General features: G+C 39.5%; 6 protein-coding genes across 8 annotated transcripts; 3 read left to right on the forward strand and 3 right to left on the reverse strand.

The window, feature by feature from the left end:
- Positions 1-879: 879 nt before the first annotated feature.
- Positions 880-40,798, forward strand: LOC138617173 (collectin-12-like). Its single transcript, XM_069691926.1, has 23 exons — positions 880-1,341; positions 4,442-4,492; positions 23,360-23,482; positions 25,815-25,901; positions 26,054-27,097; positions 27,352-27,924; positions 28,059-28,201; positions 28,324-28,433; positions 28,515-28,657; positions 31,303-31,395; positions 33,001-33,085; positions 33,347-33,422; positions 33,566-33,661; positions 33,790-33,936; positions 34,291-34,381; positions 34,665-34,860; positions 35,311-35,405; positions 36,883-36,971; positions 37,185-37,272; positions 37,420-37,474; positions 37,615-37,768; positions 37,980-38,101; positions 39,759-40,798. The coding sequence occupies exons 1-23, from the start codon at positions 1,335-1,337 to the stop codon at positions 39,988-39,990; spliced, it is 3,900 nt and encodes a 1,299-aa protein (XP_069548027.1). The 5' UTR covers positions 880-1,334; the 3' UTR covers positions 39,991-40,798.
- A 2,845-nt stretch (positions 40,799-43,643) lies between these two features.
- Positions 43,644-52,432, forward strand: tmem236 (transmembrane protein 236). Its single transcript, XM_069692355.1, has 5 exons — positions 43,644-43,923; positions 44,576-44,648; positions 45,599-45,722; positions 46,752-47,641; positions 52,364-52,432. Exons 1-4 carry the CDS (start codon positions 43,670-43,672, stop codon positions 47,402-47,404), a joined length of 1,104 nt encoding a protein of 367 aa, XP_069548456.1. The 5' UTR covers positions 43,644-43,669; the 3' UTR covers positions 47,405-47,641; positions 52,364-52,432.
- Positions 52,000-90,518, forward strand: cacnb2b (calcium channel, voltage-dependent, beta 2b). Of its 3 annotated transcripts, none has more exons than XM_069692348.1 (13): positions 52,000-52,554; positions 77,012-77,077; positions 79,531-79,653; positions 80,025-80,164; positions 81,442-81,497; positions 81,602-81,627; positions 82,768-82,848; positions 82,967-83,025; positions 83,132-83,241; positions 85,986-86,137; positions 86,317-86,412; positions 87,011-87,184; positions 88,109-90,518. In XM_069692348.1, the coding sequence occupies exons 1-13, from the start codon at positions 52,507-52,509 to the stop codon at positions 88,910-88,912; spliced, it is 1,935 nt and encodes a 644-aa protein (XP_069548449.1). In that variant the 5' UTR covers positions 52,000-52,506; the 3' UTR covers positions 88,913-90,518. The 3 variants fall into 3 exon arrangements, with proteins under 3 accessions (XP_069548449.1, XP_069548450.1, XP_069548452.1); XM_069692349.1 differs by lacking the exon at positions 52,000-52,554 and adding an exon at positions 57,754-57,822; XM_069692351.1 differs by lacking the exon at positions 52,000-52,554 and adding an exon at positions 61,872-62,368.
- Positions 90,519-94,713: 4,195 nt separating this feature from the next.
- Positions 94,714-104,264, reverse strand: LOC138617377 (macrophage mannose receptor 1-like). Its single transcript, XM_069692347.1, has 22 exons — positions 104,170-104,264; positions 103,490-103,669; positions 103,033-103,187; positions 102,711-102,824; positions 102,061-102,176; positions 101,509-101,657; positions 101,225-101,418; positions 100,769-100,887; positions 100,538-100,610; positions 100,281-100,434; positions 100,089-100,127; positions 98,405-98,568; positions 98,229-98,290; positions 97,890-97,990; positions 97,615-97,757; positions 97,346-97,451; positions 96,686-96,813; positions 96,557-96,583; positions 96,336-96,371; positions 96,105-96,134; positions 95,734-95,836; positions 94,714-95,352 (listed from the first exon to the last, which is right to left on the reverse strand). Exons 1-22 carry the CDS (start codon positions 104,231-104,233, stop codon positions 95,348-95,350), a joined length of 2,262 nt encoding a protein of 753 aa, XP_069548448.1. The 5' UTR covers positions 104,234-104,264; the 3' UTR covers positions 94,714-95,347.
- Positions 104,265-104,670: 406 nt separating this feature from the next.
- On the reverse strand, positions 104,671-120,526 carry LOC138617193 (macrophage mannose receptor 1-like). Its single transcript, XM_069691953.1, has 31 exons — positions 120,463-120,526; positions 119,722-120,078; positions 119,177-119,347; positions 118,758-118,913; positions 118,435-118,557; positions 117,892-118,029; positions 117,615-117,794; positions 116,959-117,113; positions 116,219-116,332; positions 115,685-115,800; positions 115,407-115,555; positions 115,115-115,317; positions 114,242-114,360; positions 113,839-113,911; positions 113,579-113,732; positions 113,307-113,345; positions 113,036-113,199; positions 112,862-112,923; positions 112,346-112,443; positions 111,714-111,856; positions 111,462-111,567; positions 110,947-111,074; positions 110,492-110,566; positions 109,568-109,670; positions 108,989-109,218; positions 108,376-108,541; positions 107,878-108,048; positions 107,680-107,796; positions 107,319-107,477; positions 106,270-106,299; positions 104,671-106,178 (listed from the first exon to the last, which is right to left on the reverse strand). The coding sequence occupies exons 1-31, from the start codon at positions 120,524-120,526 to the stop codon at positions 105,931-105,933; spliced, it is 4,311 nt and encodes a 1,436-aa protein (XP_069548054.1). The 3' UTR covers positions 104,671-105,930.
- A 2,678-nt stretch (positions 120,527-123,204) lies between these two features.
- Positions 123,205-137,753, reverse strand: LOC138617382 (macrophage mannose receptor 1-like). The gene is made up of 31 exons (XM_069692356.1): positions 137,651-137,753; positions 136,582-136,938; positions 136,183-136,353; positions 135,755-135,910; positions 134,864-134,974; positions 134,544-134,681; positions 134,263-134,439; positions 133,486-133,640; positions 132,630-132,743; positions 132,361-132,476; positions 132,088-132,236; positions 131,796-131,995; positions 131,197-131,312; positions 130,695-130,767; positions 130,422-130,575; positions 129,933-129,971; positions 129,297-129,460; positions 129,132-129,193; positions 128,630-128,730; positions 128,403-128,545; positions 127,511-127,616; positions 127,078-127,205; positions 126,870-126,914; positions 126,621-126,723; positions 126,092-126,324; positions 125,651-125,816; positions 124,874-125,038; positions 124,642-124,758; positions 124,235-124,390; positions 123,922-123,951; positions 123,205-123,804 (listed from the first exon to the last, which is right to left on the reverse strand). Exons 1-31 carry the CDS (start codon positions 137,751-137,753, stop codon positions 123,563-123,565), a joined length of 4,290 nt encoding a protein of 1,429 aa, XP_069548457.1. The 3' UTR covers positions 123,205-123,562.
- Between the last annotated feature and the right edge of the window lie 6,426 nt (positions 137,754-144,179).

Below are 144,179 nucleotides of genomic sequence, written 5' to 3' on the forward strand. Positions count from 1 at the left end.
CTCACTGTTGTTTGGTTTCATCCCACATTTCCCTCAAGAGTTGAGGAGACCAAAACAGAATGAAAAGAAGAATGAATTTTCGATTTTGATTCTTTAGGTGGTCAAAAACGGTTTTTAAATGAAGACAGATGTTTCCCCCTTCTGCTGGATGTGCTATTAGTTATCACCTCAATCTTTGCTACTGCCCCCAAGTGGCCACAACAAAACATTAATGTTGTGCAGTTTGCATTAAACATTCATCTGTAAATAATTGCATCTTTATTTGTCTTAACTGTGGCATTTAAAAAAAATAATTTTTTAAACAAAAAACTTGGATTTGACAAATTTAAAAATCAATGTATCCCAAAATTAGAAAACAGAGAGTCAACACTTAGTTCCTCTTTCCCTTCACAGATTTTTCTAACTTTGCCAAACTTTAAAAATAGAAAATTAAACCTACAAAGGAGGTGACAAAAATCAACTTTAGAGGCATGCCTGTAGACTGACTCGACGTCACCTCGCTCTATTCAGCATCCACACTGAGGTAATCACGATCAATACTACAGTGAGAATACAGCAGAACTTATATATAGACAATCACAATCTGCCCAGATATCTGCTGTAAGGGGGATGTTTGGTTCTAAACTCGGGTCATCCAGAGCACATGTTCAGCAAGTAACTGAAACATGTTCCTCCATAAGCCTGTTGATTGTTGATTTGCTCCACTGTGCTGTCTTAAACAAGTCTGCAGAGTGTTATCCGATGCTGTTATTGGTGCTTATTCAGCGTAATTGTGCGCAATATTAACACCCACAGAGAACAAGCAGGGCTGCAGACGGTGCGCACAGATGTGAGGTGCACGTGGTTTCACCAAGCAGCCCTAGGACGCACCACTTCCTCTCACGTTTGGATTCCTTCACTTTCTGAGCTTTCTCCGGTGCTGAGCTGGACCATGATACACCCTCGACTCAGCATCCCTCCAAACTTCCAGATAAATAAGACGATAAGATCTTTTTTTTTTTTTTTTTTTTTTTTCTCTCTCTGCCTCTTGAATTCCAGCAAAGTCCATTCCTTCTTTATGCTGCAGCACTAAAGTTTACCTGCGCTAAAGGAGGTGGTCCCCTGCGTAAAGAGTTACGGATGGAGCTCTGAATTTTGTATTTTTTTGTTTGTTTTTGTTTTCCTACCTCCCCCCCCCCACCTCCCCACCTCCCCAACAAACAGAGGATAGCTGGAAAACACACCGATTCAAGTTGCCGAGGCGCTCAACCGGAGCTTTCGGGCAAATGCCATTGCGATGCTGTGGATGTGACTTCAAACAACAGCTTCACAACGGTAGAGTCCAGTAAACCACAATGAAAGGTAGGCTCAATTAGAGGCAATAATCTAGAAATATCTGAAGCGCACGAACACTGTGTCGTTGATGTTCAGTATGATCTTTTTTTTTTTTTTTTTTACTTCTCCTAAAACATTCCTCTGGCTCTTTCTTTTGTCACTTTTTCTGCGCTCTTTGAGTCTGGGACTTGAGGAATGCGTAGGCTCACCAACTCGCGTCTCACATCTGGTTTCAATTAAGGCGCCCTGTTTGGGGTTGTTTTTGCATCTGTCCACTGCTGCACATCAAACACTAACCTACGTTAAGAGAACTCTGCACAAAAGAGATGGGGGGGGGGGGGGAATCGCTTTTTTTGGGTCACTTTTCTGCGTCAGTAATGAAATGATTCTTTTTTAAACGGCTTTTCTTTCATTCCCACGTCGCGCTTGAAGTCTCGTGTTGGATCAAAAGTTTTGTTTTATCTTAAAGGAATTCAAATTACGGCCGGAAGTATTGAGTCAGACTTGCATGAAAAGCTTTATTGTGGCCCAACTCTGCGCGCGCTCCCCCGGACCCTTAAAAGACCGATTGAATCGCTGCTTTTCCACGCGCTGCGTGGAACACAGCAGAAGAAAGTGCATGAATCACGGCGGTCTGGATTTCTCACTATTTTAAATAAAGGTTTGTGTTTAGTTGGAGCGGATCCGGCCCTCATGTGGTGCCCTGATGTTTTGGACTAAACGAAGCTCGTTGCACGTCATTCTCACCCACAAACAAATGCCACGCTTGACAGGTCGGCAAGGCTGGTCCCCTCGTTACACAGAACACACCCCGCAGGACTCCTGCCACCTTGTGGTCTGTCTGAGAAAGCCCCCGGATTGTCAACATAATTATAAGCTTATGACAGTAAGAGGCAGTGAACATGAACACATGAACAGCACACATTGTTTCAGTCCAACAGAATGCAGGTTGTCACCGTACAGGCTTCTATTTGCTTCCATCTATGAGCGCTATGCGTTAAATCCTCTGTGTCGAATAATTGGTGATGGATTTTGTCAATGCATCGATTTAATGCTAAAATGACAGACTATTAAAATCCAGCCATCCCTGCTCCAATCGAATATTGGCCAGGAGCAGTGATCTTCATACCAAGGAATAATACGAGACATAAGTCCCGGAGAAACAACAATGTGTTGTTTACACTTTGGCTTTTATGAAAGCAACAAGATGTATCGTGTTAACTAGTGAGCTTTAGAGCTTGTGGTTGGTTGGTTTAGTGCGAAGCTAACCAGCTGCTGGTTCCTGCTATGTATTTACCCTACAGACATGAAAGTAGTATCAATCTTCTCAAAACTTGTCAAAGAAAGAAATGAACACATTAACCAAAAAAATGTCCAAATTATTACTTTGAAGCAATCCTGCTAAAAAGACAAGTGTGTACAATGATGTAATACAGCCAGTGACATATAAGGGATAACTATCAGGATATGCTGCCATAGTGCCTCTATTTGCAATAAATATTAATAAAAGTGCGCGCAGGAGTCTTGAAACAGAAGATAATTATACTTGTAGAGGACAAAAACTAACAGACGCTGAACTGTTGCAGGATGCAGGTTAGAATCACACGGAAGATTATCACTTTAATAAGAAATTTAAAATCTTTAATGATCCATCGACCCTAGTAAGCACGAAATTTACACAACAACATTTTGTTTGGTGCAAACAGTGTAAACCAGGACCTAACCATGAATAATCAGTTATCTGCTCATCAGAGAATTTATTGCCATGTTTTTTAATGAACACATTTTAAAAATCTTCGATTTCAGTTTCTTAAATGTGAATCAGCAGCACCTTCAGCTTTGGAAAACTCTGGTAGACATTTTTCATTAATTTCGGACATTAAAGACCAAACAGCTGATTGAATGATAGACAGATTCATTGATAGTGAAAATATTCTTTGGTTCCAACCCTTTTGGGGAAATGGAATCATTAAAATACTGTTAAAAAAAAACCAATAACGTGACCTGCAAGTCATCGCATCAGTCCTCGCTGGCGTCTGTTGTAAAGTTGAGCAATCTTTTGTTATTGTCCTGGCCCCACACAGCGGTAAACATCCCGGCATCCAGAACACACTGACTGGCTCACATATATATTTTCAAATCAGCCCTTTGGGTAAAATGTGAAACTTCATTTCCCTGAATGCCTCTTGGAACAGCGAAGCATACTTACAGTAACACTACCATTGTAGTGGGACACAACAATCATGTTGCTTGGAAACATAAACAGGAAGCAGGTTATTGGGGGTATTGGGAAATGGAAAATTACTCAAGATGGGGTTTAAGATTTTTAACAACTGTGTACATTGTTCTTGTTACCTCTTAACTCACACTGCTCTCTGTAATGAGGTCTGCTTAGAGGTCACCGGGATTTGTTTTAAGACCAGGTCCTAGACCAGTTCAGGGAGAGGCAGCATCCCATCAGCCGTTTCCTGCTTCTCCTGTTGGTTTTACTTCTCTGATAGACAGTCACTGCTCTCATCCTCTCATCCTTTCACTGATTATGTCCTTATAGGTGTTCAGATTGTTTTGTCCTGACATGTTTGGGACATTTCTTTATTTTTTACTGGCTAAGAGTGATGAAACAGAAAAAAAACTTAAAGGTTTACGAAATGATTTCCCCCAGACTGAAGAGATGCTTGAAAGGAGACAACACTCAGAGTCTGACTTCATGCCACAATGTGAAAGAAAGAGAGTTTACTTAAAGGAGTTGAGCGAATCCCAGTGAGATGGGGCAAACGTGTGGTTAAGCTGTTGAGGACAGCACATTAAAAGATTCAGTGGGCTGTAGATACAGACTTTACACAAGTCCTGTGTCATTTTGGGTTCAAAAGGACAAAAATAATCGCAGTTTTAAACGAAAGAGCCTTTGAAGAGGATTGATAGGATTTAAACTGACTGAAAGTTAATTCTTGACTAATTAATTATAATTTGGGTGGAAAAATATCAAGTTTTACCTACAACTGGAACATTTTCAGGATAAATATGCTTAGACAATTGTGTCATAATGTCCACTTGTTGTTCCTATAAAACTGCATTACTTGTTTTGTTGCTCTTTATATGTTGATACATTTTTGTGTTCTTCCTCCAGACGACTTCGCTGATGAGGAGGAGGTGCAGTCCTTTGGTTATAAGAGGTTTGGTGAGTATCAAGGGACTTCTTGACTTCCAGCTGTGACCTCCTTCACTGGTTCCTATTTCTTCAGTAAAATCAGTGATGTCAATCGAAATGATTGTGTACAGATTTGAGTATTTTGCCTGGCCAACCTACAACAGTCCTTGAGGTTAAACGGAGGCCACGCCTCGTTTCCCAGAAACAAACTTATTTTTGGCTGCTGCGTTCATTTTTATTTCTCTGTAATAACAGCAGTGGGGTGCAGTAGAGAGGGGAAACCACAGCATCCTGGGTGTTCCTGACCAGTTAATGATTTTGCAGTGTCATCAGCATTATTAAACTCAGCACAAAATAACTTGGTCTAAAACCAAACATTCAGCCTCCAAATGAGTCTGCTCATTTCCTTCCTCTGTTTTCTTTGAATGTATTTGGTTCTCAGAGCAGAAGTTTCCAGACAGGTTCAGGATGTTCTTACCCACTCAGATTATACCAACTGACCAGATGTGGCTACCTCCCCAGCTGTGTGAAGCACATTCAGAAATGTTAAATTAACACATTCCTGGAGTTAAAGCGGATGTCCTGATATGAGCCACAGCCATTTCCACCAAGCAGGATTTTATCAAAATATGCAAAACCTACTGGAACTACTCGACATATCATTGCAAATCTGGTCTGAAAAGACTGTTAAGTAGCAGCAGCCTCTGAGGAGACTTTGGAAGAAAAACTCATTTAACTGCTGGATGGCAGGATCAGTCATATTTGTAAGGGAGTTTTAACTTAAACTTAAAATTTACAAAATAAGATTTATTGCTTAAAAATACATCTGCAAATTAGCCAATAATCACATTTCTGCAGCCTGTAATATTTGTTTGTGCTCAAGTTTGAGCCTGTTAATGCTGCCTAAACATAGATTATAATAGGTCCATAAAGATTTCTTCAGCAACATGTTTTACCTTTAGGATGATTACACTTGATCCATTAAAGAGTTTCTGTGACTTCTGAAAGGAAGCACCAATAGAAAGAACTATTTAGTTCTGGCTTTAAACTTGTCTTTGTCTGTGTCATGTGGCACCAAATGTCTTGTATTTTCTTAATCATAGCCTACTGTTCACCCGCAAAGGTACTCTCATGATTTTCATAATTCTTCTCTCTTTGATAGCAAATCTGTGGATAACTATAACTTCCATGTGACGTATTAGTGTGTCCTCGTTCTTCTGCTGCGTCTGTCCCCGAGCACAGATCACGTTACAACACTTCTGTTCATCTGTTTTAGTGTGTGTGTGTGTGTGTGTGTGTGTGTGTGTGTGTGTGTGTGTGTGTGTGTGTGTGTGTGTGTGTGTGTGTGTGTGTGTGTGTGTGTGTGTGTGTGTGTGTCTCCAGACATCCAGCAGCCATATGTCAAGAAGTGTGAACGTAGTAGGGATCCATATTGTGTGTCATCACAATCATTGCACACATTCTAGCTCCATCACACATGAACGTGTGCTGATGTAATTTTTTCTACAACAAGAGGACAGTTTGGATTTTCTTGTTTCCGAAGCCAAACTTCTTGTTATGTGCATGTTTACGTGTAATTTAGACAAGATTTACACAAAACATGATTTATTCAGAGCATCTGAACTTATTGCTCAGCTCCTTGACCTCTGGTTACTAAACAGCTGCGAAGGATCCGGTCTGACTTCCTGGATGTACAATTCTGGTATAAAGCTGCCATTTAATGACAATTTCAGTCAACATCCTCCCTTTCTGCTATCATTATGTTACGGTTTTCAAAACACACTGAAAAATGACGAGTTTTGAGATGCCGATCACACAAAATGTTGAGAATTTGGCCATTTTAATTTCAGAGCTCTCCTCCCCATGTGCTGCAGCACAATACGTTTTCCCAGAGAGTGTTCATCAAAGGCACCATCACTGCATCCTGGGTGTAGCTTTGCCCAAGACAAGTGTGATTGGTTTAAAGAAATAAAATCAAGCTGGTGTGTTTGTTCCCCCGTAGCAGAATGATGTATAGTTGCAGCCAGACTCTTCTCCAACACCGGATCAAGTAAGGGTTAAAGGAACACAGCCTGCCGACGTGAAACATGTCAAAACAAATCAGAAGGAAGAAACCCTGTTCTCCCAAAAGTATATTTGGTTTTCATCATGTCATAGCATTATCTGACATGTTTCCCCCAACCTTTCCAAAGATATACAGTTAGCATATGACTTACATCATTTTCAAACTCTTCAAACCATTCATTGACCCCTTAATTGTCTTGTATGGAAGCATCTGGGTTTGTTGTCTTGGGGTTTCTTTGAAATATATAGTTTGGCAGTTTGGGAAATACATCTCAATCTTATGTCTGTACATATGTTGTAAGATACAGAGCTGGAGCCAGGAGGAAATTAGCATAAAAAAATGGAAACAGAGTTAAACATTTAGTCTGAGCAGTTTATCAACACAGTTTCTCCATCATAGTGACTAAAGGAAGTCACTACTCCATGCTGTTGTTTGCTTAAACAATAATCACAGCATGATGCTTCGTCCAAAAGGTCAAATCCAAAATGTCCAGATGATCAAATAGCGAGCTTTAGATGTGTCGTGTTTTTTAAGCCAGGTGTCCTGGTATCAGCTCAAAATTTACAGAAAAATTGTGTCAAACTTCTCATTTCTCAGGAAGAAAGGACATTTTCCAAAATGTTGAACTTTTCCTTTAACTTGTCTACTACACATACTCGTGTACTTGCAAAAAGCAAGCAAAACAAATATATATATATATATATATATATATAAATGTTGTCCTGCTTCTCCGATGTCTTCAGCGAGGAGAGGAATGAATTTCTTGACTCATTCTGACATCTGCTTTCCACAAGAGGTCTATTATCCCACTGAGAGTGTGTCCAAACCTGAGAAGTTGCTGAGCTGCTTCCTGTGTCCATACTAGAAGTTTATTCAGTGCAAACCTATATTCTCAGAAACAGAGAGAGGGAGAGAGGTGGAGTATGTGGGCCTTCAGGGTCCAGGCCAGGGCTGTGCTGTGCTGTGTCAGCAATGTGCCAAGGAGAGAGAGTGGGAAGAGGGGGGTGGAAAAAGAGAAACCTCAAAGTGGAGATGATTTCACAAAAGAATATATTTATATCTTTGTTTTACCGCCAATTTCTTTCTCTCAGCAACTCTCAGTGTCCTTTGTGTTGTTTTTGCTTTTGTTAATCTGATTTGCTTTTTTGTCTGATTCAAGAGGGAAACATTTGTCAACAGTTTTTATTTTAAGCCAATGAGTCACATTCCTTGCCTGACTTATTTTTGGGAGCAAAACAGCGAGTGGTTTTAATTTACAGAGACTTTATTACCAGAAAAGAATGTTTTCAGAATGCCTGCCTGTTACTTACTTACAGCCCCCTCCAGGGCTCGCATGCATGCACTTCGTGTTCCGCTGTCCTAATGAAAGATTACTCGCTCGTGTTTTCAATAAAGAGCAGAGAGAGTCAGAGGAGGAGAGAGGGAGACTTTAAAGAAATAAGTTAACGACCGGGTAACAAACGGAGAGACGCTGACAGATAAAACAACACAGAACACTTCTGGATTGACTTGTTGATTTTATTCCAGACCTGCAAAGTCTACAGGAGCAGTCTGTGACTGGTCACAGAGTGATGGGTCAATCCTGGATTGACCAATGACAGGCAGGGAGGACTGGATCCCAGACGGGGAAGAAATCGCTTCGTCCCGGAGGAGGCCGGGCGTAAAGCATGCCGCAGGGGATTCTGTTTGGAGCTGTAGGTCAGCTGCAGGTCAACTGAACAGACCCAACAGACCCCTGGACTCAACAGTCTCAAGATGAAGTCTTCACTTATTGCTGTTGAAAATGTTCAAGTGTAGACGGCAAAGATAAGAATAAGTCGACTGCAGCACATCTTACCGGTCAGGAGAGGCATGTTCGAACAGTGGAAGCTTTGTGTGACCCAGCATCTCTTCAACTGGCATATAATTGTACATGCAGCTAAACACGAGACTTACAAATCGTAAGATTTCACGAGTGTTTGAATAAAACAGTATTTCAAAGTTTTATTACATCTTTAGTTGTTCAATAGCATGTATGCCTAGAAATTATATTCATATTGGACAATTCCTTCAGAAATAATTTATATCTGCTGCCAGTGTTGGCCAATGATGCTCACATTGCCATATAATGGCACACAACGAAGTAGTTTTACATGCGTCATTGTTCTTCTTCCAGACCTGGTGGTTTCTTAAAGCTATATCACACAGAGTTGAGATGTTTTATGAACTGTAGCTGAGTTGAGGAGGCAATTATACGCTTCAGGTTCACAAGGGAATTAAATCATACGCTACAAGTCATTGCCAAGTTGTTGGTTCCTTCAGCGTAAAGTTGAACCTTTCCTGACCTTCCCCATGTCCTGCATCTGCGCGCCTTTTAAGTGTTTGAGGCGTAGTAACCTGAGTTCAATATAAACTGTTGCATCCACAGTGTTTGAGTCTAAATGTGTGAGCAGGATACGTGTGGTGCTGCTGCAGGGAACTGGAAAGATGCACTGGCACTTTTTCATTCCACATGAAGAGATCAAATGTTTGCAGTTTTGTTGATCCGCTCCCATTTGCTCTTTTAAAGTTACAGCATTAGACTTTTAATACAAACCTAACACTTCCTGTATCTGTTTCAAATTAAAAGCCCAAGTAACGTTTTGCCAGACAAAAACCTTCCTAGCCTGGCTTTTATTCTGAAAACATGCAGGACTGAAATAAGAAAGCAACACTTTAGATTGAAAATAGCGTGGTTATATTGTTGATGTTATTCAATTAAAGCAATGCAAGTATACATTATTGACTTATTGAAACAAAGTCACAACTTAAATGTGTGTTTAAACAGAGGCTCCATGTGTTATCAAGCTTGGAGTTCAAAATGCCTTCCAGCTGCCTTGTCTTCCATCTTATCTATACATCACAGTACAGACGTTGCTATGCAGTCGTTAGAGGAAAGGTTCCTATTTACTCTGAAAAATGGTCTCAGACATAAAACATGACTTTTCTGTAGCTACAGTGCATCTTCTGTCAGTAAGTGGTTTTACATACGGTAGTTGTTTCGACCGTAATCGGCCTAACCGCCTCATCAAACGTCTTCACACTGCTCCGTTTTGCGTTCCCCTAAGGGATACGTAGGCCATATTTAACGACACGCCTGCAACTGACTGTCTTCTGATGGGGTGTCTTCTCTCACATAATGGATGTTTGTCAGGCGCTACATTCGCAGCAGGTTTTGGCTCAATCACAAGAATAACACACACCATATTGGAAGTGTCTGACTCCCTTTTCCGACAACAAACTCAGACAGGCTGGAAGAAGAAATTGTGCATATGTCTCAGCATCAGTGTTACACTTAATGGAAGTCTTTGTGCCCTGAAGAAGGCCAATATCAACTTCACTCCCTCATCTCTCAGAAAGTTCAACTGAAAAATGTGTATTTTTCTTTGTTTTGCTGTGAGTCACAGCGACGCTCACCGTCCCACTCTCAGACCTAGCAGCGGTGCTTTTGTTGCTCTTTCTGTGCTTATGTTGGCCCAGAACCAACACACTGCTCAGGGTTTTCTCTTGTTTATCCTTTAATACTTGTATTTTTGGAGATACTGAAAAATGTCTGCATGTTGTGCAAGGAAGGCAGCCACGTGGAGCTTTTTTTTTTTTTTCCATTTACTCAGCTCACAAGTGTTTTAAATGACCGTTTCAAGTCAGGCATGTGTTTGTGTATTCATATCTGTACATCTGCAAAGGAAAATACCAGACCCTCTCAGTATGCCTGAGCGTACTTACAGCAACTTTTCTGTTTGCAGGATTTGACTGTACAGTGCTCAGTAGTCCATGACAATAGCACAGTGTTAGTTCACTCACATTCTTCAAAATCAGATTTTCTCACTCACCTCTTTTAGTATGTCGCCTACTCATTTACAGTAGATAACCAATCCAGTAGAGAAGAATATAATTTCAAATCTGCAGCATAAAACATTAAAGGTCACATAGTTTTACACTTTTCAGTTGTTTTATTAAAAGTCATTTGTGTGGTTTTAAGTACCAAAAACAATCTCAATATATTTTTCCATATCCTCTCTTAAACCTGTCTCTGGTGCTCTGCCAAGAACAGGCTGTTTTGTGTCTGTGTCTATAAGGCGCATTGATATCAATGACCCTCTCTTCTGATTGGTTGACTCTTTTTTTTTGAGTGACGTATGCCCAGCCCAACCGCATGTTTTCTTTGGTGTTGTACCTTGCTAGATCCACGACAGAATGACTGCTCAGTGTTTTCTTTCATATTAAAGGTTGGACAGAGGGTTGTGCTGGGGCCAGACATAGAAGTATGTGACATCACACATTTACTGAAGGCCAAACAGCACGGTTGCTGAATTGCTGAATTGCACATTGCCTTGTGCATTTCTCCGTTGACAGAACATTTTGACACTTTTACAATAATTATATTGCACCCAGATCTGATCATCTAATGGGGTTACTGTTTCTGGAAAGGAATATTGTTGCCATCAAGTTAAATCTTAATCCTTTTAAATGTCAATTTCCATAAAATGCTGACTGAATTTTCATTTTTCAGGTAATTATCTAGTTTGACATCGTGTCATGTTTCCCATTTTCAAAGTCACATTCAAACAGTTTAGACGTAGTTAAAGATAACTGGCGAGTTAAACATTTGTCCTGTTGGTACACTGTTCTTTACGTTGAATCATAACAACCTGGATGTGGTTCTGGACACATAATCTTGCCATTTTTGTGGCCATTTTCCAGTCGCTTTTTGTTTGACTCTGACAGCAAGACTTTGTCCTCTTTCGAACAGCAAACAGCCCGTCTGCATGACGAGATAACACAGGCAGTCAGAAAGTCTTTTTTTCGTGTGTGCTTTGGACCATTTGCATATGGCACCCATTGGTAAAAAGAATCCCTTTAATACATTGCATAACTTTCTCCTAGTTGTGATATGGGCCACAGTAAAACCACGGCAGTCAGATACTGTCTTCTCTGTGGTCAGCGTCTCTCCCCACAACTGAAGCCAGACTTGGCTGGACGGCTGACTGAATCCGCACCGTGTGGTTTTATAGGCTTTACTGGGCGCTGTAGCTTGAAAGTGCAGTGCGGTGATGGGATGGACTACAGCACAAACTTAGCTAGACTCATCAGCCGGGGTGATGATTGTTGCTGATTCAGTATCATAAGTGCTTCCACGGCGGCCACCCAGCAGGCATGACCACATGGAAACCCGACTGCACAGATGGCGTGTGGATTTAAGTTTGGTGTTCAGCTCGGCACCCGAGTAGCGGTTTTTGGGCTAGAGTAGTGTTGGGAAATGTTCTCAACCTGTGTGACAAAATATATCTCTGTTTATTTTTGTTCATGTTGTGGTAAGGTTGTAATTAGTCAGGCTCTGTGGCTGATCTCACTGGGACTCTTCCAAGACAGATAGTTCTCTGTGAGGCTTCACTGCGGGAGTCATTATGAATACTTTCCAACGTAACATGGTTACAATTAAAAAATTGTTTGATATTGATCACACTTATGCAATCCACATTTTTACAAACAGAGCTCTGCACGATTTTCCCTGTAATAGAAAAATTGTGGGGTTCATGAAAAATGATGAGATCAGACACACGGCACAGTGCTACATGAAGGTTCAGTCCAAAACTACAACATCATTTAAATTCTTGCTTTACTGGACCCTCTAGTGCACTTTTCCCAACTGTGTAAATGATTTTAACTGGTGACGGAAACAGATTTACATCTTTTGTGGGTTTATTCAGTGAAGTGGCCGATGCTTATTTCTTGGGGTTACTTTTAAAATAACTGTTTCATGCGCAACACATCAAGTCCTGAACCTGTGGAATATAAAATTAGCTATGACGCATCTCTTGCACTGCAGTTAGTGTCAGTTGGATGTTGTGTTGCTGTGGCAACCCGTACCGGCACAGATCCGGTTGCAGTTAAATAACATTGTTATATCCAACCTTTGGTCCTGATTTTTAGGTTTATGTTATGACTGATTGTTTGATTTTGGTTAGTTTTACTATCAGTTAACTGCTGACCACATGAACTATCTTATCAGGCTAAAGATGCCTTTTGGGTTTAATTGATATGTGAGTTTAGAGAGAAGTGAGTTTTCCCAAAGTTTACATCACAGCCAATTTCAGATTGATGTTTTGTCAATCAATTTCCTTTTTTACCATACTATTCCTTACTGTTTGTTCTTGGCTGAACCACAACAGCGCAGCCAACTGTATAAACGTGAATTTCACTGACTGACTGAGTGATCATAGTTTCACAGCTGATCAGCCAAATGCAGCGACTATTTCTTTTAAATGAAAAGTTCATGTCTAGCCAAAGCACAGAAGCCCAGACATCTTTCTTTCCCCCCAGTTTCCTCCAGCTCGTCCTGGGGGATCTTGAACCCACCTTGATGTTATTCTTTCGGTCGTTACTTAGAGTTCATAACCATGAATGAAGGTGGGGCTGTAGACTGACTGAACAGTTGACCATGTCTTGTTGCAATACCTGTAAACTATTGTGTATGGTACCTCATAATTTGCCAATTTATAATCACTATCTGTAAATTTATTGCAGTCCAGTGCTGCTGTTTTTTTTTGGGTTTTTTTCTGTTTTACTGTCGCATGTAGAACAAGCCTCAAATGCTGCTGCTGGCTTCAGCCTTTTCTGCCAACATATCTGCGCACCAACATGCATAGTGAGGGCAGCAGAACATGTATCATCCATTTTAGCAAGTCATAAATCAAAGCATAGAGAGAGTGGATACCCATGTGGTGAGAGTGACATGGTGAAAGTGAGGATCAGTGACTGACCCCCTCCTCTCGTGCTATGAGGTTCACATGGTCCTGTTTTACTTGAAATGACCTCATTCCAACATGCCAACACTGGAACATGAGCACGAGGAGCCAGGAGGTCTCTTGTTCTCCAGTAAGGCCAATAAAATCAGTTTATGGCTTCCATGTTTTTTTTTAAATTCATGCATGTGAATGCTAGTTAAAACGGCTTCATCTTATTGTAAATATTTTTTGCTGGAACTGTTCGGCTCCAGAGGAACATGGCCTGAAAGGTTGCAATGCAAAGTGCTGTACTTACTATATTACTATACCATTATATACCATTAGTAGAGAATGCATTGACGTAAGAACTGCCTGGACTTAAATGTCTATCGTTGGCTCTTTATGCATCAGTGTCTTTCTTAGATGCTTTAAAGAAAAGAAACATTTGAATTTATTAGTGTGATAATAAGTAATTTGGTTGAAATGAATATCCTAAAGCTCTGTTGATGTTGAGGTGTCCCTCCTCAGCGCAAGAAACCAGCGAGTGGTTCTCAGAGTCATGATTAGTTTTTGGCTCATTTTAGGGCACTGAGTAATAAAATAAAAGGTAATCAGTCTTTAAAAGCATTAATCAACATGCTTATTTTAAATGAGAAGTTGAAATGCAGTTTATCATAAGTTAACAGGTGCTTAGTTTGTGTGTGTACTGACATCCATACACATGATCGACATGAGTGTGCCTGCTTTTAAAAAAATACCTCTTATTAGTGTCGATGCAGGTGCTGTTTGAGTTGCACTTTACAGTCTTCTCTGGGAATATAAAGAAGTCTTAACTACATTAAAAAATCCTGCCTGCCAACACTACCTCTGCATGCCAGCTCACAGTGGACCAACATCATATGTTGTATTTCATTATACAGTCAATAGTTGGCATTTCTTCCCCCTGATTCGTGACTCCAACTTTGTATCTCTTCTGCCCATCATGCACTACACGAGAGGTGAGCCTGGATATTAATGGAAACTGTTGACTTGAACACAGACTTTTTTGATTTCCTATCCTCTCTCATAAAGTATCTCCAATACGGTGGCCCAGCTTTGTTTGTGAGGCGCACTTGCGTGCTTAGAAGTCTGTTTCTTGGGGTTACGGTGTAATATCGCCCATTTGTCATAGTCAGTCTTCTTCTAATCAAGCACAGATGGAAAGACAAAACCAGATCTAATCAACTCCATGTTCACTGCTTCATTGGCTGTGAATCTCTTTTTTAACAGGCTTAATCTTAAACAGTTTTTTCTACCAATTAGGCTCTGTTTCTGCCTTTCAGCACTTTTGGATAGAAAACACAGCAGTCTACTCAACGAACAAGAAACGCCCCATAAAGTTTTCTCCGTTTAAAACTGAGCTCCGGTCCACTGTTTTTGTTCAGTTTGCATAATTCTTTCAGTGAACACACTGCTGTTCATTTTTTCTGAGGGTTTCTCTCGTTGCAAAACTTCCACCAAGCTTGCATGTGTCCAGAAACATGCCAGGGTGCTTGAGGGATTTGAAATCAGATAAACTCTGTCGAGAAACGTTGATCATTTAGTTTTTGTGGACGTAATAAGAAGCAGACAGCATTAGACAAGACTGCATTGTTTTTTTTACTATATAGACATGTTAAAGAGATTATTATGTATTAAATGATTAAATGATTGAATTTTTTCGATACATATCAGGTACAAGTAACAAAATATTCAAAAGCTTATCTTCATGTATAAACTACAGTCAAAATCATATACATTGGGGGAATGTATGGAGTTGAATATATTAAGTAAGTTTTCTTAAAAGGCATCCCCTTATCATAAATATTTATTTATTTTGGACCCCAAACCCTGATATGTCAAGTAAAACCCAATAAAAAAATATGTACAGTATAAATTAAATTAGTTGACGCTGTGACTTGATATTTATGACATTAGCTGTCTCAAAATAAATGCACCTTTGTGGTGTAATTGTTGGATTGTAATAATTTAGTGCGCTTACGCGCGTGTGTGTGTGTGTGTGTGTGTGTGTGTGTGTGTGTGTGTGTGTGTGTGTGTGTGTGTGTGTGTGTGTGTGTGTAATGAAGTCATCTTATCCTGCTCAGACATGCAGCCATCCATATGTTCTATGTTTTCTCTGAGCAGCTCAACATACAGATCTCTTACTGTAAACCATTGATCTCTGTGCTCATCATGAAGAGTAAGTGAACACCGCTGAGAAGCTTTCTTGTAAAAACACCTGAAATAGCCTGAAGGCAAAGTTAAAAACGTAGCCCCTTATTCTTATGATGCTTGGCATGAAGGGATGATGTATCAAATGTTTGCATGCGTCCTTTGATTTGGCTCCTCAGTAACAAGATCCAGATGTGCTCGAGGACTGGGGCCCAATTTAGAGTGTCATAAACCTGTTAGCAGGGAGCTAAAAGAGAACAGCACAGGCATGCTAGGATAGCTCAGCAATATAAGGAACCTAATGTCTTCGTAATTTGTCTCAGTGGCAACTTCCACTGTTGGATGGTGCTCACTTGTTAACATTCCAGTCGGCGACTGTTAGCTGTGAGAGCCGGAGGGGGAAACCATGACCCCAGCGCACCTTGTTAGCCCAGTTAAAGGTTTAACGTGGTCCTGAGAACGGAGTCACTCCTCACGTCTTCAAGTCCAAGCTGCACTCTGCAAGATAAATAGTCACAAATACATTAGTCTTATCCATTTTAAATTGCAGTGAAGTGCAAAAGAGAAGATGTGTGGACATGAAGGAGGAAATATGTTTACTTGTTTTACTTTTTGGTTGGTGAATCTGTCCACCACTGTTGGTCCAGGTTAAAATAGCTCAACATCTGTTTGATGGATTGCCATTATATTTTGTACAGATGTCCGTAGTCACCAGAAGATGAATACTAATTACTTTGGTGATCTCCCGACTTTTCACTGACAGCTACCACGTGGTTGATATTTGAGGGCAATGTATCGATAACTGTTGGATGGATTGCATTGGAATTTGGTGCACACGTTTACATCGTTCACATCAGCCTCAGCTGGACTTTGTTTTTAATGCTTCCTCTTCAATGGTTCATTGTGGTACGTGTTTGTTTGATAAACTGTACATTCTTCTGTTTGTGTGTTTTTAGTTTGTCAAAGCAATTTTCAACCAAATTCTTTCAGTACGAAACTCAAACCGCAATTAGACCTAATGGTGGTGGTGACAGTTTGTACATTTGTGGATGGATGCCACACAGTAGTTTAATCACTTAAAGGACAAATATTTGCATTCACTCTGGAAATGTGAGAGAAAAATGCAGCATTGATGGCTTTATAATCTCTCAAACTCCCTCCAGGTGGAGTAGAGAAGCCTGTCTGTGTGACTTCTGGTTTTTGACTTGTGACCATATTCAGCATTCATATAACACAAAAAGGAAGGCCGTGAAGTCAAAGAATTCCTGCGGTAGCTACCCAGTTACTGTATAAAACATAGTATTAAACACTCTGCACAAAGACTCTTCACACAAAAAGGCCCTAGTCGGTACAGGCTTTCTTTGTGTTGCCATGGAAATTTCCAGTGCCAGCCGGGAGCGAGACAGGGCATGCAGGCACGTCTAATGGCAGGTAGATGGAATAGTGGAATAAGTGTTGGCTTTTTTTTTTCATTGACTGACTCAAGAGTCCAAATGAAATACAGCTGTTGTACAGACACCACACTGGACTGCCCCAATCTTTCTCACCCTGCTTCTTTTCTTTTTTTTTCCTCTCCCCTCTCTCTCCTGATCCTCTGCCTCTGTCTCTGTCTTTCTTCACAACAGTGGAGGAATTAACAATGATAAAACTGATCTACAACTGAGCAAAACCTCTTTTAAGTAGCACTGCACACATAAATCACTGAGGAGCATCTGTAATTTAACAGAACTGACTTTACATGTACAAATTACATAGTGTTCACTTCAGATGTTTCTCCAACTAGTCACTTTGGGATTTTAAAAAGGAGAAATTTGAATGTCAGCATGCCAGCAATGACAATTCGAGCATGCTGGTGTTTAGCAAGTACTATTAGCTTTGTGCACAGTTAGCATGCTAAGTTGTCATTAGTTTTGCAAGAATTGGATCATGAACTGAAGTACTGGATAAAAAGTCATGAAGCTAAATACCATGGTCATCCAAGAGCTGTTGAGACATTTCGTTTGAATCCACAAATGTCAACATCTATGGCGCCACTCGAGGAAAAGTCATGAGGATTCACTCTGGACACCCTGAATATCTGTAGCAACTTTTCTGGTAAGCAGAGAATACATCCAGGGCCGGGTGCTGAGCTTCAAAGCTTTTGTGGCATCGACTGAATTGATTCATTACAATCGACGATCAAAAAATGTATTGTCGTTAGATACCGGATTTATTTACACAGACTATATCAAGATGTTTCCATTTTAAAATGTATAACTGTCAGTGAACCACAGCTTTCACCACACGTAGCCTCTACTTGGGTGTCCGGCTCACATATGAATCGCTTTTGTTTCGATTTCGGTAAATCTTACATTGTTGCCTCTGCTGTAGTGACTGGAGGCTTCTCGATGTTTTAGCGGCTCGCCAGCAGTACCTTTCATGGGAGGCGTTGAGAGAACATCGATAAACTGCAGCGTCTCACAATAACTTGAAGTGTTTAACTGTGAACTGTAGCTGCAGAAAACAATTCTCCCCCCTCTGAAGATCTGTACTGAAATGTGTTACGTACTGTGTAATGTTGTTTTCTTTTTTCTAAAATAGGTTTCATAAAATTGGTATAAACAAAAGTATCAACAAGGAAGCGGTGTCAAAGTCAAGTTAGCGGTACTGTTATCCAAAATCTTTGAACGACAGCCAGCCTGAGATGTGAGTCTGGACCACAAGAGACAAGCAATGATGTCCCTGGAGCCACACTGCTACCATGGCAAAAAGTCATGTTAAGACAAATGTTCATGCATTTTTGGAAAACGTATATTTATTTTTGTCGTGATCCATGAGCTCAACCCATAAAAAACAGGCCAAAACTTTTTACTTGACAGCAATAATATGTGAGCCACTCCATCCTCCACCATACCTCTGCTCTTTTTAGGCTTCTCTGGCATTTACTTACCTCTCGGGGTTTATATGGCTCAAGTCCACCCTGTTGATTGCAACGTCCTGGCTGCCGTCCAGCCTCTCAGCTCTCACCGGGTTCAGTGCTCTCCCCGTGTTCGGCACCAGGTTCAGCAATGTGTTTTCAGTCAGCTCGCGACACGCATGTGTCAGCATGTTTACGTACTGTGGTAGGTTATGCGTCGAAAGCAATAAGTCACAGCGGTACTACGACTATGAAACATGACACACTTGCTGACTAATGATCATCATGCAGGGGGTTGTCACACAGAACTCAGCAAGCAGTCCATGCAAAGAAGAAATAAAGTTCTTGGTGACGATTGGATTTTAAAGCTTTATTTGATTTTCTGTTATCAAAATTGAGCGTACAATTTATCATGACCCTTTGATTTTTTCATCGCCAGTTTGAAAAGATTGTATTGATTGCTCATATTTCATTGTTAAGGACTTTGCTGCATTGTGCATGGATTATCAACCCCAGGATAAATATTTTTTCTAACCTTAACGTTGATTACCTCAACATGCCTTTATATCCTTTGTTAATGTAACTACTGTATCATTAAAAAAAAAAGCCACAAGTGTTTAGAACAACTTTTTGCCCCACATTTAGGATGGATATAGATTCACCCAGTAGTTTTATTTTATTCAATAGTTACCTTGTTTTCTCTTCATCACTACTGTGTCAGACGGAATTGTTGTTTAAGCAAAATCCTTTGGATGAGAAAAGGAAACACTGCAGTGACGAAGAGTGGGAAAATGTTGCAACCTTGGAAGGAGTCACCAACTGCTCTGCCCAGAATGAGTTTCCATGTTAGTTCAGTGGAAGCGTCACTGTGGGGAAAACATGGCAGGCGGAGGTTTGCAACCTGTTCCTGCCAGGTTATACAACACAGTGTGTGCTAAACAGTAATGGTGGTAACTCTTAAGAACTTGAAAGTTTGTCCACATCTGCAACTATAGTCCAGATACTTTCAGACACATTTGTTAAGGATCGTATGGTCATATTCATATATATATTTTTTTCAATGATGGACAAATAATTTCAACATTGTCAGGCCAGAATCTTAAAGCTGACTCAGCATTTTCCATTGCTGCTGTAAAACAAATCATACAAATGCAGTTCATCAGTTCTTCTCCTTCTTTTTGCAAATTCAAAATCCTGTTTTACGACTCATCATTTTGCTTTTTAGTGTTCACGATTACGTAGCACAACATATTATTTTGTCTTTTGCACTTGAAAGTTTGGCTACGAGTTTTAAAATATTAGCCAGTTGTGTGCTACTACTTGGTTACAAGACTATTCAAACCAGTAAGTAGCACAGCAGGTGTCGTAATAACACGTTATTTTAATTAAAACAAATTATTAAAAAGAATTTGAATCTTAGTTGCGAAATATGTTGTTTGGAAAACGCCTTAGTGAAGAGAAAAGGGTTTTAACAACAACAACAAAAAGGAACACATGATACTTCCGCGACTGTCCAGCTCAAATTCTGATGAACTGAGAAAACGTACCCCTGCCTCGCTCTTGACCCAGAACCTGCAGACGCTCGGCTGCTTGTTTACATGGTGTGATGTTGTCCTTTCAGCCGCATGCAGTCAGGACCAGTGGGGGATTCTCATGATGGAGCTCCCCACACTCGCTCCCATCATGAGGCTTTCGATACACATAAGGACAACAGTGGCCGGCATATCCATGTCTGGGTCCACGGCTGGGGCCCCTTTGAGGTGGTCACACATGATGTTTGTACAGATGTGTGGGTCCAAAGCTGAGAGGCCAAACCTCCAGTACCCCTCTGGTGGTCCCGGCCCACCCCTGATGGGGAGGAGATGGAGCCTTGTTCGGCTCCAGATTCAGTCCCATCGCGGGTGACGTGACTTAAAGGGACACAGCTCGGCCTCTTGGGCTCTTTGAAGGAGCAAGTCACGTGAAGATGTCAATCCAGCTGTGCAACTGGAAACAAATGACTTATTTGTTTATAAATATTCAATGCCACATTTGAAAGCCAAGTGAAAGCAGTTGTTTATTTTACAAGACCAGATGATTTCAGAATTGAAAGTGATTCTAACTCTGAGGCCCAATTGAAATATATACGAAAGGGTCTTATCTTTATCAATAACTGCATGAATCAGGTGAGCATTTTATTGATCTTTAATCCATGCAATAACTCAAATATTTAAAGGGCAAATGCTTCCGTTTTTTCCGTCCAACAGGGCAAGAAACACAAGCAGTCAGTCTATCAGACAGGTTGTAAACAAACCTGGGGTGTAAATGGGAAGCTTTTTACCCATACTGTCTCCTGTAAACACTTACAGTATCATATCTCAGACAAATTTAGCGGTTAATATTTTACCTCCAAATAAAGCAACAGTTACTCTGTGTACACATTTAGTTTGTTTATAATTTGTGTGATAATCTGACTTTCTTGCCCAGTCAGACATACACTGTGTGCACAATTATTAGGCAAATTGTATTTTTGAGGATTCATTTTATTACGGAACAACTACAGTGCTCTCGGTCAATCCAAAATGTTAATGAACCTCAAACCTGAATATTTAAGAAAGTAAAAGTGAGGTTTTGGCTTTCTTGGGAGAATATCTATGTGTGCAGAATTATTGGGCAACTATTAGTGTGCAGAATTATTATGCAATTAAATGAAAAATGCAATTTTTCCCATCTCACTTGTTTATTTTCATCTGTTAAAGTGAGAATAATAAACAAACAACTCCAAATTTACAAATAAACATTTCTGAAATCCCCCCCCCAAAAAAAAAAAAAAAAAAAAAAATCAGTGACCAATATAGCCACCCTTCTTTTCAGTAACAGTAATAAGCCTTCCATTTATGGATTCTGTCAGTTTCTTGATCTGTTGACGATCAACCTTTTGTGCAGCAGCAACCACAGCCTCCCAGACACTGTTCAGAGAGGTGGACTGTTTTCCTTCACCGTAAATCTCCCGTTTAAGAAGGGCCCACAAGTTCTCAATAGGGTTTAGGTCAGAGGAGGAAGGGGGCCATGTCATTATTCTTTCACCCTTAAGGCCTTTACTGGGTAGCCACGCAGTGGAGTACTTCGATGCATGCGTTGGAGCGTTGTCCTTCATAAAAATCATGGTCTTCTTGAAAGATGCAGACTTTTTCCTGAACCACTGCTTGAAGAAAGTGTCTTCTGAAAACTGACAGTAGGTTTGGGAGTTGATTTTGAGTCCATCTTCAACCTGAAAAAGGTCCAACTAGCTCATCTTTAATAATACCAGCCCACACCAGTACCCCACCTCCACCTTGCTGGCGTCTGAGTGGAAGTGGAGCTCTGTGCCCGTTACTGATCCGGCCATGGGCCCGTCCATCTCGTCCACCAAGAGTCCCTCTCATGTCATCAGCCCATAAAACCTTTGAAAAATCTGTCTTCAGACATTTCTTGGCCCAGTCTGCGTTTCAACTTATGTGTCTTGTTCAGTGGTGTTCTGGTTTCAGCCTTCCTTACCTTGGCCATGTCTCTGAGCACTGAACACCTTGTACTTCTGGGCACTCCAGGTAGGTTGCAGTTCTGGAATATGACAGCACTGGAGGATAATGGGTTCCTGGTAGCTTCACGTTTGACTCTTCTCAAATCTTTGGCAGTTAATTTGCATCTTTTTTTGTCAACACGTGTCTTGCGACCCTGTTGACTATTTGCAACAAAACGTTTGATGGTTCTGTGATCACGCCCCAATATCTTAGCAATTTCAAGAGTGCTGCATCCCTCTGAAAGACTTTTTACAATTTTTTACTTTTCAGAGTCAGATTAATCTCTTTTTTGGCCCATTTTGCCTGAGGAAAAGAAGCTGCCTAATAATTATGGACACCTTGATATAGAGTGTTGATCTCCTTAGGCCACACCCTCCCTCATTACACAAGTACACATCACCTGATATGCTTAAATCTAATAGGCATTCAAGTTTATACAGCTTGGAGTTGGAAAATATCTATAAAAATGATGATATGGTCAAAATACTCACTTGCCTAATAATTGTGCACACAGCGTATCTTTATCGATGTCACCCTGTTCAGAGATCCCAACAATTTCTTTGGAGAGTACAGTGTTATTATAATTAATAGAACCAATGGCCATGAGCAAAACTTAAGTTTTTCCAAGTTGTTATAAACCATCATTTTTTTTTTTTTTTTCATTTTTGGTTCTCCAGATACAAAAAAACAAGTTTGATATCAATAAAAAATGTATCTTAAACAAAACTATCTAAACATTCTAAAACTAAAGACTTTTATTTTATGAACCTCCTGTTAAGTGTTACAGTTTCAGTAACTTTCTTTCATCCTATATAAGTTTTATAAGATTTAAAGTTTTGTTCCATCTACGTAAAGACCGTTACTGCCTGTTGTGAAAAATCACCAGCTGCCCTCTTGCCCTGCTTGCCAGAGGCTACAATCACTTCTAATAAAGTCAAATAAACATCCTGCCTTCAGCATAATGTTTAGCATTGTATCACTTTGTGGATTTTTAGGAAGTTGTGGTGAACATCTGTGACAAGAATGACCAAAAATGTCAATGCCCTCTTGTTTTAGGTTGGATGGTGATGAGGAATGACACAAAAGGGGGAATGGTCCTGTTGTGTTTAGGTTTGTCTGTCGTATGGATAACACATGTGCTGTTTTCAAAGTCTTGTCGTGAGTCTTCTTGCCTATTCATGAGCCCAAATGTTTCCAATTGATACTTGGCTGAAGAAAGGCACAGCGTAGACACGCAGAACTAAACTTAGTTATGAAATGAAGCAACCTCCCCCGTGTTATTTCACTTTTGAATGAAAACTTTTGGCTGTTTTTTTTTTTTTTTTTAATTTTGTTTATTAACTCCCCTTTCCAGTTGCACAATGTGGGCTACTACTGTTTCCCAACATTGTGCTCTGTTACTAAGATGAAGCAGCCTCACTGTACACTGATTCGTGACACAGAACCTGTTTTATGTTGCAGGAATTCAGGAGGGTACAGAGTGCACCAAGTGTAAAAATGACTGGGCGTTAAGGGCAGCCATTGCACTCCTCTATGTGCTCTGTGCTCTGCTCACCATAGCAGTGGCTGTCCTCGGATACAAAGGTGAGTCAAAACTGAAGTTAAAAGCTCCTTCCTGTACAATACTGTACTTTTCCATGTTTCTGCTGTAAATGTCAACAGTACAGATTTCACAGCTGTGGCTGTGCTACACAACTCGTAAGTACATATAGTCCCACATTCACCAAATAGGTGCTCTGCCCTTACAATCTACTATTTTCCACAGGTTTTAAGAAGACAGACAGTCATTAATTGGGCAGGTTCAAGGCTTCAGTGTGGTGTTAGATGTCATTTGCCTTGTCGCATCCTTATTATAATTAGTTTAATACTTTGGTTCTGTAGCAAAAAGAAGATAATGTTAGCATTGTTTAGGTTTCTGATGTTAACATTGGGCTCGAAGCATCACTTTAGTGAAACCTTCAGAGTTGCCTACAAAGCTGTAGATTCTCTGCCTTGTTGTCTCTTGAAACAGTAATTAGGCATAAGTGCATCGACTTAAAAGTGTCACCTGGTAAAATGATCACTTCTCAAGTTTCAGTGTTGTGATCTTCAGCATAAAGAATTGCATTGATGTTTGCCACAAATCAAATATCACAATGGAAATATGCCAAATATGTTAAAGTGTGTCACTTTTCATCCTTATCTCCTGCCCACCATTTGCAACCTATATATATATATAAACCTAACTGGTTGCGTCCCTGAAAACAGCCAAGTCAAGAGAGTTCAGCTGGAGCTTTACCACTTCAGAAGACTCTCTTCCGTTGTTTACTCTCTACTAAATTGATGTTTTTGGGAGATTAGCCATAGCTTCAAGCTTGAGATAGGAAACACATTGTGCAGCATTGTATTTACTGCAACTCATTTTTGCTGCTTCTCTTTGTTTGAACCAGAGAAGTGTCCAAAAGATGTTAGATAGAAACAGAAAGGAATTTAAGATATCTCAGGCGCAATCGTTATGAAATGCACTTTATATATTGTCCAATCTTACACATTTATGGCCTAAATCAATCGTAGAAAACCTGTCAAAATATCCCCAAGCTGAAGTCCTCCGTGCTCCACAGGCCACAGAGAGCACACTCGCCCAACAGGGAACGACTTTATTCAAACATCTACACTTTCAGATCTAAATCTGAATCCTGCATTTCAAGTTCTGTCAAGTTTGTTTTGACTTTGCAGCTCTGGATCTGCATGTGATTTTGATGCTTTGGCTTTAATGTCTACCAGATGATCACGCAGCGATTACCGTGGCTTAACAACCCTGAGGAGATTTTATGGCTTGGTAGCAATTTGTTGTCTCATGAACCACAGGTTGACAAAACAGTTTGAGTTTGGAGGAGACCAAAGCAGTTTGGATTCTGCGCTGGGTTTTTGTGTCCACCCTCCTTTTTAGTTCACTCGCAGTCGGCCTTTAAATGACCCATTCTGTTAAAGCATTGTGTCCTGCTTGAGCATTGATCAGCGTTAATCTGCTTGGCCTCATGTTGAGTAACGGCCTTACTATCGCTCAGAACTCGTCACAATAGGCAGCCAGTAAGCCTTACTTAAATTAGCAACCTTATGTAACTCGTAATGCCTTTCCAATACAGGAATGCGGGGAGGAGAAAAGAGCTATAGAGAGGAAATAAGAGGGTGTGTTCAAGATTAGGGGTATTTATATTTATATTAATTCTATATACCTAATTTTTGTCACTGCTACCTCTAGTAATCTCCAATAAATAAACAATAAGAAAATGAAATCATTTTTGAGGAAACAGAAAATGAAAGGACACTCAAGCTGCACACTCTAACTCTCAGCAGCTGAACAACAGCTCTTTGAAACGGGGCCCGTGTGTTTTTGTTTGTCCCGAAGGCCTGTTATTGTTATGTGTTTTTGTCACTCCTGGAATGATAACAATGAAAGCTTTGGATGTCTTCCAGTTCATTTTTTAAACGCCCACACACTGACAGAAAAACAAACCGTGGAAGAGAGGACATGGACTCTATTTGCAGATGTAAAGAGAAACAAAGTGGAACCAGAGTAAAAGAGTGTGCTGGTGTGGTAATCATTATGTGCTTGACATTGTTTGTACTCATCGAGTGGAACTTGTGAATTTACTCTGAAAACTGAGATTTGTATCCATCAACAGATGCAAAGTTGCCTGGTTACAAAAGTATTAAGGAACTCTTCACTCCGTTCAACATCATGTGCTCAAAACTTTGACATACCAGTTAATCACTGCTGAGGTGTGAATACAGCAGCGGCCTCTGCTGTTCAGAAACTCAACTGAGTCAATTCTATCAATCTTTTTCTTTGTTTCTTTCTTATGCATAAAGTACTTAAATTACCTTGTTGCTGAGATGTGCTGTACAAATAAACTTGCCTTTCCTCTTTTCTCAGTGGTCCAGAGGATGGACAATGTCACAGAGGGCATGCAGAATTATGGAGGAAAGATCAACGCTGTGGAGACTGATTTAAAGAAACTAGGTGAGTCTCATTCGGATAGTTTTGGATAGTTTCAAACCTCAATAGCTGTTAAAAATGTTTGATGCTGTGTATAAGGAGGTGTTTTGAGTTAGACATTTGACCATGTTTGTTTTTTTCAATTGTTTATTTATTTATTTATGTCACCTTTTCAGACGATCAGACAGGAGAGAAGTCCGTTAATGCCACCAGTGAAATCAAGACTTTCAAGTCAGATCTGGAAGCATTACAGAGCCAACTGAAAGACATTGCCCTCAGAGCAACCAGCAATACTGATATGGTGGAAGAGCTCCGGATCACAGGAGATGATATGCAAAATGGCCATGTGTCCCTGCAGGGTTTTCTGGAAGGCAACACAGCCTCACTGCGTGGGGTCAACCAGACCATGGCTTCCCACAGGGGAATGATTGAGGACCTCCAGACAGACACTGCATGGCTCCAGTCCGAGATCCAGGGCCAGATCAAAGATCAGAGCCAGACGCAGGTTAGCATCGGTGCGCTCAACATCACCCAGGCCCAGCAGCGCAATCTGCTCAGCACGCTGCAGAGGACGGTTGAGGACGCGGGCCAGGCAGTTCAGAAGTTAAAGAATGACTATCAGGTTCTGCAGCAAACATCCAGACAGACCCAGTCTGACACAGAGTGGCTAAAGGAAAAGGTCCAGAACCTTCAGGTTTTGGCAGCCAACAACTCGGCCCAGGCCAGGTCCAACGGAGAATCTCTGGACGACCTGGGAACTCAGCTCAGCACTCTAGCCAGCCAGATCCAGAACACCTCATCCCTAACCGAGGGACATGACCAGAGCCTGCGTGAGCTGATGGACCACCAGAGAGACCACGATAACGCCACCTCACTGAAGTTCGATGACATGGAGGCGCGATTAGACAGACACGAGAATGACATGGACCGTGTGACAGGAAACGTGAGCTTTGCCGCCCAGATTCTGGGAGTCATAAGCTCCGACCTGAACGGCCTGAGGTCCTGTGCCGAGACGGTGATGAGACATTCGGACCTGCTGCTGGGACTTAATGGTACCGTGACAGAGGCCAAGGCAGACAGCAAGGAGCTGCGCGCCCAGCAGGACGAGCTGGCAGCCAGGTTGGACCGGGAGGTCAGCAACCTGTCCATCGTGATGGAGGAGATGAAGCTGGTGGACAGCAAGCACTCACAGCTCATCACCAACTTCACCATCCTGCAGGGTAAGAACAGCACAAATAATGGGTGGGCATCTGAGAAATGTTTCAGATCGTAGGATTGTTGATTGGTTTGATTTGATTCTGTCATAAACAACATGCCTGTGACACACTTCTAAATCAGCAAAGTAATAATTGAACTAAAATTACCCAAGCACAAGAAATAAATATGTCTTTGTAAGTGCGTAAACATGTTAAGACCTCAACAGTGACACAACATCCTGTCACATATCGCCAACCCTCTCTTGCTTATCGTTCAGGTCCACCAGGTCCAAAAGGTCCCAGGGGTGACAAAGGTACCCAGGGTCCAGTGGGCCAGTCAGGACAGAAGGGTGACAAAGGAGACAAAGGGACGTTGGGTTCGGTTGGATCTAAAGGAGAGAAAGGTGCCGCCGGACCACCAGGTGGGACAGGTCCAAAGGGTGCCGCCGGGGCTCGGGGTCTCCCAGGAGTTAAAGGATCGAGAGGGTCTGGAGGTCGCCCTGGAAACCCGGGTGACAAAGGTGACCCTGGAGCTCTAGGAATTCCCGGTAGGGATGGACAGTCAGGGATGCCAGGATCACAAGGGCCACAGGGGCCCAGGGGAGCAGCAGGACCAGCGGGTTTAGAGGGCCCTCGTGGGCCTGTTGGACCCATCGGCCCTGCCGGTCCTCCTGGGCTACCAGGGGTGCCTGCAGTCGCACCTCCTCCATTTCTAAAGCCACCTCAGCCCACTCAGGCCTCTCAGTTCCCTGAAACTACCAAACCACCTGAATCCCCAAAACCAGCAGAGGAACCACAGGGCTCCGTGTCCCGGCAGGTCCAGCCGCCTGTCGCCACCACCGCAACGCCTGGTGAGTTCACTGATTACATAACGGCAGGACACTGACATGTAGCCCGGTGTTAGTGCATTTTTTTTTATATACAAACTGCAATCCAAACTGCCTCTTTTTACTTTCTGAAACATTGTGGTAAATTCTTCTTCCAGGTTGTCCACCCAAGTTCAAAAAGTTTGGAGAGAGCTGCTATTACTTCTCCTCCGGTGCTCAGAGACTTAACTTTGACGAGGCCAACCAGTTCTGTACCAACATCTCATCTCATATGCTCATTATCAATAACAATGAGGAACAGGTAAATTAAATTAGACCTAGACATTATTTGTAATATTATAATTGATTTTAAAGAACAATTTAAACTAACGCAAAATGGTTATTATGAACTATTTATCTTGATTATTGCTCTTCTATTTGTAGCTATTTGTAAGAAATGCAATCGCAGGAAAAGGCTATTTCTGGCTGGGACTCACTGACAGGGAGGAGGAAAACGTCTGGAAGTGGGTGGATGGAACCATACCCGTTTTCAAGTGAGTCACATATATTAATGTATTGAAGTGATTTATGATTTGATTCTTCTTGAAGCTAATTGTCCTTGTGCTTGTTGTCAGGAAGTGGAAGCCAGGCCAGCCTGACAATTGGACTCATGGTCATGTAGACGGCGAGGACTGCGCCGGTCTTATCCATAACGCCAACTGGAATGATTTCTACTGCACTGACCGCATCGGTTTTATCTGTGAACATTCCTCCGACCGTCAGTACTTTCTACACATCAGACCTGTTTGAATTAGGAAATCTCATATTTGCGTTTGTTTGTGCAAAATAAAAATTCTATATTTTTGTAATTTTCCACATCTATCCCATATAAAGACCAAAACCAGCTGTGTCAGTGTTGTGAAAAATGACTGTTGTTGTGGCTGTAAGTTAATCAGCACATCTTTTTCTCCTCACAGTGAAAGTTCCGGTTTTATAGCATCCATCTAAGGCAGTGTGAGCTTTCTCTGGGAGAAAGGTGAAGAAGATGACGGTGAGGCTGAAGATGTGACTATGATGAAGGACATGTGGAGGAGCTCCACATGACGAGAGGACTCTGATGAAGCCAGCCCAGTCGAGTGTCTCTGACACTTGGACTGATCTTTGTCTTTAAAGGCACTTTACAATGGTGCAAAAGACGGAGACAAGCACAGAGCCATCCCACTATTGTATTGATTTTGAATTTGTACCTAAGGAAAAATAAGATTGTAGTCATTTATTTAGGCTATGCTAAGTCATTATTCGGTGCAGCCACTGTTGTACATGTGTATCTGTAAATAATATTTTACAAAAGACACATTGTTGGTTGGGATTGAGTTTCACATTGGTTGATTTCTTGACTGCTTTTTCAACCTTTTCACGTACAAAGAAAATCTACATCAGAGGATTATGGTGTTGATAATGAGTAACTATTTTGTATTCTGTAAAATGCTTCACAGACCCAGAGCTGTGATTTGAAATAAACTGCACAAAATAATGAGCGCCACCTCACCACCAGCAAATAACTGCAACCTCAGATGTTACATAGAAAATAAAGCTAGTGTGAATTTCACCTTACGAAAGCTGAAATATCGATGTCATTGTTTTTTTTTAATTCTTTTGGAGAACAGATGCTCAGTGTCAGCAGTGCTGCTGTGTTATGAAGGGCAGTATTTCTTAGACTTTAGGCTGCCAGTATGAGTTTTATATGAAGTTAACATATAACTGTTTTCTAATGTAGCCATTATAAGATGATTTATTCATTATGCCAAATACAATATGTGAAACATGTTACATGTTTATGATTTTCATAATCAGTTGTTATTATTGTATGAGTGACCTTTGTCATGTTATATAATGCTTGAGGACTGAGTAGCAGTGTGTAATCTGGTTTAAGGTTCATTATGCCTTCATTAAATCATTGAGTTCTGATGGATCAGTTCGGGACTCATACCACAATAAAATGTGAAAGAAACTGCGTGTGGAGGCTTTTCCGATAAAATATTGCATGATTCATTCAGATGGTATTGCGTTAAAAACTATTTGTTTGCCCATAAAAATGGAGGAAGAAATGGAACATTCTGATTGATACACTTTTTTTTTATGAGGTTCACGCTCGTCTGCATCTTTTTTTTTTAATCTATTTCTAGCTTTTCATTTTGTATGTATTAATTAGCTAACCAACGTATAAAAGCTAAAAAAAAAATCAGTGCTTGAACAAAAGGTAGGACTCTGCCCATCAATATGATCAAATTATGTAATTAACTTTAACTTTTTGGACTGGAATGATTACAAATAAAATAGACAATATATTTACTATTTAACTGTATGCTGAGACCAGAAATACAAGATTGTTTCTCTAAATCCTTTCAAAACACTATTAAAAATTTGAATTATTACAATGTATTATTAAAGTGTATTTATGATTCTTCTTTCTCATAAACGGCACAAGTATTTTCTTTTTACTTCTCTCTTTTCCACTAATGTCTGCAGACAAAGCTTGTTTAGTCACGTTTATCCAATAAAAAAAAAAAAAATGTACTACTCCAACATCCAATATGCCCAAAATCCAAAATGTTTAATTTATGATATTAAGAAAGAAAAATGGCACAAAAAAAAGACACTTCTGGAATTTGATTGTTGTTTATAATTTTTCATATTTTAGACATTTTAAACTATAACAACACATCATATAGTTTGTCTTAAAAGAAAATAAATTTTCTGTCAAATTCAGCTGTCAAATAAATGGAGCTAAATCTACAAAGTAACCTAATGATGGGCTCAGTTAAATGTAATGGTGTAAAAAAAAAAGTGGGCTCCGGTAAAAGTAGCAGAAAATGGGCAGAAAATACTCAAGTACTTTCCTCCCCTGCTGACTGATTAACATTATTTAATTCATGAACATATTTACGATGAAAAAAAGAAATCCCCTGTGACTAAACGGTGGGGGGGGGGGGACATTAAACGAGAAAACGTCACATGATCGGAGTCACCTGACGATGACATGTTTATTTTCTTCACGGGCGCTTTCTCGCTTTTAAGCTCCCGTTTTTGTTTTCTCGAGCGGACGCACCGACAGGTGTGTTGTTGTTGTTGTTGTTGTTTTTTTTTTTTTTGGGGGGGGGGGGAGGGGGGTGTTGCGCGTTACATCGTAAGTCGACGCTCGTTTGACACCGCGCGCTGTCCGCTCCGATTACCCAGAATGCCTCGCATGTTGCCGTCAGGCGAAGGAGTGACAGTGTAGAAAAAAAAAAAAGAAGAAGAAACAGGCAGCTAAAGCCGCGTCTGACAAAACAAAACAACAACAAAACCAAACCGAGCCGTCGTTACTATGCGTTTTTTATTGCGTTAAATCCGAGTAAGAAGGGGAAAAGAGAAACATCTGAGGGGGGAGGGGGGGAGAAAAGGCGAGATCTGCTGTTTTGTCGACACGCCGAGCGATGCCTCTCTTCACGACCAACCCGTTTGACCAAGATGTTGGTGAGTAATCAGAAACCGGAGGCTAGCTTCACACAGCTTTTTGTTTTGTGTTCTTCCGGCTCTGGGCTGGCGTCTCGCTTCGGGGTTTATATTGTCAATGTTTTAAGAAAACATCATATAAATATCAGGCGCTGTGATAACTGCCTTGTGTTTCCTTGCGTTTGTTGTGGTTCGATGACTTAGCCTGCTAGCTCAGTTGTTTATATGGAGATTGAGCTAACGAGCAGCCAACTGTTTGGAGACAGCGTCCTGAAAACACCTTTTTTTTTTTTTTTGAAAGAGACATCATTTATCCCTCCCCCCCTCCCCCCCAGTTCATAACACGTGCAGACTTTTTTTTTTGGGTGTCTTTTTTGTGTGAAGTTAACTGTTAATAGACGCCGCCGTCATTAGGTCCCTCCCTTGTACTAACTGATATCTGATCTGATATGATGATCCTGATATGTTGATCCTGATATGTTGATCCTGATATGATGATCCTGATATGTTGATCCTGATATGATGATCCTGATATGTTGATCCTGATATGTTGATCCTGATATGATGATCCTGACATCCTCGGTGAGTGGAAATGAAAGAGGATACGGTGTTGCCGTGAAACCATGAAGGTGTTTCCTCTGTTGTCTTTGTGGTTAACCACCTCTTTGGCATGTACAGTGAGCAGGGACGAACAAAGAACTTGCTGTATATTCATTCAGTTTTAATATTGATGTTTACCCTTTTTAAATGCCTTTCATAAAAGCAGCATTTTTCACTGATGCACCAGTTAGATTCAATGGTATACATTGATATCTACGCCATCCATTGCCCTCAATTCTCTACTATACTGTTTTCTTTTTAGTGCAGTTTTTCAGTCCCCTTGCGTACAGATATTATAATTATTACACTCTTGCCTTTGACAGCCGCTACTATACTTCACAATAACGGCAGCTAAAGCGGCGAGTTGCGAGGTTGGAAAGAGGTCCGTGTCAGCTTTGTAAGAGGTCTCGCTTTCGTCACTTCTATTAATACTTTGATGGAAACACGAGGTATCTCGGAAGCCAAGAAGAGTCGATTACGCAAACGAAATGCTCCGCCTGCTGACCCGAGCAGGATGGTCCATCAAACCCTGTAAAGTCACGTCATTTGTCAGGAAGAGAAGTCCCAAACGATCATAACAATGTATGCAAAGACAAAGAAAACCCATCTGGCAAAGGGCAACTCTCACAACCACTGAATGAAAGACGGTATATTTTCTTAATTCCACAAGCCACGGTTTCAGATTAACTTCGGTACGCAAAACGGACAATATGAGCTGCATTCAATTGGTGTTTACTACAGTTCTGTTGGAGTGAAAGGTGCTTTTATTATGTAATCAGCCCTCTGTATCGCTCTCATGTTTATGTTCATTTGTAAAGGTGCATAACATACCTGTCGTGCACAAAGACATTTCTGACTCTTGCAGCTATGTTTCTCTTTTTCGAGACACTTGCTTGTTCCTGAAGAGGCTCCTCACCTGTTATCTTTTGTTTCTGACTCCAAATACACTACAGCCATGAACAACTTCCCTTTTGCCAACTTGGAAGTGTTTTCTCTTACGATGGTTGTCGTGCCTCTTTCCTGCAGAGAAAGCAACCAGTGAGATGAACACAGCAGAGGACTGGGGCCTCATACTGGACATATGTGATAAGATAGGACAGTCGCGCACCGGGTTAGTCGGCTTTCTTCCTTCTAAGCAACACAAAACTAAGGCACCAAAAAAAAAAAAAAAGTGTTATTTTTAACAGTTTTCCAGTGTTGAAATACTTTTTGTATCCCATACCAACAAGTTTACAATGAAGAAAATGTAAGATTGATACTCATATTTACAGACTTAACTCTAAACCGTCATGTTTAGCTTAACTGAGATCAATTATGTTTTGACCTTCGGTTTATTTCCTCAAACCTTTTGAGTTCTTGTGTTCTGTTTCAGGCCCAAAGAATGCCTCCGCTCCATAATGAGAAGAGTGAACCACAAGGATCCCCATGTAGCCATGCAGGCGCTGACTGTAAGCACACTTGTTGTTAGAGGCACCGAGCTGTGAGCGAGTGGAGTAATCAAATTTAGCGTCTGATAAGTCATGTCCTAATGTGTGCTCCATGCATGTCAATGTTCGGTTCATGAATATTCTGTACCCTCGGTCCCCCGCAGCTTCTCGGTGCTTGTGTTTCAAACTGCGGCAAAATCTTCCACTTGGAGGTGTGCTCCAGAGAGTTCGCCAGCGAAGTCAGTAACGTCTTAAACAAGGTATTTTGGTCACTTTCCCTTCCTCTGTTTTATCCATATACGCCACATTTAAGTATTAGTGATTAGTGTAAATCGGGTCACGCTCTATCATTGTTCCCACAACATGTTTTGATATGCGTCGTCTGCAGGGCCACCCCAAAGTGTGCGAGAAGCTGAAGGCCCTGATGGTGGAGTGGGCGGAGGACTTCCGCAATGATCCACAACTCAGTCTGATCTCGGCAATGATCAAGAATCTACGCGAGCAGGGTGTCACTTTCCCAGCTGTGGGCTCCCAGGTAGGTCTGTAGGTAATATTGTGACACAGTTTTTTTTTTTTTTTTTTTTAAATGAGCATTAGCAGATTGTATATGAATAATACATATTTAAAATGTTGTATTTTGGAGCTCCCATGTAGACTAGTGATTAAGACCAAAAGAAGCCGCGTTGTCTCCATTTTGATTCCGGCATCTTTGATGTTACTATCTCGCGTCAAGAAGCCACACAATTATCTGACAGAAATTATTTTAATTAAATGGTAAATTTGAGGTTATCCTGCTTCGAAACTGAGACTCAAACCCATCATCTTATTCCTCTAAGTCATGAGTCTGAGTCATAATTTGCCTAAGTATATGATTATTGTCTTCTCACAGGCTGCAGAGCAAGCAAAAGCAAGCCCAGCTTTAGTGGCAAAAGATCCCTCCACCTCAACAAACAAAAAAGAAGAGGAGGACTTGGCCAAAGGTAAAGAGGCCTCAAGATTAACGTCAAATTATTAAACCTGTTTTTTTTTGCAAATGACTGAACCACTTCTGTACAATTTTTTAATATTCAGACGTGAGTTTAGAAATGTATTCCTGAGAAGAATTTTCCTTAAAACTGGCACACTGGCGCCTTTTGATCGCTCTTGGCCGTGTTTACATAACTTCCCGTGTACGCTGGATTCATGAATCGGAGACGTTTTGAAAGGTGTGCGACCTTTTTTAAAGGGCACGCGGTCGCGCATATTCGCCTGTGTTGTGTGCAGCAATCGAGTTGTCGCTGAAGGAGCAACGTCAGCAGCCACAGACCTCCTTGTCGAGCCTTTACCCGAGCACCTCCAGCCTGCTCTCCTCACACAAGTCGGACGGAAGGAAAGTCCGCGCTATCTATGACTTTGAGGCTGCAGAGGACAACGAGCTCACCTTCAAGTCGGGAGAAATCATCACCATCCTAGACGACAGGTGAAGTTTTGCACAAGTATGAAAGTAAACCGGGATTTGGCAAATATTTGTGCGAAGTTAGGGCATCTATTTTGCGTTCAGAGTTGGGTGTCTCTTCTCTGGGAAGTGGCTGCCCTGCTGAAATGTGTATCACGATGTCACATTCTCAACCCGTCTGATGAACTGCCTTTGAAACTTTTACCGTTTGATAGGAAACTGTGAATCTCTGAAAGGACTTTTTCAGGAATTCATTAAAATACTTTGATGTTTATAAAGTGTGAAACTCTGCAGATTAGTTAGTAGAGAAAAAAAAAAGTCTGCATGTCTAAACTGTGTCATCTTTAATATGAGGTCTGTCTGCAGCACTGATAAAATGACAGATTAAATCCAGTTAATAATAAAAAATAAATTAAAAAAGTAGACTCTTTCCGAGTGTCTGTTCATCACTGAATGTGATTTTCTTTCTCTCAGTGACCCCAACTGGTGGAAGGGGGAAACGTACCAGGGAATCGGGTTGTTCCCCTCCAACTTTGTCACTGCTGACCTCACTGCAGAGCCTGAGATGAGTGAGTGTCCACGCACACACACACACACACACACACACGCACATCACGCACCCTTTCTTCTCTTGCGTCACCGCTAATACTTTGATAGCCCATTTAGCCCATTAGCAATACTGCTTTATAGATCGTGGAGTGGGCCAATCGATGAATCGCTCACACACACACACATGGTGGAAACAATACAAAGAACTCAGTGCGATTACAACACAGTCAGGATATTGGTGACATAAGCAGGAAAAGATGTATACAGGTTATTGCGTGCATTAAACAACAACAACAACAACACCGCCTGTAACTCGGGGAAGTCATTCAAAAAGTGTCTCGTGGTGTTTGGATACCTTTCAGGTCGTTTTTTTTCATCTCTGTTACTGATGTCTTCCCTGCTGATACAAAATCTTGTGTCCTGCTTTGATGGCTGAACTTTTAATATGCCATTCAAATGCAACGCACCTACTCATATCAAAGCATTATCTTCTGAATTGATGATTAATGCAACCTCTTTTTAATTCATTAAATCCCTTCGGTCATGAAGCGTTCAATGAATTAAAGCCCTTTCATATTCATGTCATGGCTTTGTCTTGTCAATTGATGCATCCTCTTTTTTTTTATTTATTTTTTTTATTCATTAAATCCCTTCATTCATGAATTTTAACATCTCCTTCACTGCTGCCACAGAAATATATTAAACTAATAACAGTCTATGGTATAACTTTCTGCAGTGCGAAACTTCACTGTACCGTCCGATGTTATTATATTATATTTTACATTACATATACATTATATCATAACATAGGAGCTCCAGTCATAAAACTTACAGCTGCTTTCAAATATTTTTTAAAGGGAGTTCACATACTTGCAGGAATATACTCGAGCATCAGCAGTTTTTTGTTGGAACAGCAGTGTGTCTTCCAACTTCAAATGTTTAATAAACTGACAAAAAGAAAAAACAAACAAACGCAGAAAGCTGTCGGTCATCTGGTGTAGTAGATGCCAAAGGTTTTCCCCCGTTACCAGCTTTGCTTCGTCGCTGTCCGCCTTCTTCATCGCATCCATTTGTTCACCTGCTGCTTGTATATCTTTGTCATTTCTTTTGCATGACGCCTCTTCGTGTTTCAGTCCCTCAAAACATCCATGCTGCACACGTACGTTCAGCTATTTTGCCGTTTTCCTCCCCATTAGTGCAAACATATTTCCACGAGAGCTGCCTGATGCTTTAATGTGGAGTTGTGGCGCTTCACACCAGGTTAGCACAAAGAAAAACGATGCACGTATTTCAATGGCTTTCAAAAGACACTTTGACAAAATCTTTTATCAGACTGTAACTTTGTTGTTATTTAATATCCAGACCGGTGTTGTGCGTTTGTATGAATCGGTCATTCTTGCGTTATATGGATGATGTCACTGATCGCTGGTACTGTTGCGTTTCTTTTTCTTTCTTTTTTTTTGCTGCCGCATCCGCTGTTACTTTGGAAATCTACAGTGAAGACGGAGAAGAAAACGGTACAGTTCAGTGAGGACATTCAGGTGGAGACTATAGAGCCCGAACAGGAGCCTGTGTATATAGACGAGGTAAGTTCCCTACTGTGTGCAGTTACGTCAATAAATAGAGAGCTTTCTTCCAATAAAACATCATAAAATGATTACTCGCCTACAAAAATAGTGACAACAAAATCCAAATTTTAGACCTTCATAGTCCGTGTTTTGTTTTTCGAGAACGATGAATGAATGACGTATGTTGTCAAATGAACTCGCACGTACTTGACCTTTACTGAAACCTTTCAGGACAAAATGGACCAGCTACTGCAGATGATTCAAAGTGCAGATCCGACAGACAACCAGTCAGACAGCGTCGAGTTACTACAGCTGGAAGGTAAACGGAACTAATATCATTTTATGAATGAAAGTGGCGGAGTATAAAACAACAAATGAACGTTTTTGTGAAGGTGGATTATTGTTGGCTTGAGATAACTATTTGTTGAATCTTTTTCTTTTTCTTTTTTTGTCTCCCCATCATCAGGTGCCTGCAATCAAATGTGTCCCCTCATTGACCAGAAGTTGGAGGACACAGACAGGTACACTGAGCTTGTAGTGCTGTTGCCGCATGTCTGCAGATGGTAGACGTAAAACGTGTAACGAGAGGGGAGTTTACGCGTTTGATAAATATTAAGCGAAGGGAATGTGACGTTTTGATTGTGTGGATTTGTATCGTCAGGAATCACTCGGAGCTGTCGGACCTCAACGTGAAAGTGATGGAAGCCCTGTCTTTGTACGCCAAGCTGATGAATGAAGATCCGGTCTACACCATGTACGCCAAGCTGCAGAGCCAGCAGTACTACATGCAGCAGCCTGCCAACACGGCACAACAGGTAAAAGTCGACCTGACGTGTTGACGGGATGTTTGATGTTTTTCAAAATCCTTTTTGTGGGAAATGAAATCCGCCAAACCGTCATTCATCTCCTCTGCCTTTTTGAAGTCCAGCCAATATTCCTCTCACGCCGACCGTGTTTCTAAGTTGCCATCAATCTTTCCAAGTACCCGGCAGCCACGTCCGCTCTCACCGTCCACTATGTCCACAGGTCTACCCCGGTCAGCCTGCATCGGGTTCATATGCCATGAGCGGCACTGGGGTGCAAGGTTATACTGTTCCTATGGAGCAGCTTCCTGTCGGAGCCCCCATTCCTGGTCAGCCAGCTCCCAGGTGAGGTTCACAGTGTTTTGGTGTCCTGCTATGCTAAAGCAAATGACAAGCTGTTGATGTGATCAATCTCCTTTTGGGAGTTTTAGTGTTCACCGTCTCTCCTCTGTTTATTACTTATTGGGCGGGAAAAGTGTTTACGACACGATGCCAAAACACCTTCCGGTTTCTGTTTCCACCGGTATAATTTGTCTCATTCTCTTTTCGAGTGTGTCCACCCGTCGTCAGTTTTACAGGAAAAAAAATATTTGTTAATACTGCAAATTCTCCGTCCTTGGCCGGGGTTGTTACTTTACCAAACTGCAGAAAGAACCAGGCCTTCACCTGTTCCAGACATGCGAAGTGCGATCGGACTGTTCCCGTTCCACACCAATAGAGCTGCGGCGCTGTAATGTGCACGTTTTCCTTCAGACGCCTGAGAGCATCGCAGCGCAACTTTTTGAACGCCGACGTTCTGCCCCTCTTGAAACGCGGACGCAACTCAAAACCCCTCTCCGCTCATCGCTTTATTGCCGTAGCTTTTTTTTTTTTTTTGAAGCATTTTTTTTTGTTTGTTTTTTTGTTTTGACGGATCCCCGTTGCCAATTTCCTAAGTTTGACAGAAAATGAGATGTGAGCTCGCTGCTCGACTTTCAAGTCCACAGTGAAATCACGAATGCTTCACGTACTCGTGGTCGCAAAAACATGTCTAACTCGTGTTCTAGTGTTGATTAAATGGTTTAACTTTAAGTACTTGCTCTCAAAAGTTACACTTCTCCCTGCTCAATGAGCATTCACCTTTTTGAGTTCCGTTTGTGTGCGAAGCGAATGGTCTCGGAGCTTCTTGAACGCCCCTCGTGTAGAGGCCTCTTGTTCGCATGTATTTTAGGATATTTTGGTATTTGGCCTTCTATTTGTTTTCTTATGTACTCCTATTTTTTTTTTTAGTAGTTAATGCAAACTCAAATCTTCCATGTTCATCACCAGTACGATTTGAGTTCAGGGCATTCATTTCTCACCATGTCATGCTCAGCGTTGCAGTTCGGGGCTCGTTGAAGAGAAATGCTTTTTTTATTTTTTATTTTCTCTCCTGTTTATTCACTAATTGAGTGTTGTGGCACCATCAATGTCGCCTCCCACGTAAGTTTAACATGATCCCAGCAGCTCGATTGACAACAGTTTTTGTGTTTGGAAAATTCAGTGCAGCACACTGTTCAATATGACTTTACTCATTTCTTCTAGAGATGGAGTCACTGGTGTGGAAGTCTAAATTAGGCTGTAACTACAGTGCGACATGAATTTTGGGTGTACAGTGAACCCTCGTTTTTCGCGGGGGTTACGTTCCAAATAGAAACCGTGATAGGCGAAATCCGTGAAGTAGTAACCTTTATTTTACAATTGAAATAGATAGAACTGGACATTAAATATATCTACGTTACATATAGTCGTAATGTGATTTCAATGCACGATGCAAATCCGTGAAGCAGCGAGACCGTGAAAGGTGAACCGCGTAATAGCGAGGGTTCACTGTATTCGCACCCTTCCTTATTAGGGACAGATATGTAATGGTTTGTGCAAGTCGAAGCTATTGAGAATTTACACTATTAATGAGTCCACCTCGTTGTAAAGCATTTTTCTTCATTTATTATTCATTTATTCCCCCCCCCCACCCACCCCACAGTGACGTCCAAATGTACATGGGCCAGCCTCCAGTCTACAGCGCAGGTCCGGGCAGTATGGGCCCAGCAGATGTTCAGTCCTACCAGAACCCGGCCAGCGCTCCCGGCCCGGCACCGTGCACGACTCCAGCAGGCATGACGCAGTCGGCAAACTACAGTTCCCCGTCTGGCCCGAGCATAGCACCTTCCTCAGACGCCCTGCAGGCCCCATACTCAGAGAAGGCCTTGCTATAGGGCCCCCAGAGCTCACTGTTACCCTCTCTCTCTCTCTCTCTCTCTCTCACACACACACACACACACACACACACACACACACACACACACACACACACACACACACACACACACACACACACACACACACACACACACACACACACACACACACACACCTGATCAAATAGTTATCGTAGATAATTTGTGCTTCATAACTTTTTTTTTTTTCTTGTGGGGCACCAGATAGTGCGGTTAAAAAAAAAAAAAAAAAAGGAAAGGAACACTGACATTTGGCACACTTAGTGTTTCATTTGGCACCGAAAGAGTTAAATATACAGTTACACTTCTCACTCCGGATTTAGAGGTGGTCACGAGGTTTTGATTTAAATAGCATTCAAAAATTGCTGCGAGTTTCAGGTGTAACTGTAGCGGCTTCAATCTACCAACATAATACTTACGCCATTACTATTTGATCAAGTGTGAAATACACACAGGCATTCCCTCACTCCAGCCTCTGTACGCACACTGGAGCAACACACAATACACACTACAGGCAGGTGCACACGCACACACACACACACACACACACACACACACACACACACACACACACACACACACACACACACACACACACACACACACACACACACACACACAGCAGCACTACTTGGTTGACATACACACCTCAGTCATGAATTATAATTTATCTTCATTCACACACTAACACAGAAATAAATCCTCAGTAAACCACAGCCCACTTCAAGCAACTACAGTATTAACATGTCACAAAAAAGGGGTGTTGACTTACTTTTTTTTTTTTTTTTTTTTTTAAACAAAGGAATTTTAGCAATTCTGAAACCATTAGGCTACTACTACATTCTATATGTGTCATCAACTATGAAAAGTACTGAAAACTGAAGCCACTTTGCTTTTTTTGGAGGGGAAAAAGAAACCAGAGGAATTGAAGCATGCACATGACTCTTGTATATACTGTACTGAACTAGTAGTAAAGGCCACGTGATGACATCATGGGTGGGCTGCATGCTAGCACAGCTCCGGGCGTGTCTCTCTCAGCCTTAAAGGTGAACTTTGCGGTAAGGACGTCGCTGAATTAGAGGTGTAAAAGCCAAAGAGAACAAAAGGGAAAAAAAAAAAAAAAAAAATACTTACATGCCGGAAAAGAACTTTTCTTTTTCTTTCTGTATTATGATTGACATTTTACTTCATGCTGCAGAGTTTTCCTTTTCAAACCGAGCAATTTTCCTTTTTGGTGGATGCGGACGTCGCTCCGTGTCCCACGTGTCCCCGTGGCTGTACTAACACACTCGTACCACCGACTTGGCTACTAGGGGGACAACTCTCTAAACCCCCGGTGTCTTTGAAGCATCTCTATAGTCAGTGTTGGAAAAAATGACTGCTATGTTTTTTTTTTTTTTTTTGTAGTGCATTTTAATTTATGTTTTTGATTATTGTTATGATATTTTAAATGGAGAAGCAGTGCAGGATGTACGTATTCAGAGACTAGAGCAGAATATGTGCTATTCTGCCTCACTTAGTTGTATATTTAAATCGCTCACGTGAGAACAAGGACATTTCTCTCGGTGTTTGATCCATGCTTATTGTACTGTAGGGTCAAATGGTAATGTGAAAACTGACTGAACCTCCCCCATGCGTTCAAACCTTCCCTCTCTGAGCTCCGTGAACACTAAAACAAGTACCAGAAGAAGAATGGGAATATGGTGTCCGTGATTCTGGACAATTAAAATCCGGATATTGTAAACGACTCTTTACCGAAGTCTAATTTAATCAGTTAAAATGACGAGATTGAATATCGTACAGGTCCACTTCTCACAATCGCCCATATTTACCACATTCTTAGTTCTGTTTATGAGGCTTCTACATGTTCAAAGTCTTTGGGAAAGAGTGGTTTACAAAAACTGGATTTGATTGCAGAAAGCTGATGAAACAGGAAATGTATTTATCTGTTGTATTTAATACTGACTGATGTTAGATGAAGGAATTATGAACCTTTAAGCACTCTGAAGTAGAGTTTCCAATTGCGGGGCAAATTGGTGTGTTGATCTGACGAATTTGTGTCATTTCATTTTCTCTTGAGACATTGTGTTGCAAATGTGCTACTTCCTGTGTCACCTTAAGAATATAACAGCAAGCACACGACTTGAGCTCGGTTCCTGGGAGTGTAAAAATCCTCCAACACTTGATTTTTGATTTACGTATTAACATAGTTGATTTTACAATTTTTTTGTTTTGTTTTGTTTTGTGCTGCCTTCACCTAAAAGATGTTAATCTGTTTGGTCAAAGAGGGTAAAAAAAATATATCAAAGTAGCAGCTACTCTGGGACCAGGAGCCAGATTATCATCACACGTCATCTTATAATGTAACATCTTGTTGCACCGCAGCGCTGAACTGCAGCCCCGATCCAAGTTTGTTTTTTGTTTTTAATTTTTTTTACAGGATTGAGATGCTGCCTGTTTTTAAGTTTCAAACCAACATTATTGTAAAGGTTCTGTCTAAAGTTGTAGCCTGCTGTTTGTATGTATTCTTTTAACCATACTTATTAATTGGTATTCACAATAAAAAAAAAAACAGGCCAAATGTACAGAATAATACGCATGGGTTCACTTTGCTTGAGTTTAGCAACCCGTGAGTCAAAATGTGGCGAAAGTTGTGGAGTTGTTTTCTTGTGTTACCCAGCCAGCGTCAATATAATCCCATCAGATCATTCACACGCACACACTTTCGGATGTTAGTGTTCGAGTTCATGATTTCCTCCGTACATTTACACATTTATACAGAATACATACAAAAGATTTCTTCCTGCTGTTATTTTTCCTCTGGAAAAAAAAAGTTTAATTTCCTTAAAAATTTAGTAATTTCAGGAACTTCTTCTGCCCCATGCGAACTCCATAATGTTAAAATATGGAAAAGTGTTGAAAACACGCTTGTCCAAAAGTTGCATATTGAATGCAACTCGAGTTAAACTCAGATTTAAGGTGAAAAACAAAAGGTAACCGTACACAAAACCTGATTTTGAACATGTTTGGTGGGGAACTTTAGGAATGTTTCCTAACATTAAATGCTGTTTATTTCAGGAATATTTGGTGCTGTAAAGGATTACTTGCAGTGTAAAGTTGTCCTCTTCCTCGCCACTAGATGGAGATCTGTGTGCGAGTCTGAACAAGTCTTGATGGAGGTTTTGTTTGGCAGCCATTGAGCATCACATTTGGAGTTTTCAAAGCCGTGGGGAATATTAGGAATTATTTTCACTTTACATTTTTTTTTTTTATTTTGTTGCAATCTTAACATCATCTCAATCCGGAGTTATATACGTAGACATATATTTATCTTATTATACGTTTGCTCATAAAACACCTGTTAGAACAGACATGGGTCTCATGTAACCACTGTCCCTTCTCAGAACTTGTGCACTTCAGGCTGAGTGTGATATTTCTCCTTGAAATTATGGGATGGGAGCGCTCTTCTTCGTGTGCCCATAAAAAGACAAGCATGACCACCTCATTACCTCAGCAATAAAATAATACAGCCTCCAGTGCAGTGTAAGCAATGTCAGTGTGCAGAGTCCAACGGCTCGGCTGTTTCGTATTTTTTGTGGGAGGTGATTGTCAAAGTCTTTAGCTCCCAGTTGAGACCAGCAGCTGGTGTTCAGGGACCATGCCCTCGGGGAAGACGGTCAAGCTCGTCCTGTACGAGCTGCTGCAGTTTGCAGCACTTATCACACCCATCTTTGTCGTCATGGAGAGATTTGCCAGCCTCATTAGGGATGTGAAAGGCCGGGATCTAACGGCTTACTGGCTGATAGTGGCGACTTCTATCGCCTACGTGACCTCTGTGACCCTGCTGGTGTGGGTTCCTCTCAAATATCTGATCTTGAAGCAGCGGAGGTGCATAACAGAGACCACGCAGTGGTGAGTAAGTTAAGACTGTTTTTAAAAGTAGTTCGGGGACGTATCCACATGTAGCGGAGAGAGTATCTTGCAATGAATTTTAGATGACGCAAATCCTTTAAATTTGTGATTTTGAGCTAAATAGGGTTACAAAAAACAAAAACAAAAAGTACAAAAGCAATGTAAGAAAGCTTGACGTGCTCCAGCAAAAGTAAAAAAAATACCTCGCTTATAAAATTTTAGGTTGTAAGCAGGAAGATGCAGCTGTGCTCAGTGTGATACTTTCTGGGATTTCCAGCTTCAGCCTTACATGGCTTATTGTGGCCTGTGTTAGTAGTTGGAACTGAAATCTTGCATTTTTGTGACTTTTCTTTACTCCGTGCTTCTGTTAAATCCAAATTTTTATCATTTAAATGTGGCATCTAATATTACATAGTCTTGCTTCACTCTACAAAGCGAAACTAACTACGAACGGATAAATGTAGTGAAGGTAAAAGTGCAACATTTGCCTCCGCAGTGTGGAGTAGAATTATTTTTAGTTGCATATAATAAGAAATTATAAGATTAACGGTTAGAAGTAAAACTAATTCAATACATGCTTCTTTTAAAAATTCATCATAATGAGAGGATTTTTATTCAAATGAGAACTAAAATAACTTATTTTATTTTTCAGGAGACCGACAGCGCTGGCGTATATCATCCTGTGTACACTACCGTGCTTTGCTATTTTAATAGCCAGCTCCAAGGTAACGTCATGGAGACCGAATGATTTTGTCACTGAGGAGCACCTGTTGATGTTTTGTCCTGTCATGCTCCGGCGGGGTCCTTGAAGAGGCGTACACTTGTTGTAAACAGTCCATTTGTGGCACGAGCTCCTTTGCCCCCCCCCCCTCCTCCACCCTCCACCCACCTCCTCCCGTGTGGGAGAATGTGTTGAGGCACTAATTATTCACTGAGTGACGGTTGACATGGCACATTGCACCACAGAGAAAGAAAAGTATTGCTTATCACCAGCTCCCCTCTCTCGCTCTCTCGCTCTCTCTCTCTCTCTCTCTCTCTCTCTCTCTCTCTCTCTCTCTCTCTCTCTCTCTCTCTCTCTCTCTCTCTCTCTCTCGGGGTTCACTTACTCACTTTACATCCAACGACTTTCTCAGCTTGCGCTGAACGAAAAAGAGAAAGAAAAGTTACCTTTCGCCACTGTTACCGAGAAGGACCTTTGGTACCATCACATTTAAAAGGCAGCAGCAGTGGAAATGTGTCCTCTGTCACGAGACTGCGATGCCTGCCCGAGGTATTCAATAACCCTCAGTGAACATAACAGGTTGGCCATTAACCAAACTTTGATTCCTTCCACCACCGAAACCGACGGGTATTTTTTACTCGCGTGTTTCACTGTCCGTTTAACTGTTGGACAAACAAGAAGATAGATGAGAGCATCTGAGCACAAAGACTTGTCAGACATATTTTTTTTACACGTCACGTTTCTTGATCTAATGTGAAGGGCGTTCAGCAGCATCTCTGTCATGATGCGGTAGTAAAAATCTGATGGCTTCATAAAACCTGGATTGCGGGAGCTCCAGCCAAACGTCATTGTGGACCGTTTCAATTTTGTTTCTTCCGGCTTTGTCTCTTCATGATTTCTGAGTATCAATTCCTTCCACTGCTGCGTTCACGTTTGACATTGCTATTATTTTAGGTGCAGGTGGACAGAGGATGCGAGCACGACCATTTCTCAGAGTTGCCCGTGTCCTTGGTGCTTTTCTCCCTCATCTGTGTGGATGTCGTGGAGAGGATTCGACCCTGCAGGCTCCTGGGCCAATGTGAGGCTTCAATCCATCCAGACTATAAAAAAAAATGAAATGCTCTCATGTTGCATGTGTTGTGGGAGAAACAGTCATGGAATTAGTTTTCAGTGCTAGACTGATGATACTCAGCTGTACGTGCTCGTAGAGGCACATAACCTCCTCTTCTTTACTCATGTATCTCACGTCTCTCCATCCTGGTGGAGGGATCCCTCATCAGTTGTTCTTGATAAGGTTTCTCCTTTTTCTCTGATGAAGGATTTTTTTTTAGTTTTCCCTTATTATAGAAAGAGATAAAAGACACAACCCGGTAACATGGCAAAACATGAAATAGACACGCTGGTCCACTACGGCAAAACGTGAAATAGACACGCTGGTCCACTACAGCAAAATGTGAAATAGACACGCTGGTCCATTACAGCAAAACGTGAAATAGACACGCTGGTCCACTACAGCAAAACGTGAAATAGACACGCTGGTCCACTACAGCAAAATGTGAAATAGCCAGGCAGTTACACATTTTCCAGTAGTGGACGAAAATGAAACCTACTGCAGGCGTAGAGCCATGTGAGGTACAGGAAAATAAAATGTATAGCTAAACATGTGGTTGGGGTTATTAAATAAGCACATGGTTGGGATTAGAAAAACAACAAGGGCGGGTTTAGGGGAAAAAAACAGAGTTGAGGTTAGGTGAAAGAGCATGGTTGGGATGAGGAAATAAAAAACAACTCGATTAAAAACTGATCGTCCCTCATTCCAGTCTGTGACTAATACCACTCTAGCCTACTTATACCAACAACAACAAAAATTCCCTTATTGCCTCTATTGTGGGACCTTGGTCACATGATCCCGCTTAGACAGGACAAAGTGTTGCTATTTCAGACTTTTCTGTAGTGGACCGGCGTGTCTATTTCACGCTTCGCCGTGATACTGGGGGTGAAAGACAATGGCCAGTTCTCTTGATATTTGCTGGACTGTAGGATAACCATATTGTAACCCGATCACACACACAGTGTGCAGCATAACATCTGGTCTTGTCGTTTGCAGCAGACAGCCTGGATCCTGACCTTGACATGTCAGGCCCCGTCCTTGACATGTCAGGCCCCGTCCTCACCCACCTGGAGCAGGTGACCACCGTATCAGGCCAGCTGCACCCCGATGACAGTTTGACCCAGAGGCAACCGGTGGCCAGAAACGGCAGCCCCTCAGGCAGATGGCAAGACCTCGCACGCCCACCCAGACCTTCACCTCTCAGCACACGAACGCCCGGCACTGCCTACTTGTACTCCTCATCGTCATCTTCCTGGTCTCATCCAGGTCACCTGGGCCTCCTGTGGAGGAGGGACGGGAGGTCAGAGACGTTTGTGAATGGTTTCGTGTTCTGGTTGGACACTGTGGAGATGGTGAGAGTGGCAGGAGAGCCGTCAGTCTTTTACTCGGCCTGGGTGTTCCCAATTTACATTGTGGCCTTCCTGTCAACTCTGCGTATGATCATCACGCCTAACAACCCCTTGTTGTCCTCTGCTGGAGTCGCTCTGCAGGACTTTCCGTTCTTTGTCATTCGGGTTGCCCTGATTGTTGTGTTCGGTTTTGTAACACCTCTGTTGTACCCGCTGAAAAATGTACTGGTGAGCCTGACTTTTATCTACTTTACATTCCTGACCAAGCTGAGGATTTTCAGAAGTCAGAGCATGTTTTGAGGAGGATTGTCGCAGTCTGTTGTTGATCAAAGAGCCACTTGGATCGTGGACGGCTGAACAGTTGGTATTCGTGTGTAGAGAGCAGCACCAAAGAAACTTCAGTACTGCCAGTACTGATGAAGAGGAGCAGCATGTTTTGAATTCTGCTGGCTTGTATTGAAAGGACATTCATCCATATCAAAGTGTAAAAAGGATTCTGGCTTTATAACGACGAAGGTGTGGAGGTTGGAGAACAGTGTAAGCAAACTCTTTTCCTTTTACTCTGACATATTTGAATCCAAAGAAAAAACATTTTCTTTTCAACAAAAAATTATAAAAATATTTTTCAACCATAACTATTTTAAATAAAAGCCCTTTGTTTTGACAATGTTGTAAATATTTTAATGCTATCAGTTCAAGCTCGGTTAATCAATATTTGATTGTACTAATATGTAAAAATAACTACATCTATCATGAAAATGATCACTCGCAGAGAATGATCACTGAGCTCTGCGGTTCCCATCAGACATGTTTTAGTATTTAAATATTTCGAGCCACAACTTCACTGTTTGGGTTTATTCTCCACTCTCAACCTAATTTTCCGCAGCAGTCGGTTATTTTTTTTTTGCTGAAGCTCTGATAAACCAGCTGTACGATAGCCTGGCTTCACCTGACTTTTGCTTACGGCTTCCGTCTTTGTTGTGATGAATGTCTAAAAACTCTGTTCGAAAGAAAGTTCTTTCCGCCACTCTGCGTTGCGGACCAATCGGTGACGAGTGCGGGTGGCTAAGTGTGGTGATGTTGAAGTCGGGCATTTGTTTCAAAATGTAGCTCCAGCAATGGCGACGCCAGCAAATATCAAGGAATTGAAGTCGGAGCAACAGCAATTCTCCTTGTATCCTTAAAATACTTGACAAAGTCTACAATGGTCATTAACCGACATGGTGTTGCACTCTGCTCACATTGGGGGAGGTTCTTTGTTGCTTAGTGCTTGGTGAGTTTCAGCGGGCAACATATGTCATATGGTGGTCAAAGCTGATTAGTTATAGGCTTTGGGTCAATGCCTATTAGGATGCGATGACTGGAAACAATCCCGAGTGGATTATGGTCCTCTTTGGAAAAGATCCTCAAAGTTGCTGAAACTCAGCCTGAAGAAAGAAACACCCATCTTCCAAAACATCTGCTCATATTTGTTTTTTTTCCAAAGGCTGCAGTGGATAGCACTACGCGGCTCACAGAAACAAAATGTCTTATGCACTAAGTGTTTCATATCTATAAATGTGATGACTGTGGAGACCACAGAATGAAATTATAATCATTTTCATACTCTTCAAACCCTTCAGTGACTCCTCATCCCCTGTGGATAACATCATTCCCATCTGGATAGAAATACCAACAGAGTAACTTTTTATTGATTTTGGTGAAGTGGATTCCAACTTCCCCAGACGCCTTCATGTAAAACACCTACATGAAGGCGTCTGCAATTGCTTTGTTTTTTTGTTGTTGCGCATATTCATTCAGTTTTTTTCCATGAATTTGTCACTGTTTACATATGCTATATGTTATTCTTAAGACCCAATAGGACATTACAACAGAGAGCAATTTTTAGACCTGATGTTTTTGTCATAATGGGGCCAACCATAGGCATCACACCAGCTACTCTGTGTAGATCTTAGTGAGGATAGGATTTCCGTTGCAAGCCCCTCCTTCAGCATAAAAAAACCCCAAAACAATAGAGAAAAAGATTTTCTTGATATGTTTCCGCTTCTAATTCCTTTCGTTGTCCTTGAATGTTGCAAATTAGTTTCTTACCCTTATCTGTCGCCTGTGGCTCAGCTACCGTGGAGGTTTATGTGATACTATGCCCATATAACTCACTGGAATGTAACCTTGGCGCGTGTGTGTGTGCGTGTGCGTGTGTGTGCATGTGTGTGTGTGTGTGTGTGTGTGTGTGTGTGTGTGTGTGTGTGTGTGTGTGTGTGAGAGAGAGGATACAGTGACACCACAGAGATATGTTGGTGTATTCTGTAATCGGCGCTGGTCCACCAGGACATGTCTGACAGAATTATACCCACGGTGCACTTGGTCTTTGTTGCTCTGATGGATGAGCCGGGGCTGCGGGACAAATCGTTTAAGGGAATTGCCAAACTAGTGACTCTTGTCTCTCGCAACAAAAGAAAATAAATGAAGGAATGTGGAAAAAATAAGCAGGAAACACATTGCTGCATTGCTGGTGATAAATTCAGACATAAATTTATATTGGCCTCAACTCCCTGTCCACACCGTAAAGGGGAGATTTGTTAAAGGTGTTGTTAATGATTTACATGGTGAGTGACAGGACTGACAAGCAACTGTAACTCAATGAGTTACCGGAGCTGGCCTGCTTTCATTTACTGGTATAAAAACTAAAATTAACTTCCCTTAATTTCCCCACAGCCATGATCATCCTATTCCTTAATGATTCATACTGTAATCTGCAAGAAGGCATTAGTGCAGCTTGAGTTATTGTGGCAAGTATGCAGTACGTCATGTTGGCAGGATGGAGAGCACTTCTTTTTTTTTTTTTTTGGACACAGACTGAATGCTCTGAATGATCAAAGGAAAACACAACAGCCTGCATCCATTCCTCTCTATCGGAGACTCCACAGGATTCACTGTGCAGACTTCTCTCAGGCACAGGCTTTCATTTCTTTTTTTTTTTTTTTCTCTTCAATTGAACCTTCCATGCATGCTGACACTTTTAAATTCACATTTAGCTTTTTCAATGGTAAAAAAAATAAAATAAATTCATCAACAAATTTTTGTCCTCAAATGAGGCTCTAAAGTCAAATTTTCTTAAAGCGTGTAAAGAAAATCTGCTTTCCGAAGGCATTCGTGGTCAAAATAGAGACTTTTTTTTCCCCTACTGCCTCTATGGAGGTGACATTGTTTTGGGGTGAAATAGGATGGTGAAAATATCTCAACAATCATTGGATAGACTGACATGTAATTTTATACAGGTATGGTGTCCCGATGATGAAACCCAATGGCTTCGGGGATCCCTCAACTTTTCCTCCATCGCAACCAGTGGTTTAAAATGTTCACTTATTTAGTGAATTATGAAATCAGTATTACCTGACTCAAATTCACTGCACCTCCGACTTCTTCCATAAGCCACCAGAAAGTGAAATAATAAGTATTGGACAGATTATCGTCAAATTTGATACAGACACCCACATCCCCCCTCAGGATGAGCTTACATCCCTGCTGGTCTCTTAATTTCTGGTACAGCAACAGCATATAAACCAAATTTCACTTTGTTGATCATTTTGCTGGAGACATCGGGCTCTTTTTGTACCCCATGTTTAGTGCTGATCAGCAATACTTATCATCTCAAACTATAACGGTAACATTACCAAACAACATCTTATAATTGCCATTGTGAGTATGTTAACATACCGATGTCAGCAGAGTGGCTGTTGACTCTTAGTTTTGCGAAAATCTTGTCAAAACGGAAAGATGGAAGTTGATTTCATTTAGGTCGACGTTTTCTTGCTGCACTTGCAGATTTTCTTCCCCGGAGTCGAGAGGTTTTTGGACTCAATTATAGAGGGAAATGACTTGAGAAAAAAAAAAAATTTTTTTTTTTTTCTTTGCGGCATTGAACAGAAGCAGAATAATCCCCAGCGCCTCCTCAGCCGACTCTCAAGGTAACGTGAAAAACAAGAGAGAGCGAGAGAGAGAGCATGACAGCAGAGAGGCAAAAAAAAAAAAAAATGACACAAAAGGAACCAACAGCAGAGGGACAGAGTGAAGACATTGTGGACAGAGATGAGGAGAATGAGATAGAGGGATAAAAAAAAAAAAAAGAGAGAGGACAGATAGAGAGATGACAGGGGGAGAGGAGGAGGAGGAGAGCTGAGGGAGGGGTGGAGAGGTGGAGGCTTTGTAAATCTGAGGGGCTGGAGGCGCATTTGAATTCAGGCTGTGTGTCTCCTGCGCTAGCCGAATGTTACCTGCTCCAGCATGGCAACAGAGAGGGTGAGCTTCAGCTGCAGCCTCCACACACACACACACACACACACACACATACACACACAGACGGTCAAACACACACACACACACACACACACACGTGTGCATACACAACCACAACATGAGGGCGAAGAGTGACTCAGGTAAGCAGGAACGCCCCTGATGAGACAAGGACCCTTGAGAGAGGGAGGCGGCATGCGGAGAGGAAGAGATACCGGAGGAGGAGCTACGGAGCTGGGATTTTTGTTTTTTGTTTTTTTTGTTTTTTTTGTTTGGAGGAAAAAAAAAAAAAAAAAAGGAATCGCACTGAACCTGAGCATCTCTGAATGTGGACTCCTCCGGTGGGCTTCACCAGGGAGGGATAGACAGCAAAAACACAAGATGGATATTGAGTGATGCGAGAGCTCTGATTGGATAAACCTGAAGCACCACAGACCACTGAGAGACTCGCAGAGAAGAAAATGACATTTAGTTTTTATAGCAAGACTGTTCGGGGGGCTTAAGCCGGGGGGGGGGGGGGAGGAGGAGGAGGAGGAGGGGGTGGGAGGCTGGAAGAGAGAGGTTTTTTTTTTTTTTTTTTTTCTTTTTCAAAGGGGTGAATCGAGACAGAGAGAGGGGTGAGGTGCGGTGATGGGAGGGTAAATACACACAGACTGGGAGGTGAACCACCTGTCCTTCTCAAGATAAGGTGAGCACATTAACAACAAGCACACACACAAAGCTCACACTCCTCTTGCACATCAGGCTGAGTCTTCAGGACAGGCGTTGGGTTCTCGATAGAGCGGATCCCGGCTCCCCACAGAGCTTGTGACTTCGAAGATGCTGCGAGACGTTTTTGCGTCAGGACCACCTGGACTCATCTGAGGACGGAACTTCTGAGAGGGAGCCATCCTCCGAAACTCCCAGGTGACCCTTCCCCTGCGACAACCTGTGGACGCAGTCGATCGGATTCTTTCTCATTCGCAGGATATCCAGAGTCCCGGACGAGCCGGCGATCAGGTGGATCACCTGTGCCATGGGGACCCCGTGTGTGAGGCGGTCCTGAAACGACCCAACCCCCGGAGGCTCTGTCGGCCTGTCCCCTCTTCACCCCACAACTAGATGTCTTGATGTATTGCTGTGGGCTGGGACACTGGCGGAGAGTGCAGTCCACCTATGTAAGTGACCATCGCATCACTCGCAGCATCCGTCCCTGCATCTTTCTTTGACCACATAGCGACAGCGGAGTGTTTTTGTTGTGGCGGTGGGATTGCGGTGTGTGTGTGTGCGTGTGTGTGTGCGTGCGTGCGTGTGTGTGTGTGTGTGTGTCTCGGGTGCATCTAAAATGGTACAACACAAGCAGCAGATAATTCTACATGAACCAGTCACTGCTGCTTAAACGATGCCGATGATTCATTCACATTTCATTTCGCATGCGGGCGTCTCTTTTAATCTTTAAGCGTGCTGAGTAACACATGCAGTCGACGAGCAGCTGCGAGTGTGACTCTTACAACCTGTTATTTTGCTGCTGAGGTGTTCACTGCTCAGTGACGGTCTGTGTGAGTTTTCAGCTGCAGTTTGTCAGGACTGACGGTGACATTTTTAAACAAGCTCTCTGTAATGATTCAAGTACAGGACTTCCTAAACATCACGATAACGGGGTCATGGATGTTTTTTTTCTGTTTGTGTTTTTTTTTCACCCGGAGGAACAATGTTTTCACCAAACAAGCGAAGCAAATTCATGACGTTTTTTTTTTTTTTAAATTGCGTACCAAAGATAAGATGATTTTAAGCAGCTGCTGAAAAGAGCTGTTTTCCGCACATCCATCTGTCCTGGCTGAGCCGTCTGAAGGAGGAAAAGAGCAACAGATAGGAGGACAGACAGGTGCTGCCATCTCATTACAGGCCAGATTTTCTGTCCTCTCAATGACAGAGATGACCTGGGAGGACAGACTTACTCCTCTTGAATCCCCTCGTCCACCTGTTTCTCTCTCTTTCCTCTTTTCTTTTTTCTTCTTCTCTTTCCTGCCTTCATCTCCGCCCTCCTCTCTTTCTCCTCCTCCTTTCTTCCAGTCTCTTTGCCACCTCATCACTATTTTCATTCTCGCTTTTTGCGTGTGTCTTTACGCATTTGCCGTAAAGTCCCATTGTAGCCGCTACTGTGGAGGTAAAGCTGTGCATTGTGCGATGGCGCTGACTGCAGAGGGACCCTATCATAACCACGTTCCTACATGAAATAGGCTTACTGTCAGCCCCTCCGCACTCAATAGGCTGTCAGCGCAGAGCCTCGCAGATTACCACATACTGTACTGCTCCATGAGATGTGTGCCCACCTCAGCAACAAGCCAGGAAAGGAGCTTAACAGAATCAAAAAGCCACAGACGGCTAAAAAGCAGTGACACACCAAGAAGTGGGACATTTAATGTAGTCTCATTTGATGTGTGTGTTTAGTTAAAGTAAAAATCTAGAGATGAGGAAGAAAAAAAAAATTGTTGTACCAAGTGTGTTCTGCCTAATGAGCTGCAAGCACATTTGTTGAAATTAGAAAAGATGGATCGGTCGGTGTCATCGCCCAACCTGGCGGCTGTGAGCCGCTGACAGGTTAAATTAAGTCAAAGTAATCATCAGATCACAAACTACATTGGAAAAAAAACCTAAATAAACATACTCTGCCACGTAATTTATGTTTCTTTTTTTTCATATTTATCTCTAATCCTGGATTCTTTTTGATGAAATCCGGAATAGTTTTATTTCTTCGTGCTAAAAAACAAAACAGTTATACAAACTGAGAGGGAAACACTGACCTTTGATTAAACTGCTTGCCACTCACATACCTGTCCAAGGACCCAGGCCAAGCGTCGTATATTACAGATATAGTGGATTTACCTAAAGGGTTACAAGCCATAAAGATTGTGATCCCCTGGCTCAGGATACATGTAACACTGATACACATCCAGATGCTCAGAGTTTTGCAGTTTTGAAACGTAATTTTACCACGAAGGATTTTTTTTTAAATTCCTATTTCTAAGTATGTTCCTCCAGGTGTGGCCCTCGCTGGCAGACAGCAGAGCTGGATTACCTTAAGTGCTCGCCTGGCTCTGAGAAGGAGCTTTTGACATCAAACTGTTTTCTGCTTAGTCGCTGCCGTTTTCATATAATGCTGAGTGTCAGGACAGCTCAGCCGACAGGTGAAGGGCGAGACTCAGTTATCACCATCCTGTAGGTGTGATAAAAGCTTAGACATTTCAGGACAAAGAAATAAAAAAAATCTTGGATATTTGCTCTGAACCTCACATTTGTCCCCGCTTCCTTTGAAATTGTTTGTTTTATTTAAAAAAAACATTTCCATAATCAGAGCATAAACACACACTAGTATTTTTACCTCTACATTGTAAGCATCATAATTTGTGATTTAGTTGTTGGTGTACTGTCCTTTTTTTGAGGGGGGGAGAGGGGGGTAAGTTGAACGAGACAACCATAAAAAAACTTCAGCCGAAAGTCATTAACATATATCTGCCATCACTTTGCTGTAAATGTAAGAAAATATATAATTCTAACCCTGTCTTGCAGCAAGCAATGAAGAATTATAGTTTTCATGATTACATTTGTTGATTTATGATGAAATGTAACCTTTTATTTTGCTTAAATCACAATTTGTAGGTAGAGGTTAGTAAGAAACCAAGACTGTGTATACTGTTAGTTAGTGACAGTGATGCATCGTATTCCATTAGATTGTTTGTGTTGTTCCTGTTCTGTTAGAACCGCATATCTCAAAAAAGTTAATAAGCTCAGAAAAACAATTATGCATTCTCCAGGGAACCCAACTGGGGTTTAAAATAGTTCATTTAGTTTAAAATGTAGGAGAATTTTTCTCAACCATTAAAAGAACTCGTAATCCTTCAGTTTATCAGAAAAATCTAAATTCAAAGTCACCAAATTTGTAGATGCATATATTTTACTGGATAGAAAGTTTTAAAAAAATTGTATTCTTAAAAGTAACTAAAGCTGTCAGACAAATGTAGAGAAGTAAAAAGTACAATATCGACCTCTGAGATGTATTCTAGTGGAAGTGTAAAGTTGCATAAAATGGAAATACTCAGGTAAAGTACAAGTATCTCAAACTTGTACTTGAGTACACGTTCTTAGTTACATTACACCACTGAACATAGCTTCTCATTCTTATCCACTTTCAGAATGAGTCACTTTATCTGAAAACTGAAGCCTTTGAAACGGGTATAATTTAATACTGAGGGTTGTGGCACTTAATATTTATGGTTTGATGTACTGGGGTTCGGGTTATCTATTTGTACATTAAATAAATGAGTGTAAACTTCACTTTGTGATAATTTAAACTGACTCTGATGGGTATTGATACTTAAAGCAGAAAGAATCTGAGAGAAGCGTTGGCAGCGTGTCAAAGCTTTGTAGGACGGAGGGAACAACTGTGCCTCCAAACCTGAATTCTCCTGCTGTGAACCTCAACATTCACTTTAATTAAGAGTCGCTTACGGTCACTTAATGTGAAAGAGGTTTAAAATGGAATCAAACGGGTAAAGTCAGTCACTGAAAGAAGTGTTTTCTATTGGTGACAGTGAACTTTCTCTCGTTAACTTGCACTTCAACTTTTACCTGTTTCTGCTGCAGTGCCTCTTGGTTTTGGAACATTTTTGCCTTCAGGACAGGATGCAGCATCAAACATGCTCTCTTGATTTTTTTTTCTTTTTTCAAATACAGCAGAGGTGAATCTATAAGGGCCACAAATCTATACGGAGCCAGGGTGGACATTGATTATAACGCTCAATCAAAATGTTGTGGATTTCGGTGAACAAGCTGCGATCTGAGGTCCGTATCGACTTGTTTCCACACTCGGCATTCACACTGCTATTTCCGACCTCACCGGAGGCGGTGGGATTGTGCATCACAGACGACTATCTCTCTCGGCCCCAAAAAACAAACTTCCGCGCTGCTCAGCCTCAGATATTTTTTTTTATTTATTCAGAGAAATATTGTTTTTAGGAGTAAAGGAGGGTTACATTATATTAACTACCTAAAGCCTATAGATAATTGGGACCCGCCATAGATGTAATTTTCTGGTAATACTTTTACAAACAAATATTTAACAACAATAGCAGTAATAATAGTTCAACATTTGTGAAATATTCTTCCTGCTTTTGTCTCAAAGATTCAGATGAGAACATTGACGCAGCTCTTTGTGAGCGAGGAATCAATCTTCTCACCTTACTCTTAAAAAAAAAAAAAAAAAAAAGTTTGTATGTTTTCCAACATTCTGAAATATCTTCTGAGTAGATTACATGTCAGACGTATCCCTGTTGAAAGTATCGCATTCATGTCATCGTGCCTCCAGAAGGAGCTCCTGTTAAAACAGAGATTTGGGACTTGAAGCTTGGCAGCGAGAGACAATCATCTATAATACCATCAATCTCGTTTTTCTGTCAATCCTTCTCTTTCTCCCTCCGACCAATCACCAGCCGGATTACGATCAGAAACATATAAACAAGATAACAGGAGCAGAAACACAGGCATACAAAATTACAGCTGTCGACGCGGTCGCTCGCTTCTCTGTCTTTGTGGGAAATTAAGGAGCAAGTTATGGTGAAAAATATTCTGTTTCACTGCAACCAATTTAATGTGACATCTTTTTTTCTCATGTTAGGGATCATTAACCTGCCCTCAAATCTGTGTCGGCCAGCCGTGCCCTCTCCTGACTGGCCCTCTCCAGTCGTTCATCCTCCCGCCTCCTCTTCATCACCTCATCCTTCACCTCTCTACCCCTCTCAAATCTATCACTTCTTTCCCTCTTTTCTCCACTGCTCTCCCTCCATTCTCTCCTTGTCAATGTCTTCTCTCCCAGATGTTAGGAGGGAAGGATTGGCCGTTTGCTGGCCCCAGCCCACAGCATCAGAGAGGAGGGGCATCAGCCAGATGTTGGGTTTCATATTTATAAAGGGTTCATGAATCTGAAGAGAGCAGACAATCACTGACAAGGAGGAGGAAGAGGAGGATTCAGGTGGAAGACTGAGGGAACTTTCTGCCTGCTCTATTTCTGCCTCCGATAGCCACTTTTGGAGCTACATCGTGTCTTTGCTTTCTTTCTCGCTCCCACTCCTCTTCCCCCTCCTCCCCCTCCTCCCCCTCCTCTTCCTTCTTGAGTGAGTTTTGGAGCATGTTGTAGCCAGGCGTGATTGGAGGGCGACGCTCCAGGCAGATGTAAATCTAGTGAGGGTTTGCTGGCAGACGGGGGGTGGGGGGAAAACGGGTGAAGGACGTCAAATGAGAAGCCCGTCTCTGTGTCCGAGTGCGCTGCTGCTGCCGTTTAAGGTGGTCTGGGATCTCTGGGAGTGTGATCAGTGTATCGGGAGCCGGGTTCTTGACCTTTCTGCCTTCGAGCCATGTCAAAAGTGCCCAAGACCAAAAATGTCTCCTGGGTGAGTACTGCCTTTCTGGCTTGGAGCTGGGAGGGGGGAGGGAGGGGGGGGCAAGAAGGGGGGGGGGACAGGAGGGGGGGGGGCTGTTGGTGGATTATAAGAGTTCAATTTGAGTGCTTTTCATTTCTGTCAGCCTTATCTGCTCGGAAATTTGTTATCTATGACTGTATATTACAAAATACTATGTAGAAAAAAATACAAATTTCAGCCGACAGTGGTTTTTGTCATTCTTATTCAAATCAAAGTACTCTGTAACTCTGATTTGGGCCAAAGGAGCTTGTCTTTTAAACTGAATTTCGGATTGAGGAAACAGAATAGATCAAATAATTGTCTTTGATGGCTCTTTTTGCACATCTGCCTTGAAGTGTCCAACAGCTGTGCGGTCAAATTTATCCTAAAGCCATCTCCGCTGTCCTCCAGCCTGCTTCACACCATCCTACCCAGCCGGTGGAAAACTGAAAGCATTGACAAATGACGTGTGCTGAGGCGGCATGACCGTAGTTTAAAGTTGAATGAAAATAATAACACATTTGGTTTGTGTCCACAATACTAAATTGTGGAGTTTAAAAAAAAAAAAAATGTTTAGGTCAGGACAGACGTGTGGTTTCTAGCTGTGGGGACACAGTGGAGGGCAGAGTGGAGGGTCGAGGTCTGGAGCTTTGCCTGAAATTGTGCGTGCCATCTATCTCTGGCCCAGCAGCCCGGTCCTGCACTATTGGCCCCAGCCTGACAACACACACACACACACACACACACACACACACACACACACACACACACACACACACACACACACACACACACACACACACACACACACACACACACACACACACTCCCCGGTTGTAAGAAGCTTAGAGACAGATGTTTGTTTATGTATGTGTGAGAGCACATGTGCACGTGAACACGTGTGGGGGGGAGTGGATGAGGAGCGACATGATAGGCATGTGCTTTATGCGGATGTGTGTTTATGGCTTTGGAAATAATGCAGTAGTAGCAGATATTCACATTAACAAGCCACTTTCAAGTCAAGGCCCATTTACTCCATTTATTTATTTTGGAGCTTTTGACATTGATATCAGTCGATTTGTAGTTAATGTTTAGGACTTTGACTTCCCTGATTGATATCGACTGGAAATTTTGAGCAAACATGGTTTGCCAATGAGGGCCGTGTGACATTCGGAGAAATAAGAAAACCTCCAGTGAGTTTTGCTTTTTCGTTGAAGAGTATCAAGCTAAAAAAAATATATATTTCTTCACGTAAATCAAATTTGTCTCAACGTGTTTGTACCAGGGATATGGCAGTTACAGAAATCCAATATAGAGTCAACTCTTTTTTGTTTTTGTTTTTTGCTTAAAAGTTTTTCTAAAAGCATCATCTATGTCCTTCATTTAGAAAAAAAAAAAATATATATTTTTTTTCTCTTAAAAACAAGTTAACAACCTTCTCTTGAACATTACAGAGAATAAATATTTATTGTTTATGGCTGCTCATGTTGCCCAATGGGTTTTCCCCCTTTACGGCCCAAATCTGGTCGGAAAGAAGAAATAACTTGGCTCAGGTTTAATATGAATGGCCTTAGTCCGGGTGCTGAAACTGAACCAGTATCTTGCCCACATTTAGGTCAGCACACATGGTCCTCAGTTGATGGCTAAATTTACCTAAACCCAAACTGGCCCAAATTAACACACCCAAAAACCGAGCCAGATCTGGCAACCATTACTGGGCCGGAGCTGGCCCACTAAAAGTGAGCCGCAGCCGGAACACAACAGAGTGTGCTGACATTTAGCCTCGATCAGCCTGATTCAGGCAGCTACCTGAGAGGTGCCACTTATTTCTAATACTGAAGGCAGAAATATTTTTGGTGTTGTTTTTGTGTACTTCTCCAACCACCAAACGGTGCGACTTTGTTTTTGGGTAATTTGGAGTGAAGACAAGGTTAAGGGTCGAGATCAGCGACATGTTTTACTGAATGGAAAGGAGGCAAACCATTTTGCCTTCTGTTTGTTTGTTTTGCACTTTTGCGGAAGACTTTCTGGACAGTAGACAAAGTTAAAAATAAGAAAATGGTGAGCTGGATTGAACCGCTGTGCTTAGAGGGAAGGATTGACTCTGTTTGCGTGTTTTGTTGGCACTTGAGGTGAGTTTCTTCTTGCTGGAGGAGATTTAAAGTGTCATGAATCAGAAGCCCTAAATCTGGTTCAATCCCAGATCAAAGGTTAAATGTTTGAACCTCAGCAAACTGTTTATCCTTCCTTCATTCTCTGACACAGCTGGTATAATCATAGCGGTCCGACCTCTGGCGCTGATGTCTGACCACAGATATTGATAAGGACATGCACAGAGTCTGTGTGCAGCCTGTGTGTGTGTGTGTGTGTGTGTGTGTGTGTGTGTGTGTGTGTGTGTGTGTGTGTGCACGCAGCTGTGCGTACTAAAGGTCCAGATGTGTGTCTGACCCAGAGATCAGAGGTCACAGCCCGGCCCAGCTGACCACAGCCCTGCGTTTTCTTTCCCATTCTCAGTTATGTAACCCTCTCATCTGTGTCCCTCGGCTCCCAAAGCTCTCCCTGGAGATTTTGGTACCTCATCGTATCTGCCCATCTGAAATGCTGAATGGTAAGAATTTGCATAGAACGTAATTATAAGTATGGACGTATTTTAAGCAAAACACTGAATAAGTATAACAACCACTAGGCGTAAAAGGCGTATTGTGCACAATGTCTCCTTTCAGAGTTGTTATGCGCCAGTAAGCACTATGTTTACGGGGCAGTTAACAAGTCACAGAAAACATTTTCTCTCCTCCCCTTCGTGGTAACATTGATTCATGTTATATTTGTCAAGTTTTGTGATATCGGCCCACAGACCTGTGTGATCAGTTTTCGTTTCTACTTTTTCCTCCAATTTCTTTGAGAATTTAATAATAATACTTTCGACAAATATTATGTCCTTACATTATGTTCTAAATATATTTTTTTCTATCCTGTCATGTAATTCTGATGGACAAGAAATCTAGCTCTTTTTTTTTAGCTAATAAAAAGACACATTTTAAGATACATGTAAGCTATTTATTCCACAACTAGCAAAATAAAGTTTAACGTATGCAATTTGTGTGTGTATAGATATAAAAAGTAAAGTCTGCATAGTTACAGATTAAAATATTTTTTGTTTTTAATTATATTGCTGATTATGTCAAGTCTATTGAAACTAACAGTCTGATATTGTCTGCTCTGGGGCCGTTAATGTATATCCATTGACTATATATATAACATTAGCGCTTGTTTAGCACATAAAAACTTGATCTTCAGAATAATAACAAAATATAAAAGCTATTAAAGGGACACAGAGGATGATATAATATTTCACTGTAATTAAAAGTGACACAAAGTCAAAATTTTTAGCTGTACCTCTTTAACTACAGTATTTGAGTACGTTTTCACCAATCTTGAGTCTTGCTTGTGACCCTTCATCAGATGTTTTTTTTTTTTTTTTTTAGGATTAGACGCCAGTAGAGGTGAAAGATTCCAGTATATCACAAAATATATAAAAAAAAATAATACGCCTTTAATTATCTTGTGACGTTTAACAATTATCCTGATACCCTTAGAAAAAAAAGACTGTCGTTAAATGATCCTTTGTGTTGTTGAGATCCACACGGTGTGGGGGTAACGTCAGGATACAAGAGGCAGCCTGTGTGTGGTTACTTCCTACGGTGTTTTCGAAGACACTGAACCAATGTGGTGAAAGAATCTGATGGTCACGCTCTCTGGATGATGAACGCTGAGTTGGTCTGTAATTCTGTGCTGTAAACCGGCCGCACAGAGGAATTATGAACTGCTCGCTTTTTAATTTCATCATTCTATTTTGGAGCCAGGCCATTATGATACTCCCATTTGTGCAGCCAAAACCCCAGGAAGTTGTTTGGATGCACGCACACGCACACGCACACACACACACACACACACACACACACACACACACACACACACACACACACACACACACACACACACACTAATCTGGCATCACACGCGCAGAGGACGGACTCTGGTTAACAACACAAATGAGACATTCCTCACGTTGCGTTATTTGGGACCAGTGGAGCGCGCGGGGCGGGTTGGACACCTCTTTGGTGTGGTCGGTGCTTGAGGTCAGACTGAGCGGTGTGCGGCGCAACAGATGCCGCACCGAGAAATAAGCCTTTAATACCCGCTAGGACTCGGGAAAGGGTGACTACACTCAACTCACATACGGACTTAAGTGAAACCCCTCACGCAACTCATCCTGTCTCCGGCGGATTCGCGGCTCCTCGGGAGAAATCTCACCTTTACGCACAAAACGGCGCTTAAAGTGCGGCATTTCTGTCGCACTTAACGGCAATCCTCGGACATATATCCACCTGAGGTTTTTAGAGGTAAACCGAGTCTCGTGGCATGCTTATCCATGCCTCATTTACCAGAGCCAGGTGAACGGTAATTTGAACTGGTCGTTACAGTCGTTGGATAACGCTCGTGGACACCCTTAACCACAATGCCGCCCAAAAAGAAGGTAAAATAGTCGATATTCTTGTGTTGTGTGTGTGTGTGTGTGTGTGTGTGTGTGTGTGTGTGTGTGTGTGTGTGTGTGTGTGTGTGTGTGTGTGTGTGTGTTTCTGCGCGCATGTGTGTGTGTTTGTACTGAACAGGAAGGGTATGAGAATACACCATCTGTTACACTGGGCGTTAATCCTTGTGAGGCCTTTCCACATCATTGCACTCCCTATAACAGTCACAATGCGCAGGGCAGATAGAGATGCATATCTACATGCTTGTATCATGTCATGTGTCCTGCTGAATAACAGCCTTCAGAGAGGGTTGCATAACCAGTGGGCTGTGATTATCAGATGGATTAAATCTCTTTTTTTGCTGTTGCTTTTTTTACTCTCACTTCTGACTCTTAGAATGGCAGTAAATTCTGTGTGATATTGCAGACGACCTGAATTTTACATATCTGGTTATATTTCCACTTTATATGTAATATAAAGTGGAGATTAACAGTAGTGTATGTAGTTTTGTTTGCACATGCTGTGCTGTTGATAGGCATGGTGTCTGATTTCCTGATGACACTTGTTTTTTTTTGTAGTGTTTTAGTAACCTACATTCACATCATCTGCTTTGAAAAAGAATTTCACATACAGCTGGAAACCCAATATTTAAGCTACAGGCAGTAACTCTGAGAACAGTTTTCTGTCAGTGAGGAAACCAAACCCCAGTTTGGACTGTTTAGGTACCATTATATTCAAGTCACAGAGCTAAACATCCACCTGTCAATCTTTATAAAAAGCCAGAGGATGATGTAACAGTACTTACTACTGTTATGGAGGTATTCCCAGAAGAATCATCTTTGAACAAACTGGATGAAAGAAACAATTAAGTTCTTAATCCACACAAAGAACTTCTGGAAATAAACAAATACCCTTTCTAAAATTTGGATATGAACCAAAATTTGAAGGTTTCATCATCCCTCGTATCTGTTATGTGGTATTGTCGTATATTTTCATGAAGCGATGTGCTGTTATTTTTCTTGTGTGAATCCAAACAAGCAAGGACTTGGAAAAGAATTTAAAAAAAAAACAATCTTGCGCTATTGACAGTTTTCACTCTAAATATGTTTTAAAGCAGCCGTAAGAACTTTTTTTTAATTTATTTTGAAGTCTTTCAGCTCATTGCTTCCAGCCCATGCAACTTCACTATTTTGGTTTATTCTCACCGCTTTTGGTGAAAAGGCTCTAAAGTTGCACTGTGTTGCTACCTGGCCAGCGTCAAAGTTAGAGAGAAGGTAGTGGGCATAGAGACAGAGAGAGAGAAAGATATTTCTCTCAGGAGTTGGTGGACTCAAAACAGCTAAAGTGAATATTTGATTACATTCACCAAGCTGAATAGAAATAGAGCTTCAAATGAGAACTACTTTTGCTCTGTACCTGCAGGATTTGTAAATAAGCAATGGTTGCTAACACTTAGCCATAGTAACTAAAGGTCATATGTTTATAGCTTTTGTCAGCTGCTTGCAAGTGACCAAACATTTTTTAATTGCATGTTTAGGGATTCTTGAACTTCAGAACAGAACAGTGTTAAATGGTGTTAAATCATTCTTCTGATGATCTTCAAAGATGATCTATTATTTAGAAAAACAATCCACTAAGTCTGTGACTGATATATAACGATAGCACATCAGAGGCAGAAACAGAGGTAGAGGAATCCTGACAGTCTTTGGATGGCCTACTGTCTTGGATTGCAGTGTGCTGGCTAGTGCTGCCCCACTACTTGTTACCTAGAATAGGAAAAGCCTCTTAGTAGTTGTTACTGGGGCATTACATGCAGATACCTGCTCCCCTTTCCGGCAGGAAGGTAGGTAGGTAGGTAGGTATATACTTTATTAATCCCCGAGGGGAATTTTTTTTTATTTTATTTTAAAAAAAAAATGTTTTTAAAGGAAGTGGAGCAATAAGGCATTGGCGCTGTCTGGAAAGTTCCAGAGGAACTCTCGGCATCGGTTTCCTTTGCGATTACGACTGTTTCCAAGTTTACAATCACATTTTTTCCCCCCCCACTCTGTATCCGTCTTTTTTTTTTTGTATTTATCCTGACAACATGCTTCTCTTCTCACACAGCAGAAGAGTGACAGGCCGTTCCAGTGATAGCGGTGTTTCAATAATTGTGTAATAAGTGAGAAATGATCGTAACAGCAATGGCTGGCAAAAGGATTTTTCATAATCCCCACACACGCACACATCCCTCCTTATACAAATTCTAATCACGTTGCATCATAACCCTGTACAGCGCCGAAGACCAGGGAGATTTCTATAGATGAAATGTATCTATTACAGGAGCCAAGCAAGGCAGGCATTAAGTCAGATAGATCAAATTAATGCAGCTATTGTATCGCTATCTGATGACTGTCGGGGAGTGTGAGCACATGCAGGCCAAGCAGCAGTGTTGGCGGTCTGTGAGGAGTTTGCGTTTGTCTCTCTGTCTCTAAATCCTGGATTGACGCATGCTATCTTAATCTCTTTACTCAGAGACAATCATGACCCAGAGAGAGAGAGGGAGAGAGAGAAGGATCCAAATACACATTGGTTTTTCCCTCTGCACAGATTTTTTCCTATTTAGTTTTTGGTGCATTGATTTTCTTTGAGGGAAATGTCTCCCCCCCCCTCTTTGTGATATTCCTTCACAAATGAGTAGTTAACTGAAAAATGAAGATGAAATGGGAATGTAATGTGAAGGAATTGATGTTACTCTTGTGTCATTACGTCAACATTCAGGTTATAAATGAAGTAAGGAATCAAAGAGGAGTTTTTTTTTTTTTTCTAGTTGCCTAGTCATATTTTAGAAACCATAACTAAGCACAGTGGACCAATGAAACTGTTGATTTTGAGACAAATCATTTGACTATCTATTATGACTTCAATCTTTGTTTGAATATTTTGCTAATAATACAGTAGTTTGGGGCGATGTCAGAATACCAATACCCTACCAAGCTACAACCCCTCCATCATAAGTCAGATAAACCAGTGTATTTTGTAAGTTTTTAAGTGTTGACCTTGAAATTCATTCTGTGTTGGACTTTTTCTTTGTTTATGTCCTGTTACAATTACCTACTTCCACATTTCATCTCAAATTATAATTTCCAATTCCCTTTTCTCTTTGTTGTCCAATAACTCATAGACTCAGCTTTGTACGGTTGTTCAAGGTTGTTGTTGTGCGTTCAGGCAGCTGCGAATTGGGAAAGTTCCGATTTAAGAACATCAGGCTTCCAAGCTGAGACCGTTCACAAACAGGCAACATGACCGACCCCAGAAAATCTGCTCTGTTTCTTCTGTAAGAATACTAAAAAGTGTCAAACTACCTCGTCATCATGCGTATAATCCAACACACAGAGAGGAAATGGAGCTTAGAGTGTCGATATTATTTGTACACTTGATTTCTACACTTTCCACGCGATTTACTGAGGTTTTTAACAGGTAACACAGCTGGCAAACAAAGAAGGCCAGGTGAACCATCTGGCTGTTTTACCAACCGAGTAGCCTGCAATCCTACTTTTCACAATAAATGCTGACGATGTCAAACGACTTCAAACTTTCTTCTCGGAGCTCTCAAAAACCTCCCACTTTCCGATTGGTATTCTCCCAGTTCAACAGGCGTTCGTGTTCGTGCATCCAAACAATTAGGTAAATCTAACCTTGTTTCACCAAGTATGTAAACTAAGAAGCTAAAAAAGAACAAAATCATCCTAGCCTACTTTTTGTTGTCTTATCACACTCAAAATACTAGGAGGAACAAGGTCTGCATGGCAGTACAAGAAAAACCTTTCTTTGTTCCCATGTCCTCTACGTGGACATCAACAGATTGCCTGGGAACTGTTAGCTTTTGCACGTTTTAGTACAATATGTAGCCTCCAAGTGCATTTTTAAATTTCCTTGTATGGGGTTCCCGATTCATATAATTCAGCTTGAAACCTGAAAAAGTCAGCTAGACATGCCATAACTAGCACATGAAGCTATAGCTGTGTAAATTATGTAGCAATAGATAGTTTACGCAATTGACAGCTGGAAATAAGAACTCTGTTTTTGTCTTCCTGTCTAAAATCAAGGAATCATTGATTCAAAAATGACTAATAACTTTAAGTGGTACATGTACCACAGTTATCAATGTTGAACCGCAAATGTGTGTGTATTGGAGAGTGGGAGGTGTAGCAACAGTAACAAAGGGGGACGTTGGTCATCGACCTGTCGGTGAATTGAAGCAGTTTCCACCTTAAACACTAAGTGGTGACATCAGTAATAATCATAAAACACATATTATTATACTGTAAAACCAAAATTACATTTAGTTGGGTAGCGATTCGCTGCCTCTTTGGATCTATAATTGGAGCTCTAAAGGGTTGTGATGCAGCCTCAAACTCGTGCCAAAGTAAAGGTGGCGATGCCAGCCCGGCCATATCTGCTCTATGGTGGCATCGGGCAGAGGGCATGGAGCCAGTCTCCTTCAGACAGATGATGCAAAGCAGCTGATTAGACAGGGCTGGGAGAAAACTGGATTGGAACACACGCTGCATGCAGATGAACTGTTAATGACCAAGAGACAGAGCAGCGAAGAAATCCTCCCAATATACACAGAATAACACATCAAATTACATGACCAGCAGATTAACTGCAAGGTTTGGTGTCTTCAGATAAAATGTCCCAATTCCTCAGCTGCAGAAGGAACCAATAAAAGAAAATATTTATGGGTGAGAGATGAGAAATGTTTGTCTGAGTACCTGGGCTCGGTGCCAGCTGCTCATCTATGGGCCGACAGGAAATTAGTCGCAATTAGATTAGTGACCTGCTCCACAGACAACAATGAACCTCGGTGAAGGGTGTTTGGAGAAGCAGTCTCTGTTTTTGGTTCATGGCTCTCAATTCATCAGCAAGGGTTTTAATGAGTCACCAGTTTGCTCCCCAACAATGGATCTACACATGTCCAGATATGAGTAAACACATTATATTTTGTATCTTTGGTTTTCAAGATAAAAAATGATGACATCTGTCAAAGAGGACAAACTTACCAACAGGTTCTACTTTCATATTCTGTCAGCCAAAAGCAGCAGATCTGCTTTGAACTGCTGCAGTAAAAATAAATGTTTGTTCCAGCTCTCAAACTCAGATTCAGATCCATGTCAGCGGGTAGAGCAGCAGTACTTGTGATCAAAATTGCGGAAACTAACATTGGCTGCTAAGTCTATTAGACTTGTGAAAGGAAGAAGTGATTTTGGTGTAGATGGTTCTTGAAATAAAAGTTATGCTCATTACTGCATGAAGGTGGAGGCTGGCTGAATCTCTTCTCTGTATGTCCCTGGGAGCATTTATGCAGGATTTATGGTGTTTTCCTGTGTGAGCACAGAGCAACAGCAAACCCACTATCGACTCGTACAAACACTGCGCAGACAGGATGGGTATGTGATAGTATTTGAAACGTGACACATCTGTAATGACATGCTGAATAGAATAAGTAGTAATCAGCCCTTACTTGTAGATTTCCTGTGTTGTCAGATCTTTTTTTTTTTTTTTTTTAAAGCAGACTTTGTTGTAATTCTAAAAGTGCTTGATCGTTTGTATTAGATTTATCCTGAACTACTGTAATTATTTACACCCTGATTTCAAGTTTAAGTTTCAACGTTTCACAGTGTAATATTTGTTTCTTGTAAACATCTTTATATCCCTACATTTGGATTTATGTACTTACCAACCTGAGACCAAAGTTACCCCTAAAATCCTGGCAGATTAACCTGTTTGGCAGGGCAGTAGATGGTGATGGTGTTTCAGCATAATCAATTGCCGGCCTTTTAAGGTCGCTGCAGTTTGGTTCAATTACAAGATACTTAACGGCCACTGAGTGCATCACTGACCTGCTTGAGCTGCTGTGTGTTGATGTGGAAAGTTTTAACCCCAGATCTCTTTTTGTTGGTACAAAAAGATACGTACTGTAGATACCGGCAGCACCCGGGAGCAGTCGACAAGACGCAGTAAAATGCACGGAATAGTAGCAAGGATGCATATATTCATACACATTATGACAGAATAGGTAATAGGTCTTACCGATGACTTCCAGACCAAAGAGTGTTTCAGCGCCCTCTATTGGACCAGCACGTCCTTATACCGAAACGACAGTAGTAGGACAGTATTAGCGACTAGTGTACCGGACTTTCGGCATCATGGTAACAATAATAAACACGTGATTAACGTTGTGAAATGCTCACAGTTTGGTCAAAATTAAAAAAAAAATTTTACAATGAGCTCACGTACATTATGACGTTTTCACACTGGACACAAACACCAGTGTTCTCGGTGAAATGCTACATGAATTAATTTGCGTCCAAAAGTTAAAACACTGCTCACCCTTTCACGGACTTTGTCACTACTTATTCTATGTAACCCGACATGCTCTTTTGCTCCCGTGACAATTACTACGGCCACCGGAGGTCACAATGAACATAAATGTGGGTCATATTAAGCTGGCTGCAGGACCACGGCCGTGTTTTTAGGAAAGGACGATCTGCCATCTCTGAATGCAAACAGAATGGCACTGCCCCCTCAAGCAGACACGCACACATCCACTTCCTGTGGTCTGCTCACCCTTCATCTAGACCCCTGGCCATTTACGCATGCACGTGTTTACTTGTGAATGTGTACACACTTTGTATGCCTACTACTTTATGTTCCCGACCACCGGCATGAATGAAATGACAGTTTTACCGTTGGACGTTTGATGTTTTCAGCTGTGAGACATACAGTAGCAGTCGTGTGCCGTCTGCGCTTCGAAGCTGACCTAATTATACTGACATCTTGTATGGAGGTCCGTCAGTTCAGAGGCTCCGCTATGGATCTCCCATTGATTTTAATGCACTGCTCTATTACTACAAATGTCTTTATTTAGCCTGTGAGGATGTAGTGGATTTGTAGTCGTACTGGAGGTGTGGAGGAGGAGGATTTTTTTTTCTTTTTTTCTTATGTCTATGTCTCTGAGGAACATGGCATACAAATAATAGAGGTAGAACTATTTTCCTCAGTGGGAGTCATTTATGCTTAGGTGGCATATTTCTCCCGATGGTTGCCATGGCAACGTCCCCCATTTTTGTGAATGAGTGTGCAGCGGGGGTGGTATATTTAGAGACGCTGTCTGTTACAAGGGGATAATTGGTGCTAAGCCAACCATATTGTGAAGAGCAGGGGATGGAAGGAATCTTAAATTTACATGGATAGGGTTATTTATTTTTCTTTGAGGTCACAGAAACTGTGTACCATTTTTTTACTCCTGTGAGGAGGCATTTTGTGATTCATCACTGTCCCAGCTTCACTGTTTTTTTTTTATTATTGAGGCTATTAAACGATCAAATTCATGTTTTTTTTACAACACAAGTCTGATATTTTTGCAATTTTTGACTGCAAACTGATTCCTGTTTATGATATTTTATTTTACAGAGCTGATTACTGTGATCATTGAATTAATCAAGGTACGCTGCCTTATAATGGAGACCTATTGGACAAGTGGTCTAACTCTCAGCCACACAGGTTGTAAACAAATAGCTGAGCTTAACCACCGGAACACTTTTTTTGTGTTTGTTTTGAGCATAAATCTCACTTTTACTTTAAGGATTGTTCAGATCAGCTGTATAGTCTGAAATTTATCAGTAAAAGTTTTCTTTGTTTCATGTTTGCACTCAACAGTCTTCTGTATTGTTCAGGCCCACTCACGTAAAGCATTTGGACAGCTGCTATATGTATCTTATTTGATAAGACTTAGTAAGCTATCATTGCACTCAATTGGAGTTTTGAATCAGGGGTTAACGTAAATTCACTTCTCTCCCGGTGATTTTAGTCCAGTGTGAAGACCTGCTTGCTTACGTTGGTAAGTTTACCTGTGTAGAGTTCATATCAGGTACAGCAGCTGAAGATATATTTGAATGAAAACCTCAGTAAACAGCAATTTGTCCTCACATCATTTTGTCATGCAAGGCTTCCTAAGCAGGAGTCGCTCATTATTTTGCACCCATGATAACCACAACAATCACAAACTGTAGCCCTGTGATAGTGGTCTATTTATGGCTACAAACAGACTTGATTTTCACTTCCCCCCCCTAATTGATACTTAAAATGAAGAAAGATCCATGCAGATGTATTTCTTTCTCAAATCTATTTATGAATTAGGTTGGAAACACTTGAATGAACCACTTGCAGTATCTTTAATGTTGATGTGAGACTGTATCTCAGCTTTACTTTTAAGACTTGGTCCAGAGTTCGGTTTGTCCTCTGGGGAATCGCAGTGCTCCAGGCCGGCCAGCTGGCTCCTGGTGACTCGATGGCTTTGATTATTTCAGTTTACGGATGGACTCCATCTCCCCAATCAGGTGCTCCATTCCTAATGTACTCCCCTGGCGCATGTCGAAAGAGCTGTGTAAACGCTTTTGAACGGGAAAGGAGTCACCTTCAGGTAGCCCACGAGAGAACGTTGCTTTACTTGTTTGCATCATCCTTGTCCTCTACCTTCCTTTGCTCACCATATAAGACATGTAATCACGGTAATGGGCCGGGATGGCTCACCAACACGGAGAGAAAGAGGGAAGAAAACAGAAGGAGGAAGGAAGTGGGGTTGATGAAGAGATGGAGGGATCAATGATGAAAAGGTGAAGAGAGTTAACATCAAAGAATTAATTAAAGAAATTCAATTTAGAGGGGCTGTATTAGACGGTTTTAAAAAGGAATTGAGAGCGCAGTTTCATGTAACTGTTCTGAGATTTAAATTTAACAAAAGATGCTCTGTTGAAAGGGATGCAAGTCTCGCAAGTCCTTTCTACATTACATGTCATAGGAGGGCGGGCTGCCCCGCCAACTGGACCCCTATATTTACATGTAGGGAGGCGAGTCCTGACATTAAAGTGGCTATATTTCACTAAAGACTGAAAAACAAAAACAAAAACAAGCCTGCCTTATTACATGATCCAAATCTGCATCAAAACGGGATATTTTCAGCGTGTAGGTGGCCAGCTCAAAGATTGTTGTTTTTGTTTCCCTCAGCAATGGGGAGTTTGAAAACAGAAACCCACACGTAGCAGAAAAGTGGGAGAATGTCGCCTGAAATAATCAGACACTGTCGGGTTTATACCAATGTTCTACATCCAGGGAATCAGACTTGGGAGGAACTAATTAATATTCCAAGTATCTTTAAATCTGCCAATTTTTTTGGTACTTGACTGATCATCTTGTCTATAAATTGTCTGTAGAATAATGTGGAATTTCCATACTAAGTTCAAAATGCTTGTTTTTTTCAAGCCTTCAGTGCAAAGCTCAAAAAAATTTTTTTATGTACCACAAATACAACTTTAGGTTTGGGAGTCTAAACCAGATCATATTTACAGGTAATTAGTATTTACATGTTAATTGCTTAATCTTTAAAATCTGAGAAAAGAAAGATTAAGATAATGAACAAAACCCTGTTCTATAAACTAGGGTATCATTATTTTAAAGGTATTTATATAAATGGCTTTACTGCACAAGCGAGGTAAAAAGATCCACAGTCTGGATCCATACATCATTGTGCCACAGACCATAGACATAGCTATCAACTTTGCCTACTCTTAAGCAATAATTTCAAATATGTAAATCATGGCTTTTTCATAATATACAGTAAAATAAGACATGACTGTTAAATTCATGACAGTTAAATTCCCGTCAATAATTCATGTAATTTCCCACTTTTTTTTCTCGTCTTCTCCCTGAAGTCACCTGCAGTAGCTCAGCATTCTTTGATAATTCAGCGGGGGCGTTTTGTACTGTTGGCTGGGTGACATTGGCTCGCAGGAGAGGCGGGTGCTGTGCGAACAGATGTCTACACCAGGCATGGGTAAACAAAAACCCATGCCTTGGCATAATTGTGCCCCGGGGAGATTTATTTCCTCCTTCTCTGATTCATCATGTTGAATTCTCTATCTTGACATTGTCCCCTCTGCATCCAACTACCTTTCTACACTGTATTCTCTAATTACTGGCACTCTCGCACCTTGTTAATACATCATGTCCTCGGACTTCTTCGGTCACATTATTTTAGGCCTTTATATCCTGTAAAAGTTTTCTACTTTTTTTAATATGTCTCTCCTTTTTAAAGACATAGTTTTTTTTTAAATTTTATTTTAGCTTAACTTTCTGAGCTGTAGTCAATTTCTATTTTGCTTTTGTTCCTTACTTATTTTAATTATTTTTACTTGTAACTCATTTTACCATTGTTTCCCTTTGAATTTTGTTTCCCGTGTTTCACTTGTGCTTTTTGAATATGATATGGATATTGGTAAGCTGTACAACATTTCTTTTTTTCTGCTTTTTTCTCTCACTATAGCACCATTTTCCTTACTTGTGTTGTACGAGATATTAACAGCTTTTTATTCCTCTTGAGTAGAAATGCACTTTCCTGTCGGATGGGTTTCTTCCAGTTCAAGTCTGTGAACATGGCTGCAGGAAGACACGTAGTGTTGGTACATTAAGGCTGGTGGGGATCGCAATGTCTGGCCTTCTATCTGATGAATGTCCATGAAACTTTATAAGATTAATATTTCCCAAACAATCACTTCTCATGACTCTGGTGCTCCTATCATGTTTCCACCATGTGGTTTACATCTTTGTTTTTGTGTGAAGATATTTTAATAACTGATGGTCAGGAGACCATTACATTTGATACAACATCCATGGCCCGTTCAGCATGATTTAATAATAACTTTGACTTTTCTTCAAGTGCCATCATCAGGTCACCATAATAATTGATTCAGTATTTTGGTTTATGACCCAGTGCAAGTGAACATTCCCATCAACCAGCTGATTTTTAAGATTGTGAAATTTGCAAACATCAGCTAATATTTAACAGTTTGTTGTATTCAGATAGAAAGCAAAGTACATTTTGGCCTCTTGTTATTCTCACAAATTTCACCTCAGGTTATTTCATTCAGTCTGTGTTGAGTCACTCCAAACAGCCAATGCTCCCACTGTGCAGACTTTACCTGTAACCAAGCCGGCAACGGATGTACCAACTGTGCCAGGCTGTTTGTGTTCAGCTCATCTTCTGACTGAACTCATGAACTCATCAGAAGCTCTTGCTCTTTTTAATTCCCTCCGGCCTCTCTCCTTTGTCCTTTTGGTTCCACGCTGCCTGTAGGTGCAGATTTTTCACTTAAATTTAAACTCTTTCAACTTGTGAAAAGGCATCTTTGTGTCATTTTGTGCTACCACAGAATTTCAGTCTGTCTGAAGACAAAGTTAGTCTTGTTTCGCTTCTCTTCTCTCTTAACATGTGTCTTCACTCTCTACTGGTTCACTTGTTATCTCAATCCCCTCCTTCATCTCGTACCCCATATTTCCTCCCTGCTTCCCTTCCACCAGCCCTCCCTTAGTCTGCCCTCTTAATTTCATTACACAAGCTATTCGTTTTTTTGGAGTTGAAGATAGGTCCATCGTAACAATTGGCCTATACAATAATGATGCTGAATAATCCATCATTGTCACTGGTGTCAGGCAGGAATAGAACCTCTAAACATTAATCATGGTTTTGTTGCCAGCAGGAGATACATCAGGAAAGACAAATGGAAACATTAAGTTTGTAGGGTCAAAATCATAATTTCCTTGCTATGTTGTCTTGGATCAGCTGCATAAGAGCAGCTGACTCTGAAATGCTTTACGAGTATCTGATATAACAGGATGTCAGGTTATCAAAAGTCTGTTCAACAAGAGATCCACTATTCAGTTAATGTGACTTATTTTCTGCACTGTGAACCAAAATAGATCATTTTCAATACTCCAGCATAATAAGCTCATATTATTTATAATGTATCAACACAAATCATATAATCGGTCCTTTAATCTTCTTTGACTTTCCATGTCCTAAAGAGGACTGTTTATACAATCTGTCCAATGAATATATGAGGCAGCCAATCTAAGATGCTTTGCGCAGAAGTATGTGGCAAATGAATGCAATGTAATGTAGGTACAATTAGGAGGAGCGAAAATTGTCCAAATGTAACGTGGCATGAAACGTTGAAGCTGTTCTTAAAGTTCCAAGTCACTGATCTGCCCTGAACACGAACATCACCATGTGTGCAAACAATTCAAGGTTAGATTTGAGAAAGTGGACTTCGACACACCAGGGACTAACTGCTGTTAAAATGCATCAGACTGAGAAGAATGTCGACAACTGATGAGCTGATTTGTGACTTTGTGATGCAAGTGTGTATCTTGAGTGCCAGACTGACGCAGGGGGGGCTGTGCCACCTCCTGGCTGTGACACAGAGGGCATTAATTAGCATGTCTTTGAGGGGACAATCTAATCTCAGGGACACATGCACATAAACCTGAGCGTCCCAGGAGAGATCTGCTGCAATGCCTCCTGACAATTAAAGGCAGGAGGTTTCTGGGAAAGGGAACAGTCAATGAGAAAACCTATCAAGAAAACATTATTAAATTGAAAGCTTAACAATAAAGTGTTCAATCAGTTTCAGATGTCTTGGAATCTGGTTGGGATTATAAGAAAATGTGAGGAACTGATAGACAATTAGATTCATTCGTTTCAACTGTGCTACATCCACAGACCGTTTTGATCTTTGGTGAAAGTAGTGGGACAATTCTTTACTACAGCTCTCATAATACATTCTGGACCCCAACCCAGTATTGCAGTAAAGCATGTAATGCACTCGCAAGTCCACTAGAAGGAAGCATATCAATGTTAATTCTTTGCCTCGTGATCCGTATTAGTGAAGCGAGCTTTAGGAAAACAAAACGTGTTTGGGAAAGGTTTACGACTGAAATACCTCAGTTAGGGTTTGGGAAAAACCACATGCCAACGGTTTGGGAAAAAAAACACCTCAGAAAATGTTGGCACATCCAAACTCCAACCATCATTACAAATACTTCAGCATCTTTTGTACTTTTGTATGTGACCTGCCTTTGTTTACATACATGTTCTTATTATGTCTACATGATGCTAGGCGTGTTAAAGACACGCTACTCTTTTGTGGACGGGCGGGTGTATTACACACTTTGCCGTAATTTGTGCTGATTAGGTAAAAGAGCTTTTTTTTTTCATTGGTTCTGCCTGAAACCTTCTGCAATTACATCGATTTTTGTTTCACTCTTTCTGTGAGCTTAAGGGAACACGCCACCAATTTTACATTTTAGTCACATGGGAGCAAAACAGCCAGTAAAAGCAGTTGTATAATTTCTTGTGTCCCGATTTGTCGGAGAAAATGATCCCAATTACATCACTTCAGTTAATCTTGTATTTAGCTTGGAGGCTCCAAAATGTTAAAAGATAGCCTGTGTTACAGACGTGGGGAGATGTGGGCGCTTATCAGGCGGAGAGGGGCGAATTGAGGATGCTGTTTAGTTGCAATGTGTTGTAGAATTCACCGTTTTTGAATCATGGATCATATTAGGGACCATATCCCTGCATGGGTTGCATTGACCTTGACAATTAGTTTTGTGTCTCTCTCACGCCCAACTTTGAGGAAGTGCAACACTAAATTGTCGGAGTTCTGTTTTGAAATAATTGCCGCAGAAACTCATTCTTCTGTCTTTCTTGTCTTTCTTCTGATGTTTCGGTGTCAGAATTTGAACCACAAAGTGTTGTCGTCATTCATTTTGTTGTTTTTAATTGCATAGAAAGAATAGTTCCCATTTTTATGGCCATTTTGAATAACAATTAAGCCTTCTTAAAAAGGGAAAATGGGGTTGTTTAAAAAAAAAAAAAAATCAAAAAAAAAATCAAAAATGTGATCATGTTACATCAATTTGTGTTTCAAACATATTTACTGTTAAGGGAAAGCAGTGATACAGAATTATAGAGTGGACTTGATGCTTCATTTCAAATGTATAACAGCAAAAAGGAGAGAGGACAAGATGAAAAGCAAGCCCAGAATAAAGTATCTACCCCCCAGTTTAGTCTGTTTAAATTCCTCCTGTCTGTCACTGAGCATATATTCAGTCTTTTTCTATTTCAGTTACATATAGGAGTGTTCTTTAAAGATGTGTGTTTCTACGCAATGTCTGCAGTAAGCAGCTGCAATAAAGGTTTTTTTGGTGTCCTTCAGTCAGGTCACTCCTTCTCGTTTTCTGGTGGTTCATCTGAAAATAATCCTGTCATTATTTAGACATTCATCCTCAAAAAGCGGTATGTTTAGGGGTGTGTCTAGTTTAAGTAACAGGCACCAGGTGCTGTCGGTCCTCAGGTACCTAATTGGATCGAGTCAGCTCCACTACTCGTTCCTCCTCAGCTCGTCCAAAGATGGCACCAGCGGAAATCCGAACTCTTAAGCTTCAGACTGGAATTTCACAAACCAGTGGGTTGCCGCTTGGTCAACACACACGTGGCCAAATAAAAGAATATCGAATCTTGAATCGGATTCTTTCCAGGTGGAGGGGGTCAGTCTGTGTTGTTATTTATTTTTTCAGAAATCTTTAACATAATTTTGCAAGTGAGACCAAATCAATACGTCATCAACACAACCCTAGCCTGACTGAATCAATCATCACATTTTGGGGAAATGTGGGGATCATTTCTGTCTTAGTCTGATGAGTTTGTACGTCTTCATATACGATGCAGTGATTTGAAGAAACGTTTTGTTGTTCCTGTCCTGCAGGGAGAGCGTCAGGATTTGGACTTCGTTGAGGAAAGGAACGCCCAGGTGCAGCTGGAGAAGGCTAAGGTACTTTCACTCTGTTGCATCACGGTTATCACCCGACCCGACATGCCGTGGCCCCTCGCAGACTCATTTTTCAGAGAGGCTCCTCTCAAGGACGCGATTACATCACAGACAGGAAACGCAGACATCAGGACATCACATTAGGGGAGCAATATTCTGCTCTTAAAATGAGTCATAGCCGTCTTCATCCTTGACATCCCTTTGTGTGCTCAATATCTGGAGTAGGATAATAATGAAGTATGTTGATTATTGCTGAATCAACTCAAATGAATTATTTTTCACCGTCTTCAATTGAGTGCACTCCAGCAATATCAATATGATATTCTTTCACTGGAAGAAACCAGAGTCGAATACAACAACATTTAAATTGTCTAATTTATAACATTTTAAGTGTGGTAAATGTTTTTTCTCTACCAACAATGATGATATATGAGGACACTAATCTATAATCCAGTGAGCATATGGGTCGAGGGAAATCACTTAATCTAATTTTTCTGCTGTGTGTCCCTCCACAATTTTATTTCGGTTATCTTACACGTTTGTTTACATGCCCTTCAAGGTTATGAAAGAAGACCTCTTAAAGTTTTATTTTCTTTACATTACGAACTTATTGATCAGGACAGAGCGTGCCATTTGCTTTTTGACTGGTGACCTTTTATAACCAAAGCTACTCGTGATCCCTAATCACTGCCTCTGTATGTTTGCGTATCAGAAATATTATTTCTTCTTCATTCCTAGCACATTGATATATTTGCTTGCTTGGTTGTGTACACTGTTACTCTTCCTTCATAAAAAAAAATAAAAAATATGACCACAAAATTAATGACCCCATCTAACTTGTAGGAACTCTAGAATTGCAAATCTAGAAGTGTCACTGCACTAAAATCTGCTTTTGTGTCAAATTTGAGTGCAGGGTAAAGTATTTATGTTATTTTGTCTTTTTTGGTTTTGTTTGGTTCTATTTCTCAAAATTACCAAAAGCAATGTGCTCATTTGAAAAACCCGTTGTGGAGCTCAATTTTGAGAAATAAAAGTCCCGATTCTGCTTAAATTTCAAAGCAATTTGAAAGTTGAGCAGATTGTAACCTTACCTGAGCTTATTGTGCCTTACATATATACAAAAAGTGGAGTATTCACTTTCTCTGTGGGATAATGACAATAATACAAAAATATACAAAGCTTTGCCTTTTAAACAGCCCCTACTGATCTACATCTTGTTGAATATTGAATAAAATCCCCCCCCCCCCCCGGATTTCATGGTCTCCCACTGGTGCTCTGTAATTAAGGCATCAGACATAGTCGGCCTGTCCCCTGCTGACCCCGCAGTCTCTCCCCCAGCCTCATCTTTCCAAAGTGGAGTAATTAGCAGCTTGATCGGCATGCCACTGACATTTGACTCTGATAGGATTACAGCACCAACAGGCATTCAATCAGGAGGAAGCATACAGTAGCTGCTGCGTACCAAAGAGGAAGATGCAATTTTTTTTTTTTTTTCACAGCAGATATGTTCATTTGTTGTAGTGGGAGAAAAAAAACAAAAAAATAGGAGTTACTAATAACATAAACAATGACTCTTCTGTCCCAGTAAGCTATGTAAATGGAATTCAGGTATCATTCAATGTATTATTTACACTTATACCTTTCCTTCTGCAACATGTCTGTGAATGCAGATTGTGTGTTGTAAATGTACAATTATGTTTAAGGAATGTCAAGTATTACATTCCACATATTTCCAACTCGTTAGATATGCTTTCATGTAATTCCTGTCAAAATCTTGATTTTAACCTTTAACCATTATGCTTTATTATGTGCACATGACAGCAGAAAGCTGTGCTGCTGACAAACTCTCTAACTTAGTTACACAACCCCATAAAAAAAAGAATACAATGGACAAGTACATCTGCTGAATATTACGGTGTGATGCTAATACATAATTCAATATCTGTTGACACTTCAATTTTGAAATGGTTACAGTCAGCTAAAACTGTAACACTCCTCTCTAACTGACCAGAGGACAACAGTCTGTAACTTTGGTTTCTACTGCTACAGTAATTTGACATTAAGTGTTAGGACGAGGATAACATAGTCTAAATGTGCAGTTTTGATTAAGTGCAGTTTTGTTTTAATTTTGAAAGGAGATTTGTGGATATTCTGGAGAATGTTCTATCATTTATATCCATTCAATTAAATAAATGTATCCATTAAATTAGATTAGTTATAAAAAAAAATTACATCTGAAAAAGAATCTGTTCACTTAATCAAACAGCATAATTCACTGATTTCTAGGTACAAAAATACAATATATAAAGATATTTATGTTATACATAGATATCTGCTGGATGTGACGCACAGAGCATATAAGCACGACATGTATAGAGTTTTTGTCTCTACACTATACTGTTATAATGGTGTCACAAGATTTGAAAATAATTTGAACACCTCTCCTGTGTCCCCAGTCCAAACCCGTGGCATTTGCTGTACGTTGCAACTTCTCTTACACGCCAGCAGACGACGACAACGTGCCTGTACCGGGCCAGGCCGTTACGTTTGAGGCCAGAGACTTCCTGCATGTCAAAGAGGTTTGAAACAAACACACACACACACTTCATTAAAAGTCACAGACAGGTGGAGTTATTAAAGATTTGGCTGCAGCAGGGCTTCTCAGGTGGCATGACTAAAATTAACATAAACACATGCAAAATAACGATAGAGGCTCAAAGGGCCGAGAGGATGACTTGCAAAAGATGCCACAGCCTGCCTCACGTTTAAACCTTTCTAAACCCACCCCTGCTTCGCTGGTAAGACTTGTGGATCAATAGGTAACGATAACATCAAAAGCAATCATGCATTTGCTGAATTTCTCATCATCTGATTAAACAACTGTGAGCCACATCAGTGAAACAAGACTTACATTTGCACTGTATTTGTTGTCCTCTTCTCCAATGACCAGAAGTTTAACAATGAGTGGTGGATCGGACGGCCGGTGAAGGAGGATGGTGTGGTGGGCTTCATCCCCAGTCCAGTCAGCCTGGAGACCATTCTCATCAAAAGAGAAGTCCAAGCAAGGAAAGCTGCCAAGGCCTTAGCCAAGTATATACCTCATGCTCCTCTTTACTCTCACTCCAATACAGCAGGATGTTACAAATATATTTGTTTGCAAAAATTGATTTTTGAAGTACCACCCCCAAATAATTTTTTTTTTATTTTTTTTTTAAATGTTATTGCATTGTTACTTTATTTTATGAACTTTAAAAAAAAAAAAAAACTGAAACAGTACTTGTGGGCTGCTCAAAAGCTCCTATTACATTAATTTAATAGGCCTTAATTGACTCGTAAGGAGCCCATTATAAAGAAGCAGGTCAAAAACTGTCAGCTGGTGATTATTACAGTTTGATAAACTGTCTGACTCTTCAAACACCTGACTGATAAAGAAGCTGCAGAAGGCTTTAGCTGCCACAGGAGGGGTGGGTAACTGTTCTGCTGTGCAGCGTTCAAGCACAAACAGGGTCTACATGGAAGAGTCATCAAGAAGCAATCCCGAAATCAACATCTGAAAAGCTGAATTCAACATCTGAAAACCTGAAATCAATATCTGAAAACCTGAATTCAATGGCCACAATCAGTAAATATAAATCTGGAGATAAAAAGGAGCAGCATTTGATGAAAAGAACACCTTGCCAAGTGTTAATTCTTTGGGGTTTTGTGGCAGCCAAGAGACACAGAACATTTTTTTATGGACAAAGGGAAGAATGGATTCCACTAAATATCAGCAGATGTTCAATGCAAACGTCGTGCAGCCAGTAAAGAAAGTGAAACTGAAGAGAACGGCTTGTGTCACAGCACAATGATCCACAGGAGACTTCAAGTACTTCAAGAAACACAAGCTGAAGCCAAAGCACGGTTCGCTGCTTTGACTATCATTAAAGAATCTGTGGGGAGATCCTGTGTGTGCAAGGCACCATTTGCAAGCTGTCTGGATACTGAATACTGACTTAGTAGGTTGCCCAAACTGCTACACATGCCGCAACTCCTGTAGGGGTGTTTTTCTTTTGTTCAGTCAGTAGGTTGTTTTAACTCCAATCAGCCCTGCAGGCAGGAAGATCCACAGAAACACATCTAGAGTATCTCAGACACTTGGCCACTGTCTGTGCTGAATCACTTAAAAGGATTTACCCTCTAAGCTTCATATAGCTGTATTATGCAAGTAGATATACAGTCTCCAAGCACAGCATCTTGTATTGCCTAGACACATGCTGATCTATTTTTATCGTGACTATAGCACTGACATTTTAAGTTTAATAAAAATCCATGTTTATCAGTAGGGAAAATGAGACGTGAGCTAATTCTGAACTTTTCTTTCATTTCAGCAAAGCTCAAGTGGCTCAAGATATGAACACAAAGAAATATACTCCTCCATCACAAGGTCTGTACATGTGTGTAAGATTGTGTAAAACATTTTTAATTTGTTTTATTTATGATGACTGGTGAGTTAATATAGGTACTTCTCTTGTCTCTCTCCATGAACAGCCAATCAGCAGGTGAAAAAGAAACCGGTAAGTGACTGAAGGTTTGCTGGTCTGTTGACATCTGTCTCAACCCATTCTTCATCGTCATAAAAAAAAAAGCCGTCCTCAGAAACAGTATTTCCCATGTTTCTTACTAGTCTACTTTACTATATGCTTAGCCTGTGTTTGCACTGCATGCAATATGTGCACAAGCTTTGGTATTTCCTTGTGTACCATTTTTCCATGTTTAAATTAAACCTCCTCTCTTTTACTGTGCTGTATTTGTTGAAAAATATTCGATAGCACACATAAATTTCTGACAGATTTGGGGGTCCTGGATAAATGTGGATTTTTCATGAATCTCATTGTGTCAAACACGGGTCAAAGAACTGAAATTGGCTTTGTGAACCTGCTGTTCACCTGTTCATACTTGTCGCACGACAGGGAGAACCAGATAATAAAATATTGACTAAATAAATTGTGAAAATAGGAAAAAGAAAAAAAAAATCACCCTGTGCCCAGATGTTGAAATAAAATTCCTTGTTTATAACATTTAAGTTACCATTTTACAAGCGAGAACTAAAATATTTGTGGTATTTTTGCTCGAAAAATGTCAGAAATTATTAATCAATAAGCAGTGATAATAACAAACTCAGTCTCTGTTTCGTGATTTATCAGCATTTCATTTCAGGTCTAATATTCATACAAGGACAGTTAGAATATATTTTCATGGACTGCAGTGACGTGGATAGAGCCACAGGTCTGCACATGTGTCTTGAGTGAATGACCAAAAATCGGGCCGTGACAACAATCCAATATAAAACACAGTTGAATTTCATCATCCAGCAGCAAACACGGAGCTAAAGATAATTTAACCTGCTAAATGATACCTGCAGCTGTGCTTCTATTCAAAATTCCTGTTTAAAATCACATTGGCGATGAAACAAAGAAGTGCAGAAGGACAATTTTAAAGTTGCTTTATTTTGACTGGCAAGCTTTTTTTTTTTCCACAACCTATCTTACATTTAACCATCTTAAATTTTTAAAAAAAGGATGCATGTGGTGCTAATTTGTTGCCTGCAGTGTAAAGATATATTTACAGTCAGACATTCAGCTTTCCCCGATAAAAGCACAACATATACTCTCTGTCATACACTGAATTACTGTTTTGTTTCTTTGTGGCTGCAGGGGGAGCAGGTGGCTATGTATGATGTAGTGCCTACAATGCGTCCTGTGGTTCTAATGGGACCATCACTGAAGGGCTTAGAGGTGGGTTTCCTGTAACTTGTGAAGGGCTTAAGAGGCTGTTAAAATAGGATTTAAAACACTTGTATAATTTGAACGAACTATGGTCTTTATTTAAAATCTGTTTTTTGTTAAATTTCAGGTTACAGATATGATGCAAAAAGCACTATTTGACTTTTTAAAACATCGATTTGAAGGCAGGTAAGTTCTGATTGAATGCTTTGGCGTCACACCATTTGTTTGGCAATAAAACATGATGGAAATCAAGACTGTGTGATGATGTCTGTTATTTTGTTTTGCTCTCCAGAATTACTATTACGCGGGTCACAGCAGACATCTCTCTAGCTAAACGGTCCATCCTCAACAACCCTGGCAAAAAGGCCTTAATGGATCGGTCCAACACACGCTCCAACTTGGGTACGTGGTTCATCATACCGTGGCAAATTCTAACTGACGTTTCTTTTGTCTGTTTGGAGAGCAAGACGGTTGGAGATCACTGCATCAGGACAACTCAAATAGTACCATTCACAGAAAAGAACACGTAGCCAATTTCTAAAATAACTGCTTTAATTGCTTTAGCTTTCATTGTGCTGTCCCTGGGGGAACAAACCTCGCCCACCCAGAACCCTAATTAGGTTAAAACAAGCATCTGATACTAACTGACCCAGGTCTGAAATTAATGTGTCAGACTTGTAGTGTTCTTTACCTCATTAAAACACTGCGGTTTATCCTCTCGAGGTTTTGTTGTATGTCTCGTGGATTAACAGGATAATAATGTTTGATATTATTAGGCACTATAGTGACGACAAATACAGATGGTAAAAGGAATTGTTTGCCATTTTTTTTGTGTTTTGACATTTTGGATGATCGCCTTTCTTAAGTCAAATTAGAGGATTTATATTGGGCTCATGTCTGTGCATGAAGCCAACAGCCTTTTAGTAGCCTTAGCTTTAGCCTCAGCTTTGCATGGAGACGTGGAAGCAACCACGATCTCAGCACTCCAATACTTTGTCTAAGCGCTGTCATCAGAACACTAACGTGCTCACAGACAAAGCTGGCATGCTTTAGCTGGTAGTGTTTACCATGTATATCTTAGTTTAGTGTGTCAGCATACTAAGATTTGCTTAGTAGCACAAAACACAAAGTAAAGCTGAGGCTAATGGAAATGCATGTGTTTTTTTTTTAAGCAAATGGTCAAAACTATTGGACAATATTTTTTTTTTAAATTGATGATTGTGACTGCAGAGTTCACCTTAAACTAAGAATCATTGTGTTTTCATTACCTTGGAATACACCCTTCATATCTACTTAGGAAGCGGGTCCCCCTCCACAGAGAAGGAACAAACCAAATACCTGCTATAGGGAGGGCAATTTGCATTTTTGGGGAGTTTCGCGGCCTCCGTGATCGGTTCTTGCAAAGAGAGGGTGAGGCGAAGGTTGTTTAGTTGGTTGCAATCTGCAACCTCACCGCTAGATGCTGCTAAATTCTACACACTGCTCCTTTACCATAATAACAAATAATTTCCACCACACGGTGGACTCTGAGGAAAAGTCAAGAGATCACCAAATTTTGTAGGCCTCATCCTTTTAAAACCATGAATGTCTTAATCAAATTTCTTGGTAGTTATTGAGATATTTCACTCTGGGCCAAAGTGGGGAACGGATTGACCAACTAACATCCCCAGAAGTGCAGTAAGCATGACCAAAAATCTGCCTATGAGCAGCAGTAGCTCACTAGTTCACACGTTATATCTCTGTTCGGAACAGTGTTTCCCCAGTTTCCAGTCTTTATGCGTCGAGGGAAGTTAATGTATTGCCTGAAACCACTGCCGATTTAGAAAAAAGGTTGGCTTCCTTACACATATTCACTGTATCTTGGTGAATGTGATATATTTACTGGGAATTTACTGTCTGTGCCGCAGTGACATTGTAGAGTCAGAGTGTCAAAATCCCCACTTGGTTAGAGGAGGAAAGATTTGGTATGAAACAGAAGTAGGATAAAAATTTATGTGGTTTTCTCTACTCTTGTCTTTCCCATTGCTGTCTCATCCCAGATGCTGCCGGTATGTATGACTGAAAGCACTGGTAGTCCTTGTGTCTTTGAAGTCTCCACCTCCCTTCTTTTCTTCCTTTCATTACCTCATATCTGTACCAACAACTCTTCCCACAGTCTTTATGTATAAGCTATACACAGCCATTGACTTATGGCCTTTACAATTGTTAAATTAAACTGAGCCCCTCTTTACTGTCTCCCTCTAGTGGCCAATCTTTAAATTACTCCTCCCATGAGTGTAACTAATCTCCACTCACCTAATAGGTTAGTGACGCAAAAAAAAAAAAATACATCATTTTATTAGGTAGCCTCATTTGGCAAGCAGAGGCCACTTAGAGCCATTAATCTGTAGAGAGGTTTTGTAAGGCATTTTCCATTTGTCTTGTGAGTTGCTGCCAGGTCTCTGTATCTTGTGTTCATTTGTTGTCTGTATTTGGTACAGCAGAGACAAGAATATGAAAAACTGCAAAGGTCCATGTGTTAGCATTTCTTGGACATTGGATGAGATATAGGCCATGAAATGTGCTTGAAAGTTCCATAAAGGCTCGTGATAAGTTAAGATTTTTTTCTTCTTTTAAAACAGTGTCAATAATAATATTCACATTTATCAACAGGATGGCCTTTTTTCATTTGTTTGAGATGCAGAATCAAGAATACATTTTTAAATGTCCGTGTTTGTATTTATAGTTACAAAACCAAAATATCCCTGAATAATTTATTTCCAACCAAGTCTGTTGTGTGGGAGAGACAGGCGATGTTTATCTTTAAAAAAAAGAAAAAAGATTTCAGCTCCACAAATTACTTATATAAATCTTATTTATATATGTAATTTCTGCTACTTTAATACTCATCAAAATAAATAAAGATGAATCTACTAATCCCCCTATACCTGCTCTGACAACTTTTAAATCAGAGCAAGATTTCTGATATCACTTAAAATTACATACTTCTCATCAGGCATAATGTGGGTGTTTGAAATGAGTCATTGGTAAATGTTGAATATATACCTGTGAAATGTAGTGTCTTGTTCGTAGTGTTAAAAATAAAATTATTAGTGATGAAATTTCCTCGATCTTAGATGTCAAAGTTTAGATTTTGCTGTTTGCAGCCCAGATCCAGGGGGAGGTGGAGCGTATCTTTGAGCTCGCCCGCAGCCTGCAGCTGGTGGTTTTAGATGCAGACACAATCAACCATCCTCTGCAGGTATCCAAGACCTCATTGGCGCCGATACTTGTGTATGTCAAGATCTCCTCACCAAAAGTAAGCCTCATCAGATCTAATAAAAAAAAAAAAAAACACAAATTTTCCTGAAACTGAGCTCTGAACTGACTTCTTTTAATAAGACGATCCTTTGAAATGCCAACAGCTTCTATATTGTTTTTAAAATACCTTTCTCTGCTTCTTTTCTTTTCATCCTACTCTTCACTCCTGTTGTGTAGGTGTTGACGAGACTGATCAAGACCAGAGGGAAGTCTCAGACCAAACATCTCAATGTTCAGCTTGTGGCAGCAGACAAGCTTGCCCAGTGTCTGCCGGTGAGTGCCCTCTAGTGGCGAATGTGAGAGATTGGTGCAGTGGCAGCTCCTGTTCAGTAAAACTTTAACAGAGAAATAAATAGATTATAATCATGCCACATTTTAATGTTAGATATTTCAGTTCTATAAAATTATTGTTAGTTGAAACTGGTAATGACTGACTTTTCCACAGGCACCGCTGAGGAATGTGAAGTCCGTATTTGAGTATTTTTAGAACCATCATGATTGACTTTTATGATTTTTAAGTCACTAAAACATAAATGTAGAGGGTAGTGGGGCTTTGAATGTTTATGCTGGAGAGACATTTTAATTAAACAGTGACTGGAATTAATAAAACATTAGAAATCTAAATCACTAAGAGGCTGATGTAACTGTGCACATGGGTGTCCATTTTTGAGATGCTGGTATTTCCCTACTTCTTCTTGTTTTTATCTGAATATCCCAAACTCTTAATCACAGATTTATCCTATTACCACCCCTCTGCCGAGCTTTCAGTGGTGTCACAGACAGCCTTTCATCTGTTGTCATGGTTACAGCCCATCGTTTGTTTCCTGTCAGACTTTTACTTGTTCTTGCCCTTATTTTAAATTTCCTGTAGGAAATGTTTGATGTCATCTTGGATGAGAACCAGCTGACAGACGCCTGCGAGCACATTGCTGATTACCTAGAGTCCTACTGGAGAGCCACTCATCCACCAGAGATGGAGCCTGCCAACGCACTGGTGGCCCAGCTGGCTGAAAATACACTGCCCGCCAGTCCCACAGCAATACCGGTACATAAAGCACACACACACACACACACATGAAAACACGATAGGATGTGAAGTCACCCTCTCATCTCATCTCATCATCCCACTCATCTCATGTGTGGACAGACAGGTGAATGTGGTAAAACTGTTTATATTGAAAATGATCACCTCAGCAGGAATGTTGTTGTTTAATAGAGGTACTTCATAATGTGCTGCATTCGTGTGTCTTTCCATTAATAACATTTTCATTTCATGTCTGACCATCCTAGTCCACAGGAAAGTTGAAGAAATGAGACAGGCCTTCCTCTGGTGAGTGAGAGAGATTCAAACTCTACTGTAGCTCTGTTTTCATCATTTTACCATGATACGCATGAGTTACAGTAGCAGTTTCTGTAGCGGTTAGCTTTTAATGACCTGTATGTATCATGTCTACAAAACAGATGAATATAAGGTAATATATACGTAGAATATAGAAACAGGAGTCGATGTGCAGCCCTTCCCAATCTCAAAAACATTTCAAGAATGCTGATTGGTTGATTCAACTTCTGTCAGGTGTGAAAGAGGTGAACAGAGATGTATGCGAGTCACCGCATGGAAACGTCTAATTGTATTTTAACAATGGGAGCTGTCTTACTTTAAAACCAGCTTCACCCCATCACATTTATCTTTGAAGCGCTGTCCGTCAACTTATTTGCATCAACGTCTCTGACGAGATCACTGCAGACAAGCTGGTAATTCTGCACTAAAATGGAGTTTCCCTGCCGTGTATATTGAACATTTCCATCCTTTACCTTTGTAGTTTTGTACAATTTAGGGCATAAAATAAACTTTTGATCTCACCACAAGTTCCATAAACTCTCTAAATTTGAACACATTTAGATTTTTGTTTTGTTTCTAGTGCATTGTATAACCAGTCAGATGACATCACGTTGTTTCTTTCTGTCCCAGGACGAGCAGAAAAGCAAGAAGTCAGCGGCCCCCAAGCGAAAGGGCCCCCGTGAGAACCACCTCGACAAGGAGCCACCTTCAGCCCCAGCTCAGGAGCAGAGGGCTGAGGAGGGCCAAAAAGAGGAGGAGGAGCGGCTCCTGAGGACCGAACCAAAGAGACCCCAGCACACTCACCACCACCACCACCGCCGGATGGAGCACCACAGCCACCCCCAGCACAGCCAAACTTCTGGTGCCGCGGATACTCAGACGAGCAGGGATTATAGCCAGAGGCTCCCACGAAGGCACCTGCCTGACGACAGGGAGGACGAGGTGGAGGAGGTGGAGGAGGTGGGCGAGGTGGAGGAGGAGGTGGTGGAGGAGGACGAGGAGGAGGAGTCTCACTATAACCACCGGGGCCATAACCACCACCACCACAACAGCAACCACCACCATCACCACCACCACCACCAACATCACCGTGGTAACAGCCAGCCACACGTCGGGGAAGACTATGAGCAGGAGCACAACGAGCGCAACCGGCAGCACAGGCATCACCAGCCAATGCCACCACGGACACAGCACACGGCTCACCACCCTGTACACAACCATCACAACTACCACCACTACCATGGCAGAGACAGAGGCAGAGGCAGAGACAGAGACAGAGACAGGGACAGAGACAGAGACAGAGACAGGGACAGAGACAGAGACAGAGATAAAGATAGAGAAGGACACAAAGACAGGGAAAGGGACAGAGATAGAGATCGAGGTCGAGACAGAGATGCAAGACAGTGGCAGAGAGATTCCTATATACACTCGTGACTGTTGTTTCTACGGTGCATGGTTTTTATGCTGCTCATTTTATAATGCACTAATGGGCGGGGCAGGGTGTACTATGTTTGTTGACAGTGTTTCTCCTCGTGTTGTTTGCCATTTTTCTAATTTCTACCCTCTGCCACATGAACACACCTCTTTCTTCTTTCCTCTTCTTTACCAAAAGGCATTTTAGCACTTGTAGGACACATTTTGTCTGTCTTATTTCCCCTTAATTCTTATAGCTGATGGCACAGTGTTCAAGATCAAACTCCATTGGTTGGTTCATGTAGCAAGGTTGTGCTGCATTTAACAGTTGTTTTTATTATCAGTTCAACTGTAAAAAAAAAAAAAAAAATTCATTATAAAATATTTGCCAGTAAAATGTCAGAATTTTGTTTTATAGCTTCCCACAGCCCAAGATGACATCCTCGTATGTCACCTCGGACAAAGGCTTGGTTCGAACAACAGTCTTAAATCCAAAGATAATTAATTTACGCTAATACAAAGTGACAAAACTAAGAAAATTCCCTAAACATTAAATGTGAGGTGTAAATACATTATCCAATATCTGAGATAAAAATGTTTTATTGTGATAATAGTTACCTAATACAACTATAGGACATGTCAAACAATAGGTATTCTTTATTGAGTTCAAATGCTTGATTGATTAGTTGATTGACAGAAAAAATATACTAAACTAAAGCAACTAAAATATCAAACGTTTTCTTTCAGCTTTTCAGATGTGAGGATTTGGCACTTCATCGTTGGTTGTTAGACTGGCGGCTGAACAAAACAAGTGTGAACATGTCTTGACCTCTCAGAAACTGTATCTTTGACTTTTCCGAAACAATTAATTGACTAATCTAGAGAGTAATCAGCTGTTAAATCTATAATCAAAAATAATAATAATCATTAGTTGTAGCCCAAAACAGCTTATATCTGTTGTCAACACAAATATCTCAAATCTGGAGATAACGGGATGAAATTAAATAACTGTGGCATTATATGATTTCTCCAGAGATGCACAAAGTGATGTTATGTCTGATCAAATAACTGACTCGTGTTTTAGTGTCACATCTTCCTCCGCCCCTTTGTGTTTAAGTCTGTGCATCTTCATAAGCCAACAGTTTGTTTCAAACATTGGTATGAAAAGTCAAACTATTTTTCTACATGATTCTAGAGTTTTCTTCCTACTTTTTAAAATGGTGTTCAGGCATATTTACTGACTTGCATTTGCTCTGTCTGGAAGCATGAATAATCTTTTGGTGACACTGACCTGTGCTATATGCTGGATACTCTATGCATCTTCTTGTGATAAAATATATTGCTTGAATACAATCTCTATGCATTTGTACATACTTCATAATTGCCTTGTTAGGTACATGTAAGGAGAACCAGAGAGCCTGTTGCACTGTTTGGTAGAACTTGACCTGGATGTGTATGATTATTTTTGATTTGACAAAACTGAATTGACTCTGTTCCTTTGAAAGTTTGTTTTGGTTATATTTGTTTTGTACAGCGTTCAGAAGTTCATTTTGACAAATATGCATTTTATTGTTCAGAATCATTAAAATATCAAATGTGTAAAGTGACATTAAAGCATTTCCCTTTTCCCTTTTCCATTTATTACTAAAGAGAAAGATATGGGAATTATTTAAATAGGCTATGGAATCAAAACAGGTTTAATTTCGATACTATAACTTCTACAAAAAGTCATGATGTTACAACACTGCTGCCGTTAAAATCACCCCCATCATTAAATAAGGCCTGATTTCTATCTATTATATTTATTTTCTCTCTATAGTTCAATATAATTGTCTCAAAAGTATTAGATGCTGGGATGAACATAAACAAAGGTGCCTTTTCTTTTAGTAGGAAATAGTAGGGGGTGCATTTCCTGGCAGACTGGCTTGCCATAAAAATGATGATAATAATAGCATCTTTTAATTTCTGAATCAGATATTTTTTTTTAGAGTACAGTATAGTTAAAGGACTGACATATGCTGATAATTGGAGTAAATTTCATGGATGTGACGCTTTCATGGGGGGAGATAACAGCCATGAAAAGCACCCCCTTATCAAATGCAGTAATATTTATGTACGTTTTATGGTTCCCACGAGCGGGGAGGTTCATACGGTCGAACACCGTTACAGCAGGTGGCGGCATTCACTTTTAACGTTAGTTTATCGTCCGCCAGTAAATAAATAAATGATCAAACTACTGTAATTATGCAGTCTCTCCGTTTCAGAGATTATCTTTGTCAAAGATTGTCTTTCTTCCTTCCTTATGTCCAAAGTGTAAATGGCAAGTCACCTGTTAACAACTATGCTAACAGTTTAACCAGTAATGATTCTGAATCTGTCAGGACACCCTCCTTTCCTTCTTCACTGCAGGCAGACCCATCGCTGTAACGTTACATGGACCAGGTCTCGGTTTTCTTTTCTTTTTTTATTTAATTGGCAATTAAAGTACAGATTTTGATGAATGGGCAAAGTAAAAATATCATATGACAATTTGCTAGGCAGATCATTTTTTGACCCATAGTCTGGACTGTTGGTATGACCAAGCGTGACATATGAAGATTGTTCTAATTATAATGACCATTTTTCACTGTTATCTCACTCTTATTTTTCACTGTTATGTGGCATTGCCTAGAAAAAGTGATTCATACATTAATCAAAATTGACATATTACTTAATTATGAAATCAAGCATAACTTTCAGCCCTCCTTTGAATATAAGAATGTTAGCTTACCAACATTTCAAAGACAGACATATCCATTGAAATCGTTGCAAGATTTATGGGCCCATTTCCCGATGCCAATGTCAGGATCAGTCGTCATCCCAGTGCACCATAGTTGGTGATGAACAATACAAAATTGTGAGATAAAGAGGAAATTATGGTAAGAGCCATAAAGGTCTAATATTGAGCAGAAATATTGCTTTGTTTCTCCCAGTTTTGCTTGGATTTATACATTACATATTGATATATTCACTTCAAAAGACAACATAATTTCAGGCAAACCTAAAAATAAAAACCAATCTAAGTTTCAGGATTTAGAAACGATGAATCCAAAATTCATACACATCCATATACATCTAAAATGGTATAAAAAGATTTTTTTTTTTTTTAACATTCCGCACTATTTCCAAGTAAGCGCTCTAATTTATTTTTTTGATACTTAATATTGTATTAAGGTATTTTTACAGCAACGAGAAACAAATCCCTTACACATAACAACAAAATAAAAATAATAATTAACCATGCAACTGTCAAAGAAAGACCAAAAAAAAAAAAAAACAACAGATTAAACAAATAAATAAGTACAAAAATAAAAAGCAAAAAACAAAAAAATTCAACAAAACAACCATACAACACACCAACAATGCTGTCAGACAATCCTGTCAACCATAAATTCAGCCCAACAAACAGATATCAAAAAAATATATTCAGAGGGTTTCTATACACAGCATTTCTTAAACTTGGATCTAACCTTAAATACATGGAGCATCTTGTTTGGGGAGAGTACTTGTCTTTTTAAAAGATAATGAGGATCTGGAGTCAGCTCTTCCTTAAAGATCTTATACCATTCAGCTGGAAAACCATCACTTCCTGGTGTCTTATTGTTTTTTTTAAAATTTATTTATTCACTGCAGTCTCCAATTCTTTTTTGGTAATCTGTAAAGTCAAGTAATCATTCTGATGTTCTCCAATTGAGGGCAGGTCTATAGATTTCAAGAATGATTTTATATTCTCTTTGGTTTCCTGTTTTGGTTGTGAGTATAGGGTTTTGTAATATGTCTGGAACGCAATGTCGATCTCGTCTAAGTTATTGCTTATTTGTCCTGATTCAGGGTGAAGTATTTTATATATTGAGTGTGTTTGCAAGATGGCGACGTAGATCGAAAACTCTCCTGGTCAAATTAAGGGGAAAAAGACCTCACCAACTCAAGAGAACAGCTGTTTAAAAAAAAAAAAAAACCAAAAAAAAGATCCAGGGTGAGTGGGGCTAGAAGCGAGAAAGCAGCAACGAGAAAAAGTAAGAAAAGCGAGGGAAGAGGAAAGAAAACGACGAAAACCTCCGGATGACACCGTGTCCAGATCTATTCTGGTTAACTTCCAGAGATTTTTGACGTTAAAGACAAAATACTTGAAACAGCTTGGGCTAAAGAGATCACCTACGAAGGGAAAGTGGTGGCTTTTGCACGGGATCATCCTACTGACGTGAACAACACAACTTAAGGAGTACAAAGACATAAAGAAGATCCTTAAGGAGGAACAAATACGCTTCCAGACACCATACCCTGCCAAGATGAGGATCCGCTGGGGGAAACGGCCCCTGCGTCTGCAATGAGAGACTCATCAGGTATGGACGGACTAATCTCACACGCCGCTAAAGAGGTATTACAAATATGAAATACTTCCCAGCCGGTAATATGCCCAAAAGACGGCAGACACGCACACATAATTTGTATACCCCCCCCCCACCCCCGCCTCCCTTCCGCATTGATCATCATAATTATTAATTATTTAATAATAAATAATTTATTTTTTTTGACCTCGTTGCTTGTTCTCGGCCTCCTCGATATATGGACGGAGCACAAATGGCCGGGAGAGGTTTAAATGACTGTTTGGCGCAAGAGGGAAAAGAGACTTTGATTTTGTGCAGAGAGGGAGCCCCTACTTGAAGTAGGATTAATTCTCCACTTGTGAAGATGACAGGGCAGTGTAAGACCCTGAGGTTGGAAGTCAATTTTATATATATTTTTTTATTATTATTATTAACGGTTTTGTTATTCGTTATTGTCACAACACGCGTGTTTATGTTGCCAATGAAAACCGGAAAAGGAGGAGTCGCTATATTATTACATAATTCTATTAATTTGGACTTGGTTAGGGAGATCAGGGACAGTGAAGGGAGATATGTCCTGGTGCAAGGAAAGATTGAAAACAAACTGACCACACTTATCTGTGTTTATTTACCCCCACAAAGTGATCAAAGTATTATGAAAAAAAAATACTCGAAATGATTTCCTCAGAATCACAAGGCATACTAATATGTGCAGGAGACTTTAACACAGTAATAAGTAATAAATGGGATACATCTAATAATACGAGAAAAGTGACCCTGCAGTCTAAATTGCTGAGAAGAGGATTGGATGAGACGGGCTTACTTGACTTTTGGAGGGACCTACATCCATCTGAAAAATATTATACTTTTTACTCTGCGCCCCATGCAGTCTTTTCAAGAATAGACTATATTTTTGATGTTTCAGAATGATAGACATAGGATTCGAAACTGTGATATAGGAACTAGAGATAGCTCTGACCATTCACCAATATATTTAACACTACATTTGGATAGTAGGCCAAAGAAAACAATCTGTAGACTTAATACAAGTGTACTTAATAATAAAACAGCAAGTGAAATCCGAAATTAAAACTTTTCTTGACCTCAATGACAATGGGGAAGTGAACCCAAATGTATTATGGGACACCTTAAAAGCAGCTATCAGGGGTACATTAATATCTCTCACCTCAGCTCTCAAAAAAGGAAAAGAAAAGAAACTCAAACACCTGGAAAATAATCTAAAACAACTGGGAAAAACAACATGCCGAGACTCAGGACTCCCAAATGTTGACCAAAGTTAAGGAAATCAAAAATCAGATCTTGGATATTTATAAAGAAGAAACAGAGAAAAAAAATAAATAAATTTACGCGTGTTCCTCGTCCTGTCTTACAAGGTTATTTCTTCAGTACTTTGTAAACATTGTCTTCTTTAAAAGGTATCACAAATTCAGCAGATTTATAGATGTTAAAATTTTTTATTTTTCATTTAAAACCAAGGAATTAGCAGTTATTACAACCAGCAGAAGGATATGAATTACAGTATTTTTTGCCAGTGGTTGACGAAAACTGTAAATGCTCAAAATCCTAACAAAAACTTTTCTTTTTTGGCAAACGTGGAACATAGCATTCAATGGAGATTCCTGTGGTGTGATATTTACTTTAATTTGAAAAGCATATCATATAAGACAAAAAAAAAACACATCCCTCCCCCGTACACTCGGTTTGTCTGTAAATTTGTAGTTGTCAATAAAAAGGAAATCAAAATAATTTGAAATTGTCATAGACATTTACATGTGAAATGTAAATTGATTCATGTACTGTTTCACGGACACTGACTGCAAACTGCCAAATGTCCTCTTTCACATGTGGTACCAATTTATTGATTTACACCAGACGTGCGTGAGACCGGTCATTGCTAAAGAAGCGTGGGTTGTCAACAGAAGTTAACCCGCATGGGATAGATGGGCCAATGCCAGACTTCTTGAAGAGAAAAAAAAGATGATGATTGTTCCTGTGGCAACCGCAATAATGACCAGCACCACTGTCAAAATTACACGGCCACCGGTCTGAGGATCCGTTGTAGTTGGACTTACTCTACAGATTCAGGACATAGAAGATGAGAAATTAGACAAATATAATTTCATTTCCATTTATATTAAGTTCAGGAGCATTGTTGTTTAGATGCTGCAGAGTTTTCATCATTTTTTTATTTTCTTCAGTAATATGAAGTTATTCATTCACCCAATTTTGAAAGTGTTCTTTCTGACTTAGCTTATAACTAAAATACAGTGGAACACGTGTTACATTTTTATTATCACTTGATATCACCACTGTGAAATATTGATTACAAAACAAAAAACACACAACAAATCATCAGTTACTTCAATAGGATTGGTAGTTTAAAGAGGTATAATTACCCAACCAAATTTGATAATGCATGCATTAAAATGCTTGAATATAAAAATGTTAGCTCACCAACATTTCGAGTACAGATATATCCATTGGTCAGATAGCAAAACGTGTGGGCCCATTTCCCGATGCCAATGTCACGATTAATAGTCATTGCAGCACAATGTGTCTGGTGGGTCACAAAGAAAAACTCATAAAGCAAAGAGGAAACATCAAGGTCTCTTGCAGGGGTTATGATCTATCTGATTTTGCAGATAGAGTAGATGAAATTGTGCAAAAGCATCATTTGAAGCTTGTTGTTCTTGTGCCAGTCATGTGAATCATTATTTTACCTTTTACAGTGCTAACAGTGATACATTTTTGACAGACTGTGTGTGGTTATCACATAAATTCCCAGTAATAGCAACTGAAGTGTGTGTGTGTAAAGGATGTATTACCGATGGAAAAGGGAGTTTAAAATCGTTTTGCTGTAAAAAAAAAAAAAAAAATCCAGATGTCAGAAATGTTTGTCAATGCACAAGCCGAAAATATATTAAAAATATATCAAGAACAATATGGATTACTGGATATAACTCTAAACATAGCTTGTAGTCAAAGTGTGATGTATTTTGCTCCAGGTCAATAAAAACTGAGTGCGCATTACAATCAAATGATCATAAGGGTTTTACCTCGTCAGGCAACATTGCTTGTAAATCGTAAAAGTACTGCAATGGAAAATGAGCATGTCAGAGATATTGAGCAATACACCAAAATGTATTATAAACAATACAGATGTGTATAATTGATCATGAAACCAAATTAATATTGTGTGTACTTGAGGTAAAACCTCTGTTGTTCAGACTAACTGATACAGTTATGCCCCTAGTACACAAAAGTTTGAGCATGTTACCCCATGCAAAATGTCCTCGTACTCCTCCTACAAGAGAAAGACAGATTGTTATAAAAAAAACACAAACATATCGTTTCACATAATTTGCATACTTAACATTGTAACCCAAAAATAACAGTGCCCACTTACTTCAGTGCCCCAGTTCCTGTATCGTACTGGTCGCCCTTCAGTCCAGTAATATGAATTACTACCTTTATTAGTAAAACCAATCCACAGGTCTGTAACTGGTTCCTTGGCCATTTTAGATGTCAGAAACGCTGCAAATGTAGCAAATATTGAAGAATTAAGTTTTTTTTCAGGTTTTTGTCCCCAGTTTCGTTTGATTCAGATACACAGTTGGGCCCAAAAGTCTGAGACAACACCAAAACTCTGTCATATTTTCAGGTAAACCTGAAAGATTTTAGGATTTAGAAACATTTAACACAAGGTGCTATGACATGAAGGTTAAGAAGAATTTTTGAACATTTGGCACAATAGCCAAGTCGGCATTAAAATTCAAGCAAATGTGTGGCACTGATGATGTTAAGTCCTTTGTACAAAAGGTCAGATTTCGTTGAGTTGAGTATCCCCTTCCATTGAAGCAGAGCAGACTTGGGTGCCCCGGACTTAAGTTTCTCCTAATAGTCGTCAAGCTAGGAGTTGACTAGTTGTCACAGGTTTAACAATTTCATTATTTAAATGTATACATCAGAATCAGAAAACAGTTTGAGTTCTAGGGCTGACAAAGAATGTAATAATAATAATATTGTTATGACTGTTAAAACTGTATACAAAATATGTAAAACAGACCTTGCTCAGCAGGCGAGAGGATTGATGCCAGATTTCCTCCCATGTTTCTACACTGTTGTCTCGCTCCTTGCCATGTTTCCTTCGGGCTGTTGATGATCCTGTAACACTGTAGGATAAGAATCACCAACTTTGTACGATGTTTCAAAAGCGCGGTTGCTCATCTTTACCCACAAATCCATATTTATGAAGCAGTACTATCAGGCACTAGTAATCCCAATCTGTTTAATTCAATTGTATCTCAACAAGGCTACATAAGAGTGTCCTCAGACCTTTGAATTGAAATTGTTCCAGTTCTGGGGGCAACTGCCTTTCGGAGGAAAGGTTGATGCTACGGTTGCTTTGGCAGGTGGTGATCCACTGCGTTTACAAATGACATTGTGCTCAAACCCACAGTTGTAAGCATCCCAGAATCCTGCGGGTCAATCCAAAATAAATATATTTCATCAAAAACTATTAACATTTTTACATTTAAATTTAATCTCAGATTTTTTTTTTTTTTTTTTTGTCATTACTGTCATTGTGTGAAAGTATGCTATTAACCCACCCATAGAGGGAGTCATGGCAGCACAATTCTCATCATTGTTTGGGAAGGCAGGTTGATTTCGATTCCACCTTTGGAACACGAGTGGAGAGCCATCCATCCACCTTTTTGGAAAACCAGAAGAGTTCATTTAAAAAGACACGTTCATTGTACCTTCACTTTTATTTTCAGATTATCTTTTTTCAGTTAGTCTTTTTTTCCTGTAATTTTTTTTCAATTTTTATTTGCAGTAAATTACACACAGCATAATACATTATTCAAGCAATCAAATCAGCAATATGTCACGTATTATTGAAACTTTATGTTCACTTTTTTGTATATGTTATTATTCAAAATACTCACTTAGCAGTTCCATTAAGATGTACGTTCAGGCCTATCCAGGTAGGCCAGATGTTGTCTACTATCTACACAGAGAAGAAGGGATACGGTCAGCAATACATGAATTTCAGTATGCTTGGATATGTGAGTTTAAATGCAGTGACGAATGACTGTCAGCAATGTTACAGGTTGCTGCTTACATGTTTCCATAGAAAGACACCTTCAGCTTCACTGTTGATAGTTACCAGGTCGCCATGCCTCTGTTGACAGTAGTAACGAGCATCTTCCATGACCTTTTTTTTTCTGTTGATGTGATACTGATTCCCTTTCCATTCCATCCACCCATCTGTGGTCCAATTGTATTCTGAAACATGTTAATATACCTCCAGTATAAGTGAAGATTTGAAGTACCAGTTGCCTTTTTTCATGGTCCCTCGTGGTTGAATCTAATAGGCTTCGGTGATTCTTAGGGCCTGATTTACTAAGATCTCAAATAACGGGTACTAAATTGTACTAAAGTTTGCACTTTTTTTGTTTTTTTTGCATCCGTTTTGCGGGTGATTTATGAAGAGTAATTGCATCATTCAAATCAGGCGCAAATCGTTGTATTTAAATGAGGGGTTTGCGTGTGTTAAAGAGATTCCAGCAATGAAAAACACAGAACGACCGCAAAACGAAATCTGATCCCATTGAAGTTAAGAAATATAACAAGAATAAAACGCTTCGTAGGAAATTATCGGCAAAAATATGTCTGAATAATCTTTCCCGTCGTCATCTCAAAAAATGTTTCCACGGGTGTAAAACCACTTTCTCGACGTATTCTTTAGTTTCTCCTGCGTCTCCTTCTCGCCACAATAAAAGCGGCCGTCTCTCCAGATTTGCGCACCTGATTAATACATGCCTTTCAGCCGTACTAAAATACACAACAATCACTTCTCCTGTTTCTTACTTTCAGGTTTAGTAAATATCGTTGCGGGTGCTAAGTTGTTCTGTTTGCATGTTCCCTCCCAGTATTTTGCACCTTCAATCAGAAACGCCCAATATTACATATGCATTCAGGCAAACTCGCAAAATGGACAACGTGTGTTAAATTGCACATTTGAAAGACTCAATCCTCGCTGCACGTCGTTAGAAAATCTGCTTGGATATTTTTTTTGCGGGTGGAGTGGCGTTTGCACGTGATTTTACGCACAGAAACCTTTAGTAAATCAGGCCCTTATACTTTTTTTCTCCAGTGCCATCAGCAGGGCAAAAGTTGTAGCAATAGGTTGTGAAATATTTTTTGGGCAGGCCTAACTAAATGCTATTGTTGGCTAATTTAGTGCAACACCTGACAATAACATGGAATCACTGATCTAAACTGAATATTTTACTTGTTTCTTTTTTTTCTTTTTCTTTTTTTACTTCAGCTAATTACATAGGGCCTGAATCTTACTGCAGGACTGCAGGTATTACGCATAATTTCATCAATTCTATCAAGCTCTAATAATGCAGGAAATTCCCAAACACATTTAAGCGATGTCTCATACAATTTATCCAATAATTGCAAAGTGGCAGTCACTGGCCTGTTTGGGTGCTAAGATCTCTCTGCTTTGCCTTAGTTCTTGACACGCACAGTTTATAATTAAGTTTATTACTATAAAGAGTAAAGAGATAAAGCAGAGGAGACAGAGTACTGGGAAAAAAATAGAGGACGTAGAAAAGAGTGAAGAGGGAAACATCAAAACAAAAACAAAGCACACTAATGTAGCTCAGAGGGATGGCCACTAATAAATGATGGAATTTGACAGCAAATTCAAAGCATGCAGTAGAATAAAAGGTTTTGCGCTAAAAGTGAATTTTGACATTTTCTCTGTGGTTGCAATGGAGAATGGGCCCACTCACCAGGAGGGGAAGGGCTTGGAGGAGGATTTGGGGTCACTCCTGCATAGGCAAAAGATAATTAAACTCAGAACACGGAAAAGACCAATGGAGTGGTAGACATTGTAAAGTTAGGCTCGTTCACTTAACCTCCAAGAAATGTTGCAAAAGAGTTACACGTTTTTGTTTGGTGTTAAAATGTGTCCGTCATTTTACCTATACCAATCTGGCACAGCCAACCACGCTTGTTCTCACAGTGCACATCATTCCAAGACCCACTCATGTATCGGCGGTAAGTTTTAAATTCCACACAAGATTCCACATTATTTGCATTGTCTGGCTGTCTAGGCTGCCAGTGTTTGAAATGCAGCTGTGAACAGAAGCAAACATTAAAACTACTAGTAACTTATAATTGAATTGTCTATTTGATTGTGTCTCCTAAACTAAGTAGATGTAGAAAAGTATTTACTTACTAGAGATCCATCGCTCCATACATAACCGGCATCTGGGTCAGGAGCACTAAGTCCAATCCATACATTATCTATGCTATAATGGACAAACTCAAATTGATTATTTGAAATTAAAAACAGTTGGTAAAGCTTTTCCAAACTAATTAGTTGTCTCCACTCTCATTGTGCTACAAAGTCTGTTGCAACCTGTTTTGTATTTTCAGAAATTGAATAATTTGCCAGTTCACACTGTACCTCTCTGGGAGTAAATGTTTTTCAGCAATACTGTGGATGCTGAGCAGGTCTCCTCCGATAGCCCTGCAGTAATCTCTGGCCTCATACCAGGTCTTCCTTCCGAAAAAGCGCTCAAACAACTTAAGACCAAACAAGACAAAGAGGGTCAACATTAAGCATTTAAAGGCAAAGCTTTGGTATGTGTGCATGTATGTATTTATTTGTGAGTATTGGAGTGGTTTCAACCGTGTGTAATTTATAGCACAGTCATATATCCATTTTCCCATATCTCAATCATGGTACATGTAGTATATTTTGCATATTGTTCAAAATATTAAATATTGGATTCATAGTCAATTAGTTCTGGCCAATTTTCAAATAGAATTTTTGCTTGAAATCCCTAATATGTTTGTCTGTGAGTGAGGAAAACCCGATCAAGTTAAAGGTGTCCTGTAAGCTGAGGTGGGCTGTCTGTACCTTAAAACACTGATTTCTTTCCCCGACTTGGGTCCAGTCGTTTGCGCATTTGGGAGGAGGAAGAGTGGTTAGGGCTGGGGTTAAAACTGGCTCCTGTGGCTGCTTACAAATGTATTTCTCTTTATTGTTGCAGGGAAGCACATCCCAGAGGCCAGCAAAAGTCCCGTTAATGGCAACACAGCCCTGTCGAGGACCTTGCATTGTTGAGGGAGAAATTGTGAAATGTTAATTATGAGGCTACTTTTTGCAACATTTTACCGTTGGAGTTAAATATTTATAAAAACCTGGCATTTCAGCATTCCAGTGTGTGAATCTCACTGAGTCTTCATTTGTCCATACAAATTCATCAATGTTGTTTTGATTTGAAAGCCCTAACCAGAAGTATTTCTCTGGTCTCTTCCCCACCAAGCTCACAAGAAATGTGTTATCCACGCTGGAAATATTTTCAAGAACAGGACCAAATACATATCTGGTGTTATCACCCAGTTGTTTACATTCTGTTTTAAATCATATTTTTAAATCTACATTTTTACACAAGTTCTAAAGTAGACAAAAGAGAACCCAATTAAACAAATCAGGCAAAAATATAATGGATGCACAGGAACTAAGTAAAGAAATAGCAGTTACTGGATGTAACTGCAGTAGTAGGATATTTGTGTCTCATTTCTTTGAATGAATTCTCATTATCTTATGCTGAGGACTTGTCTGAACATATGATGATATTTTAGGTGGTATTTATGCAGAAATATAACAAATTCAAAAGTGTTCACAAACTTTCACCCACCACTGAAGTGTGCCCATAACATTTTTTTGAAAAAAAGAAAAGAAGTTCTTACCTAGTTGAAACATCAGCCAAGTAAGAATCTGAACTCTTGCAATCATCTTTAGCTTCATCAAATGTTTTGGTCTCTTCTCCTATAAAGAAGCAGAAAGAGCTGTGTCTTCTCCAACCCTGGGTTGATAGACAAAAAAAAAGAAGTAAAGAAAGCCTTACTGTGATTAATTATTTTTTTTAGAATGACAAAAGAAATTTTCCTTCATATACAGTATGTGTCACTTTTCAAAATGCGAAAACAGCTTTAACCACAGAACTATTCTGTAGCTTTAAAGTTTCTGTAAACAGTATTCCAGAGTCTAAAGTTCTGTTTAAAGTTCAATTAATGGATTTTTTTGACCACTTGACGGGAAGTCTAAAACAAGCTGAAAAATACAAACCCAACATATCACCTGTATTAAACAGCATTTATTTAATACTATGTTACTGTCCACAAATAAATATAGAATTCAGTGCTTTTTGTTAAGCAAGCTGTTTGTTTTGGTCTTTGTAAACTGCTTGGAGCACTGACGTCTTCGCCAGCTTCAAAACATCGTGTCACAAAAGCCCTGATAAGCTTATGAGTGAGTAATATGCCCGGAAGTTCAGGCACTACAGCCAGGTTAAGCTTTAGAGATTCAAAATAGTTAAGACTAAGTAAATTCAACACACCTTTTTGCAGCCTTTGTCCTGCTCCGCATCATCCCCAATGGGTAGTGAAACACTCGTCTTCATACAAATGAAGCCATGTCTCTCATCACACACACGATCAGTCCAGTTCCCCTTCTGCAACAAAGTACCAGATTCATTGGAGTTTATTACGGTCAGTGTGTTAATGTATCAAATGTCCATAAATTCCATAGTTTAACAACAGTACAAATTTAATCTCATGCTGTAAATGTATACATATGCACAACATAGACTCTATATTGTGTATGTTGTGTGCATATGAATATAAATAGTACTGTATGTACACCAAATCCTTATGATGCACCTCTCCACTGATGAGAACACAATCTTCTGTATTATTGGAGACAGTTGGATTCTCAGACTCCCAGCTTGTGAAGTTGACAGCGGAGGAGTCAATCCAATCAAAAAGCCCCTCTGTCCTCCTGTCATTCAGGCCAATCCAAAGCTCATCAGTGGATGCTACCGACATGGAGAAAAGAAGATTAAGTTCACGTGAACAATTTGCAATATCTTAATCTGTCATGAATAGCAAACATTTGCACTTTGTATTCTTGTGTTTTCTTTCTTGTGGAGCTCTGAACTGGTTATATCTTGTCTGTTTTATATTGTGTGAGTCATGCAGTGGGGTCACAGGGGTGCCCAGGTATTGTTTTAACAATGTCAGAAAGAACCGATGGATGAAAAGTCCAAGGGCTTGTTGATCTCTATTGTCAGCACTTCTTCCTTAAAAGCAATTTTCTTTTATTGTATTGTTCTCATACCATATCCAAGTTGAGAAATGATAAAGCGTTGGTCCTCCACATTGTGGATGCTCACAAGGTCCCCTCCTTCAGTACGGCAAGCTACCTGAGCATCAGACCATGCTTTCTGCGTCCGATTAAGAAGAAAGCAGTGGCCATTGTAGGGTAACCATGGTTCCGAACATAATCCTATCCCAACAGCTGATCATGAAAAACAAAAAGATAAAAGCAGTGAGTGACAGACAGATGTAAAGTAACCTGAAACCAAATGACAAAATAGTTTTTCTATGTCATTAGTTACGTTTCTGATTAATTATCAATTCACATAGCGCCTTTAAGATATTTAAGGATCCATTTCAGTATTTCCCTTTGGCAGGCAGCCTAACAATGTTCGGGGAAACGCTACATTTAGTTCTAATTGAGAAAAATTATTATTAGAAAATTAAGCAATGGCAGTAGCCATATGTTTTAACCAAAGAAAAACCTGCAGCCTTGTAAATTAGTTGAAATGTTTAATATATAGAACACTTTTTTTTTTAATATAAACTCACTTGCACACTAATCATTCTAATATGATTTTATATTACCTTGACAAAAGTACTGACAATTATTAATTGAATAAACTGAAACCTAACAAGCAGATTAGACTGTACATCAACTCATCTCACAAAAACTTAAAATGAAAAGTTGGAATAGATTACCATCTGAAGCCAAACAATGGAATGTTTGGATGACGAGCACAAAGGCTGCACAAGTTATCTTCATGGTTAGGACTCTTCTGTCGTAGAGCTGAAGACTTTAGCCAAGCATGCCTTGCAGCGGATTTAGGAGTTGTGTTAATGATTTTGCAACAGCAGTCTAAATAGGACTGGCACATCCCGTCTCGTCATGTCGTCATGACATTTTGTTTGCCTTGTCTCAAAAGAGCAAGGAGGGGCTTTTTTTTTTCTCTCTTTTTTTTTAATGGGTTCCAGCTTTTTGATATTTACACACTTGGTTGTTTCGTTGTAATTCATGCTGCATTCTCAGAAGAAAATTACTATGTGCATATATTCCACTTCAAAACAAACAGCCCAATGTGGGAAGCAGCAAATGCTTTTATTTGGATCGTAAGTGACCTCTAAAGAGACAGTCAGTCTATACAGATACCAAATATATTAACTAGTGCAAAAGATTTTTGATTTGTCATTGTGATTGTTTTATTTTATCTTTTACATTCTTCATTAACAACCCCACTGGTTTACATTAAAGTAATTACAAGTGATTCTATATCTACAATCATATACAGTGTATTCTCTAAATGCTTTCAACAGCAGCAGACCACCACAGCTAAATGAGGAACGCCATCTCAGAAATTTCACATTGTACAAAATAGTCACTCCCAGAGTATAGCTGGATCTATACATAAAAAACAGTTAACTTAATCCAGGCAACAATGTGATTTGTCTCTCGTATTTATTTGGCTAATTAATGTACTTGCAGGATGTAATCTTTAAGACTGGGTTTCACAGGCTAAAGCCATGCAGACAAGCAGTTTGTCATTTCTGTGTAAAACCTTTCCTGATGAAACAACATGGTTATAGCTGCTGCTTTGGAGGCTAATGCAGTGTCAGTTGATCTAGGAGATTTGGATAAGACCAGGGATTCATAAAACAGGAGACCAGCTAGTGATAGGATTTCTGAGTATCTGTTCTCCTTGGCCCATACCTTTAACTTTTGGCTTGCAAAAACAGCAGAGGAGTTAGGCTAGTGTGCATAGCCCAAAGGGAGAGAAGTGTTTTATTGAAGTAGTAATTTGATTTTGAAACTTCAATCTTAGGCACGCATACCTGATGACAATTACAGACTAAAGTATACTTTGTGTGCTAAAATGAGGTAGTTGATTGTACCTAATCATGGTACTGTGCGATTTTATCCAACGTGCTAACTGACGCTACAATCACAGTTGGTTTTGTCCCGTGACAGTTTCAATAAAGTTCATTCAAACAAGATGGCTCAGTGTTGACGACTGATAACTGTTGAGGGTGGCACCATTATTTAGTGCACTTCTAAAGCTGAAATTGAAAATGTTTTCTTAATGAACATTTTCTATTCCATTTATTTTAAACTTGGGAGTGTAGTAGTCAGAGTTTTGCCGTGCATTTGAGCATAAATGACAATGTTATTCTATAAAAAAAATTTTTATTTGTTTTTTGCCTACTACAAAAAATTTATCAAAATATGACCCCAAATCTGAGTTACATACCAAACTGAATTGGGTGTACCATTACACTCCTGCTTTATACAGGTGCAAATATAAACACACACTCAGTTACAACAATAAAGTAAAAACAAAAAAAGATTTCACTGTACATTCAATCAGTTTCTTCTTAGTAATTATAAAATATGCAGTTAAAAATGATTTCATAATATTGGGCCCTAAATAGAGAATATTTCCAGTTAGACTCTTTTGTTTCTTTAATTTACAGAGTCATCACAGATTCAGTGTTTTCTTCCTCTGCATTCTCCAGCAGTTGTTTAGTGTCGATAAGCTCAGGTGGGGACCTCTTAATGCTGAAGAGTGGGTTGTCGAAGGTGGTTAACTCATCCGGGATGGGTAAGTGATGACCAAACTTCTTGTAGAGGAAGAAGACTGCCACCACTGCAATCCCAGCAATGACGAGCAGAACCACCAAACTTATGAAGCCAGGATGATCGTGAGGTAATCCAGCTTTTGCACAGATAAAGAAAATAGATGATGATCAGCCAAAAGAATTTTTTCACAATTTGGAATGAAATAAAAAAGATTAGGTGTTACTTACGAGCTGATGGTGATGGCTTTGGTGGTAATACTAAAGGGATAAAAAGGGAAATATGATCAGTCAACGCACTTTAATAAAAGATACAATTGTTCTCCAAAATTACACTTCACAAAATCCTCTGAGGGGAACAAAAATTAGCACTGAGCAAGCTTATTTTTTTGCTTGACAAGTATGTTTGTTTAGTTTGTTGAGTTAAGTGTGTCAACATTGAAGAGAACCACTCATGCACCAAATGTCACCATTTGCACACATGCCGCTCGCCTACACACTCATCCTTTTTGTACAAACTGGGTGGTGAGGAGGGTTCCCCTTCCTTCATAAAACATTATATAAATCTTATATAAAACATAGTAAACATTTGTTGCTCGTTGTTGTTTATGAATTGGAACAGTGAAGTCAGTCCCTGGCACTTTACGATTACTTACAAGGTACATCCTTCTGGCAAGTAATAAAAGAGAAACAACTGTAATTCGTCAGTTCCAAACATATAGTCTACCCTGTCTCTCAGCCAACACAGTCTCTTGAGCATCAAACATTAAATATGTATCTTGCTCAGCAGCTGGAGTGTAAAAATATCCTTCTGGGGTGACCGATAGCTAGGTGGTAAGGGCACGTCCCACATGGTTGCAAATACCGTCAGCAGGTAGTCCCTGGTTTGATTTCAGGCCAGCCAGACTTTTATTACATGTCATTCTACACATTTCCTTTTTCTATGTGATGCTCACCTCTTCATAAAGGCAAAATGCCAAAAAGTAACATCTTTTTGCTTTTAGGGTGTTTATATTGAGTAAAACACGAGTATTGACTCAAATACAGTAAAGCCTATACTGCTTGTGATAGTTCTTCACATTATCTGTTAATTGTCTTTTTATATTTAGATTCAGTCTTGTGACCCCACATTACTGACAGTGAAGTTTTCAGTTTGTCACTCTACGATCGCCAAATCCGACAGTCAGACATCTTATGAGACAAAAATTCTGCAGTCTCATCTCAGCATTGCGAAAAACGTCATTAGAGTTCAAATTGAGTTCGTATGAGGATTACTTTACCTTTGGGTGTTTTGCAAATGTATGGTCTATAATACTCCTTATTGTCTGACTTCCAGATCCCATTTGATGTACTAATCGCTCCAAAGCTGTCGTCGTCATGTTCACCTTCACCCCAGTTAGTGTAATCCATGACTGTTTTGTCCAACCATAGCCACTCCGCTGGAGACAAAGAGACAAATAAGTGATGTGTTTGTGCTATAATATAAAAAGTAGCCATGCCTTGTGAACAACTAAAATAGATTTAGAAAGAAAAAAATAGTGAAAAACGAATTATTTTAAACCCAAAGCATTATTTCCAAAAATATCTATCTTCATCAGTTCATATTTCTTTTCATTATAAGAACCGAAAATGTGCTAGTACCTTTGTGAGTTTTATACAGGCCCATCCAGAAAGACGTGTACGTGTCTTGAAATGTTTTCACTTGATTTTGTATAAATTCTTGTTCTGACGGCTCTTCAATACTGGCAAGCATTCCACCTTCACAAAACAAAAAAGCCTTTCTTATGAAAACCGTATGCATTTTATTGCCATCAAGTATCGCTCAGAGAAAACACTTACCATGTCTCACACAGCTAGCAGATGCATCTGCCCACTGTCTCTCATTTGTGAAAAATATATAACAGTAACCCTTAAATGGTAACCAGAAATAATTCTGCCTTCCGTTTGTTTCATCTGGGTCTTCGGGGCAAATTCCTGGAAAAGCAGTTGCCTGTGGTGGTGGCGGCACATCTGTGAAGGAAAGAGACAATGATGACGATAGGATGAACTAATTACATATTCTGATACTTCAAAATCCAGTGCATGTAAGTACTTGTGAGTTATTGAGTACAACCATGTAACATCGAAAAGTATACAAACATAAATGCATGCTATCAATACAGTTTACATTTGGGAACAATTCAAGTGCAAAGTGGACTTAAAACCATCTTATATTAAAACAATGTTCATTGCGGGAGATGTTTCATTGTTTACAAGTAAATAACTTGAAGTTGAGACATGGCGGCATTTAGGATGAGATATTTATTTGAATTAACATTTGCCTAATTTTGGTTGTACCTGTAGACTTCATGCAGATACTGCTGATGGTCTGATTGCAGTAGGCGGTCTTCCATTTTCCATCCACATCCACATAGACACAAGTTTGGTTCTTGCTTGGCTCATCTTCACCCCAGTGAGTAAATGTCATGTGCCAGCCATCAATAAAACTGAAATAACCATTGGTCTAAAAGCAAAGATTAAATCAAAGTGCATTCAGTTTCATTCGTCAACTTTTTGTCCTAGAAAATCTGTAAAAATGATTATGGGTTATATTCAATTCCTTGCCAAACTTGAATGGGGATAGAATAATCCAATCGCATACTCATACATGTTATCGCACCAAATGGATCAAACCCTGACTGTTGAACAAGTCATGTCGCATGGGTTGTGATGCTCAAAAAATTCATCCACTGTTTTACAGCTGAAAGAGTTCTCGTGGGAAAAACAATTTAACACGTAAAATTCCAGCACTATAGCTTTAATGCTTCATCACATAGTAATATATTTTGTAATTACAAAATTATATTGTGTGGGGTAAAATTTTTTCCTTGGAACAAGTCAGTAGGTAGCCAACAGGGATTAGCCATCCCATTTTTTACATGTTAATTTTTAGAGACTTTCAGTACTGTACCTGCTCTTTGTTGAGTCCAAGCCATAGAGGAGCCTTGAGATTCAAAGCCAGCAGCTCAACATAAGCCTGCGTCCACTCATTTCGCAGGCTAGCCAGGTTGGCACCATCACTTTCACAGTGTTTCTTCGCTGCATCCCAGTTCATTTGTTGAGGAACAACTTTGATGGAGTCATTAAGTATTTGGAGGTAGTTAGGAGTTGTTGGTTCAGGGGAGTCTGGGAGGGATGGGTCTATTTAGGATGAGAATGGAAAAATAATTATGTTTCTGGTTTCAAAATACTGTACAGCAATTCTGAAAATAGAATACTTAAAACCTGATTACAGGACTAAAAATTGTGTTTTAGTACAAATTGTGCCATGGATAGTATTAGTTTAAAACTATGAAAATGTATTTTTTTGTATTCACTTTATACAGTAGCTAACATATTTTTGAGAGGTTTTTCATATTTTGGGAAAGGAGAAAGCAAGCAGGTCAAAAAGAGTCTGATTAAGCCCTGATGAAAGATGGTTGTTAACAGATATAGTAGCACAGCAAATATTTGCTGTTCCACAAACTGCCCTGGGTAGAAATGGGCTCACCAACATCTCGAAGACAAACAAATCCGTTGGTGTCATTGCAGGACTTGGTTGTCCATTTACCAATACCAAATATAGGACTGGTATTGATCACAGCACAATTGTTCTGCAGAGACAGAGACTGAGATTAATGAGGAAAAGACACTGCTAGTGATTAAGAACATTGAGGATTCTTCTAATGACTATAATACTATGATCTTTTTGACTGAAGACCTCTTATCCTTTGGAGAAAAATTAATGGAAAATGTTGTGACAGCATTGATGGTCTGCGAATGTAAATTGATTTAAGAAATATCTGTAATAATACAATAGTTTTGATGATCGGTGTGAGGGTCTGCGACAAGTTTCTGTCTTTGTACTTCACTTAATGAGGAGCGTATATTATTTTAAATTCACATGCTTAGAGCATTGCCACAGTGTGGAACCTCTGTCACAAAACTTGAATTTCAATTAAATTTTTACTCCATTTTTTTTTTTTTTTTTTTTCAACATTTGGAGCTGTTGTTGCAGTTTAATGAAAAATATAGCTGTCACTAAAGCAAACTGTGATTTGAGTGATTACAAAATAAAGATACTATTTATGGGCAGCATTTTTCACCACCCATTCAGTGCATTTACAAAGTAATAACAGTTAAGTTTTCAGAACTGATGATGTAATTTCATCATGTTATTGAAAAACTGTCACTCTAATAGAATGGCATACCGACACTTGAGGAACAAAGTGTCTCAGTTTTGCACACACACACACACACACACACACACACACACACACACACACACACACACACACACACACACACACACACACACACACACACACACACACACACACACACACACACACACACACACACACATTATTAGAAATGCTACACAATATACTGTAATTTCACATTTTAAAACAGAATTCAGATTATGTCCACTTACGTTCACATTAAAGTTGACCTGTCTTTGAGTATGGTATCTCTCTATCATCCACCTTCTGAAATTCCACAGCTGAGCCTATCGAAATGTTTATAAATACAAAGAAATTGGATCATCAAGAATACCAATGCATTTGACTCTTAAAAATAATGAATATAGACTGTATAGTTGATGCATGTTACACTTTTGTGCAAGTGTAATTTCATCATGTTATTGAAAAACTGTCACTCTAATAGAATGGCATACCGACACTTGAGGAACAAAGTGTCTCAGTTTTACACACACACACACACACACACACACACACACACACACACACACACACACACACACACACACACACACACACACACACACACACACACACACACACACACACACACACACATTATTAGAAATGCTACACAATATACTGTAATTTCACATTTTAAAACAGAATTCAGATTATGTCCACTTACGTTCACATTAAAGTTGACATATTGCCTGGGTTGCCCGTCAGTCCAGTAAAACTCAAGACCATGTACACGATACAAACCAATCCACATGTCTCTAGTAGGTGCATCCACCATTTGAGACATCAAAAACACTGAAAATTTAAACAGCGGTTATTTCCATCATGTGGGTTTACCATAAACTGCACAATAACAGAAATTAGTAACATTCACGGTTAACCTCATTAGTAAGAGGATATAACGCTGGCAAATGATGGCAACAATTGGCTTGTTCAAATCAGTTTACTGATTTAAATCTAAAGCTCTGATAATAGCATATTTTTGGTTTTATAGTTAAACATTAGTCATTTAAGTGTTGTATTCCTGATAAAGCTGTTTTGTAATTAAGTATTTATTGAATTTCCAGCTGAACAACCATTAAAAGCCCTCCATTTAAAACAATCACATCAGAAATAAAAGCCAATGAAGGCTTTGTTTCATTTTTGTCACCTAATAAAATCCAGCAACGACATCTAACAAACCTTCCACGTGTCTTGAGGAAATAGAGGCCAAGTTTGCACCCATTTGTCTGCATTTTTGCCTTGCTCCATTCCACGTTAAATTCTGGTTGTTGATGATGCTGTAACACTAGAGTTGAGACATAACAAGTTGATTTAGTGCTCCTAAAAATATACTAAATCCAGGTATCCCAACCTCACACCACAAAATAGCTTAAAATAAAATCTGACATCACAGAGCATTGGGCAAAAAATTATACCCTAAAAAGATCTGACCTTAGAGTTAAATTTTTTCCAGGGGAGTTGGCAGCCACCTTTAAGAGGCTCTGTAGGGGCCACAGTGGTGTTAGCAGGTGGTGAGCCATTGCGCTTACAAATGGAGCCGACCTCATATCCACAGTTATAATCATGCCAGAACCCTGTGAAACAATTCAGGATATTAAAGTCAACACACACATTACCATTAATACCAAAAATATATTAAATATGATCTTTGATACTACCAATTTTTGATAGTATTTATTGACAGCATTTTGTTTTTGCCATTTTACGTATTTACATTCTTTACTGTATTTAGCCTTTTAATTTTTAGTAGAGATTTAGATTGCTGACGCACAATTGATTCACAGGAATAAATGCATGCATGCGATCCAGTGTAACTTGTATATTAAGGTTATATCATTGATAACCTTAATATTAACTGTTCACTGTCTTTACACCCGATCAGAATTGCTAGCTGCTGTTCTGTTTGTATTTCTGACTAAGTAGCTGCTGAACAAGTGTTTGCTGTATTATTAAACCACACTAGCTGCTACCACGATAAACACGTGTTTTACCAATCTACCAGGTCTGTTGAATGTATATTTTATATGTATATCAGATAAAGTGAATTATATTTGTTTACTCACCACCAGAAGACCTCATGAGAGCACAGCTCTCATCATACTTGGAATCCGGCTGACCTTCATCCCACCTTTGAAACACCACTTGGGAACCATCCATCCACCTTAATGTAACATTAGTTGAAAATTTCTCAAAAACAACCCATTGTGAAAATACCATCAACGCAATGACACACTAATTAACTCAACAGGCTGAAACTGTATTTTGTTTGTCCTTTCAGGTTGAAATCTCAACTTGTTTAACTGTGATGCAGCCCTATTTCTCACCAAAAAAAAGTATTATTGAGTTTCTAATCACGTGATACTTGAATAACCACCAACTATAGAAAATAGTTTAGATTTGCACCATGGTACAACAATCAGGCCAACCTTTTAACATTACCTAATTGAAAATGAAACCATTAAATTACAGTGAGGTTACACTCAATTGCAAATTTTTGACATGACTTATACCGCTTGAAATAATGTAGCTTTGAAATGTTTTTTTCCCCAAGAAGTCTTTCGTATTTAGTTCATACTCACTGAAATGTTCCGTCAAGATCTACAGTCAGTCCTATCCAGTAAGACCCATACATTTGAGATATCTGCACACAGACAAAGGTAAATGTTAAAATCAGCAGTGTGTTTCACTTTGTATTGAATGGAAATGCCATGGTTATTGTTCTTCAAACGTTTATATAGTATGTCACTGCTTACCTGTTTCCATAAAAAAACACTTTCAGCTTCACTGTTGACAGTTACCAGGTCACCATGCCGCTGCTGGCAGAAGTGGCGAGCTTTTCCCATGGCCAACTCATTTCTGTTAATGTAATACTGATTTCCATTCCATTCTAGCCACCCATCAGATGTCTTATTATACTCTGAAAACGTGTTCGAAAAATGTCATACATCCCCCGTATATGTGCAGCAATCATGTAAGAATACTATCTGTGTGTGGTCACATACTTGGATGCATTGGTCCACTTACCTGGGGTGACAGGGTGTGGAGTCGGCTTTGGCGTGACCCCTGTAACAATATAGAAATAATTCATATCCAGTGGTATTATCAGAATGTAGTATTAAAGTGATAGTGATAACCTCTAGTTGTGAGTTGTGAGCACTTAAACACACACGAAGAAGACACTATTGTCAAAAGTGACCTTGGGCAATTCCTGCATAACTTGTTGCGGTAACACAAGAATCATTCTTTTAGAGCAATAAAGTTTTGTATCTATCTACCTATTTACGTCTATACTTTACCTGCACGGATCTGACAAATCCAGTTATTGTACTTGTCACAGTGCACATCATTCCATGACCCACTTCTGTACCACTTATATGGATTGAATTCAGCACAAGATTCCACATTATTTTTATTGTTTGGTTCTCCATCTTCCCAGTGTTGGAAGTTTACCTATAAACAAAAACAAACAACAAAACATGCAATGATCCATAGATTTATACAGTTATACAATTACACTACTATATCACCCGCTGCAGAGAAAGAAAACTGAACTTACTGGGGATCCATCACTCCATATATAACTGTTGACTGGATCAGAGGCACTGAGTCCAATCCAGACGGTAATATGCCTAGAGGACAGATTTAGTCATGGTTTAAATGTTAATCTGTGTAAAAAGCTTTAGAAGAATGATTTGTTGTTAAAGCATTGTATTAAATCTGTTGAATCTCATTTGGATAATTTACCATTGACCATACACTACCAAGATTTTCTGCCAAGGTTCGTGCTTATTACTCATTATTTATTTAAAACAATGATTGATGATTTGAGGATTGATTGATCTTAAAAGAATGAGATTTATCTTGGAATGGTGCTAATGTGTGATTTAGACTGGAACAAGGTGCATTTTACAGATGATAGTGTCTCATATATCTGAATTGTAGACCAGGTCATACTGTACCAGTTTGGTTGAATTCGTAGCTCAATATCACTGTGGATGCTGACCAGGTCTCCTCCGATTGCTCTGCAGTAATCTCTGGCCTCATACCAGGTCTTCTTGTTTGAATGCTCTGAATACAACTTTGAACACAGTTGAAGAAGTTCAATTGTGAGTTAAGGTTTGATGGTTTCAGCTTGATACAATATTGAGATGTTTGAATGCCTCAAAAGATAAAACTATGGGCTTATCTTGGGCAATGTTTTTTCATTGTCTACTTATTGGGAATAGCAGTCACTTGTGAAAATGACTGATTTAAAAATAACTAAAACTGAGCATCTTCAGTCATTGATAGTTGATTTTGTGGCAAAATTGGCACAACTCTACCACACACTATAAACAGTTTTTTATTATTATTATTTTATTTAGTAGCATTGTTACTTTAAAGCACTGCATTTTCACAAATAAAACAACGTGTTTGTCAGTTTGCTACATAATAGTGAAAATGGGGTCATCTTTAAGCTAATGCCGCTACTGACTGTTTACGGTTTACATTTTCTTTGGGTTACCCAAACATCAACGGCCTAAATTTGTTCAAGGCACTTGCTGTTGTAAATTAAATATCTTTAATATGGCTTCAGTTAGTACCTTCACAAATGAGGAGTTTGGAGCCCGTGTGCTTTGTCAATGTTTAACTGCTAATGCTAGTGGTGCCACAGGTAGACTGCTGGTCTTGGTAACTTTACTGCGAGCATCCAAACATTTTTAATATGAGCTGAGGTATTTGTGGTGGGCCACCAGTACATTTTTATACGATTGTACATTTTAATGACTGCAAGCGTAGTGTTCAGTTAGCACTAAATGTGGTAAAAACAGTTGACCCGCATTGGATTTTACCTTAAAGCAGAATTTTGTTGAACCAATGTTGTTAGTCCAGCCGTCTGCACACTTCGGGGAGGGAACAGTTGGCGGGACAGGGGTTAAAACTGTCCCTGCTGCAAGGTGTTTGCAGATATACTTCTCCTTATTGCTACAAGGCAGCACATCCCAGAGGCCAGCAGAAATCCCAGTTGCCATTGCAACACACCCCTGTTCGTGGCCTTTTGTTGTCGAAGGAGAAATAGTCAGCTGTCATTTGTAAAACAACTTTCAGACACATCTTAGAGTGAAAGCTCATCATTTTCAATACCTGGCATTTGAGCGTTCCAGTGAGTGAATCTCACAGAGTCTGTGTTAGTCCACACAAAAACATCAATGTGTTTCTGGTTTGAGAGCCCGAGCCAGAAGTGTTTCTCTGATCTCAGCCCCACCAAGCTGACAAGGAAGGCATTATCCACCCTGGAAATGAGATCACAGGATTTCACAATGACTGGTATACAAAGGTGAATTTATTTCTTTGTTTGAGTTACACCTGGACCTCTAGAAATATAACATGCTCATGTTTGGGGTCATGATAAATGTTTTTACCCAGTTGAAACATCAGCCAAGTAGGAGTCTGAGCTCTTGCAGTCGTTTTTCGCTTCATCAAACGTCTTGGTCTCGGTCCCCACAAAGTAGCAGTAGGAGCCATGTCTTTTCCAACCCTGGATTGTAGAAAACAAAATGGGAAAACATCTTTAGCTTGTTTTGATGTAGTGTCTGTGTTTGTGACTGACGATGATGTGGTTGCAAGAAGTAAAACCTCACAATATACTGAATCACCAGACCTTTGATATGGTTGCTTACTGATGTCAGGTGACTATAGCTTGTTTTCACTTTTCAGCCTGTAATTTGTTTTAACAGTTGTCCTTACCTGCCTATTCACTAAAATAATTATATTCAATTCAATATAGTGTGTGCAAATATATATACACACGTTATCTTGAAATTGTGTCCCATTTGTACTACATGTGTATGATCAAACATTAGTGTTTAAGTTTAGTGAATAATACATTTCTAACCAGAGACAGGCTTTTTTTTCTTTTTTTTTTAATAAATAATTTAAATGCGAAAGTTACACACAGTTTCGCAGCCTATATTCTGGTCCTCTTCATCTCCAGATGGTTCAGAAGCACTCGTCTTCATACAGATGAAACCATGTTTTTCCTCACAGACACAGTCAGCCCAGTTCCCATTCTGCAAGAAAGAAATACCATAAAATGTTTATTCATGAGTAACTGGATGCAGCAACAGACAGGCAAACTATAATGTATATTAAAAGAATGAAAGCCAATAGCTTTTGATATATCCAATTTTATGATCATATATAGTAGATTACATAGCCTAAAATATGTAGAAACCCAAACATTACTCCTATTTCTGATTATCTCAATTCAGACCCTTGTCTATTCTAGGCTATCTACAAGATTAATTTGAATCGGCTGGTTTTGTTCCTGTTAAGCCACACAGACATTATATGAGGTTGACTGCTGTTTTCAGATGATAAAGTTTGCCTTGTATTTTGCAATCCAGTTGAGTGCAGCTGAGGTCAGTTAACTAAAAAAAAACCTTGCCTTTTCAACCTTGCTTTGCACGCTGGGGGGGTTGTTGTGTTGTAACAGGAAAGGAACTAGCCCAGACTGTTGCCACATGGTGTGAAAGCACACTAAAACATCATAACATGCTGTACCATCAAGTTTACCTTCATGGGGACAAAACGTCCTGGGCCTAGCTAGGCGAACTTGTTTAATTTTTATCATTGGACAAATAATAGATTTCACCAGAAGCTTGCAAGTGCACCATTCCCACTAGAGGCTCCTTACCTCTCCCCTGATGAGAACACAGTCTTCTTGGTCAGTGGCGACAGCGGGTCTCCCAAACTCCCAGCTAGTGAAGCTGACAGTGGAGTGATCACTCCAGTCGAACAGTCTCTCTGTCTTCCTGTCATTCAGTCCAATCCACAGCTCATCAGTGGAGGCTACAGACAGAAAAAAAAAAAAAAGCATTTCCATCAACCTATTGTGGCACTCTAACTTGTGATGGTTGTCAAGAGTATTTTGAGTGTGCTTTAGACACAAAATCGAGGGTCAGTGGCTTTTATGAAAGTGCTGGTTGGTTGTGCATTAAAAGCAATAAATGGCTTTTTTAAGAGATAAGATAGCTCACATTAACATTTATCAGGCTCTGTGCGGCGTGTGTTTAGAGTTTTGGTGTGACATTTGGTGACAGCAGGCTTTGGGTGGAAGTCAGACATCTGACATTTGAAATTGTTTCCTATCAAGAGAACTTGAGTGAATGTAATCAGTTATATTTCACTACTGAGCAAGTTTTTCAACAGTTGGGACAAGTGTAAAGATCTTAATCAGTCACTAGCAGGTGTGGGATATGTAAGGAGACTACTGAAAAAGACGTTTATATAAAGTGTTGCCTGAGGATGGTGCCAGAGAAAAGGTGAGAGAATTGTTTGTTAGTATCACACCATATCCAAGTTGAGAGATGATGAAGCTTTGTTCCTCCACATTGCGGATGCTCACTAGTTCCCCTCCTTCTTTACGGCAAGCTAACTGAGCATCAGACCATGTCTTCTTCGTACGGTAAAGGTGGAAGCAGTGGCTGCTGTATGGTATCCAGGGACTTGGGCAATATCCCGTCTCAACAGCTGTTTACAGTACGAGAAGAACAGAGTCACCAATATCTTAGTTTGTAAAAAAAAAAAAAATACTGCTTGTGAGAAGAGACGAGACAAGACTTTTTACCTTGGGTCGGAGGAGCCAAAACCCCGTCATTGTAGCAGATGTAGCCCAGTTTCTTGTTGCATTTTGAGCTTTGCCAGGAGAACTGTATGGCCCCATCAATGATTCCACAGTTATGGCCTGGATCAGAGAGTGGATGTCCTAAAACAAGATGATGGTTAGAATGAGATATGATGACACAAATTCATGTTGCAGAATCTTCGTCTTCTCAAAAACAGTGGGGTTTTTTTGTGTAGTTTGCTGAGCTAAAATTTTAAACACAGTTAGTTCCACAGGTAATATGATAAAACACTGATTTGTTCCAAAGGGTGATAAGATTTGAATGCAAACAGCAGAGGCGCCAGCGCAGTGACAAATTAATTTACTGTAGTGTTTGTTGAGAATCAAAATTGCTGAACAGTCAGAAGTCCTCAGCTTCCAGAAACATCTGCAGCATAACAGGGGCCCCTGCTGGGGCTTTTAAGTAGCTATTAATAAAACTGATAACAGTTTCTCTTAATACCGTCTGACTGTTAACACAAACTCCTGAAGTGGAAAGAAAACTACCTGAGTCCCAATTCAGGTAACGGTAAGGCTTCTTATTTGACCACTGCCAGCCATGTTCTGGATCCCGGGTCATCCCAGTCCAAAGCTTGTACCCTTGTCTTCCACTATCAGCCCCGAGTAGTGCTGCAAGTGGCACGGGAAACGAAAAGTGACAGGGTGTGAGACTCAAACCATAATCCAAACCATCATTGGTGCACCAAAAAATGGAATTATCATCAATCATTTACAACAGAAAATTAATAAATGACGAGTATTTTTTTAATGCCTTTTCTTCAAAAGCTTCTGTCATCAGTACATGAAATATAGAGTCAGTGTTGCCGTACCTGCGACATAAGCCTGCTGGTGAGGATCGGTGATACTGAGCAGGGAGGCACTCTGCTGTCTGCAGCTGGCCTCAGCCTCAGACCACGTCAGAGCTGACTGTGTGTTGAGCTGGTAATATGCTCCTGTTGTGATGTGTTTGTTCCAGTCTTCTTTTGCTGTGAAATATTGAAAGGCATGTAGAAATTGAATATATTTTTTGTGACTTCAAGTTGCTGCTTATGCATCCTTGTCAATATTTCTTTTTAGAGGCCAATATGAATGTAAAGGGATGGGTGTAAATCAAATGATGCTTTGTCTTTAGGAGTATTATTTTCAGAATTTGTATTTTTGCATTATTGTACATCAATGTATGTGAAAAAAAACATGCATTCTCTATTTGAATAATGACAAAACTATGGGTCTTGCAGCCAGTTCTCACAATTAGTTGGGCAGTAGCCCCAGAGTCCATGTTCATATTTTGTTTCAACCGAACACCATTGACGTTTGTTTGGAGGTTCAAATGTAGTGCACTCTGAGTACCAGTTGTTGTTGTACAGGAAAGGAAACATGCAGGGCCTTCCAGCTGCATTTCCTTCAATGGTGTAAAATTCTGCAAACAAGGACAAATGAACAAAACAAATAATTACTTGATTAGTTTGAGAACACCAGCAAAAATTACTACATATTATACCAAATTCCTCCCCCCAAAATTCTTAATCATAATTTAACCTAAAATATAACAAACAGACATTAAGTAATTTGACAGTAAACACAAATTTGCAATGCATAAGTATGCATGCAAGTATGCCCCTCTGTTGGCTAAAGCTAGCGTATAGCGTAAATCTTCTAAATTATTGTATGTATTTGATATATAGCCTTTCACCTTAGAAACATCATCACAAAATCTATCAACTTTGCTTTTCCAGCTTTGAACTGTAAATTCCTTAAAAATAACCAGATGTTACTACAGACAAACAACAATACCTCTATGTGTTACTGTGCAAGCACCACGGTTTGTCCCAACAATTGTGAAGTGGTTGTTAGGTCCAATTGTTTTGGAGAGAACAGCTTCGTTAGATGCAGTGAGCTTAATGTAAAACTCTTGGCCTTTGAGGGCGATCACTGTTTCATTTTTGCATTCCCACTTTTGGAGTTCGCTGGTTTCATCACAGTCGTAAAAGCTCACACTACTCCCCACACTTTTCCCCTCGACTCCCAGGCACTTCTTGTTCCAGGGATCCAGAAGTCGTGCAGCAGATGTCCAACGTAAGTATTGGCAGAAGTGATAAGTTTGGACCAAACAAACACCAGTGGCCCTGTTAGTTAGTTGAAAAAATGAATCTGCAGAGAAAAGATTGTTCAAATACACACTCCTGTTTGTGATGAAATGCAGAAGAATTTGGAAATATCCTTCAATCAATCATTTGGTCAGACTCATCATTGTCATTATTGATGTTTCAGCTGTGTCTTATTCAATTTTATATTATATGGACAATACTTACCAAGATTTATTTACACAATAAACAGAAATGTAGTAAGAAAACAAAATTCTTATGATTAGATATCTCCAGTTACCTCTAGGTTAAGCTGTAGCAAGTCTACATAAATAGGGTAAGACAGACACACAGTTAAGGACACAACAGTCTCACATATAGATAGGTATATCATGGAATATGAATGACCTGCTCAGAAGAAGCTTTAAATGTAAAAGTTGGAATACGTTACCATCTAAAGCCAAATATCGTAATGTTTGAAAGAGGAGCATAAAGGATGTCCACGTGATCCTCATTTTTAGGATGCGTCTGAATTTTCCTGTTGCCAAAGACTTTATCCATGCATCGTTTGCAGATACTAACGGAGTTGTGTTCACGATTGTGGAGCGATGAGACTTTTATAGTATTGACATATCCTGCCACATCATATCACCACAACCTTTTCACATACATCAGCATCATGTCTCGAGACCTTTGTTTTTGCATTTGACTTCTGATGAACAGGAAGAGGCTATTTCCTTGAATTTAATTCCTAACATTTACACACTCATCTGTTTTACTGTAATATACTGCGGGATGCAAGACCCTCCCATCCAGGCACATAGTCTATGATTGAGTGATCCTTTGTATTTTCATATTATCATTATCACATATCGCAGACAGACCGACCTCAACAGACCAAAGTCTAATTGAGGGTGATTTCCTAAAACTTCGCTGGAAATTCAGCATCTTGTAGCTTTGCTGCAGTTGAGGACAAACGTTCGGTTCTCCTCCATACCAGCCCTCCCGTTTTCACTTATAGCTCCCATAATTTAAACAGGCCTTAAACTTTATTTGATAACCATCATGCACAGCAAAACATTTTGTATGTTTGTGTGACTTTACCCAAGTTGCAACACCAAAAATATTGTGTCACTTCTCTGATTATTTTTGTAGTTCTAAAGAGATCGTTACCTTCATCACTATGATTTACCCGTCAAACTGATGGGTCGACAGAAACCAATGTGACGCAAATTACGGTTTATAAATCTAAGCATGATTCACATGGATTTCAGAGGAAAAAGCAGTTGGGCCTGTTAACTCTGAAAAGTTTTGTGCAATAGTTATAAGGAAGTCTTCAGACTGCTGACAGCTTGTGGTTGTCTTTGCCTCTGTCCGCAAATGTGTACGGATACCCATGAACGTCATGTCGTCTGTCATCTTCTGTAAATCAGTTTTCAGATTTTTACGCTGGTTCTCTCTTTGTTGAAGAATTGACTATTATATCACATATTTGGTCTTTAGACCCCGATGTTATGAATAATCTACAGCAGGGATGGAGCAACTTTAATCAGTCCTGATACCAATATGATACCTTGGCTTTGGGCATAGGCCTTATTGGAGTAGCGATCCTAGATCAGTATTTAATGGCAGTATTTTTTTTTTACTTTTTTAAATGAGACTTGATATTCAAGTAGTTTTTTTTTTTTTTCCCATAGATACTTCTTTACTTTATTTTTGATGTATTTCCCTTTTCTACAAAGCAACACTACATTTACTTGAGTACAGTTTTGGCTTTTCTACACACATCTGACTAAGTGAATTCTTGTATACCCTGTCAGTCATCAGTGCAGACAGTAAGTGGTATGATTTGGCCTGATAAATAATCATCATACAAAAAGAGGAAGAGGCCCCTTTCCAACCGTTGGTGGATTATTTTTGTCTTCACTGGTGGGAGAAAAAAGGTCAACACAACTGTGGTAGGACAGATGGCTTCATAGGCAAAACAATTGTGCAACATTAAGTATGGGTAGATGAAAAGATCAGTTCACATAAAAGAGTACGATTGTTTTATACAATTCTGAATGTATTCACAAATGAAAAAGTTTATTTTTTAATAATCATGTTGCGTGCAGAGAAAGCGGCAATCAACTATGACATTACCCATTGGTTTGTGAATTGCCGTTTTGAAGCCTCTTGTTTTCGGCCTTTTAGTCGTTGCCATCTTGGTTTTTTGGGAGCCAGAAGTGACCATATGACATATGGAAGAACTGGGGAGAAGCAAGAGGTGAATCTGACTCATTCTGATTTGGAACCTGAGGACACTAAACACTGGCTTTTGGGAGCCAACCCTTCGTGGCCCTCGGTGGTATTGCAGCTTACGGCACTTCCACATTGGCTTCAGTCTTCAGACCCACAAGCTATGGTTCACTTTTATATACAGTCCCAGGGGGTAGAGCAAAGCTTGCAAGCTCGTTAAGGGAACCCAATTTTATGTGGCAGCTACACTCGCATGAAGTAACATAATTCTCCTTTTTAATCTTGGACATATAGCCCGCCTTAATTTGTTTTGTATATATTTCGTCCAAAGAGGCTGTACTTAAGGCTGGTTCTTATCGTACTGCAATCAGGCCAGAGGTCATGACAGTGGAGCCCTCTTTCTCCAGTTCTTTTTGCTTTGAAATTGGAACCTTTTCTGATATTTGTCCGAACTCAGATATATCAGAAATTACAATTGTCTTAACTACTTATAAATCAATTATACTTCATGAAATGCTTCCTTAAATGCACTCTAACACTTCATTAGAGATAATATGTTAATTTGCATACATTAATGTTTTATATTGATGACCTATTCTTTCTATCTTCATATAAGACCCTTAATTGTCAATAGAATCTCTTTGCATCTATCCTTTCCCTCTATAAGTGAGTAACGTACAGAGAGGCCCCAACCTTTGACATTAAAACTCTCAAAAAACACTCCTGTCCTTCAATAGGCTTTCAATGCGATGTGAATCTATGGAAATTATAATTTGTTGTTTCTGCTAGACTACAAATTGTGCTTGAAAGAAACTAGCATTATGTAATTATGTAATTACAACATACACAATAGCACTAAGAAGTCTTTTATTCTTTCAACTACTAAAAAGAGAGGATGATGAGAAATATATGTTTTATATATGAAACTTACTAAATGAAAACAAACCACTTCGTGCCAAGTTTAATGTTTATTCAAAAGTGACAGGCAGAGAGATTTTTACACATTCCAAGAGTACAAGCAATGAACAGCATCTAGTGGGTATAAGCACCACATGCAACAATTATATACATTCAAGCATAGTTAAAAAGAAAAAAATCATATACGAATCATTCCATTGAGACATCCTAGAGCCTAGATTGTTCTGTTCCATAAGGTTAGACATTGCCAACTCCACTGAAACTCACATTTAGTGACAAACTGTTAAATAAGTGAATATATACTGTATACAGTAAATAATGAAGCATAAAAATGTAATACATCAATCTGGGATACAGTGAAGTTTATTTCCCACTAGATTCTGCTGTTTCATGGATCACAGAGTTAATATAGGCTCAGGATTTTCAGCATTCTCTATCAGTTTATTGGTATCAACCACGTCAGGCTTAGTGTGTTCCCTGTTGAAGTAGAGTGGATTTTCAAAGGTGGGTAAGGGACGAGGAGACTTCTTGTAGAGGAATACCGCAACGGCTATCAGTGTGGACGTAATAGTAATGACCAGCACCACTACCAAACTTGTGTGGATGCGACTGCGAGTATCATGTTTGTCATTAGGCTCTGCAGGTTCAACAAGAAGACGATGATCAGTTTAAACAATTGAGCTTTATATATAAAGGACTTGACAGTAAATGTTGCATTATATAAAACATTATTATTAGATCATTTAAAACTTACCAGGTTTTGAGTCTGGATCCTTGGACAACACTGTGGGAGAGAATGGAAAAATAATCAGATGATTCATCTCTTTTAAGAAATATAACTGTCATTTTAGAACCCTCACTTCTACTACTTTATCCAGGTCTAACATGTAACCTATTAGACTCTGGTAATGACTTTTCAGTAGTACACACATAAAATAAATTGTAAAAAAAGAGATACAGCAGATGATAACCTTAACCTTAAAAGTGTCCCCGTGTAGAGGAGCCACATATGTGAAATATGCTCATGAAAAGATTGCATTTAAATGACGTGGGTAGAATGATGTTACCTTTAGGTGTTTTACAGATGTATGGTCTGTCGTGCCATCTGTGACCTGAGCTCCAACCCCCATCTGAGGATCTGATCGCTCCATAGTCCGAATCAGGCTCATCTGGAGCCCAGTTAGCATAGTCCATGACTGTTTTGTCCAACCACATCCATGTCCCTAGGGCCAGACACAAACTCAGTGTATTACTGCATTCACTTTGATAGCAGTGGTTAACAAGGGAACAAAAAATGAAAAGAGAAACCTGTCGTGAACAACATTTTAAAATGGTAAACTTTTGGTTTGGTTTGGGTTGGTTTTATGAGCAGGAAATTTGATTTAAAGATGTGTTTCAATGACTTCTTTAAATTGTTTTGATTTAATGGTTTCTCTTTAAAGTTCAAAGATTGCGACACAGTTTGTGCTCATACCTTTATAGGTTTTATATGTGCCGATCCAGAAAGAGGTGTGGCTGTCTTCAAATATTTCCACGTTGCTTTTGATGAATTGTTGCTCAGAAGGATCTTGTATGCTGGCCAGGATTCCACCTTCACAACGAAAAACACTCTGTAACAATTACTAAACAAGGGGCTGTTTAACTGACCTAAATTGTACCACATGCACTCAAATCTAACAGAGTCTAGTTTCCAAAGGGCCTCTTACCGTGCCTTGCACAGCTGCTAGCTGCATCTGCCCATTCAATTTCATCTGTGATAAACATATAACAGTGACCCTTAAATGGCAGCCAGGTGTAACTTTGGTGGTAATCTACATTTGTATCGTCAGGGCAGTGTCCGGGGAATATGGTGGACTCTGTCGGTGCCAGATCTGTGGAAGACAGAGACAGTGATGAGCAGTCACATTTTTGGACTCTAATCATTGTGATCCTCTAATTAAAATCCTAAATGAGGTTACATTGACAAATTCAGTGCTGATTAATATCTGTTATAAAAAAACAAATTAAATTTTACTTGAACATGGTTATAAGGTCAGAAAAACAAATCTTGCACAAAAAGAGTGCAGGCAGGACAGTAAAACAACACTGATGTACCAGCATACTGTAGTTTTCTCTCCACTGAAAACCCTGTACGTCTAATACAGCTCGACAAATATTGTTTCTTTACGTTGATACTAATATCAATGTTTAGGTATTACAAATACATATACTAAATAATAATAACTTTTTTTTTAAGTTATGAAAAGTTTTGGAAAACAACTTTTCTACTGTAGACTCCGCTAGAGTACCTTTCCATGATTAACAGTACAAAAACATATTTTGTAACTTGTACTGGCTTTTTATGCTGCCCCTAAATTCATCCTGCCTGAAACAAGCCATTTTGTGTCTTTAAGGCCCTCCTTCCTAAAAGCCCAATATCTTCTCATTGACCAACTTCCAGGAACCCTTAAACTCAACAGGCTTGTTGCTTGTTAACACTGTACCTGTCGACTGCATGCAAACACTGTTCATTGTCTGGTTGCAGAAAGTAGTCCTCCATTTTCCATTCACATCCGTGTACACGCAGGGTCTGTTGCTGCTTGGTTCAGATTCAGCCCAGCTGGCGAAGTTCAGGTGCCAGCCATCGATGTACCTGAAATAACCTCCGGTCTGAAAGCGAGATGGGATATACATGCTGTCATGTGGAAACAGTTATTTTGGCCGTTGGATACGCCTTTTTTTTTAAACTGTATACTTCAATATAAAAAAAAAACTATTGTAAACATTTATGTTATAGAAAGTATTAATTCAACAACTTCAGAATATCCTGTTTAACATATTGCTAAATGATTCTTTTAAGATACAATCTTTCCTCAAAGTAGGCCTTAGGAAGTTATAGATTTTTGTGAGACATTATATTAATTTTGTATGTTTCAGCCTCGTACCTGGTCTTTGTTAAGTCCAATCCAAAGAGGAGTGTTGAGAGTCAAAGCAAGCAGCTCTATATAGGCCCGTGTCCACTCATTTCGTACGCTAGCCAGCGTGGCCTTATCACCTTCACAACGTTTCTTGCCATCATCCCATGTCAGATTTTGAGTCACAACCTTAATGCTGTCATTTCCCAGACGTACATAGATTTTAGGATCTAATGTTTCAGGTTTAGCTGGGCTGTTTGGGTCTGTTGAGAGCAAGACGAATGTCAAAAAAGAATAATGAATAATTACAGACATCATTATTATCACAGGGATTTTACGTTGATTTTATAGCCCAATAAATATTAATTATTTCTTTATATTACTGCTGTAAACCAAGAACACCCTTTTACATGGGCTGCAACTGGAATTCTCACTAATGTCTGGGCACAGTGGTGCTGTAAACTAATGTAATATATAGATTACTGTACCTAAATAAAATATGTTAGGATTCCCATTTAAGATTTAAACAATTTCTAATAAATAAAATGGATGAACTCACCAAGATTTTTATGACAGATAAATCCATTGGTGTCATTGCAAGACTTAATCAGCCATTTACCGATCCCAGAAGCAGAACTGCTGCTTATCAGAACACAGTCTTCCTGGTTACGAATGGTAACAGGGATTAGGAATTAAAAACCTTGATAGCTTGACATTAAAATTTAAAATGAACAAAATAACTTTTGCCTGCTCTAAACTATGACCAAGATTCAGATTTCACTTTAAATACAATCTTGAAAAACTTTACCTCATTCCATCTTTGATAAAAGCCCCCGGGACGGTGTTTGTGCCTCTAAAGAGTATTTGAAAACAAAATATTAGCAAAAATAAAACGTGTGCATCACTGCAAGGTGAGACATTACATCACTATAGGTCAGCAAAAACAGGATTTATAATTGGTGACAGCTTTGCAATGAATTGGCTTCTCATTACAGCTGCACATGAGATGTACTTACAGAATAACCCCAGTTTGTGTACTGCCGTGCTTTTCCATCAGTCCAGTAAAATCCATCTTTACTAAGACTACTCAAACCTATCCACAGGTCTATAGTTGGCATATCAGCCATTTTGGTGACCAAAAATGCTGAAAAATTCAAAGATAGAAATCAATTAGTAGATTTCAATTTTCCATTTTTTTCCCCCTAATTTTGGCATATCCTCCAATATAGAAAAAAATTCCAGGGATAACACATTTAAACAACTAAATACAACAAGGACAATTTGGTGGCTGAAGTAAAAAATTTAACGGAAAGCATAATATTTATAATGATAAATCAATCAGTTTTACAGGATGATTGAAGGTTAAAAACTTTCACACTCTTTACACTGTATACACAAGTGTGCATAATTATGACCTCCATAAAAAAACAAAGGAAAAAAATAACAAACCTTGCACACTTCTCGAAGGAATAGAGACTAAATTGCCTCGCATCATAATGCATTGTTTCCTTGCCTCTTCCCAGGTGGCCTTCCGGTCACTGATGATATTATAGCACTACGGATAAGAAATTAAATTATAGAATAAGTCAACATAAAATAAAGTGAGACAGAGCAAGCCTAATAATGTCACTAAACCTGGTCCTGAGGTTTGATTTTTGCCCCCTTCTCTTTGCACTTTGTTGAGCTGCTAACACAGACACCACTCCACAACATGACAAAACCAGTACACATACACCAGCAGCAGAGAAGAGAGGCTGTATTTTGCTTTAGTCAGGGGTGACAATGCTCATTAACCATACATGCAACAAAATCCACCTGTAGTAGAGACATAAAAATTTATTTTAATTTAACACTTGCTGAAAAAGCAGAACACACAATGAATTATCTATCTATTATCTATCATCAGACAATCACGTGGCAGCAGTCCATTGCAGTGAATACTTGATTTTGAGAGACCGAGCTACCACTGGTCACAACCAGCTGCTAGATTCTAGTATTCCATTTGTTAACTGTGAAATCAGTGTTTTCGTATCTCATGTCAAATATTTTACCTCCTAAACATCTTAAAATAACAAGTCCATCTGTATGGATTTATATCATTTGAAATGATGGTCCACATTTTTGTGTTTACATTTTACATTTACTCTATATATGACATTTTATTAAAGTACTTTTATGATCAATTATATTTTTAAAGATGTATCAACTTCATATTTGAAGCAAAAGTCTAAAATATAATTAGAAAGTACAAAGTATTATTCAATGATGAGATTGCAGTAATTTCAAATGCTGATATAAACTGAAGGTCTTTTAGGTTCAAAACTTGACTATGATTTCTGACCTTGGTGTCAAATTTAGTCCATGTAAGTCCACAGTCACCTCTAGGAGGAACTGTTGGGGCTGCAGTGGTGTTGACAGGTGATGAACCCCTTCGTTTACAAATGGACGGAAGCTCTTTTCCACAATTACAAGTACGCCAGAAGCCTGTGAGAGCAGCAAAGGTTCAATGAGCAACATTTTCATTTTAGAACAGCGTTAATTTCTTTAATGCGTATCGTTCCTCCTCACCCATGTGAGAAGCCAGTGAAGCACAGTTCTCATCAAAGGCATTAGAATTAGGTTGATTTTCATCCCATCTTTCAAATGACATTGGAGTCCCATCCATCCACCTTGAAGCACACACAGTTAATTTGAAATTCCGTGTCTAATTCTGTAAAATATTATCACTTGACTTTTTATTATATTGATTCTTTTGGGGGAATTTTAAATGAACAGAAGACCTATATATAGGGGTGACAGTATCTGAAGCATAAAAGGGGTTTGCATATGTTCATGAGCAGAGTGAGTTGGGTTAACACTTGTGAGCCAGACTACAGAAAAATCACAGTTAAGTTTCATGTTTAAATAAAAATGTTTATCTGGAAAAAAAAATAAAACGCATTGCACTACAGAATCACCAGTACACATAATGTTTAAAAAAATATATCCAGTTGGCCAAATATCTCCGACTTCCCTCCTTAAAATCAACAGCACACTGTGTGTTATATTTATGGTATCCATTGGTACTCACCGATATGAGCCATCAAGATCCACGGACATAGCAATATAAAACATCCCATAGTTTCTGGATACCTGTAAACACACAGAAAAACACACAAGCTTTAAGACGTGCTGTAATAGTTAGTAAACTATCTTTCTTGATGTTCCAAATTTGAATTTGAACCAAAAAAACTACCTGTTTCCATATGAAGGAGTTTTCATCTTTGCTCTTGATAGATACCAAGTCACCATGCCTCTGCTGACAGTAGTGACGAGCTTCTTCCATTGGCTTTGACCTTCTGTTAATGTAATACTGATTCCCTCTCCAAACCAGCCAACCATCTGAAGTGGTATTATAATCTAAAAGGTTAAGAAATATACTGCATTAATATTTGTTTAAGAAACTAACCCATTGCACACTTTGTTCAGATTAATTCTCATATAATCTTTTTAGTTTTTCATTCCAGCTTCTTAGATGTGGGATTTTTAAACTTTTCTTGGTCCTACGCGCTGAATGTATTTTTTGGACTGTAAATTGAACACAACATTTGAACATGTCACCATGGGAAATTAAAAAAGGCATTTTTCAGTATTGTATGATAATATAGACAAAATTATTTATTGGTTAATGTAAGAGATAATCAACAGAAGAACCTATCAAAAATAACTGTTGGCTGCACCCCTAAACAGCCAATTGTAAGATCTCAGTAACAATTTTGATATGGATTCATCAATGCAGGGATTTTAGCTTTGGGAAATTTGGAGCTATAAACAAGAGCTATTAAAAAAGGATTAAATGTAAATGAAGTTATACTTTTGGTTGTCAACTTACCAACTACAGTATTATTCGGTGGTGGATTTGGAGTCACTCCTGAAAGACCACAAACCAAAAGTGTAATTTTCATTCAAAGGAAAGAAAGGCTATAACATCAAACAATTTGCCAATGTTCTCACTCTGTACTCTGCTGTGAGTCTGGTCTCGGACTGTGGCGTTATATAGTTCAAGTGGCGTCTTTTTAGTCCAAAATTCCCTTTTTGTGTTATCCATGAAAGTTATCCTTTAAAGGTTTGACCTGGTTATTGGCCAAATGCAAAATATATATTTTTGTAATTATTAAAGTTGCATCAAATCTTAACCCATCGTCCGGAACTTTTTGTCAGAGATGTGTTTTTGATAAAGACATGTCTTGTGGGAAGTTTTGCAGCATGAGAGAGGCCACTTGAAACACTAAAGTATGGAAGGTGTAAAGTCAGTCTAAAAATAATGTATCTTACAAAGCAACCAAAAGTCAGCATGCAGCACATATTTTCTCAACTGTACCTGCACGGATCTGACACAGCCAGTCATTATAACTCTCACAGTTCACATCCTTCCAAGACCCGCTCTCATCCCAGTTATGTATCGCAAATTCAGCACATGATTCTGCATTGTTGTAATTGTTTGGTTCTCCTTCCTCCCAGTGTTGAAAGTTAAGCTGTGAACAAAAACAAACAACATCATAAATCATATTGTGATTTTGTAAATATATCAACAAGATTGAATGATCAATTTGTTATTAAATTAGCTTCAATAAGTAGAGTGCAATTAACTAACCGGGGATCCGTCACTCCATACATAACCAATGTTTGGATCAGCAACATGAAGTCCAATCCAGGCTCTTCCCCCTCTAGTGTGGCAAAAAATAGTATCGTCACACAAAATATTATTTTTGGTGCCGTTCAATCCGTCATGGAAAAGAAGAGGTCCCATTTAAGCAAATGTGACATTCCTTGCTGGATTAATGTTCAATATTTCAGTGTGTTAAAATACAAACATGGTGTGAAACATGTCTGCTAGCATGTTGGATCCATTTTGAACAGAACTGATTGTTACTGACCATAACGACAGTACTTGATATACAAATATACTTAAATCATTGTCTTAAATCTATTATGAATGCCTGTCTGTAACAGTTTTTGTGGTATGTCTTACCTACAGCTGGATCTTATTACAGGATATATTGATGGGTACTGTCATGCTTCAAAAAGTATGAATGTTTTTTACAGATGTCTAGTGCTTCAGCTTTAGGTTAAAATCATATTTAACCAGCTCATACCGTCCCATAAGCAGCTCAGCAGCACTGTGGATGCTTAGCAGATCTCCTCCAATGGCCTTGCAGTAATCCCTGGCCTCAAACCAGGTCTTCTCATTTGAACGAGGCCCTGTAAAAAACTTAACAAAGACAGGACGTCTAGACTGAATTAAAGTGCAGATATGTAAAGCAGAAGAAGAGGTGATTTTAATAGATTTTGATTTGTTTCCTTAAAGGACAGCTACCTCAGAGCCATTTTTAAAACTGCAACAATTCTGATTTGAAACCTAGGACACACAGGAACAGCAACGGTGGACCAGCTAACTTCTGTGTTGTGCGATGTAAGATTACTGTTTTTGTCAAAGGAGTTGGTGGCTTTGAAGAGAGCACATGTGTTTGCAATGACTTCAGTTCCCTGTCAGACAGCAACGTAAAGCGGTGCAAATATTCTAAATATAGCTTCCACTAAAACTGATGTCAGTTTGTTTGTGCTGGTTTTCTTTTCGGTGGCTAAAATATATTTTGTCACTGACCACAGCACATCAGCTTTCCACCTTGTTTTGTTGGCATTAGCAGGTAGCATGTTTGAATTATGTTTAGCTAAGGTGGACTTCTGGTTGTACCTTCGAGCAGATGTTTCTCGTTGCCACTTTCATCCAACCATCCGCACACTTAGGAGGAGTTTGAGTCGGTGGTGGAACAGTTACAACTGCCCCCTCTGCCAGGTGCTTGCAGATGTATTTCTCCTTATTAGTGCAGGGCAGCAGATCCCAGAGTCCAGCCAAAATCCCGCTTGTCATGGCAACACAGCCTTGTTGGTAACCTTGAGTCATTTAAATACACAAGAGTGGAATGTAAATTGAGGTTGCCGTTTATCCCTAATGTCTGCGGATTGAATTTCATATATTTCCATACCTGGCATTTCAGCGTTCCAGTGAGTGAATCTCACCAAGTCGGTGTTAGTCCAGACAAAAAGGTCAATATTATTATGATTTGAAAGCCCGAGCCAGAAGTGTTTCTCTGGTCTCAACCCCACCAAGCTGACAAGGAAGGAATTATCCACCCTGGAAATGTTACACAAATTTATAGATTTCTTGTCTTGTTGAACGACATGCAAGTGTGAGGATTTTATACCCGAAGTGTCCTAAAGAAATGTTTATGCGACTTATAAAAACAAAATGTTCTTACCCATTTGAAACATCAGCTAAGTACGAGCCTGAGCTCTTGCAGTCTTCTTTAGCCTCATCAAAAGTCTTTGTTTCAGTTCCAACAAAGTAGCAATAGGAGCCATGTCTTTTCCAACCCTGTAGGAAATTGAGCACTGATTAGAACAGAAGAGTTAGGCATACCCATTTTGCAAATTACAGTTATTCATCTGCAACAAGCATTTTGTTTCCTATTCATTTGCTGTTTTTCAGAAGAAAAAAAAAACATCGTTCTTTGACAATTTCACTCACAGCTTTGCAGCCAACATCCATATCTACTTCCTCTCCGGTGCTTTCAGTGGTACTTTGCTTCATGCAGATAAAGCCATGTTTGTCATCACACGAGCGATCTGCCCAGTTCCCAATCTGCAAGGAAAAAGCACCGGAAAACACGTGCATATTTTTGGATTGATGTACTGCAAATATTTACACTTCATTAATGTATTCAGTTTTTGAAACATTGTTCATGGTCCCCAGAGGACACAGGCAACTTTGATAATCCCCTGAATTTTCCTGTAGAGCTGTCAGTAGGTCAACATTTTTGCTCATTCAGTGAGATATAGGAACATCTGATTCATGGTTTGGCACAAGCTTTTGTTGAGGCATTCATGGTTCCCTGAAAATACAACATGTTGTAATGATGATCCCCTGTCTTTTCCTCTGGTGTTATCATGAGGTTGATATGTTTGCTTTTTACTAACAAGCTGACAGCTTTTAGATGGATTGCCATTAAATGAGGAACTAACATTCATGATCCCCAGAGGATAAATTGTTCTAACTTTGAACCCGTGACCTTTCATTGAGCGCCATGCTCAGGGCAAAATTTAATTTATCCCATATTTTGGATTGTGGCCAAACCCCAGGAAATAACCCCATTCCATTCCTTAGTCTTAGCCTTAGTTGTAGTTTATTGTGTGCATGTTAGCAATCAGCTTTTTGGGTTAGTAAAGCAGTTCAGGATTTGTTACTCAAGGCTTTTCTTGTGATTGGACACAATCAGGATGGTCGAGACTAGCCACTTCTCACATGTATATGTCCAGATACACATACATGTACTGTAATGAAGAAGCATAAATGTGCGCAGTCAAGCCCTAAGGAGGCTGCTTACCTCCCCCCTGATGAGAACACAGTCTTCACTGTCAGTGGAGACAGTTGGCATCCCAAATTCCCAGCTTGTGAAGCTAACAGTGGAGTGGTCGCTCCAGTCAAACAGTCCCTCCACCTGCCTGTCGTTCAGTCCAATCCAAAGCTCATCAGAGGAGGCTGCAGACGTGGAGAGTGAAAAATTTACCTCATATGAGTCAGTTTCATCGTTACATTGAAATTATTAGAGTTATTGGTGACATTTCTACATTGGTAAACATGGACAAAGGCACAGCTCATTAAAGCCATCAAAACAGACATGGACTATATGGAAAAACATTTTATGAATATAATGGAAAGGACATGTATCTGTTTACTGTTTTTATCATGTATTAACAATGTCTTTATAAAGACTCCTAAGCATGCTTTGAACATAATTACAGAATCTTATATGTGCAAATAAACATAAAGTGTCCAAAATTAGTGTGTGCTCGTTCTGGATTAAACAGAATCAAAACATTTCCCTAACCTCAACTATGTGCTGCCATATCAATGAAAGGTTTATTAAGGTTGTAGTCACCACGAGTGAATGCTGTGCTGGAAAACTGTAAAAATACATGCTCCTCAGTAACCCACATTACTTGAATTCTTTACAACTTGACAAATGTGTAAATTAATGTTTCCATATTACACTGATAGCAAATGTAATCTGGTTGCAATTACATTTCCTTCAACACATATTTGCTGTTGGAAATTTGTTGTGTACAAACATAATTTTCAAGGAGACATGGCTGTCACGTACCATATCCAAGTTGAGAGATGAGAAAGCTTTGATCCTCCACATTGCGGATGGTCACGAGGTCCCCTCCTTCCTTTCGACACCCTCTCTGAGCATCAGACCATGTTTGAAGAGTACGGTGGAGGTGGAAACAGTGGCTGTTGTAAGGAATCCATGGGCTTGAACAAAATCCTTGTTCAACTGATAATGAAAAGAACAAATATTAAGGGTCTGACTGATATGAGTGTGCAATCTGAAGAAACAAATGAGGTTAGACTAGAGCCTAGTGGAATATTTGTCTGTACTTTGTGGAGGAATGGGCGGGGCCCCGTCTTTGTAGCAGATGTAAGCCAGTTTCTTGGCGCAGGATGAACTTTGCCAAGAGAACTGCCCAGGAGAGTCAAGAAGTGCACAGTTGTGTCCCGGATTAGGAAGTGGATTTCCTAAAAGAATACAATGACATAATTAGAAAATTGCTTTACTAGATGTCCCTGTAAATAATTTTCCATATGCAGAAAGACCACCGCTGAATCCAGCTCTGAGGTGCTGGTTTGTTAGTTTTAAGCGAATGTCTGTAGGGCTCAGATGTTAAAGGATTATTGCTCAGGTTTGTTTTTTTTCTTACCAGTATCCCATCTCAGATAACGGTAAGGCTTCCCATTGGACCACTGCCAGCCATGATCTGGGTCCAAAACTAACCCAATCCAAAGTCTATTCCTCCCTCCTCCCAGAAGTGCTGCGTGTTTGTATGACAGAAAAGCAAAAGCAGAGATTGAAGACTTTGTTCCTCTTTTTGATTGCTTAGTAACAAGTCTGCAAAAAAACAAATCAAAGTCAGACAAGCACAAAGAAGCAAATCTGAAAGGTAACTAGTAACTAAAGCTGGCACACAAATGTAGTTGAGTAAAAACTATCACACTTGCTTCCCAATATTTGTGGGGTAAAAGCATAAAGTAACATCAAATGGAAATATTCAAGTGAAGTTCCTAGAATTTGTACTGAAGTACAGTGTTTCAAATTCAAGTAAACTAAGCTCAATTTTATTTAAAAAAAAAATTAAAAGAATATTTTTATAATTTTCAATACATATATTATAAATTCTTTAACATGTATAACGGTACTGTGAACTTTCCAAACAATTTAAAAGAATTTTGCCACTGTTAAAATTTTGTAATGGAAAATTCTGTCCTTTAACAGAATAATTTCACTTCTTTATGGGTAAATTAAAAGAGCAATTAATCAAAAAACACAGTATTACTGAGTGTAATGGAAATGTAATGAAAATATAATAAAAAGTAATGAAAGGAATATTTGTACCATAATGTGATGATACATGAAGGAGCCTTTAAATTATGAAGACATTTAAGTTTACAGCAGCAAAAATTGTCTCAACTTTTTTTTAATGTAATCCACATGATGTAAGTGATTCTGATTGATTTCTGTAGAAACAAACTACTCTATTGGTCATTATCCATCTGTTTCATTAGCAGCAAACTTCCAATAGGTGGCACCTTACCTGATATGAATGCCTGCTCGTTGGCATCGTAGATACTGAGCAGGGAGGAAGTCTGCTGTTTGCAGCTGGCGTCCGCCTCCGGCCAAGTCAGAGCTGACTGTTTGTTAACCTGGTAATACGCTCCTGTTATGAGGTTCTTGGCCCAGTTTTGTGGGGCTGTGCATAGATACAAAAATAGTAAAAACTTAAATCTAAACTAATGCAAGCATTTTTAATCTAGCACTGTAACCGAACAATGTGTTGTTATACTGTGTACATCAGTGATGTTGTGTAAACTTGTGTAAGGTCTGGTGTAGGACAACAACTTTAGATCTAGTCTAACATGTGCTCAGAAATCTGCTGTATCTACAAGATTTAGTTTTTAATCAAATTTAATCGAAACATGCTTCCTACTCACTGCTGTGAGATATTAAATTTGACAAACTCACAAGACGTCGGGCAGTATCCCCACTGTTCATGTTCATATTTTGTTTCAACTGCACACCAAAGACGCTTCGTTGAGGAGTCGAATATAGTGCAGTCTCCATACCATCGGTCCTTGTACATGAAGGGAAACATGCAGACCTTTCCAAATGCATTTCCCTCAATGGTATAAAGCTCTAGAGGAGAAAAAAAGATTGATCAAGTTAATCTAAAACTGAAATTTAAGTTAATACTTGACCTGATGTTTGGAATAAATAAGTTCCGTGATTAGTAAAAATCAAGAGAAGCTTGATGACAACCTGCCCACGTGCAGTAGCCAAACAGTATTTGTTGTGAACCAATTTAATGAAAAAGAGCTCTTAGGACAGTGAAACTAACTTTCAAAGCAGATGTTTATACTTTACCTCTATATGTTCGTGTACACGCACCACTCGATGTCCCAGTGATTGTCAGGTGGTTATTTGGCCCGACAGTTCTGGAGAGAGCAATCGATTCATCAGCTTTGACTTCAATGTAGAACTGTTGGTCCTTGAGGGCAAGAAGTGTTTCATTTCTGCATTCCCACTTTTGGAGGACGCTCTTGTTGTCACAATCATAGAGGTTCACTTCACTCCCCACACTTTTGCCCTGTGCTCCCAGGCACTTTTTGGTGGAGGTAACAAAAAGCCGGTTACCGGTCGTCCAGCGTACGTCAAGGCAGCGGTTAAGTTTTTTCAGCAAACAAAAACCAGTGGCCTTGTTAGTGAGTGTGAATGGGGAATCTGCAGAGAGAAATGTCAAAAGAAAAGTTAAAATATGCTAGTATAAAGTACGTTTTGTTTTGCTTTGCAGGTTTATTTACAATATGTGTTACCACAAGACCATGAAAGGCACTATTAAGTCTGATGTCTCAGGGGTGCAATAACTTTGTTTTCAATAGTTTTCCCAAATGCAAATTATTGACAGCATTAACAGCTCGAAATGTTTTTTTATAATAATTATTTCAGGCATCTATTTTTTGAGGTTACATTTTTCTGCTAATCTTTATAGTTTCAATTGAAGCTCCTGTCCCTTCAAACCAAGACAGACCACAGGTGTACTCAAAACATCCTTGAAACTGCCATTAATACAATCTGTTAGTTCATTGTTTACACTTTTTGAAAATATTCTTAAGGCCTGTAGGGTCAAGATTAAAATCAGTTTATCATGGGTTTATAATTTATAATTAGCATTTTTTTTTTCCATAATACAATTTGCATCCATGGAAGAAGTAGTTTTTAATACCTTCAGTCAAATAAATGGGAGAATTTGAATTTTCTTCATGCCAGTTCAGAAAATGTGCAGTAAAACTAATAAGGATTGTTGGCACCAATCAGTATTAAGATATATTGGCAGACGAGAAACTTTTTGAAGGCAGACCTACAAATTACAATGAAAAAAAAAAAGAAAAATTACACAGAATATGTTAAACAAAAACTTGAGTTTATACTGTACCATTTGCTGTTGAACATTGAGATGCTGGGATGAAGAGCACAAAGGCCGCCACAGTTATCCTTGAGGCCAGCATTCTTCTGATAAGTGTCAGAGCAGCAGACATTGTCCATGCATTGCAAGCAGAGGACTTATGAGCATGAACATGAAAAGGAGGTAATCTTAAATGCACTGACATAGTCATTTTTTTTTTCTCCTATTCATTGAGAAAGTGTCATGTTTCAGATTGGCACATTTCAACATTTTGCTACTGGGAAAAAGGGCGGGGGTTGGAAGGAAGTAGCAGCAACATACACACAAACACATGCTTTCTTGCTCGCACGGATGTCACACTCCAGAAATGGCAAAGAGTGTCTTCATTCACTTCTTGTCCATTGAAAAAAATAATGTGTAAGAGATTTTTGCTAAACCTGATTCATGAATCAGCATCAGTAATCCAGTCTAGCATTTACCATCACAGGCTTTGATGCACCATGAACATAGATTTACATATACTGATATTATCAGTACACCCAGTAAATGAACAAGAACAGTTAAAGAGATGGATGGATGGATGGATGGATGGATGGATGGATGGATGGATGGATGGATGGATGGATGGATGGATGGATGGATGGATGGATGGATGGATGGATGGATGGATGGATGGATGGATGAATGGATATGTGTGAAACTCATTAAATGCTCAACTCTGTGCAAATGTTGTCTGACCTGGCAACTTCTTTATGATGCAACTATGCCTATATGTCAATGAGGCATTAGAAAGAATCCTCAAACCCACTACCTTTTTGTAACCAACATCTTCATTTGCCCGAACAGCCCCTGAACCACCCAGTAAACCCCAAACTACCACTGAATTCTACTTTGCAACACCCTACCAACCTTTCAGAAGTCCAAACACAAGCTAAAAACCTGGCAAGTTAGCAATTAGCAAGTGGGTTTTACTTTGTCAGCGAACCTATACAAATTTTACACTTTTTTTGTCTTTATATTTAATTTTCTTGATATGTTTTTTCCCTTTTATAAAAAAATAATCTGTCATTATCCTGCCTGAGTTTCTGTACAACACTAAAATACACATCCACATACATTAACAACGCTATTCTGTTATAAGACCTTTGTGAACAACCTACCATTTCAAAAAGGGGTTAACAGTCACACAGTCACTGTCACTATACACTAGAGATACCATGATTGATGCAAGGAGGGACAAAATATTTTGTGAGGATATCAGAAAGAAGTGAAATTGCAATGTTACTGATGAAAAGAGCAATATGTGCATCCTGAATGTAGCAACACAATATCCTGTTTTGTGGCAGAGGTATTCAGATGTTGAGGTTTGTTCTCCAACTCTTCCTTAACATCTATCATAGCATTTTGTATTTTCACTTCCCCTTTGTTTATTCTCCTTTTTTGGCTGAGGCACTGTGCTGAAATATAAACCATTGTGACTGTAGTGATTGTTTTTATAAGGCTAATACACTAATAAATCTCAACGTTGCATAAAATAAAGAAAGACTCTACTTATTTCAAATAACTACAAGCTAAATTACACCATTAACTATCCAAATGCTACCAAACTAACCAAAACTGGGAAAACCTGGGAGGGAGTCCAGACTTCTGCTCAGAAAGGTCACCACCAAGAGTCCCAAAAGAGAGGTTTGGTTGAGAAAAAAAAAAGACCATAATGTTCAGAAAATCCATTGTGGGGTCAAGGCCGAACTGTACCGATTTGTACCTGCTGGGGATGGTATCCAATCTATTTCAATCAGACATCCACCTCATGCTGACTTGAATTGATGACTGTTTATGGCAGGTGAGCAAAATACGAAGTGTACTAGATCGAAATGTCTCTTTCAACTCTTGAAAGCTGTGAAAAATTATAATTAAAGTGGTTTATGGCAATAGAAGAACCTGTTACTGTTGGATTAGCAGCTGACAGAGAGTCAGTACCTGCTACCCCCTCATGCATTTACTCTATAGCCACTGCCTTTCTGTCAGGGAACTTATAATTGATTTAGATTTAATGGTTCCTGAAATCATATAAACCTTTGCCCTGGCATTTTGATAACATGCTGCTGTTCTCAGGAGGATGTCACTGTCAGTTTTATTACCCAGGCACCTGCATATATACCAGATGTAATCTGATACCCTTTGAGAGAGGTCAGTTTATACCCCATCCAGGCAAAAGTGGTTCAGGAAAGAAATGGTTATTGGATGGAGAAGAGAATAGAAGCCATTGCCATATGTTTGAGTAGCTTGGTAAACTCATTGTACCAACTTTATGGTATAGTAAAATTGTTAACCCAAACAGTTACAACACTTTCATGTTGGCTTGTATTGTTTTGGGATTTAGGGTATTGTATGAGGAGGGTTAGACCCAATTACAAGTCCTTATTGTAGTATTTCTGTACTTGCTAACAAAATTAAAATGAAAGACTTTTTATTTTTCTGTTTTGCAAAATACTTGTTGACCTCACACACTGAAACTAGAACATGGCGTATCTAAATATCTAATTTTCTAGGTATTTTTATCTCCTTGTCAGAAAGTCAGATAAGATTGAGTAACACTTGGTCGTAACAACAGACGCTTCACAGAAAGAGCTGACCTTGATTTTACTACAACAAGAGAGAGGGTTTCCACTCTTAAATGGTAAATATTTGTGGACAATTCATATGATATATTAGATTATGTAACACATGTCTGATTTGATGAAGAATTAAATCTAAATCAACAATTCATCATTAACCATATTCTCAATTCATCTTCATCATTTTCAGGCTGTCAAGATTGATCCACATTGCTTGCACTTACAACACGAGTACGTGAAATTCTGGACTGGTGCTATCTTAAGGATTTATAAGACATTTGATAGCTGTAATCTGGAGCTCTGCTTTGCTAAAATAAAAGGCACACACTGAGAGCCATAAAGACAACTGGTGGAAATGTAACAGTTCACAGAGTACGCTGGACTTTAAGCTGCTGTTTGCCAATAAGGACTCACAGCTGCAGCTGCTGTAGTAAAAGTTGCATTCCAATAATTCATTCACGAACTGTTAATCACAGTGTTAGCTTGTCATTTTGGTTTAAGGATTTCCTTTTGATTCCCTGCTTTGTGTCATGATTCTCCAGACATGAAGCATTTATTTGTTCTGCTGTCAGGTAAGAGTCTTTAACGCTAAATATCACACACAGTTCTGTGTCATTCTATTTACTGATCAAATTAGCGGAATAAAGATGACGGAGAAGTCTCTACAGTCATATATACAACAGGATGACAAGTTGTGCGATGTCTTTTTTTTAGTTGAAAAACAGATTTTGAAACGTTTTGTAGTTGTATCTAGTGTTGATCTTGAAACAATAAAGAAATAAAGATTGTTATATTTTGTATTTAAAAGCATGAGGAAATATCCTCCTAAGATTCTTTTATTGGTGTTTCTTTATAGTTTTACTGTCATTCCAGGTTTGGCTGTCATCGTGTCCTCCACTCCTGATGGGCAGTTCGACTGTACATCAGGAGAAAGTCTTCCCGCTGGACTCGTCTGTGACTTTAAGAAGGACTGTGAAGATGGCTCGGATGAGATGTTTTGTGGTACACTGACTCTTCTACAAAATTTCAAAAGCATGTTTTCTTTTCCCAACTTAGTCTCACCAGTTTTGCTTTAGCTACTTTGGTGTTCTGCCTGGTCAACTAAACACAAAAAGGAACACACAAAAAAAATGACACGTGTCTATAAAAATTTGTAAATCTTTAACATAAACTCTCAAAATATATGTATGGAACAGTTCTAGCTTGTAAGAAATATTGTTTCACTATTGATATACATATATACAGCACAAATATAGTGAATATGATTATAGTGCAGTCTTGATACATTTAAAGTGTTTTTTTAATTGAATGTATGTATAATAATGTATATCAGTGAAAATCACAGTTTAAAAAGTTCTTTGTGAGATGCTGTGTGAAGCACTTCTGACTAGCTCTCTTAGCTTGTCTCTTCACAATGTATGAATAAAGTTATATGTCATTGTTAAGGCTCATGCAGCTTTGAGGATCACTTGTGCGGTTGGAAAAACACCAGTGATACGTCCTTCTCCTGGAGAAGACAGATGGCCAACATCACCTCAGTACCTGGAATGGACCATTCAACAGCAACTCCTTGGGGTAATTATTAGTATTATTTTTGTCATCACTTTGTTGAAATGGATGCAGTCTCATTTCAAATCAATGCTTTTTTTTATTTCAAGATCTTTGATGATGATATTATTACTGCATATTTGCTTGCTGAACACAGGACATGTCCTGCATGTAAATGGTAAAGAAGGAGGTCTCTCAAAAAAGGCTAATGTGGAGTATTCTGTCGACCACCGGGGAGCTCTGGGATGCCGGATCAGGTACTAAAAGCAGGTATTTAAGGTATTTGTTTCACAACGTACTATGCTAGCAATCACCTTTTTTGGGATTTGTCTGTTCATATGTTTCAGCTTTTGGTACCATATTTATGATAATAATTCATTTCCATCATCACCGTCCCTTGAAGTAAAAATTGTCAGAGGCAACACTGTGGAGGGCTTGCTGCACATTAACAGGAATACAAACGATTGGGAGAATGCCACAGCTTTGATTGGTAATCAGGCAGGAGGATACAAGGTGGGTAAAACATCTTGTGTGCCTTTAACCTCTACACAGATCATAATAATCTGAAGTTCCTTTATTGAGAGGAAGAGATAAGGTCTGACTTTCTTAATATCTCTACTAGTGTATGTATTTTATGTCTTTATATAACCTTTATTTAATTTAGTTCCACAGTGTGTCCTCGAGGTTATTGATCTTTATCTGGTCATTATCTCGTTTCCTGTGCTTCAATAACACCTCATTTCCACCTGGTAGATTAATAAAACATCTTGGGTTTTATCATTTTAGTTCACATGTCAGTAACAACTCTTACTAGCATTTACTTATGTCCAAACATATAGCACTGAACATGCTTTTGGTTATTTATTTCAAATGGATACACAATTTTGGATGATAACATATAAATTGTTTTGAACAAAAGTGTCAGCCAGATGAATATAATGTAATTCTTATGTTGTATCATAATACTCAGGAGACTTGTGTTCCCACAAATTTACAGACACAGAAAACCTGGGCCACATGGCAACTTTTTGGAGAAATTGAATGCCATGGTTTATTTTGAATTCAAAGCAAAATGAAGCAGACATTTCTTTGTACTTTAACTGTACTGAAAGGCAGCAGTGTGGCTACACAGTACACAGAGAGGGGAAGGAACAGGGTGTTATAGGGATCATTTTTTATTCACTCCCAAACAGTTTGTTAATCTGACCTTGAATGTAAGTAAATTGTTTTCATTATTGTCATGCCTTTCAATAAAAAAATGAAAAATAAAGCACTTTCTCTTTGTACAGCTGCTGTTTTCGTACGATCCTCCATTTATGGACACCAAGGATGTTATGCTGGATGATATCATCTTTGAAAACTGTGGAGAGGAGGACATCCCAGCTGGATCAGATCGCCTCTCATGTGATTTTGAAAAGGATACCTGTTCATGGTACCATGACTACACAGCCAGTCTTTTGTGGAAACGTACTAATGGGATATTTCATGAACCAGTTGGGAATGGTGAGTATCCCAGTGACTGGAAACAAGATTTTAGGGGATAAAATATACCTTACAAATACAATTTAAACTGCAATAAGGTAGGTAGGTAGGTATATACTTTATTAATCCCCGAAGCCTTAAAACTCCAGTTTATTGTAGTGTCGCTCTATAAGACTCCAGATTATGTAATAATGCAGGTACTGCTTTAAGGCTTTATAATTTAAATTCATCATGTGCATTAGTTGTGAGTATAGTATTGAATTACCACAACCAAGGGGACGAGGGTACTTACCTCCTTTTCCCTTCAGATTGGTAATCCAGTCTTGGAAACATCTTGGCACTCACTGTAGCTCTTGTTACACACCTGTATGAGCATGTTCTGCTCAGATGGGTTTGTGTTTTTGGTTCCCCATTTGCTCCTGCAGTAGCATTGCTAATCTTCCTTTTCATACACACATTAAAGGATCAAGTTTAAAATATAATATTCATAAAATCATGAATACAAGCACAAAAATCAAATTAGCTACATTTACAAACAAAAGCATCCCAAAAATGTACAAAAACTTAGACAGCACCTGACAGAAAAAGTCATATAAGATAGAGTTTGTTTAGCATTTGTTTTAGAGTAGTGCAGTGATCTTCTTTAATATCTGCTCAAATATAAGCAGTATCAGGAGGCTTGCAGTCTCAGAATATTAAATTGAACTTAATCGACACCTTGATTTTTTTTCCTGCTCACACTCAGACTAAAAACAGCACTTGATGAGTCTTTACAAAAATGTATACATTATTTTAACACCTGTTTGCTCCTCCTTTGCAGGCACCTACATGGTTATAAAAGCTCAAAACAAACTAAATATCTCATCAGCAGCCAGACTCGTCAGCTTCCCTCAACCTGCTTATCAAGTCAT

The sequence above is a fragment of the Brachyistius frenatus genome, unplaced genomic scaffold (genome assembly GCF_029030835.1).
Source record: "Brachyistius frenatus isolate BFR_SWC_R1_liver_20210118 unplaced genomic scaffold, ASM2903083v1 Contig_12, whole genome shotgun sequence".
In the NCBI taxonomy this organism is placed as follows: domain Eukaryota; kingdom Metazoa; phylum Chordata; class Actinopteri; family Embiotocidae; genus Brachyistius; species Brachyistius frenatus.

Coding starts and splice junctions, on each gene's coding strand:
- LOC138617193 (XM_069691953.1), bottom strand. CDS start 120,526: ATGAGGATCACGTGGACATCCTTTATGCTCCTCTTTCAAACATTACGA. Junction 115,801..116,218: donor AGAATATAGGCTGCGAAACT/GTGTGTAACTTT, acceptor TCTACAATCCAG/GGTTGGAAAAGACATGGCTC. Junction 113,200..113,306: donor TCCACACCCTGTCACCCCAG/GTAAGTGGACCA, acceptor ACACGTTTTCAG/AGTATAATAAGACATCTGAT.
- tmem236 (XM_069692355.1), top strand. CDS start 43,670: ATGCCCTCGGGGAAGACGGTCAAGCTCGTCCTGTACGAGCTGCTGCAG. Junction 43,924..44,575: donor ATAACAGAGACCACGCAGTG/GTGAGTAAGTTA, acceptor TTTATTTTTCAG/GAGACCGACAGCGCTGGCGT. Junction 45,723..46,751: donor CTGCAGGCTCCTGGGCCAAT/GTGAGGCTTCAA, acceptor TGTCGTTTGCAG/CAGACAGCCTGGATCCTGAC.
- cacnb2b (XM_069692348.1), top strand. CDS start 52,507: ATGTATTGCTGTGGGCTGGGACACTGGCGGAGAGTGCAGTCCACCTAT. Junction 83,242..85,985: donor CAACACACGCTCCAACTTGG/GTACGTGGTTCA, acceptor TGCTGTTTGCAG/CCCAGATCCAGGGGGAGGTG. Junction 86,138..86,316: donor TCAAGATCTCCTCACCAAAA/GTAAGCCTCATC, acceptor CCTGTTGTGTAG/GTGTTGACGAGACTGATCAA.
- LOC138617173 (XM_069691926.1), top strand. Junction 33,423..33,565: donor TAGCCATGCAGGCGCTGACT/GTAAGCACACTT, acceptor GGTCCCCCGCAG/CTTCTCGGTGCTTGTGTTTC. Junction 33,662..33,789: donor TCAGTAACGTCTTAAACAAG/GTATTTTGGTCA, acceptor CGTCGTCTGCAG/GGCCACCCCAAAGTGTGCGA.
- LOC138617377 (XM_069692347.1), bottom strand. CDS start 104,233: ATGAAGATAACTTGTGCAGCCTTTGTGCTCGTCATCCAAACATTCCAT. Junction 100,611..100,768: donor AAACATTTACTCCCAGAGAG/GTACAGTGTGAA, acceptor TGTCCATTATAG/CATAGATAATGTATGGATTG. Junction 98,569..100,088: donor TCCAAGCCCTTCCCCTCCTG/GTGAGTGGGCCC, acceptor AACATGTTTCAG/AATACAATTGGACCACAGAT.
- LOC138617382 (XM_069692356.1), bottom strand. CDS start 137,753: ATGTCTGCTGCTCTGACACTTATCAGAAGAATGCTGGCCTCAAGGATA. Junction 135,911..136,182: donor GGGATACTGCCCGACGTCTT/GTGAGTTTGTCA, acceptor ATCTATGCACAG/CCCCACAAAACTGGGCCAAG. Junction 132,744..133,485: donor GTGTTCTCATCAGGGGGGAG/GTAAGCAGCCTC, acceptor TTTTCCTTGCAG/ATTGGGAACTGGGCAGATCG.